Source organism: Schistocerca serialis, chromosome 4, assembly GCF_023864345.2.
Source record: "Schistocerca serialis cubense isolate TAMUIC-IGC-003099 chromosome 4, iqSchSeri2.2, whole genome shotgun sequence".
Taxonomy (NCBI): Eukaryota; Metazoa; Arthropoda; class Insecta; order Orthoptera; family Acrididae; genus Schistocerca; species Schistocerca serialis.
In genome coordinates this window covers 457,971,416-458,115,594 of record NC_064641.1, presented here as the reverse complement: position 1 = coordinate 458,115,594, position 144,179 = coordinate 457,971,416, and the positions used below count along the sequence as shown (strand labels likewise).

The following is a 144,179-nucleotide window of genomic DNA, read 5'->3' as shown; positions in this document are numbered from 1 at the left end:
CCTGTCAGAGAGGCCACAGTTCGCAGCAATTGACGGAAAGGCATCGAGTAATATCTGAATGGTGCGAAAATCGACAGTGGACCGTAAATAACAAAAAGTGTGAGGTCTTCACATGAGTGGTAAAAGGAATCCGTTACACTGCGGTTACACGATAAATCAGTCAAATCTAAAGGCTGTAAATTCAACTAAATACCTAGGAATTACAATTACGAACAACTTAAATTGGAAGGAACACATAGAAAATGTTCTGGGGAAGGCTAACCAAAGACTGCGTTTTATTGGTAGTACAGTCAGAAAATGTAACAGATCTACTAAGGAGACTGCCTACACTGCGCTTGTCCATGCTCTTTTAGAATACTGCTACGCTGTGTGGGATCCTTACCAGATAGGACTGACGGAGTACATCGAAAAATTTGAAAGGACAGCACGTTTTGTATTATCGCGAAATATGGGGAAGAGTGTCACAGAAATGATACAGAATTTGGGCTGGACATCATTAAAAGAAAGTCGTTTTTCGTTGCGACGGAATCTTCTCACAAAATTCCAATCAGCAACTTTCTCCTCCGAATTCGAAAATATTTTGTTGACGCCGTCCTACGTAGGGAGAAACGGTCACCACGATAAAATGAGGGAAATCTGAGCCTATATGGAAAGACATAGGTGTTCGCTCTTTCCACGCGCTATAGGAGATTGGAATAACAGAGAATTGTGAAGGCGATTCGATGAACCCTCTGCCAGGTATGTAAATGTGATTTGCAGAATATCCATGTAGGTTTAGATATTATACTATGGGAGACATTCTTCTGTGCTTGCACGGGACCTGTGGTGGTAATCGAAGGCGAGCTGACAGCTGCGAACCACCTGCACCCCTTCATGCTTGATGTCTTCCGCGACGCCGGTGTCATCTTTCAGCAGTGTAACTGTCCCTGACTCGGAGCCAGAACCGTGCTGTAGTGATTTGAGGACTTTATATTGAACTTACGTTGATGTCTCGGCGACCAAATTCGCCTAATGTAAATCCTATAGAATCCAGTCGGGCGCCACCACTGCGCACGCAAATTAGATGCCCGTTATTTACGCGAATTATATGACCTGTGGGTAGACATCTAATGCCACCTACCTCCATAAACAGACCAACAAATTGTCAGATCCCGCACGATCAGTGATGTTTTCTTTCCAAAGACGGACAAACTGGTTATTAAGCAGGTGGTCATAACGTTGTGGCTCATCAATGTGCCTCTTAATGACTAGTTTATGGCAGCATTTTAAATGTTTTAAATTCGGTCAATAATTACACGAAATTTTGCGTATAAATTTAAATTTCTGGTATTCCTGGAAGCCGTTAGATAGGTAACCTAAAACTGGGGTTTGAACCATCAACAAGCTTAGCTATTCAGAATATGCACCATGTTCAGTAGTACACTCATTTACAGATCACTACCACAGTTGGTCCTGAGGTAGCAGGTATCGAGACATGCAAAACACCCACATCAGCACATGGTGTAGCCTCCACGGGCGGCAATACCGGCGCTGACTCTTTTATACAGTCGATTGTACAGATGGCGTATTCTTATGCTGCTCCACTTGTTCACATACACTGAAAGAAATGGTGGTTCACGAGTCGCACGAGTCACTTCTCGTCCCATCATATCCCTCATGTGCTCGACTGGAGACAAGTCCGGAGATCGTGCCGCCAGGAAAGTTGCTGCACGTCTTTCAGAGCACTTCGAGTGTCACAAGCAGTGCATGGGCGAGTAGAATCCTATTGGAACTACACATCACCTTCCTGTTGCAAGAACTGCAAAAGAACATGTTTATCAACGTTCAGAGCATTCCGAGAACTGGTTAGCGTCCCCTTCAGAAACAAAAGATGATCGAGAATTGCATCTTATTGCACCCCAGATCATAAGCCCTGAGGTGGGGCCAGTGTGTCTTGGGCTAATCCATACTACGAGACAGCGCACACCATGTCGTACGCGCAAATGACCATCACTTGCGTGCAGGCAGAATTTGCTTTCATCGCTGAAGATCATGCTGCGCCATTCCATCTTCCAAGTTATCCTCTGACTGCACCAGTCGAGCTGAACAAGTCGATGCAATGACGTGATTGGAAGACGGCCAGAGGTATACCTGCACAGAGCCCCAAAGTAATTAGTTCGCAGCAGTTCGTGTTGACACGTCTGGGCTCACAAGCCTTCTTATCTGTTCTGTGGTACTGGACGATTTCCCCCTGCTGCCCTTACAATACGACGATCCTGGCCGTTGTCTGTGCTGCGTGGATGTCCAGAACCTCGTTTACAGGTGTGAGTATGTTCAAGTGACAACTGACACCAGCATCGTTCACAACTGACGCAGCTCATCCAACTTTGACACACTCGCTCATTTGGCTGTAGGAAGCATGAGCGCGTGTCCGTGGCTTGGTTGCCCGCTTGCTTCACACGCTTGCTCCACAATGAGTCTTCTGGCTGAAACCATTCCCTATTCAAAGGTAGACACAAATGGCGCTCTGTTAGCTATTCCACTACGCTATCTGTTTGCGGATGGCGTTGAAACCATTATCAGTATATCCACTGTCCGTCAGGTGGCATATGCCGTCATCGGATCAAAGTCGACGTCGTCTTTCCGGGTATACTAATTTCTTCTTCCGGCAGGGTAGATTTCCACAACACAGATTGCAGCGTACTCGCAAGCGACTGTGTGAGACGACGCTTATTTGTGGAAATTAATTTACAAATAATCACATTGTAACGCCGTGAAAAAATATACGGCCATCTATAAAGGCGCTTTCAACAGGGTGCAAACACTCTTTAAAATGTTTGTAATTTTGAACTGATAGTATTTGTTTTATACAAAAGCATAATCCAAAACACAGTTGAACAAGAGAGTACATCGAGTTGATAATATGAAGTATGTTCTTTTCTATAGGCTTACTTACTGAATATAATAATCACATTTTACACTGAAGAGCCAAAGAAACTGGTACCCATGCCTAATATCGTGTAGGGTCCCCGCAAGCACGCAGAAGTGCCAGAAGACAACGTGGCATGGACTCGACTAATGTCTGAAATAGTGCTGGAGGGAACTGACACCATGAATCCTGCAGGGTTGTCCGTAAATCCGTAAGAGTAAAGAAGGTGGAGATATTCTCTGAACAGCACATTGCAAGGCATCCCAGATATGCTAAATAATATTCATGTCTGGGGAGTTTGGTGGGCAGTGGAAGTGTTTAAACTCAGAAGAGTGTTCCTGGAGCCACTCTGTAACAATTCTGGACGTATGGAGTGTCGCATTATCCTGCTGGAACTGCCCAAGTCCGTCGGAACGCACAACGGAAATGAATGAATGCACGCTATCACACAGGATACTTATGTACGTGTCACCTGTCATGGTCGAATCTAGACGTATCAAGTGCCCCATATCACTCCAACTGCAGACGCCCCACACCATTACAGAGCCTCCACCAGCTTGAACAGTCCCCTGCTGACATTCAGGGTCCGTGTATTCATGAGGTTGTCTCCATACCCGTACACGTCCATGCGCTCGATACAATTAGAAACGAGACTCTTCCAACCAGGCAATTTGTTTCCAGGGATCAACAGTCCAATATCGACGTTGGCAGTCCCAGGCGAGGCGTAAGGCTTTGTGTCGTGCAGTCATCACGGGTACACGAGTGGGCCTTCGCATCCGAAAGCCCATATCGATGCTTTTTCGTTGAATGGTTCACAGGCTGGCACTTGTTGATGGCCCAGCATTGAAATCTTCAGCAATTTGCGGAAGGGTTGCACTTCTCACGTTGATGGTCCCGTTCTTGTAGGATCTTTTTCCGGCCGCATTGATGTCGGGATTTGCTGTTTTACAGGATCCTGATATGGATGGTACAGTCGTGAAATGTTCGACGGGAAAATCGCCACTTCATCGCTGCCTCGGAGATTCTGTGTCCTGTCGCCCTTGCGCCGACTATAACACCACGTTCAAACTCATTTAAATGTTGATAACCTGCTAGTGAAGCAGCATTAAGCGATTTAACAACTGTGCCAGGCACTTGTTGTCTTATTTAGGCTTTACCGACCGTACTGCCGTATTCTACTTGTTTACATATATCTGTATTTGACTATACATGCTTATACCAGTTCATTTGTCGCTTCCATGTAAGATATATCACACAGACTAAAATAGGATACATATCTATAGGCACAGACTGTCAACAACGATAATGCTTCCGTTCCCGTCCGACCATTTTGATGGGATTATGAAGTACCGTTGAATGACTCGAGGTGAATGAGATGACCATTTGTTGTCAAAGACCTCAGTACACCTCTTCAAATGGTATCAGGACGATACACTTATTAGTACTTTTTTTATCCATTTAGATCCAGCCCAAGTTGGGTAGATTGTGTCATTGAAGCTCCATTGAAGACTAGCAGATTCAAAGACCCGACCCGCTGTCCATATGTAGGTTTTCCATGGTTTCCCCACTCCAGTTACAAGGATAAAGTAAAAATGTTCTTGTCTGATTTTTTTTTTTTTTTCTTTATTGAATTTCAATTCCCCCCGAAGGGGGCGGGCTGGTAGCAGCTTAGTATGCCGCTCTTCAGCCGACAGATTTTGTGACAAAGATCAAGAGAACGGATAATAAAAAACAGGCGATAAAATCGGAGACTTAGAGAGTAACAAGGCGAAAAGAAATCGTGGAACTTAAAACAACAACACAGGGATGATGACGCTAGTAAAAATGCATACGAAGCAGACAGGGAAAACAAGAGACAATTAAACAACACGGCGACAGTCTGGATTCTGTTCGCAAAGGACATAAATTTCACACTTAGCGACAGCATGGTTTCTGTTCGCAACACGAGAAAGACAAACAACACTGAATAGTCACTGGGACACTGCACTAAAAAGTTGGCAAATGTGACACCACAGTCGAGAGCAGGTGGGGGGAAACTGGACAGAAGATGGGAAAACAAAAAAGGGGGGAAAGGAGAGTAACAGCGAAGGGGGGAACCGGGAAAGGAGCTGAAGGAGGATGAGGACCCATAAGAGGGGTGGGGGGCAGACGCGACAGGGAGTGGGGTAGGCAGAGGAGGGGAATACAAAAGGACTGGGGGGGAGAAGGGAGGTAGGGAGAGGTTTAGTGGGGAGAAAACAGGACGGAAGGGGGGGGGGGAAGAGGGAGCCCAGGGAAAGGACAGAGGAAAGGAGGGGGATTGAGGATCAGAGTTGGTAGGAAGGATAAATGGAGGGAGAGAGGGCATGATCCGGGAGGGGGAGTTGACGGAAGCCACCTTGGGAAAGGAGATGGAGGGTGTAGAGATGGAGGGTAGGGGGGACACAACGGTGAAGACGTGGAAGGGGGCGGGGATGGGAGAGGAGTGGAGCAACCAGGGGTGAGGGGGTTCAAGACGGCGGGAGGTGTAGAGGATGCGGATATATTCGAGGAATAGGAGCAGATGGGGGAAAGGAATGAGATCATAGAGGATCCGCGTGGGGGACGGGCGGCGGATACGGAAGGCGAGGCGGAGTGCATGATGCTCAAGGATCTGGAGGGACTGACAGAATTTGGGGGGGGGGGGGCAGATATCCAGGCAGGACTGGCATAACAGAGGATGGGACGGATGAAGGATTTGTAGGTGTGGAGGATGGTAGAGGGGTGCAACCCCCATGTCCGGCCAGAGAGGAGTTTGAGGAGTCGGAGGCGGTTGTGGGCTTTGGATTGGATGGAGCGGAGATGAGGTATCCAGGTGAGGTGATTCTTGTCTGACTGTCATATACGCAGTTTATGTGATGTAGTCACCTTAATGTCCATAAGATCTGTCCAATGCTTTTCCACCGAGTAGATTCAATCCTTGAATTGCGATTCTGCCAAGTCTGCAAAGTGCGTGGGGCGTTCAATAAATAATGTGAAACATTTCTTTCTCGGTCAGTTTCTGTTGAAAAATGTGCAGTTTGTTGTGGAACATCGTGGAAAATTCCTGCTTCAGCCCCAGTAGGTTGATGAAGTTCCGATAGGTGGCTGCGCTATCGTAGCCTTCAAAATGGCAACCGTAATGGAGGTGTGTTCCAAGCAGAGAACTGTCATTCAGCTTGTTTTGGATGAAAACCAGACGATCTCAAATATTCATAGACACTTTCAGAATGTCTACGTAGATCTGGCAGTGAACAAAAGTACGGGGAGTCGTTGGGTGCGGCATCTGTCATCATCGCAACAAGGTCGCGCAGACCTCTCTGATCTCCCGCTTGCCGGCCGGCTGCACACAGTATTGCACTCCCTGAATTATTCCTAATTACGATGCAATATATCATAATTCGGAATAACACAGACACTGCAATACGGTATTTATCCGCCGACTCCGGGCAGGATATACATAATGGATGTATGAGTACAGGTTCTAGACACATAGTGGAAGTTGGGGTCTGGCCGTGAGTCGTGCTTCTGATAGCCAAATGATAAGGCGACTACCCGCGATAAGCGGTAAATCCGGGTTCGAGCCCCGGTCCGGCACAAATCTTCGTTGTTATCATTCCGTTATACAGCTGTTGGCTATCCATATTCGCAGCTGTCAATACATTCAATGTACTCTAATTCGAGGTGATCAACGGATCACAACCATAGACCTCGAAGCTCATCTGGACGTGTCTGTTGGTAGTGCTGACATACTTGTCCATCAGATGGGGTACCCAAAGCTGTGTGCCCGGCCTAGAGTCTGGATTTCGCACCTTCCGACTTCCACCTGTTAGGCCGAATGGAGCATGCAATCCGCGGGAAGCAGTATGTGGATGATGGTAAGATCATTAATGCAACAAGATGTTGGCTGCGACGTCGACCAGCAGAGTAGTACGATGTGGGCATACAGGCTTTCCCAGGAAGGTGTCGTAAGGCCGTCGCACTGAACGGAGATGAAAAATAAGGTTCTGTAACCATAAAACTGGGGAATAACATGATGTATTGGAATACTGAATGAAACCAACCTGCTTCCAGAAAAAAAGGGTTGCATTATTTACATGTTCACGGTTTCGTTAACGCATACTTGAACTTAAAAGGGAAGCAGTATGTGGATGATGGTAAGATCATTAATGCAACAAGATGTTGGCTGCGACGTCGACCAGCAGAGTAGTACGATGTGGGCAATCGAAAATTAGTTTACATTTGCGAACCGGCGATACCAAATCTGATAAACAGGTAACACAATTTAATCTTTCGCACGTCAATTTTTTCGGTGCCAAAAGACATTTGTGACCTCATGTATCACCATATATTCTTTCTTTCACAATCCTAGTGAACTTTCATTCATTTTTTACCCATATTCATTTCAAACAGAAGGTGAAATATTCACCACTTAACGTTTTACTCATTTGCTTGCATTGGATACAATATGGCAGCCGCTAATGGCATCTCGTTTGAAGGAGGAGCAGTAGTTTGCGGCGTTGTTATTTTGTAACTGTTGCTCGCCTTCCACACATTATCTGTCTTCTACGAATGCTCTTTCCCACGCCTCAGTTTGTGTCATAATTCAGCCGGTATGAAACTAAAAGTTACTTGCGTGCATCAGAAAATTCGTCACGTTATCCACTATATCTTAGTCATGGCTGCAAGATAGTGACACGAATTATTTCCAGAAGAATTGGAAATCTGGTAGAAGCCGACCTCAGGGAAGATCAGTTGCGGTTACGGAGATATGTAGAAACATGAGAGACTATCCTGACACAGCCTTTGTAGATTTAAAGGAGGGAGGAGGAGGAGGAGATTAGTGTTTAACGTCCCGTCGACAACGAGGTCATTAGAGACGGAGTGCAAGCTCGGATAAGGGAAGGATGGGGAGCGGCCGTGCCCTTTCAAAGGAACCATTCCGGCATTTGCCTGAAGCGATTTAGGCAAATCACGGAAAACCTAAATCAGGATGGCCGGAGACGGGATTGAACCGTCGTCCTCCCGAATGCGAGTCCAGTGTGCTAACCACTGCGCCACCTCGCTCGGTTGTAGATTTAAAGCTTTACGGCATTGTTGACTGAAATATACATTTTTAATTCTGAATATAGAAGGAAAAAATAAAGGGTAAAGCGTGTGTCGAAGGAGATGAGACGGAAGCGGTAGTTGAGAGGCAATTGAGACAGGGTTGTAGCCTGTCGCCAATATTATGCAGTCTGTACATTGAGCAACCAAAGGGAAACTTTGGAAAGAAAATTAAAACGCAAGGAAAAGAGAGGTTTTGCCAGTGACACTGTAATTCTGTCAGAGATGGCAAACAGCTTCGAACAGCATTTAAACGGAATGTAAAAACTGAATATACTCTTTGAAATTCTGAAGATAGCAGGGATAAGATACAGGGACTGGCAGCATTCGAAGAAGATGAAAGTGAAGTAGTAGTTGAAAAGGAATTGAGATTGGGTCGTAACCTGTCCCCTTTGTCATTTAATTTATACAGTGAACGAACGAAGAAGGAAACCAAGGAGAAGTATGTAAAAAAGGAATTAAAATTCAGCGAGAAGAAATCAGTATTTTGCAATTTGTCTTTGATATTGTAGTTCTGTCAGAGACGTCAAAGGACTTGGAACAGCGCAGTTAAGAAGAGTGGTAGAGTATGTATTAGGTTGATGACATGTTGTAAGACAAGTAAAATGGAGTGGAACATAGTCGAATTACGTCAGGCGAAGCTCAGGAAGTTAGATTATGAACCGCTCGGCCGGGCAAGTAGAGACGATATAATACACTCCTGGAAATGGAAAAAAGAACACATTGACACCGGTGTGTCAGACCCACCATACTTGCTCCTGACACTGCGAGAGGGCTGTACAAGCAATGATAACACTCACGGCACAGCGGACACACCAGGAACCGCGGTGTTGGCCGTCGAATGGCGCTAGCTGCGCAGCATTTGTGCACCGCCGCCGTCAGTGTCAGCCAGTTTGCCGTGGCATACGGAGCTCCACCGCAGTCTTTAACACTGGTAGCATGCCGCGACAGCGTGGACGTGAACCGTATGTGCAGTTGACGGACTTTGAACGAGGGCGTATAGTGGGCATGCGGGAGGCCGGGTGGACGTGCCGCCGAATTGCTCAACACGTGGGGCGTGAGGTCTTCACAGTACATCGATGTTGTCGCCAGTGGTCGGCGGAAGGTGCACGTGCCCGTCGACCTGGGACCGGACCGCAGCGACGCACGGATGCACGCCAAGACCGTAGGATCCTACGCAGTGCCGTAGGGGACCGCACCGCCACTTCCCAGCAAATTAGGGACACTGTTGCTCCTGGGGTATCGGCGAGGACCATTCGCAACCGTCTCCATGAAGCTGGGCTACGGTCCCGCACACCGTTAGGCCGTCTTCCGCTCACGCCCCAACATCGTGCAGCCCGCCTCCAGTGGTGTCGCGACAGGCGTGAATGGAGGGACGAATGGAGACGTGTCGTCTTCAGCGATGAGAGTCGCTTCTGCCTTGGTGCCAATGATGGTCGTATGCGTGTTTGGCGCCGTGCAGGTGAGCGCCACAATCAGGACTGCATACGACCGAGGCACACAGGGCCAACACCCGGCATCATGATGTGGGGAGCGATCTCCTACACTGGCCGTACACCACTGGTGATCGTCGAGGGGACACTGAATAGTGCACGGTACATCCAAACCGTCATCGAACCCATCGTTCTACCATTCCTAGACCGGCAAGGGAACTTGCTGTTCCAACAGGACAATGCACGTCCGCATGTATCCCGTGCCACCCAACGTGCTCTAGAAGGTGTAAGTCAACTACCCTGGCCAGCAAGATCTCCGGATCTGTCCCCCATTGAGCATGTTTGGGACTGGATGAAGCGTCGTCTCACGCGGTCTGCACGTCCAGCACGAACGCTGGTCCATCTGAGGCGCCAGGTGGAAATGGCATGGCAAGCCGTTCCACAGGACTACATCCAGCATCTCTACGATCGTCTCCATGGGAAAATAGCAGCCTGCATTGCTGCGAAAGGTGGATATACACTGTACTAGTGCCGACATTGTGCATGCTCTGTTGCCTGTGTCTATGTGCCTGTGGTTCTGTCAGTGTGATCATGTGATGTATCTGACCCCAGGAATGTGTCAATAAAGTTTCCCCTTCCTGGGACAATGAATTCACGGTGTTCTTATTTCAATTTCCAGGAGTGTATGCATCTGGTGATAGTAAGAAAAGCGTTTCGGAAAAAAAGAACTTTTATGTCATCGAATATAAATTTAAGTCTTAGGAAGTCTTATGTGAAGATTTCGGAGTGGAGCCTTGTACGGATGTGAAACCTGGACGATAAACAGTTCAGACAAGAAGGGAACAGAAGCTTTCGCAACGTGGAGGTACAGGAGCATACTGAAGATTAGATGCTCAAACTGGAGAACTAATGAGTAGATTCTGTGTACGGTTGGTTGCCTTGCAACAGCCACTGCCGGTCCTGATTGCGGATGAAGGTGGTGGGTTGGACATTGGGCTAACGACCGAATCCCATAAAAAGCTCTTTTTTTATCACACACAAAATTGCCTCGTATACGGATTATCGAGCACAATACGGAAAGGAATGGAGGTATTTTGAGGAAGCAGCGCGTTGTCTGCAGGGTCTGTGATCACTGGATACATGTCGGTTTGCATGCAAGAGCATGCATACGTAATATGTCCCAAAACAGAGCGCTTAAAACCGATTTTTCCAGCGCTCTTACATCGGGTTTTATCGGTAACAAGAGGATAGGGTCGTTTTTGGTAGGCCTTGGAATAGGGACAATTTTCATACCCAACAAAAGGATTGTCTTATTGTCACTATCCTACAGTACAGTGTCATATATATATATTACACACTTCCTCCTCCTTAGGCAAATGGATCAAATTGGTTGGTTTTTTTGCATTTGATGTGGTCTACGGTGGGCTTGGTGCGACTTATGGAGACACCATTAATTCATAAAAGGTTCCCCGGAAAACCCGACAAAAAGATTTTTTTAATTATATTTTGACATCACTGGTTGACCAAAACCAAGCCGAAGATTGCGGGGTGACTATGCACAGCAAATTGATTTAATGTTTAGGATATATCTCTAAGAGACCTTGAACAGCCTTGAAAGATTTCGTCATATCTTTATCCGTTTCCGAGACGCAGAGGTTCGAAGTTACTCTACTTGTATTACCCTACTTGCACACTCAGAATGCTCAAGTAAAATCCGGTGCAAGGCAGGAACGTAGTTTATAAACTGATGTAGCTTGGAGAAATATGCTGTAAAGCGTCTCCGCTATCGTCTGGGAGCCCCATGTTGTAGTAGTGTAAAATTAGTTTTACGTTGCTTCAATCTCATGTATGTAAACTATCTAAATTTTACTGACCAACACATTTCTTTTCATATGAATTACATGCACTGCTGCAACAGGGAAAAGAAAAGAACCAGCGAAAAAATGCTCCTATCAGAGTACAAAAAAGAGAATATTTCCCTGTTTGTTTAAAAGAGTCTGACTGAAAAGTGGGGCACCACTGCCTCATTCTACCTTCCTCGGAACCTTTAAAAATTTTCCCAAAAAGTCTGGCATGCGAACGCATTCGTGCTTTTATATGCTGAGAGAGAAGAAGTCAATGGCAGTGGCAAAGGGATGGGAAACTAATGGATACTGGAAGACAGTAGAAAATGGTTGGGTAACAGAAAGGGCGAAGGAGACAATGGTAGTGTGAGAGAAAGAGAGGAACATAGTGGCAGTGGAACATAGTTGATAGTAACAGAACAGAGCTAGGAAAATAACGAAGGAGACAGGCCAGGGGGAAGGAATAAAGTGACAGCCAAAGGAGAAGAGGGTGAGAGAATATTTGATAATGAAAAAGAGGAAGTGAGAGTTAGTGACAGTGGGAAGAGACAGCAGCATTAGGAAGGAAGGAATGAGATATTAGCAGTAAAGAGATAGTGATAGTGAAAGAAGATAGCAGTAGTTACACAGAACTAAGGCAACTGTGACTGTGACACAGAAAACAGTGACGGAGAGACACAAAGAGATAATGAGAATGAGTTGGGATGAATGAGGGAGAGAGAAAGGGCAATTGGAATTGGTTGGGTATAAGTGACGGGTGTGCTTCAGCGAGTTCTGATAAGGGAGCTTGTGGCGGTTTGAGCTTAGTTGCATGTTAAAAAAAAATGCGCGAATATGTTCACATGCCATCATTTTTGGAGAAATTTGTAAAGGTGCTGGAAAGGTAGAATGCAGGAGCTGGTACCCTATATTTCAGTCATAATCTTTTAAGTAAGCAATAACATATTCGAATTTTTTGTGCACCAGTAGGAGCATTTTTCCTGTTGTATGTTTGTACCTGTCTAATAAAAGGAATCGATTTATAGGACACATCCTGAGGCATGAAGGAACTGTCAGCTTGGTAAAGGAGTGAGGTGTATGGAGGGTGAGGAGGCAGGTGAAAATTACAAAAGGAGACCAAGGCTTGCCCGCAGTAAGCGTGTTCAAATGGGTGAAGACTGCCGTAGTATGGAAACATGAAGAGACTTGGACAGGATAGACTAGCGTGAAGAGCTGCTTGTTACCAGTCTTCGGACTGAGCGCCACAACACACCTTATCGAAAACTGCAAGTCGATATATTTATTTGTTCTGGGTATATGAAAGGACTTCTAAAAGTAAGTTCCACACGTTGTTCTACGCTGTGGCTATTGCGCAACAAAAGTGGAGCATTGCGAAAAGAGAGTACATGTCTGGGTTCATGCAGGTACAGTTCTGCTGCGGTACGGATAACAGGTACCTCACAGTGTGTGAGTGGAATGGTGCGGCGACTAGAAACGTACTAGAACGTTTAAGTATCGTGGAACAGTACGAATCTTGTGGATAAATGTCTAAATTGCACACAGGTTCACTGTTTGGTTCTGGCGATGTATGAACCAAAGGCAATGTCGCGTCTGTCCGTAGATAAATTGTGCCAACAATTCATGGAAGGCCTTACAGATGTGTGTGATGCTGATCGGGTAAGAAGTCCATCGACATCGATCACAGACGACAATGTTCAGGCAATAGAAGAACTGATTTGCGGCTACAAGAGATTTTTCCGACGATGAGGCCGTTCACGCAGCAGTTCTCGAATGGCTCTGACACGAAGGAGCTAAGGAACTGAACAGCTGGTGGCTTCTTGCATTTATGAAGACTCGGCTAGAAAGTAAGTTTGTTTCACGCTCCATGGATCATTTTCATGACTAATCATAATGACATGGAATGAGTCATGTTACATTCACGCTACGCATTCATATGTAAATATGATTACATTCTGCACACTGACAGTAATTTTTCTTTAAAGACAGTTGTGAGTTACTAGTTCCCACCCACCCTCTTTTAACATTACGTAAATAGAAATTCGTCTGTAGAATGAAGCATTTCTCAAGTGACTTTTCCTATTTGGCATTTCATAAACACATATGAAAAAAAAGTTTTGAACCACCCCGCTTCCCAGAACTCCTGAAGATAGACGTTGACGGTGGATATTGTATCACACACACAGTCCCTTTGACTGTTCAGAAATGTCACTAAACCCGCCCAAAGATGTAAACAACCATGCATGAGCAGCGCCTATTAGACGGAGGGAGTCCGACGGCCGATCAGTTCCTGTCATTCCACTAGGAAGGAGGTACAGGGCTCGTCTTGTCTGTAGTTCAACCATGCCTAAACGGTCAATACCGCGGTTCGATCGCGTCCGCATTGTTACTTTGTGTCAGGAAGGGCTCTCAACAAGGGAAGTGTCCAGGCGTGTCGGAGTGCACCAAAGCGACGTTGTTCGGACATGGAGGAGATGCAGAGAGACAGGAGCTGTCGATGACATGCCTCGTTTAGGCCGCCCAAGAGCTACTACTGCAGTGGATGACCGCTACCTACGGATTATGGCTCGGAGGAACCCTGACAGCAACGCCACCATGTTGAATAATGCTTTTCGTGCAGCCACAGGACGTCGCGTAACGAATCAAACTGTGAGCAATACACTGCATGATGCGCAACTTCACTCCCGACGTCCATGGCGAGGTCCATCTTTCCAACCACGACACCATGCACCGCGATACAGATGGGCCCAACAACATGCCGAATGGACCGTTCAGAATTGACATCATGTTCTCTTCACTGTTGAGTGTCGCATTTTCCTTCAGCCAGACAATCATCGGAGACGTGTTTGGAGTCAACCCGGTCAGTCTGAATGCCATAATGTCCAGCGAGTGCCGCAAGGTGGAGGTTCTCTGCTGTTTTGGGGTGGCATTATGTGGAGCCGACATACGCCACTGGTGGTCATGGAAGGCGCCGTAACGGCTGTACGATACATGAATGCCATCCTCAGACCGATAGTGAGCGTACTGGCGAGACATTCGTCTTTATGGGCGACAATTCGTGCACCCATCGTGCACGCCTTGTGAATGACGTACTTCAGGATAACGACATCGGTCGAATAGAGTGGACAGCAATCTCCAGACATGAACCCTATCGAACACGCCTGGGATAGATTGAAAAGGGCTGCTTATGGACGACGTGACCCATCAACCACTATCTACGCCCATTCACGTTGAGGAGTGGGACAATCTGGACCAACAGTGCCTTGATGAACTTGTGGATAGTATGCCAGGACGAATACAGGCAAGCATCAATGCAAGAGGACGTGCTACTAGGTATTAGAGGTACCGGTGTGTACAGCAATCTCCACCAACACCTCTGAAGGTCTCGCTGTATGGTGGTACAACATGCAATGTGTTGTTTTCATGAGCAGTAAAAATGGCGGAAATGATGTTTATGTTGATCTCTATTCCAATTTTCTGTACACGTTCCGGAACTCTCGGAACCGAGGTGATGTAAAACTTGTTTTTGATAAGTGTAAGATCAAAAGCTTTCGCGGCAGTGTAGTGCAGTAAGGAATGTCATTTTTTCTTCTGGAACTGAAGAAAAGTAGATAATTTAACTGAATTTCCCGTCGGCGCTTGGAAGGACATGATAGTGATATTAAAAAGGAAAACACTTCCTAATGGCCTACAAAACTGTATTTGTTTGGTCACGAACCGACTTTCGGCTTCTCAGATATTCTTCAGGTGACAACTGAATGTCGCAAACACAGATAAACACGATGTGCGACTTCGCGGATATTATCGCTACAGAGTGTTTATGTAGGGAAACATTACGGTTTTTACCACATAGAAATAATTACGTTAACTATAAAAAGAGGGTAAACAAAGATGAATTTACACTTTGATTTCGGAATTTATAACAAAAGGGGAAAATGGAAACTGATTCTCATCATTTAATACTAGAGTGTCATTCTATGTCATGATTTGATGGTTTCCAGTATTTCTAGTAGAGTCACCAGCTTGCTTTTTTAAAATAACGTAAAACTTCACATCCTACGTCATATGAATGGTTTTCTGCTAAAAGATGATCGGCAAAGGTAGATTCTTTCTTCCTTAACCTCTATCTAGCTTCTCTCATGGTCACGTAGCCTAATTGCCACAGGTTTGACTGAACAATGCACATTTTTTTCACATTGCTTGCAAGTGATTTGATATACACCACTCTGTGCCAAGGTTTCAGTTTGTCCTTATTATTTAATAAAAGTTTTTGTGTTATGGAATGCAGGTTTGCAGTTGCCAGACTTGAACTTATTTGCAAGGTTGTCTGAAATGTTACCCATGTATGGGATTTTGCATCAGGCTTTGTAACAACTGAGGGATCACTGTTCGCCAGCTTACAGAAGTGGAGTAATTTTATGTATTTTCTTTCTTTACATTATATTATCAATCATTAGAGAGCTATCGACATTGCTGGAAGCGATATGTTCTGTCTGAAAAGCTGATTCAGGTGATGGTACTGATATAAGGCGATATGCAGTTGTTCGTGACTCTGTGGATGCTGGGAGCTTGTATGGATTATCGTATCAGTAACTGTGTTTGTTTGTTTCTTTTTTTAATGCTAAATAAGTGTCTTCTTGCACTAATATCTGTATTAAGGTTCAAGAAATTTATAGAAGAGCCTCCCAGGCCCATTTATTGATTTGTCTTTCCCCAAGATATCCTGTGACACGAGGTGTAAATATGGCTGAACTAAGTTGTTTTAGGAGTTGGCTCTGAGCACTATGGGACTTAACATCTATGGTCATCAGTCCCCTAGAACTTAGAACTACTTAAACCTAACTAACCTAAGGACAGTACACAACACCCAGTCATCACGAGGCAGAGAAAATCCCTGACCCCGCCAGAATCGAACCCGGGAACCGGGGCGCGGGAAGCGAGAACGCTACCGCACGACCACGAGCTGCGGACAGTTTTAGGAGTTCCAAAATGTGTTTTTCCTACTTTAAATTCACGTCAGTTCGGACACGTAAAATTTTGAAGTTTCTATCCTAGTTATTACTTTCGCACCACGTGTCACACTTATCAACCATGTGTTACTTTGGTGACTATGTTGAAAAATTGCTTCATGTTGTAGCTTTACAAATTTTTTTCTTGAACTACCTCTATCGAACTCCAATACGGTGTGTATAACTGCGTATGAAATCGAATAACGATAAGTCACTGCCTTACAAAGACTCAGTACTGTACAAATGACGATTATGTTGATACCATTAATCCCTTTATTTAATAAGAGCCCATCGCTTGTTTCTTTTTATATACAGTCGGAAACGGTTTTTATGGGCTCTCTCTGATCTCCAGCTGTGGACTGTTCAAATGGGTCGTTGTTGTTGTGGTCGTCAGTCCGAAGACTGGTTCGATGCAGTTCTCCTTGCTACTCTATATTGCCTCTTTATCAACCAATAACTATTGCAACCTACGTTATTCTGTGTCAGCTTACTGGATTCCTCTCTTGGTTTCCCTCTACGATTTTTACCCCCACCCTTCTCTCCTGTAATAAATTCGTGATCCCTAGCTGTTTCATAATGTGTCCTATCGATCGATCCCTTCTCGTAATCAGCTTGTGCCACAAATTTATTTTCTCGACAGTTGTATTCAGTACCTCCTCATTAGATATGTGATCTACCCATCTTATCTTCTGTATTCTCCTATATCATCACATTTCATCAAAAGCTTGTATTCTCTTCTTGTCTAAACTATTCATCTTCCATATTTTACTTCCATACATGGCTACACTGATTCTTATATCTAAATTCAATGTTAACAAATTTCTTCTTCAGAAACACTTTGCTTGCCACTGTCAGTCTACATTTTATATCCTCTCTACTTCGACTATCATCCGTTATTTTGGTACGCAAGTAACATCACTCAAAAAAATAGTTCAAACGGCTCTAAGCACTATGGGACTTAACATCTGAGGTCATCAGTCCCCTAGACTTAGAACTACTTAAACCTAACTAACCTAAGGACATCACACACAACCCTGCCCGAGGCAAGATTCGAACCTGCGACCGTAGCAGCAGCACGGTTCCGGACTAAAGCGCCTAGAGCTTCTCGGCCACAGCGGCCGGCAACATAACTCATCTACTAATTTCTGTGTCTCTTGTCACTCAGAATCGCCTACTTTATTTCGCCTACATTCCATTATCCTTGTTTTGCTTTTGTTGGTACCGGCTTTTCAAGGTTCTGTTCATTCCATTCAGCTGTTCTTCTAAGTCCTTTGCTATGTCTGACAGAATTACGTCATCGGCACACCCCAGAGTTGTTATTTCTTTTCCCTGGACTTTAATTACTACGCCAAATTTAACTTTGCTTTGTTCATATAACTTACGGGTTTGCTGCCGGGTGACGTCGTCGAACACCGTCGATATTTCGACAGGAGCACACCCTGCCATTCTCAAGGCACAAATGCAAGGAAGAGGAAATGTGCAAGGAAATTTAATACCTCGGTTCACAGAGGAGAAACAAGGAAGATTGGAGTCAGCGACCTTGAAACCTGTGTGTTTTTTCAGATATATAGACGATACTTTTGTTGTTTGGCCTCATGGTAATGAGAAATTAAACCGGTTTTTGGAACATCTTAATTCAATCCACCAGAATATTCAGTTCACTAAGGACGTGGAGAAGAATGGATGCCTTCCCTTCCTTGATGTGTTGGTCAAAAGGAAGACTGATGGTACGTTGGGACATTCTGTTTATAGGAAGCCTACCCACACTGACTTGTATCTGCGAGCTGATAGTTGTCACCATCCAGCTCAGCGTGAAGGAGTACTTCGCACCTTGGTTCACAGGGCCCACGGACCCTGAAAGTTTGGCAGCTGAGCTATCACATCTGGAAGTCACCTTTCGTCAGAACTGTTATAGTGAGAGGCAGATCAAACGTGCGTTGCGCCATCAGCCTTCTGTGCAACGGGTGAGTGACGATAACAACAAAGTGGTACCTAAGTCTACGGCCTTTTTGCCTTACGCAGGAAGCGTTTCCAAAAGGATTGGCCGTATTTTGCGGAAATATGATGTGAAATGTGTTTTTCGACCACCTTCTAAGATTAAGGCCCTGTTGGCGTCCGTAAAATATGAATTTGGTTTGCGAAGGCTGGGGGTCTATCGTATTCCTTGCAGTTGTGGCATGTCATATATTGGTCAGACAATCAGGACTGTGGAAGACCGGTGTATTGAACATAAGCGTCACACACGCTTAACACAGCCGAGCAAATCCGCTATTCCAGAAAATTGCCTTGACACCGGTCATCCTATGGAACACAACAACACGGAGATTCTGGCTTGCACGTCCAGCTATTGGGATAGTGTTATTAAGGAAGCTGTTGAAATCAAACTATCAAGCTACCTTATTAACAGAGATGGTGGATTTTGTTTAAATGCTGCTTGGAATCCGGCTCTGTCTCTCATCAGAAAACAGAGGGACAGAATTAGTACTACCTCATCTGTTGATTGATAGTAACTATCGATATTTCTGATGTTGGTTATATTTGCTTGTGTTGACACTTGTTCTGTGTGTGGTGTCTTCCTTGTTTCTCCTCTGTGAACCGAGGTATTAAATTTCCTTGCACATTTCCTCTTCCTTGCATTTGTGCCTTGAGAATGGCAGGGTGTGCTCCCGTCGAAATATCGGCTGTGTTCGACGACGCCACCCGGCAGCAAACCCATAAGTTATTTGAACATTCGATTCGCCGGGAAAAGTTAAGGTCTCACAACTTTGCTTTCAATTAAAGTCCAGGTGGCAGCATTATTGTAAAAACCTTTTCTCTATAATAATCAGCATTCTTGTCAAAATATGTTTTGTGAAGCTAATTTATTTAGATCATATATTTTGTTCCCGTAGAAATGACGATTCAATATGTTTGCCATTAACGGCCGTGTAGAAAGTTGGAATTGGATATTTTAGCGGGTGAGACGATCGTGAGCCAGTCGTGCGTTATGGTTAAATATTTTCTGTTATTTTACCATGAACCTGCAGTCACTCAAAAGTTCAATTATAATGATTCAATTATAATGGTTTTAATACGTCAATATTGAGAATTCAAATAACTTACGCGTTCAAATACCACCAAGCAATGACGAGAGATAATATTGCAAATTGGCCCAGTTAAAATCCATAAATGCACTAGTATTAAAAGTGAACTAAAGTAGCTGTTTCAATTTGACATTTATTTTCAGTTCCACTGCTTTTGAAGTGTGCCTACTTGACGTGACAATTTCTAAAGATGACTGTTTTACGTAAATTTTCGTTTTTCTTAGTCACAAAATTTAAATGTATATATGAAGGATGAAGCGTTTAATGAAAATTTGTGAATAGGCTAAGATTTGAACCGAGGTCTTCTGCTCAATAGGCAATAGGAATACAAAGTGTCCTGAGGCGTGAATGGGAATGTGGATTGAGAAGAGGGGCGTTTTAGGATAGTCTGTGCAGTAGCGCAAAACCACTATGCCAGGGTGGTGCATTTCGAATTCTGGCCTTAGCACAAATTTTCATTCAACGCTTCACTCTGAAGAGATACATAAAAAATATCTGCGACTTGAAAAGATCGTTGAAACCATAAACTTTCATTTGTTTAAGGCACTTATGCCTGGTTTTAGGCAGGATCCCCCATTTCGTTCGATGCTGTGGTGCTATTCCAGTACAGTTGGAAAGTCTCTGCAACCCTGTTGGAGTTAAGGGGTAATACGAAGTGGGATAAGGCGTGAATAGGAATTACGAGTGAGGAGGGAGGCGTGTTAGGATAGTCCTTGCTGCTGTGCAGAGACAGTGTGCCAGGGTGGCAAAGTGGTTAGCACATCTGCCTAGTGATTGGGAGACCCGGATTCGAATCCCGCCCCTGGTATAAATTTTCATTCTACGTTTCAGTCTGCTGCATTCATTATATATATCTGAGACTTGAAAAAGTATCTGGCACCATGTAGTTTCATTTGAGCAAACCATTAAGACCAGTTTCAAGGTCAGTATTAAATTTAGGCGATAGATACGCTGCGATATATCTGTGTCGCTTTGAAGAGTGGTGCAGTATTCAATACAGGTTGCTTGTTCTGCCACAACAAGGTGTAACTTCATCAGGTTGCCCTCCATGTGGTGGGTGCACGCAACGACTGTGGTTATATTGGGTTAGATAGAGCAGCAATCAGTCGTAGAATTAAGTTGCTTTAATATGACGTTTATACTCACAACGCAGATCAGATTTCGACCAGTGTAACGTCATTATCAAATGGTTCAAATGGCTCTGAGCACTATGGGACTTAACATCTATGGTCATCAGTCCCCTATACTTAGAACTACTTAAACCTAACTAACCTAAGGACAGCACACAACACCCAGCCATCACGAGGCAGAGAAAATCCCTGACCCCGCCGGGAATCGAACCCGGGAACCCGGGCGTGGGAAGCGAGAACGCTACCGCACGACCACGAGATGCGGGCAACGTCATTATCAATGCTAAAACAAATACAAGAGTATATATTACAATGTGATTTACAAAAGTTATCACATCGTTGTCTTTTAATGTTAACATTGCATACCAGTGCGGAATTGTAGCAGTTGTTCGTGCTCAAGTGAATGCTTACACAGTTCAGCCATTACTGTCGTAAAATTGTGTGTTGGTTTCACAGTACACATCGGTTTTGCGTATGGCGCCCTCTATGACTGCGCCTGAAGTTTACAGTTTTGACGACATTTTTGGTAATATTTATGTTGTATAGTAACTAAGTAGTAACATGAAATTATTATGAGTAAAACTATGTAATATTCTTACTTTTTCTCATGTCTGTAATGTGCTAGATGTTTAAAATTACTATAGCACATAACAGTTACAGTTTACGCCTCATGGGCTAAAATTAATTATAAAACTGATATGGGTACGTAAAGTACGTTATAGGAAGTATTGCATATTTTGTCGTGTTGGGACCTGTCTAAACTTAATTAGTTGTTACTTGACAGAAGATATAACGTGAACTTTATTTACAAAATGCACTTTGTTGGCCGAGAAATAAGAACAATATGATAAAGCGTAATCTTTTGAACACTTATTTTGAAAAATGACCGTTTTACGTATTAATTGTTGCTAATAGTTACCCTCATGAGTTTGTGTGTTATTCTAATGCAATAAGTTATGTAAATATAGTGTTATGAAAGTGGTACTCGTTTAGATCTTATGCAAGTGGTTGCTACATAATGGCGTGAGGTTGGGTGAGGTATGTTCTATCTCACCGTCTATGGCCGTCCCATCGCCCTCACTCCCACCCTTAAGTACCTTGGCGTCACCCTCGACCGTCGCCTCTCCTGGACTCCCCATCTCCGTACAATCCAAGCCAAGGCACGTTCGCGACTCCGTCTCCTCAAGCTCCTTTCCGGCCGTACGTGGGGTCTGGACCCTTCCACAATCCTCCACACCTATAAATCCCTCATCCGCCCTATCCTTTATTATGCCCATCCAGCCTGGATCTCCGTCCCCCCTACCTTTTATAAATCCCTCCAAATCCTTGAACGCCATGCTCTCCGCCTCGCCTATCGCATCCGTCTCCCCTCCCCCACGCGGATCCTGTATGATCTCATCCCCTTCCCCCACCTCCTCCTTTTCCTTGAAAGGATACGGATCCTGTACACCTCCCGTAAACTTGATCCTCCTCACCCGCTCATATCCCCAATCCTCTCCCATCCCCGCCCACTGCCGCGCCTGTATTCCCACGTCCCGCCCGGTCTCCATCTCTCCACCCTCCTTACTCTCTCCCAAGGTGGCTTCCGCCAGCTCCCCCTCCCTGATGATGTCCTCCTCCCTTCCATCTACCCCTCCTATCAACTTTGACCCTGCCCCACCACCCACTTCCGGTGTCCTTTCCTTTAGGCACCCTCCCTCCCTCCCTTCTCTTCCCTTCCCTCCCCTTCTCTTTCCTTTTCCCCCGTCCCCTCCCTCCACCACTCTTCCCCCTGGGCTTCCCCTCCCCCTTCCTCCCTCCCCCCTTTCTCCCCTGCCCGTGGCATCTCTGCTCTCCCCTCTCCCCCTCCCACTCCCCTTGCTCCTCCACCTCTCTTGGCAGGTCCCCGGACTCGCACACGCATAGTGAACATTCGCGCGCCGGAGATCATCGCCATCAGTGTCTAGTGTGTGTGCTTTGTTTTGTGTTTCGTGCAGTTACAACTCAACTGTTCACATGTGCCGTCGCAGTTCTCCGTGTTTTGTGCGCCGTGTCAACGAGTGTTAGTGTTTTTTTCGTCCAACGTGAACGGCTTCTTGTTTTTTGTTTTTTGTAACTACTTTCTTTGCCCGCCATTTTTTGTATTTTCTGTGTCACCTATCTCATATTATTGTACCCCATAAGGCTGAAGAGCGGCGTATTAAGCTGCTGGCAGCCCGCCTTGTATGAGGTGCTGAAAATTACAATAAAGGAAAAAAAAAAAGAAAAAGGTGAGGTATGTAATGTTAACATTAAAAGACAACGATGTGATGGACTTATAACTTTTGTGAATCACATTGAAATATACACTCTTGTATTTGTTTTAGCATTGATAATGACCTGAGATAGGTAAAAATCTGTTCCGTGTTGTGACTATAAATGTCATATTAAAGCAACTTAATTCTATTCCCCCTCCCCCTTTTGCTTTTCCTCACCTTCCCCCTTTTTTTATCTTCCCCTCATCTGTCCAGTTTCCCCCACGTGCTCTAGGCTGTGGTATGTCATATTTTAGCGCAGTGTTCCAGCGAATGTTCAGTGTTGTTTTATTTTTTCCCGTGTTGCGAACAGAAACCATGCTGCCACTGGGTGTGAATTTTATGTCGTTTGCGAACAGAAACCAGACTGTCGCCGTGGTTTTTCTTTTTTTTTTAAATTGTCTGTCTATTATTTTATGCTTCGTATGTATTTATATTAGCATCATCATCCCTTTGTTCTATGTTTTAAGTTCCACGATATTGTTTCGCCATGTTACCCTTTAAGTCTTCGATTTTATCGCCTTTTTTAAAATATTTATTACCTTCACCTTTTTAAAACAAAGTCTGTAGGTTGAAGAGCGGCATACTAAGCTGCTGCCAGCCCGCCCCCTTCGGGGGGGAATCGAAATTAAATAAAGAAAAAAAACTTAATTCCACGACTGATTGCTGCTCTATTTAACCCAATGTGTAACTTACTTTTTGAGGTCCCACCGTGTTACAGGTTGCCTGTTTTAGGCACCTCTCCCTGTATTGCTCGGAGGTGTTCACTAGGAAACAGATACGTATGCGTTGCCACATAGCAGAGACGATTTGTCCCATCAGAGGTTTTGACAGCCTGCGGTCCAGCACCTGTGATTGGCCGGCCGCTTCCACTTCCGGCGGCTGCGGCCCGCGATCCTCGCCGGCGGCACAGCACACAGGGCACGGCGCGCTGCTGCCGCAGCCCCCGCCCCCTCCGTTTCGCAAGGCGTCGCTTTCCCGCGGGACGCCCGTCGCTGCCCGCCGGCCGCCTATTTAACGCCAGCCGCCGGCCGGCCGCCGCAGTTCGCAGCGCGCGCCCTCACACGCAGACCCACGACCGCCCCCGGGATGCTGCGCCACGCCACCTCCACGGCTGCCGCCTCGGCGCTAATGTTCTTCTGGGTCCTCGCAGTTTCCGACGGTAAGCGAGCGCCTCACTCACTACCGTATGAATAAAGATGCTGCTTCTTGACTCTCACAGAGATGTAGCTTTTCCGCTTACCTCTAGTAAGGGCTTCAGTGGGAGTTCTCTTGTTTGCCATACTCTTTCTAGACCATGACAAACTTTTTCGTTGGTTGGTTGATTTGTGGGAGGGGACTAAACAGCGTGGTCATCGGTCCCATCGGCTTAGGGGAGGATGGAAAAGGAAGTCGGCCGTGCCCTTTCAAAGGAACCATCCCGGTGTTTGCCTGAAGCGATTTAGGGAACTCACGGCATACCCAAATCAGGATGGCCGGAAGCGGGTTTGAACCGTCCTCCTCCCGAATGCAAGTCCAGTGTGCTTACCGCTGCGCCACCACGCTTGGAATAAATTTCTTGAATGAAGTCAGTTCGCCACAATGACTCTTACTGTTAGTGCTGAACCACCCTATTTCGACGGCGAGCTGAATAGTTATGCCTCCGAATTTTTTGTGTCAAAACCCTGACAGCTTTTTAAATAAAACGAACGTTTTTAACATTTTACATCTTCATTCTTCATGTCTAAATATTTATCATCCTAGCGACGAACACATTTCTGCCTACGAGAGACCAGTTTGTTTATACCGTCACTGTAGGATGTTTAACATTATTGACGGAGCCACAGACTCACCTCAGCTTGCACCGCATCCTCACTGTCCAAGCGAAATCCTCGAAGGTGTTCTTAAGTTTTGGAAATGGATGAATATGACATGGGGCTAACTCGATGATTGTATGGAGCATGATCAGTTACAGTGGAACACAAGGCGTCGGATTGTTGCAGATGTCGCAGCGTTCGTGTGTGGTCTGGCATTGCTATGCTGCAGGAGAGGTTGCTTCATGTGTGGATGAACTCTTCACATTCGAAACTCAATTACAGTACGTTGTTTATCACACACCGGCATAGTTAAGTTACACATCGATATTTTATACGCTGCAGTTCGGAGTCTTCTGTCCCCACAGCGTGGCAAATATGTAGACATGAATGCTAAAGACGTAGAATGTTAATAACGTTTGTTTTATTTAAAAAACCTGAATAACAATTCCGAGGCACTACTTTTCAGCACGACCTCCTATTTTATGTTGTTAACTAGTACGTTGTTTCGGCTGTGTAACCATTCTAAACTATCTGCAAGACGTATGAAGGATAGCAAAATAAAAAAAATTATAAAAATTTTAAATACTTTTTATAAAACATTTTCTATATATTATCTCAATCGAATTTAACATTAAAATTTTTTACAAAGTAATGACCAGTTTCCGTAGCTTAACTACTATCTTCAGATCAGACGTAGTACACTCCTGGAAATGGAAAAAAGAACACATTGACACCGGTGTGTCAGACCCACCATACTTGCTCCGGACACTGCGAGAGGGCTGTACAAGCAATGATCACACGCACGGCACAGCGGACACACCAGGAACCGCGGTGTTGGCCGTCGAATGGCGCTAGCTGCGCAGCATTTGTGCACCGCCGCCGTCAGTGTCAGCCAGTTTGCCGTGGCATACGGAGCTCCATCGCAGTCTTTAACACTGGTAGCATGCCGCGACAGCGTGGACGTGAACCGTATGTGCAGTTGACGGACTTTGAGCGAGGGCGTATAGTGGGCATGCGGGAGGCCGGGTGGACGTACCGCCGAATTGCTCAACACGTGGGGCGTGAGGTCTCCACAGTACATCGATGTTGTCGCCAGTGGTCGGCGGAAGGTGCACGTGCCCGTCGACCTGGGACCGGACCGCAGCGACGCACGGATGCACGCCAAGACCGTAGGATCCTACGCAGTGCCGTAGGGGACCGCACCGCCACTTCCCAGCAAATTAGGGACACTGTTGCTCCTGGGGTATCGGCGAGGACCATTTGCAACCGTCTCCATGAAGCTGGGCTACGGTCCCGCATACCTTTAGGCCGTCTTCCGCTCACGCCCCAACATCGTGCAGCCCGCCTCCAGTGGTGTCGCGACAGGCGTGAATGGAGGGACGAATGGAGACGTGTCGTCTTCAGCGATGAGAGTCGCTTCTGCCTTGGTGCCAATGATGGTCGTATGCGTGTTTGGCGCCGTGCAGGTGAGCGCCACAATCAGGACTGCATACGACCGAGGCAAACAGGGCCAACACCCGGCATCATGATGTGGGGAGCGATCTCCTACACTGACCGTACACCACTGGTGATCGTCGAGGGGACACTGAATAGTGCACGGTACATCCAAACCGTCATCGAACCCATCGTTCTACCATTCCTAGACCGGCAAGGGAACTTGCTGTTCCAACAGGACAATGCACGTCCGCATGTATCCCGTGCCACCCAACGTGCTCTAGAAGGTGTAAGTCAACTACCCTGGCCAGCAAGATCTCCGGATCTGTCCCCCATTGAGCATGTTTGGGACTGGATGATGCGTCGTCTCACGCGGTCTGCACGTCCAGCACGAACGCTGGTCCAACTGAGGCGCCAGGTGGAAATGGCATGGCAAGCCGTTCCACAGGACTACATCCAGCATCTCTACGATCGTCTCCATGGGAGAATAGCAGCCTGCATTGCTGCGAAAGGTGGATATACACTGTACTAGTGCCGACATTGTGCATGCTCTGTTGCCTGTGTCTATGTGCCTGTGGTTCTGTCAGTGTGATCATGTGATGTATCTGACCCCAGGAATGTGTCAATAAAGTTTCCCCTTCCTGGGACAATGAATTCACGGTGTTCTTATTTCAATTTCCAGGAGTGTATTATAAATGCAACTAGCAGTGTAAAACACCGTTGTGTCGTAAAAACTTTTATGTTCATCCACGCTATCAGTGACAGCAATTGAAGCATAGAGCCTGTGCATCGTTCTAAAAACCTTTTATGCAGTGAAGCGTCTATGCAATTATTCCTTTGAATTACAGTGCGGCTTACACAGCAAATCTCTATTTGCAGCTACTGATTGTAGCGTAAGTAATTACATAAGCGTTTCGATATACACATTTTTGTTTCAGCTGCTGTCACAGATAGCGTGGCTGTAGTAATAGATTTTAATCTGGCGGTTTTAAAATGAGATTGTCCTGGGTGATGCAACAGTGTTGTACATTGCTACTGTATTTATAACACTACGTGTGACCTGAAGATTGTAGCTACGATACTGAAACTGATAATCAGTTTGTAAAAATGTTTAATGTTAAATACGATTGAGACAACCTATAGCACGAAAACTGCGAAAACATTCGCATGCCAAAATTTTTGTTGAAGAAAGCGGAATGACGACTGAGGCAGCTGGTTCCCCTCTTTTCTCTTAGTCTTTTAAGGAGTTACATATTCTCTCTTCTTTTAGCTCCAACATGAGCATTTTTCCACTGTTTCCCTTCTTTTTCCTGTTACACAGGGTGTGCTGCTTGTATGAAACGAATTCTATGGGTCAATATAGTTTTTACGATTTATTTACGTACTTCGACCTATTTATATACTTTGACACATATAAACTATAAATATGAGGTCCACACAAAATCGTTTCCTTTACATTTTAGTTCTGCGTTCTTTCCTCATAGTTTACACTTCACTGAAAACTCCCAGCTTAAGATTTGTGTCCTACAAGACTAAAAGCTTTACTAGAAATATTTCAGTAGGCATACAGTGCCCATTAAAAGAGACGGCGCGTTACGAAGTTCTATTGGTGAAAAAATGGTGACTAAGGACATAGTTTGCGATGACCCTAGAACCCCTGTCATATGTTCACTACGTCAGCTAAAACTACATTTGTTCCTCGGACCGAGTACCATGTGCAAATTTTACGTGCGGAAGTACGGTCACTTTGAACTTCTGGATCTCGATAACGGATAATGATACAAAAAAAATTTTCAAAGTCCTCGAAGAATATTGTTTTAAGTAGATATGGTAAAAATTTCGACAATTTGCCGTGAATAGAAATTATAGAAGTGGCTGTCCCCACTACTGGTAATTTTCGTACCCAAAACTCATGGTTTTTCAGATTTTCTAAAATGGGAAAATGGCTATTCTAGTTAAAGTCTAAAGAACGTACAGTTACAGCTTGAGCCATTTGCTCAGTTTAGTTATATAATTATTTGGTTATTTAGATAACTGCGGCCCACGGTATGAAAACGTCTGTTTTCTTCGTAAGTACGGTAACTTTGAGCCTCTGGATCTCTGTAACGGATAACGATATCGAAAACAGTTTAGAAGTTCACCAGGAACATCAGCTTAAGAACAAATGGTAAATATTTCGACAATATCCTACGAATAACAATTATACAAATGGCCATTACCACAATTGGGCCGGCCGGAGTGGCCGAGCGTTTCTAGGCGCTACAGTCTGAAACCGCGCGGCCGCTACGGTCACAGGTTCGAATCCTGCCTCGGGCATGGATGTGTGTGATGTCCTTAGGTTAGTTAGGTTTAAGTAGTTCTAAGTTCTAGGGGACTGACGACCTCAGAAGTTAAGTCCCGTACTGCTCAGGACCATTTGAACCCACAATTGGTGCTTTTCGTACCCAAACAACATGGTTTTTCGGGGTTTTCTCAGGAACCACCCATGAGAAAATTGTGCTGTTAAAAGCCGCCGAAGGTCCACCCTAGACCACACCCACTGCAAAAGAACACCCGATTTGCTTATTTTCGTGTGATGGAGGAGGTGTTATGTTTAAATTTTGATCCTGTGCAGTAGGATAGCTACAATATGCCAATTCTTCCGATACGTAGAGAAATGGTCGCCAGGCCAGGGGCTGTTCTAAGCACTTGACCACTGTGATCAATAGGACCAGAGATATGCCTCCCTGAAAAATCACGTTATGTCGTGCGGCTTTTTGGAATATACAAGTACCGTGCACTGTTGTGCTCAGACCGATACAGCGTGAGCTGGAGCGTACGTAGTGTACCTAAACATTCTTTCTCTTCCTCAATTACTTTAGTAAAAAGGCTTGAGAATTTTTGACTCCCACGAGACGTTCGTGACAAACTATTTTGACTATGATTCTGCTGTCGTTGAAGCTATACTTTTTCATAGAAAGATTTCAAAAGCGGTGAGCCACGAGGGAATTACGTTGCCTACAAGAACGTATAGTACGAGCTTATTCCCAGCCACTTTCCATCCAGCGCCAACATTCTTTGATGACACCCTAATTATAGGCTCATCTCTCTTAGTTAACTAACCTTTTTCTTTTCCTTTTGTTCTACCAATAGTGAGTAACTTCTGCCTGGCACTCCACTGACAACGACGAAGAAGCCTAGAGAGATTCAGGCTTCCAGAGCTTGATAAGGACCAGAGAAATATTACACGCTCCAATCACATCGAAGGGACCACAGCCTATGTTCGACGCTAACGTGCAATAACCAGTCACAGATGGCAGGTGGCAGCACAAGCAGTGACAGATATAAGTAGCATGTCGGAGGTCGCGGAAAACAGTGCAGTCGTTGTCATAATGCGGAAACCGACCGATTTATCTGACATCCAAAAGGGAATGATCACTGGCTTTCCAAGGGTGGAAGTGTTTCTGAAACGGCTAAGTTTGTAAACAGTTCGCGTGCCGCCGTGGTTAAAGCCTGCATGGCAAAATGGCGCTATCGAAAATCGGCGCCGAGGCAACAGCGGTGCACTAATGGCCATAGATGACATTGATGAACGACAGTTGTGGAGTTGTGTACCAGCGAATGGACGTGCAGATGTTGAGCAACTGACCGCCCAGATGAACCAAGGACTACCAAAAGTGTCTTCTTAATGACCGTTCAGCGAACGTTACTGCGTACGGGCTTCGCAGCTGGCTCCTGGTTCATGTACCCACGTCACAGCTGTTCATGGGCGGTGAGGCTGGAATCTGCACGCCAATGGAGCAACTAGTCGTCCACTGAGTCGCGCTGGTTGCTTTTTCGGGTGAAGCACGTTTTCTGCCCCATCACACATTTGCCCGTTGGCACGCACGGCGTGAAGCAAACCACCCTGCAACAATCATCGAAAGGGCCAACGTGGGAGGGTGCAATGTTTCCGTGACATTCTCTGGGTGATCTCGTCATTCTGGAAGGGACAATGGGTCAACATAAGTATGCATCTATACTTGGGGACCACATCCAACTCTACATGCATTTGTTTTTTCTCAGCACGTTGGCATCTACCATTAGGACAGTCCAACAGGTCACACAGCTCGCAGTGCACATCCGTGCCTCGAAGAGATTCAGGAGCAGTTTGCAGTACTCCCTGGTCACCAAACTCCACAGTTTCAATCCAGTCAAGAATCTGTTGGACCGCTTCGATCGGACTGTTCGTTCCATGGACCTTCAATGGAAAAACTTAGTAAAGATGGCCACAGCACTGGAGACGGCATGTCACCGCATCCCTGTCGGCACCTTCCAGAACCTCACTGATTCTCTATCTGCACGGGTCTCAGCGGTCCGCCCTTCAAAAGGCTATTATTGAGGAAATTTAGAAATCTGTGGTAAGTTCCTATGGGACCAAACTGCTGAGGTCATCGGTCCCAAGATTATCGAGGCTTTTAACAGGTGGTCACACTAGTGTGACTGAACAGGTTGGAACCCACAGCTGGATCAGATCGCTGCCCCATCTGCTGAGTAGGTCCGCCCCATTACAAATTTAATGAAGTAAGGAAAACCCCACTCTCTAAAATTAATCTTCTTGTAAACATTTTACAATATTTTAGTGGGACATCAGTTAGTTACGCCGATAGCTTTGTACAAGACGATTCTCTCAAATGCTCCTCATTTTCTTCAAGACATGCGTTCCTAATGAATGTTCAAAAAAAAGATGTACGAATGTGTGTGAACTCTTATGGGACTTAACTGCTAAGGTCATCAGTCCCTAAGCTTACATACTACTTAACCTAAATTATCCTAAGGACAAACACATACACCCATGCCCGAGGGAGGACTCGAACCTCCTAATCAATGTTACGTATACAATGCGTATCTGTAACCAGTTCTGAAGACCGTGGAGCAGACGGAACTTGATTTGTAGGAACTATTATTTGTGATTTCTATTACTAGGAACTATTATTTGTGATTACTTGACACAGGACGAATATGTCAAACGGTACAAAACGCTTCAGAGCTTAGTAGGTGTTCAGATGTTCCTACAAATACATGGGAGAAAAACTCGACGCTATAGATTACCAAATCGCGAGGGAATCCATGGATGTATGCAAACTGATGGAGCAAGCATGGATAAATTTATTCCCCTTTGCATTCCATTTCTATGCCTTTCAGGAGACCTGTTATGTGCAATTGAGAGAATATATGGACGGATAGGGCAAAAAGAAACACAATTTGTCAAAAACACGGTGCTTATTATCGCTCTTCTCTCGAGAGTCTCGATAGACAGAGGTCTTAGAATGGAGCAGTGCACACTGAATTACCTATTCTCTGCCAGCCGGATTGCAGGGCTTGTGATGCTACGATTCCGGCATGCGAAAGTTTAAGGGTATGCGTAGTAGATCTTCTAGAAGTGTGTCCATAGGATGAATGTTACATGTTTTTTTCAAAATTTATGTGTAGTTTCTGGTATTCTTCCTTATCTATTTGAAAGTAAGTTTTAGTCTCCTTTCCATTATTCGCTTTCTCCACAATTGTCATTATCTGACATATTAACTTAGATTTGTTCCCTGTGTGGTCATTTGGTGATATTTTGGCGGCATAATTAACATTCTACTTGTGTGTAACAGTTTGTATATGTGAAAGAGCGGTATTAGCAAGGTGACAGAACATTGCTCAGGGAGCAAGCGTGAATCAAGGGAAAAGTTGTAGAATACGTTTTATGTTAACTTTTAGCGTTTTAACTGACTCAGTTGAGAAACTTCATGCTTAATCTACACCATTAGCTCACAGGCGCTAAAGGCTTCTTAGTTAAATGTCCAAACACAAAACCACCATCACCATTTCAAATGTGCCAAAAATCCAGTAACGCTAGAAACTGAGTCTTTAATATACTGAAGCAAGTGCAAGGAAGTAAAGTCGTTGTCAGCTTGGATGCTGCTTTTAATATTGCTGTCTTTCACTGCTCGTAGTCAGTGCCTGTGTCATACTTGCAAACAAATTTGACCAGACAGCAGTTGGATATTAGCGTTGAATACCAAGCCCAGAACGACTAGCCAGTCCTTCACACATACCTATAGACAGAGGTTGAAGCCGTGTTAAGTACCAATAAAAATATAGGAAAACCTGAAGATTTCGATGAGTAACCTAGAAATATTACGCCAGAGGAAAAACTTAAAGAAATGTGTCTTTCTTTAATTACTCACTTGTTTGCACTAGTGTAACTATTTATGAAACATACATCTCTTGCGGCAATTCAGACCATGGGGTAGTGACTGCAAACAGCGGAACTACTTCGAATCTTCTGCCATAAATGTCGCTCTCGGTACCTGTAATGCCTAACAACGTTTTGCCAAGTTTAGCTAACTCGAATCGCTGTCACTTCACCAATAGCTCTACGTATTCAGCTATATTCATTCAAAAAATATTAAACAACTACTACTACTCAAAATTAGGCTTTTTTGTATTAATACAGATTATAAATAAACTAACCATACACTAAAGTCATTGAGACTTGATGAGCATTCACCCGTATTAACCTGTGTTAAAAGATACTATCATAAATCGAGAAACTAATGAAGGATAATTAGGAAGAAAAGAGTTTTATGTTACAACTTGTTGATAGGACGCGTCGTGATGCATAAAGTAGTATCTAATTTGGTAATGGAAAGAAATACCGTGAGAAAAATCGTAGAGAGATCAAGGCCTGATTACAGTAAACAGAGTCAAGAGGACACAGGTTGCGTTAGTAATGAAATGAAGAATGAAGTGCTGCATCAAATCAGTCTTTCCAGTCTTCGAGTTGAAGATCACAGTGGCAACACAGTGGCACAACTTTGGTAATCAGATTCGGTGTACTTTATTTTTCTCCAGTTTCTCCTGTTATTTCAGTTTATCATTACTTGCACTATCGTAATTACTCGCACTGTACCAGGTCTTTTTTTAAGGAAGTAATCATCTGCAAACCTTTTTCGTTCTTCTACATCTCGGTAAGTCAAAGCTTTCTCGTGGAACCGTAAGGAACATAGTTCCAGCACCTCGAAGTTAACCACTTTACACATCTGGTTTAATTTTTTTTTCCAAACAAGACGGTAGCAAGACGTATTTCTTACTGTCTCATCTTAATGCAGTTATTAATGTTCTTGTCAATTAAATGCAAATCATAGTTCAGTGCGCTTAGTAAGTTTATTGCTTTTGATTTGGAATGAATATTCTCTGCTGAGTGACATAAATCAAATCTTTAGAGATGCACTGAGGCATTTTTTTTCTCATTACTTTAGAGGTGCTTACAGACTTCCTAAAACTATGAGATACAAACGCCGGAAGCATTATATAACGGATTTCTCCCAGGAAGCGCCTTGTTTGCACAACGTGCCGAACAGAACATGACTGTGAATTGAGATACGATCTGGAGGCATCGCGTGGAAGCAGCGTTCGCGTCGCCAGGAACCCCAAAGTTCTTAATGAGTTTACGTGCGTGTGGGTCCTTGAGAGACAGCGGCGCTGTAACGACTGGCCGATACCATCCTCCGCGCGGCCGCCTTCCGGCTCCTGAACTTCAGCTGTTGGCAGCCACATTCCTCAACCTCAGCGCTCCTGATGCATGCAGAACCTCTGGTCTGACAATGGTCTGGTTCTATCCTTTCTTGATGGCGCTTTCTTGTATAAAATATCCAGACTGATTTCACTATGCGTATTATATTCACCCTTTTCTCTAGTATTTATCAAGTTCGCCCTCTTTCCCTGGAAACCGACCCTGGACGTTACCCGCCATGGTTTTTATATCTGATATTAGTAATTAAAAGCTAACGGATATTATGTATTATGAACAAGACACCGTTTGCAACTCATCTGACTTGAGTGAAATGGAATATGCGTGAAATTAAAAGAATGATGAAAATAAATTTAAATACAGACACATCCATCGTTGTATAAGCAACGATTGATCGTGAATTGGACAAGTAGCAGTCAGTCAATAAGACAAATATTAGCATAAGAGTCTGCCATAAACTCACGAACAGATTGGTCCAAAATGGAGGGATAATACGACGGAGACGTAAAATAACAGACCTTAGAATATTTTGTACAAGTTAACCGTAGCTCGTGGTTTTAAATATGTCATCGAGGATTTGCGTCCTTCCTATGGGGCAGTGATTCCAAGAGAATACCGATATATGGCATACACAAATCGTTACATAATCTTGGATCGTTGAAGAGAATCACAACATCTAGCACACAACAAAGGGAAATTTCAAAAATTTCAAGATAAAGTAAATGGTGTTTAGCTTTGTCACAACCAGAATAATTCACTTTCGGTTAATAGAGTGTTTCGGACAATATTCTAGTAGATTCCATCAGAAATACTATTTCATTTTCGGGAAAACGGCTATATAATGCACAGTTACCTGCCAAATTACGTACATGAAGGAATTTCTACAAAAGCTGAATACCGTCGGCTTTTAAAATTTTAGTTTCCAGTGGATTTTCATTCGACAGTGTCGTCGCTTCTTCAAACAGTTTACTGTTTTAGTCGTAAGACTATTATGTAAAAAGATACTTGATACATCTGTAAAAGTTTATATACCAACAAAATTTCCAAACTGATACTGCCAATTTGAAACCAAGGAACAGATCAGCGACCAACCAAACGACGTTATACAGGGGATGGACGAAAATTTGGAAACACGAAAAACACAACACATTACCACGGACTATTCGGTGTAAGAAAACCGTTGGGATTGAATATAGCTTCCAGTCGTTTCGGACTAGATAAATATAGGTCCTATAGGGATTTCAAAGGATCTTGTACCATTCTTACTGTAAAATAGAGGCGAGTTTAGGTGACGATGGTGGAGGTGAATAGCGATCACGTACTCTTCTTTCCACAGTAGACCACAAATACTCAATAATATTGAGATGGGGTGACTTTGATGGCAAGGGGAGATGCGACAGTTCATCGTTATGCTCACGAAACCAGTCCTAGGTCATACGAGATGTGTGCGTAGCGTCTCTGTCGTCTTGGAACACAGCGTCACCAATGGGGGACAAATGTTGTACCACGTGGTGGACCTGACCAGCTAAAATAGTCACATAATCCTTGGCAGTAATTGCGACCTTTCAGAGTAAACATGGGACCCATAGAATATCACCAAAAGGCTGTCCCAGTCATCACAAAACCGCCGGCAAGTGTCACTCTTGGCAACAAGCAATCCGTACTCTAGGCTTTGGACAGCACAAGCAGGATACAAACTCAGCCAGAAGTTAGAAAATGTATGAAATATGTCTCGTCCGACCAAATGCCTTTTTCCCACTGCTCTGTAGCCCAGGTCTTGTGGCTTCGACACCACGTTTTTCTATTGCAGGCATTGGCATCAAAGATGAGTGGTTTTGGAATCCCAGCGCGCCCTACAGTTCCTTGCTTATGGAGCTCCCTTCGTGTTGTTTTGGTGCTGATTCGAGAGTGCGACAGTCAGTTCTGCAGTGACTTCTGCCGCTGAAGTCTTCTTATTTTTCATCACAATCCTGTTCAATGACTTCCGTCAAATTCACTCAACACAAACTTTCTCCATGTTATGACTTAGCAAGGGAAGCTTCGCTGCTTTCCTTATATGTGGAATAAATCTTCGATAAGTTGCCTCTTGAAACGCCAGACATTTCGCCTATCTTGGTTACGGAAGCACCAAACATGCGAGCACCAACAATTTTTACACGTTCGAATTCACTTAGCTTCGACATAACGCACATCTACACGGAACGCAGTTTTGACCACAACTGACACTTGCAACGTATTGAGGAAATCCGTTCGTGGTCAAATAAAACAGTGCAATCTGCAGATTTGGCTAGCTTCTACATTTATGTTCAAGTATGCATTTCTTGCGTGTTTTCATCTATTTCTCCAATATCTGTAAGTGGTGGTGACGATACATTTTTTGTAACCCCTTCGAAGCTTTAAACAATTGTGTGAATCATAAAATTATACTAAAGAAACTAAACCAATATAGCACTGAAGGCATTCACCTTGCATGGAAGGAATCGTATCAGTAGAAAACAGTGAACCAAATTAATAAATGATGACACAGGAATAAGGCTAAATTCCGCGTGTGGTAACATTAAATCTGGAGGTCCACAGGGCTCGGTGCTGTAGATACGCCTCTTCGTTACCCATATAAATAATTTACCAAAGACTTTACAAGTTTCAAAAACTGTGATATTTACTAATAACATTAATATAATGATAAAATGCCCAAATACTATACTAAATGCGACCAGTTTTACAACTTCGTCATTCGAAATAATTCAACACTTCACCATACAGAAGCTCACGTTATTCAGTTCCAAACAAAACAATATGACGTACAGGTACCAGAATGAGGCGTCTAGGTGGATAATAAGCTTAGGTGGAACCAGGCATATGGATAATTTAATCTAAAAGCCCAGTCCTACCTACTATTTGTTCACAACGCTCTGAATCTGAGCTCCCTAGCTCTGCATCGGCATAAATCAATAGAAGTCGGTCGACTTTGTCCCACTGATGTTTTGTGTCAATCCGCTGCCAACTGTGGCGATCGTACAATAAAGTATCCCAGTGTACCGTTTTTTTTTTGTTTTTTTGTTTTCTTTTTTTTTTTTTGTCATCGGTCTACTGACTGGTTTGATGCGGCCCGCCACGAATTCCTTTCCTGTGCTAACCTCTTCATCTCAGAGTAGCACTTGCAACCTACGTCCTCAATTATTTGCTTGACTATTCCAATCTCTGTCTTCCTCTACAGTTTTTGCCCTCTACAGCTCCCTCTGGTACCATGGAAGTCATTCCCTTATGTCTTAGCAGATGTCCTATCATCCTATTCCTTCTCCTTATCAGTGTTTTCCACATATTCCTTTCCTCTCCGATTCTGCGTAGAACCTCCTCATTCCTTACCTTATCAGTCCACCTAATTTTCAACATTCGTCTATAGCACCACATCTCAAATGCTTCGATTCTCTTCTGTTCCGGTTTTCCCACAGTGCATGTTTCACTACCATACAATGCTGTACTCCAGACGTACATCCTCAGAAATTTCTTCCTCAAATTAAGGCCGGTATTTGATATTAGTAGACTTCTCTTGGCCAGAAATGCCTTTTTTGCCATAGCCATTAGGAAATGAATGTCATGACGTCCGGAACCAAACAAGTAAGCACATGTGTAGTGGCATGACGGTATCGCGGCTTGTGCCCCCTCTCCCCCCCCCCCCCCCCCCCACCGCCTCACTGCCTCGTCCTCCTTGGCTACCAGGTGGGCGGAGCTTCCATCGTCCGATCCCTGCACCCTCCCCGTCCTAAGAATCCGTTCAGGACGCTGTCAACATACTCAGTTTTTCACTTGGTAATATTTCTCATTGTGTCGACTTGCAAATGGAATCGCTAGCATACTTGGCAAACTTCTATTCAAAACTGCCCTATGACATAATCTTCTGGGGCAGATCAGTTAAGGTCAAAAAATTATTTATGGTGTAGATCTGTGCTTACACGTACGTCCCAATACATACGCTCGATAACGCGACTTGCTTTTACTCTGCTGATCCTACAAACCGCAGTCGGTTTTTGATCTCCTGAAGTAACCTCCTAGTCAGCGTTCTGTCCTTGGCATCTTCTTCCCTTCCTCAATGTATATGAAGAAACTTGACCGCTAGTCTCCCCATCTTATTTTTGTTCTACCCATAGGTTTCGTCCTTTGCGTCTTGATCCCTCCTCACGTCCATAGACGTGACTGGCCCATCTTAGCCTCCTCATCTTGGGTTCCGCAACAAGATTTGGTTCATTATATGTTTCTTTGAGCTCCCTGTTCTTTCTTCTTCGCCATTCTCCTCCCTTAAAAATAGGTCCAAAGATCTTCCACAGGATTTTATTTTCAAAAGCCATTGTCTTTCTCTCTGTATGCTTATCTATTCTCCATAATTCCGCCCTGTATAGTAATACTGAGATGATTATAGCTTCACATGTCCTCCTCCTCTTGAAAAATATTTGAATGACGGAAATTCGTTGAATGAATATGACGCTCTGGATGCCGCTTTGATCTTCGTTTCTATTTCTTGTTTACCATGATTTCTGTTATTACTGCTCTCAGATATTTAAACTCTTCTGCTTCTCGAAACACGTCAATCTGCATGGATTCCAGTGTTTTGTCTTGTACCTTATTTCCAAGCACATGAATTTTTTTGTCGTCATTTACCTCTAATCCAACTTCCTCTGCTTCCTTGCAAGTATTTTCAGGTCATCTAGATTTTCAGCAGTTAATGTTACATCACCTGCAAAGGGCGGTACAATCGTTGTTATTTCGATGTTAATTCCTTCTTCTGCTTCGCTTGCTGCATCCAGTGCTTCTTTTATTATTATGTTGGAGTTGTGATAATCCATCCTCTTGCGTGAGTCACATTTCTATGCCAAAAGTCATGGAGTATTCTCCATCAATTTCACTATCCCTTTCGAGACTTCCAGGATAATATTCCTTGTTATTCCAAACTTCAACACTATTAGATTTGCACTACCATGGTCGCTCTTAAAATCATGACACAATCGCCATGAATTTGTTGTATTCCCAATATTTTGACATGGCTTCTTTCAGTGCAAATATATATGTGGTGGTTCGATTCTTTATAAAACACGCTTGTCCTCATGCTATTTGTAGTTAAAAATAAGACTGAATTTAGGATGTACTGTGCAGTTCAGAACAATAACAGAAGCAAAAATAAATTTTATATATCTCATGTAGATTTCACAACAGAGTATTTTATTCTGGTGCAAAAGGCTGTAACAGATCGCCAGAATAGTTAAGAACACAGAAAAATTTCGTATACTATTTTTTCAAAATATTTTTCCAGCTGAACATACTGTCTTCAACCACAAAAAAGTATCCCTGAGTTGTTAAGCAGACACTGGCCCGAGACAGATGTTATCCCTGGCGTATAAGCCACCAAAGTATAGTAATTGCGATGTCAGCTTGAAATGACAACTGCAATCAACAGATGTGCATTCGACCAGTTAGTTGAGAGCAGGCAGTGTTACGTCATGGACGTGCGGCCGTAGTGTGTCAGCGTTGTTATGTCACAAATCACAATGGAGCACCGAACTGAACATCTCTAAATCAAACGTCCAAGAGGTTCTTCGGAATACTTTGAAGAAGAGAACAGTGTGTGCAAAGTTTGTACCGCATACCTGGATCCCGACCAAACACAACGCATGGACGTCTGTCGCGACTTGATTGAAATGCAAGACGCAGACAATTCCTTTTTGAGTTTTCAATACGAGTCTAACACAATACGACAAAGTGTACAGTTTCACATGTGTGTGAGTTGAACGACATTCTAAAGGAGAACTTTCCTGGGAGAGACTACCTGAAGCAATAAAACACTATCCACTATCTTAACATTTCTCTATTTTCTTATTAATCCCATCTCTAAACTATTTGAATTGACTGGGTATGCATCAGACCGTATACGGGAGGTTCAAGGAATATTTTCCATCCTGTAACGAAATACATGTTTACTCGTTTACCGAAAATCAATTTACAGAAAAGCTTACATGCCGTTATAAACGAAGAACATGCTCGATCTCATTCTCTTTCTTTCTCTCCCCCCCTCCCCCCCCCCCCCCCCGTGTCTCTCTCCCTCGTGTGTGTGTGTGTGTGTGTGTGTGTGTGTGTGTGTGTGTGTGTGTGTGAATTTATGGGTATGTTTGGCATAAAAATACCACTGAGTCGGTATTTTCCATGGAGACACCTTAATCCTTTCCGTTTTTCTCATAACTGTTGCATCTGTGTCAACGCCCTTGCCGCAGCGGTAAAACCGGTTCCAATCAGATTATCCAAGTTGAGCACTGTCGGACTTGGCAGCACCTGGATGGCTAATCGTCCGGGTCTGCCGAGCGCTTTTGTAATAGGGATGCATTCAGCCCTTGTGAGGCCAATAGAGGAGCTACTGGATTGAGAAGTAGCAGTTACGGTCACGAAGACCGACAACGGTCGGGAGAGCAGTGCGCAGATCTCATGCCCTTCGGTATCCGCAGCCACTTACACCTCTCGGCAGAGCGTGAAACTTCGGCCAGTCAGTACCGTTGGGCCTTCCGAGGCCTGTCCGGACAAAGTTTGAGTTGCGTACGTCCTGCTATACGTGTAATTGATTCTTATGTTGACCACCTAAAACATAGCGATCAAGTGCTCAATAGAGTGTTGTGGCACAATACAGCAGTGATTCTGTGTGACATTGATTCGAGAAGTTCTTGGTAGGTTTCCGCAAATTTGTGGCTCCAGACGTCTATGCACAGGTCATGCAGTTACCATTGATAGCGTTCCAGATGATTTCCGTCAAGTTAACATAAGGCGAGTTTGGTGGCCAAGGCATCAACGTAAGTCCACTATGACGCTCCTCGGACCACTGCAACACGATTCTGGCCTTGTCATATGGGCAGTTACCCCGCTGGAAGATGTCGTTACCGTCGGGGAAGGCATCAAGCATGAAGCGAAGCAGCTAGTCCGCAATAATGTCCATCTAGTCCTTCGATTACGATGCCTCGTCCCATGGAAGTCTAGGTCAATGTCTACCACAGCATAACACGCTTCCACCGGTTTGCGTTCGTAGTGTGGCGCATATCCCGAGCAGCTATCTCCTGTACGACTGCGTATCTGGTATGACCATCAACGTAGTATAACAAGCAACGTCATTGATCGAATCAGGCGACACGTTTCCATTCATCCCCGATTAAGTCTCGATGATCCTGTGCCACTCCAGTCGTAATCGACGATGTCTTTGGGTCAATACGGGAACGCGTAGGGGTCGTCATGTTCAACAATATGCTTCGAAAACGTAGGAAATCACTTTTACCTGTGCTCTATCGTCAGATCTATTGTATATCGCTGCCTATCCTCTTTTAAAGAGTGAGCAGATCTCCGAACTCCACGTTCTGTTGACGAGACGTGGACTTAATGCATCTAGTTGCTGGCTTCATCATCCTTCATCGATTTTCCATAGATGCTCACTACAGTATCACTCGACAGCTGTTCAGCTACGCAGTTTTCAAGATGCTCGTTTTGAGGCGACGTGCCATAGCAAGGTGCACCTTGTCGAAGTCAACCATGTCAGAGGATTCTCCATTTGTGGCCAGTATCGTCGATAGAACAATTCCACATTCGTCTCTGCTGAGCTTATATAAACCTGTATACTTTACTATGTCATGTGGTCGCAACGCCACTATGTGGCGTTCGATCTTGCGCTGGGCTGGGGTTATAGAATACTGACTCACCAGTGTAAAATATATCTAATTTAATTTTGTCCAAATAATCGAAAACAAAACATCACTTTCTTATTTTCAGTACTGCAAAATTTTTGTGGATCACAGCATTCATTAATTAACGCCATAATGAATAAAATATAGGCTTAATTATATGGCAGTAAGCAAAACACGGGTCCGTCCTCCGGAGATGGTCATTTGGTGACACATTTTATTCAACTTAATGGCTGATAGCAGCCAGACTACTGGCAGATGTGACGCTCGCAACTATTATTTCGCTCGTGCAACGTTCTACTATGTATATGAAGCAAATCACTCAGGTTGCGTTCCATTTGACTCGTTACAATTTACTTTCCTGCCCGTCAGTACTGCAGACATTTATGAATAACAGGATGCATTGGCACGAGAATGTGAGTTATAAAATGCAGTTTTAATAATACGAGACTAAACAAAATACTACATTAAGTCGTTGTACCCCGTGTATGTAGAATAAGTGGATAGTTTCCATTGGAGGAAATCTAAAAGAAAATTTCATTTTGTACGAAGGGCTTCGAGTCGATGAAGTAATGTCAGTACCAGTTAATGAGAATGGTGATCAGCTTATTAACTGGAAACACTATCGTTTTACATAATTGAACGCACATGCTAAAGCGGGAGTCGGCCGTGCTACCTGCGCCTCATAAATCAACAACACTACCACTAGACTTCGGCGGTCTGAAGGGTTACTAGAGAGATGGTTATGCCCGGAGGTGAAATTGTTAGGATCCCCCAGGCTGTGGCTAAGCCATGTCTCCGCAATATCCTTTCTTTCAGGAGTGCTAGTTCTGCAAGGCTCGCAGGAGAGCTTCTGTAAAGTTTGGAAGCTAGGAGACGAGGTACTGGCAGAAGTAAAGCTGTGAGTACCGGGCGTGAGTCGTGCTTCGGTAGCTCAGTTGGTAGAGCACTTGCCCGCGAAAGGCAAAGGTCCCGAGTTCGAGTCTCGGTTGGGCACACAGTTTTAATCTGCCAGGAAGTTTCATGTTAGGATTTAGTTTGAGAATTCGTTGGGATAAATGTAAGGTCGGATGGACTGCAAGGAAAGCCGGATTCGTCAGCATACTGGACTAGCCATATAGGGATAGGTCTCGGGACGTCGGCTGTGCGTAGGAAATAAAACAATTTCTTTTGCTGATTTATGGTTCAAATGGCTCTGAGCACTATGGGACTTAACATCTGAGGTCATCAGTACCCTAGAACATAGAACTACTTAAATCTAACCAACCTAAGGGCATCACACACATCCATGCCCGAGGCAGGATTCGAACCTGCGACCGTAGCGGTCGCACGGTTCCAGACTAAAGCGCCTAGAAACGATCGCCACGTTGGCCGGCTGTTGATTTATTTTTGGCTTTGAGCAGCAAAGACCATACAGCCTACAGTAGTTATAAAAGTACCATGTTAACATAATTGAATTTTCAACACTTGAGCAAACAAAAGAGTTCGGCATACAAACGTAAGTTCTTAACATAAAGTAAAAACAATAAAAGACGAAGACCATACATCCAGCAGTAGTTACAACAGTACCATGTTAACATCACCGCCATTTTCACAAAAGAATAATAGTAAGAGTTCGAAGTATAAAGACAAGTTCGTAATATAAATTAAAGAAACAAAATTACTACCCAGGTTTCGAACCGGGCCGGTTCCCGTAGAGGAATGACATCCACAGTAGTTCATAATTTAAAGCTGGAAATGCCGTGATTTACAAAGATAAGTTGTTAATGCAAAGTAGAAACACAAAGAGACGTCCCAGGTTTCGAATCTGGATGATTCCATGGGAGTACAAGATCCACACAACTAATAGGTCAAAGCTGGATGCCGGCGTCTTTTCAATAGCCCACGGGCAAATAATATTTATTTGTATCATACCGGTGAAGTAAAGCTGTTAGACTTGCAGACGGGGGGTAGCACCTCGAAAACAATTTCTTGTATAGGACTACGACAATATGAAGTGGTTCAAATCCGTCACCGTCGTTTTGTCCTGATCTCAGTGTCCAGAAGCGATGGTTTTCAAACGGTGTAGGTTGGCGGGGTAAAAACAGCATCCCAGACGCATACTGATGGGACGTCACACGACGTCTACTACGCCGCACCGAGAAAAAACCATTGTCGATGAGAGACATTCGGTTGTAGGGGTGGCAGGTGGCCGCTCTTATCGTGCTGGGATACTTCACAGTTCCAGAACGTCGAGTTGAAATCTATTTAAGGGATCGGTGTTGGGTGGAACGGTCCTTCCGTAGTACTCCTCTCTTAGCGAGGCGACTAACAGTTGCTTTATGCACAATGCTATGATGATCTTTTATCTAAAGTAAGCGTAAGTCAGTTCCCAATGTCCGCGCGTCTGTTATGACCTCTAATTTTTTCGACTGTTTATCAAACGCCGTATTTTGTAGTTCCTGCAAGACACTTTGGGAGACCGTAAGGATCAATACGAGCCGCGTACCACTATAAATAGCTCTCTGATGGTCATATAAAAGAAACTGTGATGACAACTAAATATTGGAGCACGCTTGCAGATGGATGGATAATTTGGAAGTACATGTTGGTGTGTTGTTCTTATACACTGAAGAGCCAAAGAAACTGGTACACCTGTCTAATATCCGTGTAGGGCCCCCGCAACCTCGCAGAAGTGCCGCAACACGACGTGGCATGGACTAGACTAATGTCTGAAGTTGTGCTGGAGGAATGAGACCATGATTCCTGCAAGGCTGTCCATAAATCCGTAAGAGTATGAGGTGTTGGAAATCCCTTCTGAACAGCACGTTGCAAGGCATCCCAGATATGCTCAATAATGTTCATGTCTGAGGAGTTTGGTGGCCAGCGGAAGTGTTTAAACTCAGAAGTGTGTTCCTGGAGCCACTATGTAGCAATACTGGAAGCGTCGGGTGTCGCATTGTCCTGCTGGAATTGCCGAAGTCCGTCGGAATGCAAAATGGACATGAATGGAACCAGGGGATCACATAGGATGCTTAAGTACGTGCCACGTGTCTGAGTCGTATCAAGATGTGTCAGGGTGCCATATCACTCCAACTGCACACGCCCCACACCATTACAGTCTCTACAAGCCTGAACCGTCCCCTGCTGACATGCAAGGTCCGTGGATTCATGAGGTTTTCTCCATACCAGTACGCATTCATCCGCTCGATATAATTTGAAACGAGACTCGTCCGACCAGGCAACATGTTTCTAGTCATCAACAGTCCAATGTCGGTGTTGACGAACCTAGGCGAGGCGTAAAGCTTCTTGTCGTGCAGTCATCAAGGGCACATGAGTGGGCCTTCGGCTCCGCAAGCCCATATCGATGATGTTTCGTTGAATGGTTCGCACGCTGACACTTATTGATGGGGCAGCACTGAAATGTGCAGCAATTTGCGGAAGAGTTGCACTTCTGTCACGTTGAACGATTCTCTTCAGTTGTCGTTGGTACCGTTCTTGCAGGATCTTTTGCCGGTAGCAGCGATGTCAGAGATTTGATGTTTTACCGGATGCCTGATATTGACGGTACACTCGTGAAATGATCGTACGGGGAAATCCGCACTGCATCGCTACTTCGGAGATGTTGTGTCCCATCACTCCTGCTCCGACTATAACACTACGCTCAAACTCACTTAAGTCTTGATGATTTGCCACTATAGCAACACTAACCAATCTAACAAGTGCGCCAGACATTTTTTGTCTTATATAGGCGTTATATTTGAATATGCATGCCTATACCAGTTTCTTTGGCACTTCAGTGTATAAGATGGACGGTTAGTCAGAAAGGAAGCAATTAGGTGAATGTAACTGACTGGAAGCGCATGCCAGTGGAGTTTCAACAAGTGATCAGAACGCCAACACGGCTGTAGGCGTTTCCTAAGTGAACGAGTCAAGGGCCTGCTACGTCTTATTGGCCTTCATCGGTAAAACATGGTGTTCACGCCAGATTTCGGAATGATGCTTGGTTTGAGTTACGAAACACACCCCGGTATCTAGAAACGGTTTGTAACGTACGTAATCGAAAAAATTTATTTGGCCTTCATAATATCAGAGCAGCTTTCTTTTGATTAAGTAACGTGCCCCGCTACGCAGCCCACCAATTGGTGGTGTAGCAGACGAGGAAAACTGCAGCAGACGAAAGTGACCTGCCTTGCCCTTATTTCGGCGGCAAACCACGCCCGCTTGCGTGTTTGTCGGAGAACCTGGTCCGCAGAGAAAGTTAACGTCCGGGCACCTGCTACACGCAAGGCACGCAGCGCTCCACTCTGCCGTCGCCACTGGTCTGATGTCACCGGCCGGAGGCTCATCTTTGTTCACACTTTTCGTGTGGGCTGGAGCCTACATAAGCACTGGCTTCTCTCTGACTGATGTTAAGTCCGGAAGCAGAAATCTCTAGTGATCTTTGTCTCAACTGGAGCTACCGTTCTTGGATTGTGTCAGCCGAAGTTCCTCGCACTTGGTTTCTTACCTAACAAGAAGATGGCGGCCACGATGTATCACAAGAACACAAAAGCAAATACTTCTCGATTCCAACAAGAGCGTATTACATCTTATGTTTTAGGTTTTTGGACAAGCACAAGATCAATTGCTTCAAAACTAGTGTAAGAAACGATGACAGTTCTGCTACATTATTACAAAAGTCTTGTGTGACCCAGGCATGGAATGTCTGATCACATAAACGCTTATGCTTCACTTCAATTATCCTTTACTCGTACATTTTGTTATGCAAAATAATGGCACGAGATATAGGACTAATTTATAAATTAGACAATGTGTTAGCCAAACTCTTGAGTACGTGTAATTCGTAAAATCTCGTTTCGTAAGAAATGCAGACGCCTCTTAATCAAAGTAAGGAGGAGGAGGAGATTAGTGTTTAACGTCAACGAGGTTATTAGAGACGGAGCACAAGGTCGGATTAGGGAAAGGAATCAGGGGAAGGAAATGGGCCGTGCCCTTTGAAATGAACCATCCCGGGCATTTGTCTGAAGCGATTTAGGGAAATCGCTGAAAACCTAAATCTGGATGGCCGGATGCAGGTGTTAATTGTCGTGCTCCGAAATGCTAGTAAAGTGTGCGATCAAAGTAAGCATTGTTTGCTTTGGCATGCGAATGCTGATAATAAAAACTGAAATTAAGAAAATACTCAATAAGCATAAATAACATTAAAATGTGCGAGGGCAACGTACTTGAAATTCTAAAGCTAAATACAGTTTCACATACTTGGGATCTGACGTGATACTTTGCCTACCAGCATTTATACTGCCGTTTAAAGTCTTCGAGACACGTGCTGAAAATACGGCAAAGCGTTTCTCTCAACAGTGCAGCAAAAGTCGACTTTTCGGGAAGATTACCTACAATTCTGATTTGTACAAGTGGCCTATTTTGACAGCAGGGACATGTACGAGAAGACGTACAACAAATTTTGACAACAATATTGCAAATGTTTGTGACTTTCCTGCAGATATATATTGTATACATGAAAAACACGAAATGTTGTGGAAGGAAAAAAATTTTCTATTACAATTTTCAGGAATAAAATCTCGTAGCTTACGTGAAGAAAGATATGGTGCGCAAAACTTAAGGGCTACAGTAACTTTCGCCTCAGTGTCACTGCCACGAAATATTGCTCGATGGAAGTTGGACCACACATACAAAGACCTGCAATAGCATAGTGCAGAAGGTAAACGAAGGAAATACGCAAAGAAACAAACAGAAGTGACACTTTCTTTCAAGTACGTTAGTTACATTGAAGTCACCGCGATTTGTTTGGTCCTCTGGACATTACAAAAGACGGAACATGGTTCTTAACAGGGTGTGTAATCACCACGGTTGGCGATGCATGCTGAAAACATTGCCGGCCACAAGGTTGTTACGAAGTTGTTGTGGCAGGGCGAATCATTCCTCCACCAGCGCTAGTGACAACTGCTGAATGGTCGATGGTGCATGTGGTCGTGCTGCAATGAGTCTCTACAATGCATCACACACGTGTCCGATAGGATTGAATTCGGGGGAATGATCAGGCCAGTCCATTCACCCAGTATTTTCTTGTTCCAAGAGCTCCTCTACCTGCTCAGTTTGATGCGGTCGCGTGTTGTCATCCATAAAAACGAAGTCATGGCGGAACGCACGTGGGGAAGCGGCACCGTATCACAGTGGCGATTACCGGTGACGGTATCGCGTTCAGAGGTATTGTGGCCAGTACGCCCTTGCAACATTATGCCTCCTCCCACCTAATCCACCAAAACGACCGTGTTAGATAATGTTCCTGGGAGAATTACGTGTCGCCACCTCTCTCCGTGTGAGAGCACATCCAGATTCACTGCTCAGACTGAATCTTCTCTCACCCGAGAAGCGACCACACTCCTCACTTATCCGGCCCCTATGCTCTTGGCCTTCACTGCAAACGGTGCCACATATGTGCAAGGTGTCAACGGAACACAGCGCACTGGTCACCGTGCAAAGAGACACAGTCATGTAGTCGCCGTGTCGCTGTGCAGCGTGATTTGCAGTCCTGTTAAATGTGGTTATAACTGTATGATGTGGGTTCCTTCTTTGTTGTTGCGCAATACAGTTGTACCCTGCTGATGTACTTGACCGTGGTCTGCCACCTCCTCTCCTCAGGGCAGCAGTGCCTGAGGTTCGCAACGCTGGCCATGCACGTGAAACAATGCTGTGAGCAATACCAAACTTCTGAGCTGCACTCGTCACTCTTCCTCCTTCTTCCAGTTTCCCGATGATTCTTCCTCGTGTGAAGTCATCCGAATGTTGCCACCGAGCCATGTTGTAATGAAGAACACAACCACAGTGCATCCTAGCTGCTCGCTGACTGATACACACTATCTTCTCCCGTTCCTTCAACTGTCTCGTGTTTCCGAGCCAGCCCCATTTGGCACTATAGCCAAACTGACGTCACGCCAAGTGACGTGCAACATACTGTGCGGCAGTGGGAGACCTCTGGCAATATGCTCCTGCACTTTCAATCGTTTCCACCGAATACTTAATATGATATGTTCTTTTATCCATCTCATCCCTATGTTTCTCAAAACAGTGTAACTATTCTGGTTACATTGGCGTCTTCTAATGGAAATGAAAATGCCGTGTGGCTAGGGCCTCCCGTCGGTTAGACCATTCGCCTGGCGCAAGTCTTTCGAGTTGACGCCACTTCGGCGACTTGCGTGTCGATGGGGATCAAACGCCGATGATAAGGATAACACAACACCCAGTCCCTGAGCGGAGAGAATCTCCGACTCAGCCGGGAATCGAACCCGGGCCGTTAGGTATGACATTCCGCCGCGCTGACCACTCAGCTACCAGAGGCGGAAGGCATCTTCTAATGAGGTATTGCAGTATTGTGGTCAGATAGTTCACTCCTTCAGACGCTGTTACAGTATATTCAATGAGGCTCTTAACAACAAGTAAATAAACAATTCCTTATGACGTATCGACTGATGATGAATTTTCCATAACTACAATATGGCAGATTACACAGACGAAAGGAATCTGCAGGAAGGCTGCAGTTCAATGTTCATAGAGTTGCACATGGAGGTAATGTAGAGGTCATTACACACCTGTTACTTTCTCTCCAGCGGAAGATAATATTGGCGCTTATTTCGCGGGAACGTTATTTCTCATAAATGAATTGTGCGCTTTGGTCACTTGAGCTCGCATTGGGGAGTTTACCAGGTATTCGGTTGTGTTTAAATGTGGAAATTAGGGAGCGTCTCGTCAAAGAAGTTGGCGCAAAGACAAAATGCTGAGTTCAGAGTATGGAGGAGTCCAATTTAAATTTCGATCCCGACATTCTTGCTTGACTTTTCCGTGGTTTCTCCGAGCCGAATAAGGGGTTTGCGATGCTTCCTCCGCTAACGAGCTCGCCAACGACAGGATAAAACGAAAAGCTGAAAGGTGCAGGCTGCGGTTACAGCGGCACCGACACCGACACCGGTGGATTCCGTCAACGAATAACATCGGCTGAAGAAGGACGATTTTCATATTAGTGCGCCAATTCGTGCGCGGTGACAATGCAGCCGATCTCATAGTCCCGACGCACAGACTTCGGTGGGAAATTCAAATCAGTTTGTTTTCCTTCGGCCGAATCGGCCAACTTTTTCACACACGAAACATAAACAGTCAGAAACCGGTAAGTTTACTCCAAGAAAGAAGGATTTTGCGGTACTTTGATCATGAAAAATGACAGAATAGGGATATAACTTGGAACCTATGGACTGATCTCACAACTGCTATAGCAACAACAAGTAGGTTGAATCTCTGTCGGAAATTTTAGGCATAAACTATAATCTCAAAAAAAAAAACAAAAAAAAAAAATCTGTTCAAGTGAGAATGGTGAGGTATCTTATGCATAAGGTTACAGTAATGAATCTCTTTTGAGTTGCTGCGCTTCGGCGTTAGCTATCTAGGATTTATTTGCACTCCTTACTAGCGTTTTTATGCTTGTTTGGTTAACGATTCTGTTATATGAAGTGGTTTTCAAATGAGGTTATTGGTTTCGGCTTTTCAGTGCTTTAGGTGTTCAGAGAATCTTATTCGAAAGTTAACGTTCGTCTTTCGTACTTATGCTGTTAAGTTTGATTGCTTTTATTTTACAATTTCGCAATCAACAGGTTATCTGTAGGTAAACGGTGTATAAATTTGGTACATTACTTCTAATTTTACAGGTAATAATTAAATTGGTTGCATTATTATATAGCTACACTTTTACATACGTCTGATTTGTTTCGACAACCATGCGATATCGGTTATTGTGTAATTTGCTTGTTAGTCACATTCTGTTGTTGTCACTATAGTAATAATACTTGGTTATCAGAACATCTGACCTACTACTTTATATTGTTGTCAGGTTATATTCTTTTCACTGGTATTTTGGGAACTGCTTCTTGGACAGATAATTCAGAGGTATTATATGGTTACAGGCAGTATTATTTATCATTGCTGTTGTGTAGGTGCATGTCCAGCATGTCCATATGGCATAGCTGGATGCTGTCATTGTAATCTATTTTCGTAGACGTATTTCGGTAGAGGCTATTTCTTATGGGCATGCAAAGATCAATACCTGCATAACAGTTCACTAGTTGCATTTGTGAAGCATTTTCTAATGACCGCCAGGAAGATATTTTGTGGTTTCATTATTACAGAGGTAAATGTGATTTTCATTTGGGTTTTATGGCTAAATATTTAACGTACCTCCACAGCACCATGTAACCAGGAAGTGTAAGTCAGTAATTTTCTTTTTTTTTTACTTTTGCTTTATACCTATATTTTAACACGTATATAACGTTAACTATTTTAGATGTTAATCATTGACCCTTCTGGAGATAAAGTTTTCAAACATGTCGAAACCTAGGTGGAGAGGTTTTAAGTAAACCTTGTGCTATTTCAGATAATTTGGCCGTTTATCACCTTTTTCTATACGAAGAGTACATTATATTTGATGTCTCTACCCATCTTCAAGATTCTAAACTTATGTGAAGTAAAATGTTTTTACAGTACAGCAGCAATTTCATTTTGATTTACTTCAATGAAAAAGTACCGTTACCGGTTTCGAGTTTACACATTCGTCGTCACACAGCTCGCATACTTTTATGAAAACGCTGTCGATGTGACAATGCACAGCGGATGAGCGCCTCCCAAAGAATTTAGCACCCCTGTCGAAGCTGTACCCTTTCGAGAGTGTTTTTTCTTGCAGTGAAAGAAAGGCGCTGCAGCACTGACAACAAGGCAGCCATCCGCAGGTAAATGACGGCCAGGTGTTCACTGTGCAGGTACGGAGACGGGCAAGCTGGTGGAGCGGTTCGCGTGGCGGCAGCTCGACTTCGCCTACCCTGACGCGCAGTCGCGCCAGAACGCGCTGCGCACCGGTGACTTCATCCCAGAGAACAACCTGCCCGTCGGCATCGAGGTCTGGGGCGACAAACTCTTCGTCACGGTGCCGCGTTGGAGGCAGGGTGAGTCGCAGCGACAGCCAGCTGAAAAAAAAAAAATCACTTGACACATCCAGGGCTAGACCGGAAATGGACGTGACAGAAGTAGGAGCTACAGATCGCCGAGCGTTTACAAAAACATAACTTTTTTGGCATGAGTTAGGCGAGATATGAGCCATTTATGTTAGCGCAGCTTATAGACAGCGGATGAGAATAACAATCTGAGATTAGCATGTTGAAGTCCCTATGCCAGAAATTTCTTTTATTTTCAACTTTTACATGTGGAAGGAGTATACAGAGGGTCTATACAAGGGCGATTTTCTTGAGGACAATATTATAGAAATGGGAGAGAATGGTAGATGAAGATGAAATAGGAGATATGATACTGCGTGAAGAGTTTGACAGAGCACTGAAAGGCCTAAGTCGAAACAAGGCCCCAGGAGTAGAGAACATTCCATTAGAACTACTGACAGCCTTGGGAGAGCCAGTCCTAACAAAACTCTACCATCTGGTGAGCAAAATGTATGAGACAGGAGAAATACCCTCAGACTTCAAGAAGAATATAATAATTCCAATCCCGAAGAAAGCAGGTGTTGGCAGATGTGAAAATTACCGAACTATCACTTTAATAAGCCACGGCTGCAAAAAACTAACACGAATCTTTACAGACGAATGGAAAAACTGGTAGAAGCCGACCTCGGGGAAAATCAGTTTGGGTTCCGTAGAAATGTTGAAACACGTGAGGCAATACTGACCCTACGACTTATCTTAGAAGACATATTAATGAAAGGCAAACCTACGTTTCTAGCATTTGTAGGCTTATAGACAGCTTTTGACAACTGTTGACTGTAATACTCTCTTTAAAATTCTGAAGGTGGCAGGGGTAAAATACAGGGAGCGAAAGGCTATTTACAATTTGTACAGAAACCAGATGGAAATTACAAGAGTCGAGGGGCAGGAAAGGGAAGCAGTGGTTGGGAAGGGAGTGAGACGGGGTTGTAGCCTATCCCCGATGTTATTCAATCTGTATATTGAGCAAGCAGTAAAGGAAACAAAAGAAAAATTCGGAGTAGGTATTAAAATCCATGGAGAAGAAATAAAAACTTTGAGGTTCGCCGGTGACATTGTAATTTTGTCAGAGACAGCAAAGGACTTGGAAGAGCAATTGAACGGAATGGATAGTGTCTTGAAAGGAGGATATAAGATGAACATCAACAAAAGCAATACGAGGATAATGGAATGTAGTCGAATTAAGTCGGGCGATGCTGAGGGAATTAGACTAGGAAATGAGAGACTTAAAGTAGTAAATGAGTTTTGCTATATGGGGAGCAAAATAACTGATGATGGTCGAAGTAGAGAGGATATAAAATGTAGACTGGCAATGGCAATGAAAGCGTCTCTGAAGAAGAGAAATTTGTTAACATCGAGTGTAGATTTAAGTGTCAGGAAGTCGTTTCTGAAAGTATTTGTATGGAGTGTAGCCATGTATGGAAGTGAAACGTGAACGATAAATAGTTTGGACAAGAAGAGAATAGAAGCTTTCGAAATGTGGTGCTACAGAAGAATGCTGAAGATTAGATGGGTAGATCACATAACTAATGAGGAGGTACTGAATAGAATTGGAGAGAAGAGAAATTTGTGGCACAACTTGACTAGGAGAAGGGATCGGTTGGTGGGGCATATTATGAAGCATCAAGGGATCACCAATTTAGTATTGGAGGGCAGCGTCTAGGGTAAAAATCGTAGGGGGAGGCCAAGAGATGAATACACTAAGCAGATTCAGAAGGATGTAGATTGCAGTAGATACTGGGAGATGAAGAAGCTTGCACAGAATAGAGTAGCATGGAGAGCAGCATCAAACCAGTCTCAGGACTGAAGACCACAACAACAACAACATTACTTACACTGAAAATAAACCGAAATAATGCTCAGTATATTGGGTTTTTTAATATTTTCATAAAGTGCATGAAAAGGAAATGCAAAGAAAAATATGAAATTGCTAACAAATTTCCAAGAAAGCTTCAGTTACTATGCTTTCTTGTAAATTTACTTGCACAGTCCTCGTGAACGCTTTAGGTGCAATCCAGTCTTGGAAATTTATTTGCAATCCCAAAATTTCCTTTGCCTTTCCTCTTAATGCCTTTTATTTCTTCTTTCTTATTTTTCCTATGGAACCAAATTACTGAGACCATCGGTCCCTAGGCTTACACACTACTTAATCTGACTTAAACTAACATACGCTAAGGACAACACACGGAGGCCTCTAACTTCCGACGGGGAGAGCCGCGCGAACCGTGGCAAGGCGCCCTAGACCGCACGGCTACCCAGCGCCATGCCTTTTATGCAAGCATACTAACGCCACTCCACTATCCTCGAATTACCGTTCAGTACTCTTTCCGCTGCGCCACCTGCTGGCTGGAAACAACGCTAACCTAAGTGGCTAATGCCTTTCCCGATCAGCTCTAAAAATGCTATTTTTTTACGTTTGGCCATCTGTATCTCTCACTTCTGTCGCCTTAATTTCTGGCCAAACCCTGCATATACCATAAATTTGGACGAGATCGGTGACGACGAGTAGGCGCGGTCACCTTGTCAAGTGATCTGAACGGCTTCAACAACAAACAGGAAGTATGCTTAACGTTTGTTTATAATTTTTAGCCTACAGAACAATATAAAACTCACGTATCTGCTCAGATTCATTGTGTCCGCAACCAGTGTTGCCACCTCGCTATTACTCAGAAACGAATATACGCGGTCGTCAAGCCACCAGCTGTTACTGCAGTCACTCTGCTAGTGACAGCGAAAATTTACTGAAAATATGCCCAGTTTAAGCTCAGAAACTGCTTTTACTAAAAAAGTGGTCCGCGAAGTCTTTCTTTATTGTGTCACCCCATTCAGAATAAAAAAAGGTGTATTTTAAATCAAATTCTCTGGTGGGAGGAATGGAACGGGGTCCATTGAACTTCATGGTCCAACTGAGGAGCTACCTGAATGAGAAGTAGCAGCTCCAACGTTTGCAAAACCGAGAACGGCAGCGAGAGCGGTGTGCTGACAACATGCCCTTTCATACAGCATCTGTATGACGCCAGATGGCAGAGGATGACACTGTGGACGATCGGCAGCGCAGAGTCCTCTGCGTCTGATGGCGGTGTTACAGCAGAACGAAACAGAATCTGGAGGCCCCCACAGATTGACGGTTTGTTCACATGTAAATAATGTTTCTAACATAAATCGTGTAACAGGAACAAGTACAGACATTTTTATATGTGGTATCGTAATGCGTACTCACCTCCATCTGTTGGTCGTTTTTTATTTGCATCGAACGGTCTTGCCACAAACACGTCACAAACTCTACGACCTGATGTTTTCTGCATGGCCGTAAGTGCTCCTCTAACTCGACTACACTTGTCAATATAGACTAGCCATTTTGCACCCACGTCTCCACACTTCAACACCTGACTTGCTGCTCAAGGGCAAATTAGCATTAATGGTTTGCTCTTGCCACATGCTCTTGGAGGTACCATCCAACCTAGAAACATATGATTTGTAATGGCTATAATTATTGGTCCGTAAATGACGTAAATACTGATGTAACGTTGTTCAGTATACCGTCCTCAGTCACTAATGGAAATATCTGCTTTTATGCCGCCTGTATTGACTGGGTTACATGGGAATAGAAGGGCTAGAAGCAGACAGAAACTAAAATCATTACAAAAAAGAAAAATAAAGCAGAATAGTATCACATACATACCAAATTATTGCATTTCATTATTACATTACATAGGTGGATTCCAATTTTGCTAAGGCTAAGAATTTCAAAAGAAGTCAATGCATTTTTACTGTTTTAATTAGTTAATAGAGGAGAAAGTGTAAACATGGGCACAGGTGTAATTATGGGCATTCCTCTCCAAGGAAATATGCCAATTAATGCATATTAGAGGATATGACTGTAAACAAAGCCGCTTCTTGACAGAAGGTAGCAGTGAGCAGGTGGAACCTTTACGTATTTCTAGTAGTGTGACTGCAACGTCAGTTATTGTGTGAATAGGTGTTCGTTCTGTATTGCAAAGGTTTGACAGCTGTGTCAAATCATTTTCTTTTCTTGTCCTAATGCTAAGTTTAAAATAGTTTCCAGTGATACGCAGAAATCAGAATCCTTCGCTACTCTTAGAAGCATGTCTTTAGTCACTCATGCCTTCTAGGTTGCATGTGACAGTGGTCACATTGCTTAGGCCGGGTTGGCGGAAATGTGGCCTCTATCTAAAGGAGGGAAGGGAGCATAATTACACCGTCTTCTAGTCAAGTTTACTTTAGTACTCAAAAAGCTGAGGTAGCAATAAATGGGTTCAAAGTAAGTGGGTTATACCCTACGAACCGCTATATCTTCACCGAAGCTGGCTTTGTGCCTACTAAGTTGGTTACTCCACTGTAGAAAATTAAGTTTCTAAATAACTGGCTCCTGCCCTTGCTTTCCTGGACCGTCGACATCATCTGCCTCTCCTTCAATTTTTCCTGAAAGACAAGCACTTCACGTTTTAGCTATGCCAGTTGATGAGGCTATTGGATCACTACAATGTTCCCCACAGACATCAAACATAGTTTTTCCATTTCCTGCCCCCAACATAAAGAAGAGAACCACGACTCGGGGACGCAAATCAGCAAGAGCCTGCCTCATCACTGGAATGCCATGCACGGATCAGTTAAGTCGCTTGAAAAAAGTGCTGTTAAGAAGAGACCGTTCAATTTTTCCGAGGCTGGAGGCCAGTCAGTGATCAGCTGTGAGAAGACAAGAGACCTACATATTTGATGTTCATTCAAAATAATCTGTAGACTGGTCTACCGTTGGTACTGTTTTGTCCAGTTTGTCAAAACATTTAAAAAGATTGAAGTTTCTCATAACGTTAACATGGCATGAGTAATAAATGCACACTGGAATATGACATGAAACCAAAAAAGTTTTCAAAGAACTAAAATGACAGTCTTACCTATGCAAGCTGGTCAGTAAAAATAGTTTTGAACTTGACCTTGGCTATAAAAAATTTATTTACATTTAAATAGATATTTTATACTTTTTTTTATTAGGGCCTCTATTTGCCCTCCGTTTTTATAGTGCTGTTTCGTGAAGTTTTCGACTATTTCGTTGTAGAATAGAAATAATTGATATTTATCACTGTTGTGCCGCCTATCATTTAGTAAACTTCTTATAATAGTTAACAAAGGCCAAAAACCTATAAATTCTCCAAAATAAATTACCTTCAAGTCAAAAACAAAAGATGCGTCTATTTTTCCATCTTTTTTCTCTACAAATCAAAACATTGTCTTTTAGATGAAACAAGCTAGCTGTATTGATGTAATGACCTCTTACATCTACTGCGAAGCCTCAATCGCTTTAGAATACTTTTTTAAAGAAATTGTCAAAAAGTAATCTGAGTAGTGCTGTCGTATCATGCTCGGTGTAATTCGTTCATAGGGGTTGTCCCCCTAGTCTATCACGTCTGTGAGAATGAGAGGTGGTTCTGAGCTTCATTAAATGTCAATAATGTTAGGGATCGTTTCGAAAAACGAAAGAAATTGCGGAAACCTGGCTCAAAGGATGCAAGCTGATAACGTAAACATAAATATAAAGACTAGTACGAAAAAAGATAGATAATTTCAAATAATTTTATGATGTACTCGTGTCTGTTATGTACCATTCGAACTAACATTTGTTATGGTGAACCGAGAGTCTTCGATCTGAAGCAGTCGATTAGGTGTAAATAGAACAAATGAAAAAATCTCCTTTCATAAAAAGGAGAGAAAGAAAACGTATAGCTAGTGGCACTGTTACAACGCATTACATGGTACATGACGGCCGCCGATAGCAGAAACGAATATTTTTCTCCATGAGGGAAAACTGTGTCCGATAGAAAAAAATAGACGCAGCACACACCAGCCAAACTACAGTGACACATTTGGTAAAACTAATGATTTTGTCTTACATGTATGCATATATTTAGGCGCTAAATAACACTCATCTCGTGGATTTCACTGAGCCCGCAAACTAAAACTAGTCATTCCTGAATGTCATCTTCGAAGCCTAGACATACCGCTGAAAACAGCCATAGGAATCTTTCATCTAATTCGCCACATATCGTCCTTTCTAGATCTAAACAAGAAAACAATATGTAAGCCTGCTGACGAAAGAAAGATTCGTTTGGGCCACAAATGGCAAAAAATTCAGATATTAGATTAAAATATGGCCGAAAAGATAACTTAAACAAAACATGCTTGTGACAAGTATTTACGAAACAAATTTATCCTTCGCTTGTAGAAAATTTATAGTAGGTGAACTCACAATATCAGACTTCTCTCTGAAACTTTCCTTCTCTCGCCCCAGTCTTTCATTCTCTCAAACAACGCACAGTAACCTGGAACGAAGTGTCTGAACGTTGCGCTGGCGAAACTAAGTCGTCCCCAGCAAGAAGACACGGCACGTACTTCCGCATAGCACAGGTGTCTCAATATAGGTGCACGTAACACTTAGGTCCAAGGCTTCCGGACACTAATTGCTTCATGGAAAAAAGAAAAAGAAATACCCACCTAGCGCATCACCGACAGTGTACCACAATCTACGCACTGTGTGAATGTGTGTGTTTTTCACACTGTTTCCTTGAAGTGTGGTTGGAGGCAACTGTTTTACCGGGATAGGTTTCCTAGACGTGCCATTAACATTTTCTTTCAGGAACGGTTTGGGCACTGATATCTGATTTAGTGCCTTAAGTAAAAGCGGTATTAGTTAGTAATCATCTGACCCTACACCTCACTGAAATAATAGGAGGCGATCAAAGGATTCAGTTGAAGAAAATTACGTCACCGAACAAAACATTAGTTATAGCTTTAAACGAACACCCTCGTTGCTTTGTGTATCTTTTATACCTTGCGTAGGTGTCCGCCCCCGGTAGCTGAATGGTAGCCGGCACGGTAGCTCAGCGTGTTCGGTCAGAAGGTTAGAAGCTCTCTGTAATAAAAAAACTGAGTTAATCGATCAACAACGAACTTAAACGGATGTCTTACGACGTCCGTCCCGAGCAGATACAACGAACGATAGCGAACAAAATGAGATTTAAAAAAAAAAAAAAAAAAAGAAGGAAAGAAAGGGGGTCAGCGTGACGGAGTGTCAATCCTCTGGGCCCGGGTTCGATTCCGAGTTGGGTCGGGGAATTTTCTCCGCCCAGGGACTAGGTGTTGTGCTGTCTTCATCATCATCCTTTCATCCTGATCGACTGCAGGTCGCCGAAGTGGCATCAGAGTGAAAGACCGGCACCCGGCGAACGGCCCGCCCGACGGGGGGTCCTATCCATACGATAAAATAACAAATAAGAAAATAAAATCATTGTGTATGCGATACTACAGCCTTCTGTTTATGTGCACATCGCTTTCTCGTGACGTTTGTCACCTCAGTCTAGAAGCGTACGGAATATCACACCAACCTTGTGATTGGATTGAAGAATTCCTAGCAAACAGAATACAGGATGTGTTTCTGAACAGCAAGTGATCTTGAGACGTGAGACTGACTTTGTGTGTGCTCTAGGGGAGTATTCTAGAATTATTACTTTTCACAATATGTAGAAATGAACTGGTAGATAACATCGGAAGTTCCATGGCGGTTTTTCAGGGATGATGCTCTTTTATACAAATAAGTCGTGACGATAGAAAATTGTAGCGAAATGCAGGAAGACCTACGTCTGGTGCAGGGAGTAGCCATTGACCCTCAGCACTAACAGATGTAATGTATTCCAAATACGTAGACAGGATCACCTGCTATTGTACGATTACACAATTGCAGGACGATTACTGGAAGCAATTACTTCAGTAAAGTACCTATCAGTACGCGTACAGAGCGATCTGAAATAGAACGACCACATAAAATTAATCGCGAGTAAGGCAGATGACAGACTAACATTCACTGGAATAATTCCCTGGAAATGTCGTCCATCAACAAAGTAAGTAGCTTACAAAACACTCGTTCCACCAATACGTAAGTACTGCTCGTCAGTATGTGATCCGTATCACATAGGACTGTAAGAGGAAATTGAAAAGATTCAAAGAAGAAGAGCTGCACGTTGTCAGTATGTGATCCGTATCACATAGAACTGTAAGAGGAAACTGAACGGATTCAAAGAAGAGCTGCACGTTTCGTTACTGGTTCATTTAGTAAGCACAAAAGTGTCACAGAGATGATAAACTAACTCCAGTGGCAGACGCTGCGAGGTGGCTTGCATAATATAAATGTCGATATAGATAGAAAGAAGTCATTAATAAGTGGATTGATCTGGCTGTACCACGCTTGAAAGAAGTTGAGAACTTTCTTCTTCGTTGGGGTGAGGCCATTACGTAGGGTGAGGGCGGTATTATAGGACAGAATCCCGGTGTCTTCTAGGAGTACTAATTTTTTTGTCCAGTGTGCTATGAACATGCATTAAAGCAGTACTTATCCGAAGTATTACAATTATTTTACTACACGTGCTAAGCATAGACACAGAAATAATTCATTCCAGGAAGGAGAACCGATATTACAACGTTTCAAGTCCAGAGTGTTCTTTTTTTCTGGGTCGTCAGTCTTCTGACTGGTCTGACGTAGCCCGCCACGAATTATTTTCCCGTGCCAGTAGCACTTGTGTCTTGCCTCGTCAGTTATTCTCTGCATGTATAGCAACCAGCTGGATGTATTAGCTTTAACTATCAGAAAATGTATGATTTCTGTAAAATCCATCACACACAACGAAAATATCACATTTATTTTAATAACGTGTGTGTAAGAAGATGGCATTATTTCAGAGCTATGATAAACTGTGGACTAAACTCACGGCAAGTGTTCTACCCACCTGAAGACGTTCGAGTATGTTGAAGCTAGACGTTGCCTGTGGTGCTAGTGTAGGCACGATATCTGAGCAGTCCCTTACACACAGCTGTATGCTGACCGTGGCAGCACATAGTGAGTGAATCGACTTTGAAAGTGGGGTGTTAGCCGGTTCCATACACGTGGGTCATAGCATATCGGCGATTTCTAAAGAATCTGTGTTCCTGAGGACAACAGTGTATAGGCTGGATCTGCAATACCGTAGAGACAACGCTTCCACACGCTTAAACGCCCGCGCAGGACGACCGGAAAGTGTTTGACGACCAGACGTTTCGTTACTTCCACATTGTCATACGAGGCGATCGACGATCTGATGTGACTCAAGTCTGCCGCCGACTTGAATGGGCGTCGTCAGGAACCCACTTCTGACTGTACGGAGACGAATGCGCACGTAAACTGCTTTAGCCGACGACCGACTCGTGACCCACTCACTCTAAGGTTGTGAAGTGCATCATAAATGATCTTGGATGGCGCAGAAACTCACATGAACGACAAATTCTTACCGCTACTACATCCAGCATCGACATCAACGTTGACTTATGACGAGGACAGCTACAACGAATTTCAACAACGCAAAACAACTCTCCTTAACTAACAAACAAAATATGGACAGGTATAGGTACTAACGGAGATATAGTCTACGGGCACAGTAGATATTCTAATAAGCGTTAATTGCATTCCATTCATTTATTTTCCTACAGCCCCGAAATGGTTCAAATGGCTCTAAGCACTACGGGACATAACATCTGACCTCATCTGTCCGATAGACTTAGAACTACTTAACCCTAACTAATCTGAAGACATCACACACATCCATGCTACAGCCCCGAGAACAGATTTAGAAACGCCCTTCGTATAGGAAATGAGGAGACTGCAAATTGGCTTGCATATTATTTGCGATTGGGCATTTCTTCTGTATCACATATTGGAACAGTATTGTAGAAATTAACGTGTCTGCAACACAGATTACTCCACTCGTTGCTGGTATGGAACGAGAAGTACAAAAAGCATCCAAACATATTATAAAAATGTATGTACGTACGCATGTATATTCGGCATCTCCTCCTAAACCAGTGGACCTATTTCAGACAAACTTAGTAGACATATCACTTATTATCTGGAAATCTTCTATTAGGATGGGGATATTAAGGTGGAGGGGAAGGCGGAGGAAAAAATGGCAGAGGGAGGAGCAGGAGGAGATGAACAGAGTGAGTGGGAGGAGGAGATGGACAGAAAGACGGGGAAGGACATGGACTGATAAAACTGGAATAAATATATACGCAGGCATCGCTGGATACTTAGCTAGTAAATTAATTAAAGAGAATTACCTGTACCAGTGTTCCTCCATCCTGTTTGTTGAAATTTATCCATCTCTGTACAGACATGATAATTACAGAAACGTTTAAAGTGATAAGAATCTTGTAAATCAAAGAGTTCCGCTCACGTTGTATGGTTAACAACGAGTCGGCACAACGAAAAGAAAAAACATGACACCTTTCTTACGGTCGAATCCTCGCATATATTCGTAGAAATTACCAAATCAGGAAAGTGTATTAACATGTAAGTATAAAATTTCTGTCACCAAAACAACTTTTAAAAATGCAAGAACTTTACTGAGTATGCAGTGTTAAGCAGGACGCCTTCGACAAAATATCCTACGTTGTTCAGGGGTATTCCGTGAATATTTGCAATGGACGCACAGTCTCTAGTGCTTCGTCACATAGTAATGGTATAATCATGATGTATTCGGTTCATTACGCCAAATACTTTTGTTTCAGACTGCAGTATTTCATCGCCACAAAACTTAGGGAACCGGTGTTTCGCAGGCGCCTACGTACAGGTACGAAAGTACCAAGATGTGGCTGCCGTCGATGCGGAAACGGCTCGGCAGAACGCCGTTGCGTCGCTCTTACGTTGCATTCAGTGATTCCATAGATGAACCCACAGATAAGATGCAGGTCGGCCAACCTATCCATAGCACTGCTGTGTATCATTGTTAACGTACAACTAACACCGTCGGAAAAACAAACGCTAGGCGGCACCGAGTAGTACTGTATGCAAGCTTGAGAGCGAAGAGTAATGTAGGAATTTCTGTTGACGACAGCAAGATCGTAAGTGATCGGAACATGTTTTCTCCTAAACAAGACATACAACGCATATCGTCGACATCTGCACACTTGTGGAGATATTTTTAAAGCAATAGAGATACTAAAGCAATTGTATATTAGAAATCAAACGGAATGCAGTTGTGCTCTATAGAGGCACCAAAGATCACGAGAAAAATTCCCTGAACAACCCCCGAAATTTTGTCGATGGAGGACAGGTACCCCGTATAGACCTTACCGTCTCAGGGCTCCACATGAGATTTCAACTGTTACGTCTTTGTTTTGACGTTAGCAAAGAATTATTGTGCATATTTCTATCCCCTGATCCTACTAACGAGAGCAGGGCGGATTGTTGTAGAACTTGGACCTTTTCAAATGATCATAGGTTCAAGAAACTAGACGACTATGGTCATCGTTCTCTGTTCACCCTCTCCGCCCCCCCCCCCTCTCTCTCCCCAAGGACGGAATCTGTGAACGTCAAATTTGAGTGCGTCTAGAGTAAATCTCTTTATGTTCAAGTGTGAAAGCGTTTCCTAAATGTTTGCGTGAGGTGTATCTGAGGCAGGACGTGGTTGACAGCCCGGTATTTACCTAGGGGTGTGTGGGAAACCGCCTAAAACCCACACCCAGGCTGGCTGGCATACCGGCCATCGTCGTTAACCCGTGAGACGGATTCGACACTCATTAGGGATCTTTTTATCTCAAGTTGGGTCAGGGTGGGCTGTTTCAGGCATGGTCCATTGTACATCTGCGTTCTTTTCAGACAAATGCCATAAAACCGGATAGTGTGGCATAGGGAGGTCTCAGATTGTAAAATTTGGGATTTTTTTCTTATACTGTTCATTCTCTGCCCAGAACGGTGAAGTAGGCTATTTGTTATTAAGCCCGTTGTATACCTTGGCCCTTTTCGGCCAAATACCAGCTAAGTGAGCATGGGGCAGTGGCCTTCCAGTTGGGAATACTGGGAAGTTCCCGCTTTTGCCTTACCGCCCAGGGAAACTTCCCAAAAACCTTTACTTCAAGGGGATTTTCTCATTTACTACTCCAGAATTCTAACACGAAAATGCGAACTGAAGTATTGTGATTGTGCTAAACTGCTTTAATCCACTGTTGCTGTGCTGTATATTAGAACAGATTACAATCTCCTTACTACACGAGTACCAGTGAACTTTCGGTTCCATATGTTCTGATCCTTTCCGTCTTGTAATAAGTTGAGTCGACAATAATGAAAGTAACACCGATTGCTGGAACCCTTAGGGCAAGCGCTACGTGAACGGGAAATCAGTAAATTCCTTCTCTGTTGAGGCAGTCTCAGCCGTAGCTGCCGTGACGACCACAGTACTCCTTAATAACACACAGTTTGAGAGAAACGCTTCAAATTTTGTCGATTAATGTATGTCTTGCACAACTTCTGCCCTCCCCGCTTACCTGAGAACCTGTTCTGCTGCGGTTTCCGTGGAAACGGCACCGTTCTTCTGGTTTTAGAGATGTCTGGAGAGCAAGAATCAGCCGTTGTCAGGTGCTCGGGAACGAGACTTTCAGAGCAATAGTCGCCACTCACTGAGAGAAAGGGAAGCGACGTCTACAGCTTTTACTCTAATGATTTCAAAAAGCCTGTGGTCTAGGGAGAGCAGAAGCGAGGGACGGACTTCCTGCCGCTTTCTATTACTTGGAAAGAAAATGGTTTAAAAAATTCTCGAACATGACTACTAGATAAATTAGATGCCACTACCAGACTAGTTCTTCATGAGATGGTATCTTGCAGTTGGTATGACTCGTCCAACGTTCGCTCACTAATTACTACACTGAAGGGCAAAAGAAACTGGTATGGGCATGCGTATTCAAATACAGAGATACATAAACTGGCAGAATACGGCGCTGCGGTCGGTAACACCTGTTTAAGGCAGCAAGTGTTTGATGGGCTTGTTAGATCGCTTACTGTTGCTACAATGGGAGGTTATCAAGATTTAATTAGTTAGAACGTGGTGGTGTAGTCGGCGCACGAGCGATGGGACACAGCATCTCCGAAGTAGCGATGAAGTGGGGATTTTCCCGTACGATCAATTCACGAATGTGCCGTGAACATCAAGAATCCGGTAAAACATCAAATCTCTGATATCGATGCGGCGGATAAAAGATCCTGCAAGAGCGGGACCTACGACGACAGAAAAGAATCGTTCAACGTGAGAAGTGCAACCCTTTCCGCAAACTGCTGCAGATTTCAATGCTAAGCCATGAATAAGTGTCAGAGTGCGAACCATTCAATGAAACATCATCGTTGTGGGCTGTCGGAGCTGAAGGCCCCCTCGTGTACCATTAATGACTGCACGACACAAAGCTTTACGCCTCGCCTGGGCCCGTCAACAACGACATTGGACTGTTGATGACTGGAAACATGTTGCCAGATCGGGCGAGTCTCGACTCGTCTCGTCTCGTGCATCGGGCGGATAGATGTGTACGTGTAATGAGACTCCCTCATGAATCCATGGATCTTGCATGTCAGCAGGGAACTGTTCAAGCTCGTGGAGGCTCCGCAGTGGTGTGGGGTGTGTGCAGTTGGAGTATTATGGGACCCCTGACACGTCTAGATGTGACTCTGACGGGTGACACGTATGTAAGAATCCTATATGATCAACTGCACCCGTTCATGTCCATTGCGCATTCCGACGGTCTTCGGCAATTGCAGCAGTACAGCGCGACACCCAACACGTCCAGAATTGCTGCAGAGTGGCTCCAGGAACACACTTCTGAGTTTAAACACTTCCGCCGGCCATCAAACCCCTAGACATGAACATTATTGAGCACATCTGGGTTGCTTGCAATGTGCTATTCAGAAGAGATCTCCATCCCCTCGCACTCTTACGGATTTATGGACAGCCCTGCAGGATTCATTGTGTCAATTCCTTCCAGCACTACTTCAGACATTAGTCGAGTCCATGCCAGTCGTGTTGCACCACTTCTGCGTACTCGCGGGAGTCCTACACGATATTAAGCAGGTGTACCTGTTTCCTTGATTCTTCGGTGTATAACGGTGCTAGTGTTCCTATGGCATCTCACAGTATATCGCATTCTGTCCATCTTCCCCAGAATATTTTTTCTCCAGCTACATACGACAGTATCCCAGCTGATAATTTTATCTTTATAAATCATAGATATTAATGTCCACAGAATGTGCTCCCTAGGGTTAGGGAAATTCGATTCGCAAAGTTTTTAACTTAAAAACTGACTTTTTAAGTTAGTTTTCAATGAGTATAGAGGAATGGCGCTTATAGATAATAAAGAAGTTGTTGTGGTCACAATAGGCCTGCGTATTTTTTAAATTTCTGTTTGACTGTTTTTCTTTCATTTTCTTGAAATGTTTGTACTGTTTGTTAAGGGATTAGTAATTTTGTTTGAGTGTACCCTAATATCGTATGGAGCACTTGGTGTTTCTCGGGATTTCGCAAAACAGAGGACGCATGCAGTGCTTGTAATAAAGCGTAGACATCACTGCGCCATTTGGCAGAACTTGTATAATGTAGCTGTTGTATTTTGTGTCACAAGTAAATATTGTTTTTGAATGTCGAAAATAGTGAACGCTGTAATTTTCACCATCGGTTTACACTTTTAAAGGTAAGAAGAAATATCATCGTACTGGTATTAATATTTAAGTAATCTAACATAGACTGTATCGTAATAAAGAAAATCGTCTCCTTCAAGCCGTATTCTGTTCCTACCATCTTTCAACGTGCAGTGTCAATCGCTGAGGCTCGGGAGTAATATTCACTGAGGAATAGATCGATCTATAACGAAGCAAATGGTTTCCTGAGTTTTGGAAGGCGGAATGAGCAAAATAGCTGTTGCCGATCTTTTTAATGTTCCTAGAACTACATTACAAAGGAGATTAAAATCGTTACAAGGAATCACCAGGCATCTGTGACACCTCAGATGGGGTTCCTCAAAGCAAGAAAATTCCGAAAAAAATGCTTGTAGAACACATGTGATATTTTGATACCAGGTTAATGCCGTTAGCTGAGACCGAGTTTCTAAAGATGGCTTACGTACAGAAAACGTCAGTCCTCAAGTTTAATGCGTTATGTCCGTTTCAGTCGGCCAAAAGCTGAAAGATTTTTTAACTAACTGTTTTTTATCAGTTTGTAATTTGTTATATAAACAGATTAACTTGGTTTTGAACCACAAAAAACCTTTTTGTATTTAAAAACCTATATTTTGTTTTGTGGCCCGTACTATCCGACACTTTTCTAAGCATCTCGATTCGTAACTATAAGAAAATCTGTGTCATTTTGGTTATAAATCTTCGTTTCACCATCTACGTCAAACGTTTTACGCAGTTTACCTTATTCAAAACAATAACAAAAGTTTTATACCAAATTTAGCTTAAGCCGCTCATACTAGCCGCCATTCCCCTAAATAGCACAACTCTTTTTTTTCATTTTTATGGGCTTCAAATGTGAGCTTCACGCTTTAGAACTAAAATATTCATGTTTCTTCTGACCTACAGATACTGATGCTAGGAACATAAACTCACTGATGAAAATAATGATAATAATTATAACTTCTTTTAGTAAGCACGAACGATTACTGTACTTTTACTCTTATTGTACTACTACTGTAGAAGCAAAATTAACTACTCCAACAACATTTCTGACTTTTTTCGGGGATGTTTTCTGGTTACTGACGGAGCAGTGGTCTAAGGTGGCTCGTTACTTAGTAGTAACGTAATTATAATTTACTAGCAACCCAGCCGGGTTTCACACGGGTACTTCTAAGTATCTATGGCTGGACGACTTGTCTCGTGTAGCGGTAATTTTGTTTATGAGCCAATGTGTAGAGTCAGATGACTGAATATTAACTCCAATTTCTAGACTCACTTCGATTAATTAAGCAGTACACACCCCAAAAGTTCTCTGGAGGCACGACTTAATCACCAAACGTAATCATAGTTCAGCCAATTTACTTAAATAATTTATAAATTATATACACAAAGCTTCTTGCGAATCAGTCCGCCTACTACGAAAATCGTATCAAAATCCCTACTGTAGATCCTGTGACTAGCCTCCACCTACAGACGGAAAAACGCTGCGAAGTTCTTTAACTTTTAACATGCACATACATCAGTGTGTTGGTTGTTTTTCTTTCTTTACATCTAACTGTCTTCTAACAAACGCGTCACAAACTTTACGACCTAATGTTGTCTTCACAGTCGTAACTGCACCACTAAGTGGTCTACGCCTGTCAGTATAGACTGACGGTTTTGCATCCATGTGTCCACACTGGAGCATCTTATCTGCTGCCCAGGGGAAAATAAACATTAATGTCTTACTCTTGGCAAATCAATGTGGAGGTACCATCCAACTTAAAAACGTAAGATTGTAACAGGTATTATTAGTTTGCAAATGACATAAATACTAATGTAATGTTGTTCAGCACACCGTCCTCAGTCACCTACAGAAATAACTGCTCTTACACCTATTACACCCCGTACATTCCGTTCGTTAGCGCAGTTACCTTTGTTTCTGTGATAATTACTTCTCGGCAGTGACAAATGCCTGTACTGTGTACTCATCAAAAAGAGCAACACAGAGCACAGATTAAAGCAACAACATTCAGGTGCTAAAGTACTGTGGTTGCCATTGTTGTGGTAACAGCTCAGTCGAGCGTCGTTGTGCAACTCTTTCATTGCATTCAATGGGCCCATAGAAGAACTGCGTATCGGAAAACTCTTCACCAGAACCGAATTTTTTTAAAAGTAATACTGAATGCGAGCTTTAGGGCAAACACCAAAGTGGACATTACTGTCGTCAACAATGAGTACCAGGAGAGAAAGGAAAAACTTTTTTTTTCTAAACACTACACACAGCACATACCGTCAACATAATGGGCTATTTTGCAGAAATTCTCAGTGCAAACCAGATACAAATCAAACTAGGGGGGGGGGGGGGGGGGGGTTAGAAATCAAAAGAAATGCGTCTATTCGACAATGAGCCACGGGAGACCACGGGTCAAATTCTCACAAGATAAGTTCACCAGACAACAAATTAGTCACCCCAATGCGCATGCAGAACGGCCTCGCCGCAGTGGAATACGGGCTGTCGTCAGAAGTTATGCGTTGTCGGGTCGGGCTATTTCTTGGATGGGTGACCATCCGGTCTGCCGAGCGCTGTTGGCAAGCAGGGTGCTCTCATTCCTTGTGAGGCAAATTGAGGAGCTACTTGATAGAGAAGTAGCGGCTCCGGTCTCGTAAACTGACATAAGGCTGGGAGAGCGGTGTGCTGACCACATGCCCCTCCATATCCGCTTCCAGTGACGCATGTGGGCTGCGGATTACACGGCGGCCGGTCGGTGCCGTTGGGCCTTCATAGCCTGTCAGGGCGGAGTTTAATTTAGTTTTTAGTGCGCATACACTCACGAATCGTTAAGGCTCTATAGACGGTTTAGCGATCGAGTCACGTGCTCAACCGTGTGCGCACTACCACTACCTGAGCGTAAGGAAGTAGCGATCATTGAGAAATTTATTTTTCAAGTATGGGTTTGACATAAACATGGGTAATTGTAAGGACGTGAGAGAGTGGCAAAAGGGGGCAATCGTGTTTAGCCGTCGTCATGGCAACACGGTACGTGAAGTTGCTGGTATCTTTATGTTTCGCGGAGGACGGTTCAACACGTCTTCACGCAGTGGTGTAACCCATGTGGCTACGAAACACGACGTTTGAATCGTGGTCGGAAAAAAGAAAGTAACTGAAAGGGATTGGAGACGCGTTTCACTGCCTGTGTATCAAAATCACTTCAAAATCCGACAAGAATTGCTGCAGGCCGTGAAATAAGGTTTATCCGAACTTAGCGTGAGAATATTACGACGGGGACTTCAAACAATAAACATTTGGAGTCGATCACTTCGCAGAGGGCCATTGCTCATGCAGGCACATAAAAATGTGCGTATATGATGAAATCATCGAACTTGGACAGTAACTGAATGATGCGAAGTAATGTAGTCTGACGAGTCACGTTTCAGCTCATATTCAAGAGACTCACGTCGTCGAGTGCATCGAGGTGCAAATGGAGCATTTCATCCTGAATGTGAGCAAGGCCAGGTTACAGCTGAAGATGGGTCTGTGACGTTTTGGGTGTGTTTTTCTTAACATGAATTGGGTCCACTCAGGTGAGGTGACCAACAACATGAACCAGCATGTTTATTTAAACATTCTGAATAATTAATCAGGTGACGTTTTGTGGATGTTTATCGTATCATGAAATGAGCCATCTAACTGAGGTGAACAGAGATGACTACCAACGTGTAACAGCAAGTTTATTTAAACAATCAAGTGTCAGTAAGTCGTTTCTGAAAGTATTTGTGTGGAGTGTAGCCATTTATAGAACTGAAACATGGACGATAAATAGTTTAGACAAGAAGAGAATAGAAGCATACGAAATGTGGTGCTACAGAAGAATGCTGAAGGTTAGATGGGTAGCTCACATAACTAATGAGGAGGTATTGAATAGAAATGGGGAGAAGCGAAATTTGTGGTACAACTGAAGGGATCAGTTGGCAGGACGTGTTGTGAGGCATCAATGGATCACCAATTTAGTATTGGAGGGCAATGTGGAGGATAAAAATCGTAGAGGGAGACCAAGAGATGAATACACTAAGCAGATTCAGAAGGATGTAGGTTGCAGTAGGTACTGGGAGATGAAGAAGCTTGCACAGGATAGAGTAGCATGGAGAGCTGCATCAAACCAGTCTTTGAACTGAAGACCACAACAACAAATATTGAATGCTCAGTTGTTGCCCTTCAGTAAACATTTGCATACTGAGTATGAAACTGACACCGCTGCTTTTCAAGACTGCAGCGAAGTTCATAGGGCTGGAAGAATACATGACTGGTTTCCCACTCTATTACGTCTTGATTCCCGACCCACAGAAAATCTGTGGGACATTTTGCAACAGCGGGTGAAACGCCGACATCGGCATCCCCGCAATTTGGGTGAACTCCGCGACCAAATCCGCAGCAAGTGGCTAAACTTGGATGCAACGTACCTGCACAACCTTGTGCCCTCAGTTCCTCATCGAACCCAGGTCCAGTAGCGAATTAAACGGTATTAAATGATGCTTGTAATGATTTTTTAAGGGAGAGTAATTTCTTTTCAGTGAGTCTATTCCGGAACAGCCTTCGAAATTCTGTTGGTGGAGTTCGGCTTCACCGTGTACTTGTGTTAATACGGCTTGAGTGTTTCGGTTCTATTTTTTCAATGGCGTTGACCTCAACTTCAAAAATATGTGTAATTTTAAGCGAATGCTATAATAGAGTAATATTATATGAAAAGAATAGAGAGTATCCTGCGTGAATCTCCACTTTTCAGTGGAGTGTGCGCTGATATGAAACTCCTTGACAGATCAAAACTTTGAAACTTGGAAGGTGGGCGACGAGGTACTGGAGAGGGCGGTTCGTGAGTCGTGTTCGGGTAGCTCAGTTGGCACAGCACTTGCCCGCGAAAGGCAAAGGTTCCAGGTTAGATTCCCAGCCCAGAACAAAGTTTTATCCTGCCGGAAAGTTTCAGTACAGAGTATTATAATAATTAAAGTACTCTGACGGAAAGAATCGCAACACCGAAGAATAATTAATGTAAAGTAATGACATTTCGGGAATACATTTCTCTAGGTAACATTTTTAAGTGATTGACATTGCAAGGTCACAGGTTAATGTAAGCACAAGATAAGCCAATGCAAAAATGAAATGCTGGTCATTAATCTGGCGTAACCGCCAGAATGTTGAATGCAGGCATGAAAACTTGCATGCATTGTGTGGTACATGTGTGGGAAGTCCGTTTGTGGTATGGAGTTCCATGCCTGTTGCACTTAGTCGGTCGACACGGGGGCGGTTAATGTTGTTTTTGGACGACATTGCATTTCTCGTCCGATGATGTCCCATATGTGCTCTACTTGAGATGTATCTGGTGACACTGTAGCCCAAGGCAACATGTCGACTCTTTGTAGTACACGTTTAATTACAATAGCGTTACTGAGTGAGCGTTATCCTGTTGGAAAATACACCCCAGAATGCTCTTCATGAATGGCTGCACAAGCTGAACCATCAGACTGACGAACAATTTTGCAGTCTGTATGCGTGAGATAACCACGAGAGTGCTCTTGCTGTTGTCCAAATCGCACCCCAGATCATAACTCCGGTTGTAGGTTCCGTGTGTCAAGTACGCAGATAGGTTTGTTGCCAGCTTTCAGATGGCCTCCTTCTGATCAACTCAAGGCCATCATTAGCACTGAGGCAGAGCCAGTTTTCATTAAAAGACACAACAGACCTCCAACCTGCCCTCCAATGATCTCTCACCTGGCGCTACCGAAGTCTCTAATGGTCGTGATTTGGGGTCAATGGTATGCACGCTACAGGGTGTCTGGCTCGGAGCTGTCCTTGATGTAACCGATTTGTAATAGATCGTTGTCAGTGTGGTGTCAACTGCTGCTCCGATTGCTGTTGAACATGCAGTACGATGCGCCAGAGTCATACACCGAACACGATGGTCTTCCCTTTCGGTAGTGCCACGTGGCCATTCGGAACCTTGACTTCTTACAACCGTACATACTCGTAACCACCGCAGCCAGCATTCATGTACAGTGGCTACATTTATGACAGTTCTTTCTGCATTATAGCTGAAGGAACATCCAGCTTTTCGTAGTCCTGTTACACGACCTCGCTCAAACTCAGTGAGGTGTTTATAATGGCATCTTTGTCACCTTCGGGAATTCCTGAGTAACGGCAACCCACGACGTCCAGTCTCAAAGCCAACTAACGTTCAAGACCATTACTGCGTGTGTTTATAGCAAACCTTTCATCCTTATAGAGGCGCTGTTAGTGCCACTCTTAGTGAGTGGTGCGAAGTTTGAAGAGACATCATCTTTCAGATGTAGAAGCATGCCTATCAACTTTCGTTTGTATTACACAACTCCTTCTTGGTTTACGATTTTTTCCGTCAGTGTAGTTTCATAGACTATATGCAAGAGTACACCTCCTGTAATGAGAATACAGAAGTTGCGAGTTCAATAGTCGGTAAATGAAATTATCAGTTCAGACTGCGAGAACCAAAACAAAACATCTTCTTCTGGGGGTTGCATAGGTGTATCTAATAAGTAACTAATTCTTAAACGTTTCTTGTGTTTACAGTCCGTTTCAAGAATAAAGACTTACGTTGGCCTACATCACAAACAACTTCGTACTGAATATACTTGTGCTCCACCACATCAACTGACTGGGCTGTACCATATAAGACGATAAACCTAAAAATTTTCGACAGTTCCTATAACGTCTTGAAAATGCTTCAATGACTATTGGAACTGAGTTATTACCATGTGTTTTTTCGTAGTTCTTTCATACCGCAGACTCGCAAGCACAGGTGAAAGGAACAGGAGTAATACAATAATGGAGGCACTGATACCTCGTTTAAACGACGAAAGAACAGGAAACGATCATGTCACGTACACGGCCATAAACTGTTTGCTGGTGACTGCTGCTTACGGACCGTGCAAAAACTGGAAACCGCTGGCTGCTACGTGCAGTTATTCCGAAGAAGTGCCGCGACGTACCAAGAATATGGAAAGCACGGAAGAGAGCGTCGAAGAGAGAGAGAGAGAGAGAGAGAGAGAGAGAGACTGAGGGGATAGATTGCTTCCTGTTTCCTATTCTATAGCGGATTTCAACAATTGGTACCTTTAAAAGTTTGCATATTGTCTCTGATAAGGGAACAGCGCGTGACAAAGATCTGGACTTCTGGCATGTGGACACACCGAAAATGGTGTAGCACGTAGGTGCGTAACACATTCCACTATGTTTTAATCACTAATAAACCATTCAAGTTGTCTTGGCCACCAAAATATTTATTTTTCACTCCTTATAACGCGTTTCGGTAGCACCATCATGATGCCTGTAATACAAAATGTAAGATATGGTAAAAAACATAGAAAACAATTTTCTGTACGATGACGCAATAGGGTGAGTTACATACTTCAATTTATTCACCATATTTAGGCAACTGTAAACATTCTTCCTTAACGTCAGTGCCCAAACTGTCTTATGACGTATGGAACGATACACAGTATGCATCGCTTGTCAGAAGGTGGATCAGAAGCACCCACATTACTAGAACAACAAATATCTTGTGACATGCGAATGTTTCTTTCAAATAATATGTAAGAAATTTTACTTACTGAGCTTGTGCAGCACAGTAGGAGGAATACATGAATGCATTCAGTGGCGGTTTTAGGACGTACAGGTTGCTACAATTAGTACACATTGCTCTAACCAGGCTGGGTATCGAGTCGATCTGTGCTTACATCATACATTGTCAAGTTACATTAGTGTGATTACCTGTCAAAAGCCTGAATAATCACCTTTTGCAACGCGGACTGCTGCGACATGTCCAGGAAGAGAGTCAGTGAGGTTCTGGAAGATATCGACAGGTATGCGGAGCCATGCTGAACGCTGAGCAGCGACCAGTGGTGCCACATTTTTCGGTTGAGGATCCATGGCGCGATCAGCCTACTCGAGGTGGTCTCATAGATTCTCGACTGGGTTTAAAACAGGAGAGATTCGAGCTCAAGAGAGAGCGGTAAACTCGCCCTGGTGGTCTTCAAACCAAGCTTGTACACTGCGAGTTGTGTGACACGTTGCACTGTCCTGGTGGCAGGTGCAATCAAGTCGACGAAAAACAAACTGCATGTAGGGGTGGACGTGGTCCCCAAGGATGGATACATCCTAATGTTGATTCGCTGCGCCTTCCAGAATGACAAGGTCACCCAGGGAACGCCCTCCAGGGTGGACACTTCTGAGTTCCGACGATTGTTTTAGTGTGATTGCTTCCAGACGTTTCACGCTGTGCACGCCAATGGCCACCTGTCCGATGGAGCATAAGACGTGATTCTTCTGGAAAGGCTGCCTGTTGCCACTCAGCGGACGTCCAATTGCGGCACTAGCGTGCAAGATCCAACCTTCGTCACCTATGACCAGCGGTCGGCATGAGTGGATGAACCAGCATCTGCTGCGGATGTCCATACGCAGCAAAGTTCGCTGATTGTTCCTTGAGAAGAAACTGCCGGTAGCCTCTTACTTCATCTGGATGGTCAGATGAATAGTTGAACGTCTGTTCGCCCGTACACATCTCCGAAGCCGACGTCCACCCTTGTCCCGGTTTTGGATGGCGCCATTTTGCCACATACGGCACTCTTTAACCACGGCGGCAGGCGAACAGCTTAAATACTTGTCCGTTTCGGAAATGCTTCCACCCACCGCTAGAAAGTCAGCGATCATGACTTTTTGGATGTCAGACACACCGCTCTGCTTCCGCATTACGGCAACGAGTACATTGTTTTCCGCATCCCCCTCGACACGCTTTCTATACCCTCCACTGCTAGTGCTGCCACGTGCCGTCTGTGAGTGGTTATTGCACGTTGACGTCGAACATAGGCGGTTGTCACATTAATGTGACTGGACCATTTATCGTTTTGCAGAAAAATAGCATAAGCGCACCTAGCCTGAGTATACAGTACTCTTCTTCATTCTGTCGTGTAGTGTTATGACAATAACTCTAATTAATATCATATTCATGCTCTACTGCTTTAGTCCGCATCTCGTGGTCTAATGGCTAGCGTTGCTACCTCTGGATCACGGGATCCCAGGTCCGAGCCACTGCTTTAGTCCGTAGCTCGTGGTCTAATGGCTAGCGTTGCTACCTCTGGATCACGGGATCCCAGGTCCGAGCCACGGCCGAGTTGGGGATTTTCTCTGCCCGAGGACTGGGTGTTTATGTTGTCCTCATCATTCCATCATCATTCATGAAAGGTAGCGAGATTGGACTGTGTTCAGATTAGCAATGCGTACGGGCGCTGATGACTGCCCAGTTGAGCGCCCCACAAGCCACACATCTGCTGCTTTGGGGTAGTATTCAGTATACGCGGCTCACATAATACAATTGATACTCCCCTTTATCCGATGACGATAGCACAAGGCTGTGTATAAGCACCTCTAGCATATCAGAAGGCAACTGCTCGAGAACTACACAGGATATATATTTATTTAACCTAATCTGACTAGGATCATCAGGCTCTCCCTTACATCGAACCAGATTTTCACAGGTGCAGTACATTTTTTTACGTCATAGTTTCCTGAGAAAGCCGGCCGGGGTGGCCGAGCGGTTCTAGGCGCTACAGTCTGGAACCGCGCGACCACTACGGTCGCAGGTTCGAATCCTGCCTCGGGCATGGATGTGTGTGATATTCTTAGGTTAGTTAGGGTTAAGTAGTTCTAAGTTCTGGGGGACTGATGACCTCAGATGTTAAATCCCATAGTTCTCAGAGCCATTTGAACCGTTTTTTTTCCTGAGAATAACAGTTTAAGTATTACTGCAGGAACATATCTGAGGATAGAGCAGCTCTCCAGGTTTTTAACTGACAGTTTACGGCCCGACACATGCATCGTCTGTGGCGCCTAAAACTTCAGCATAATAGTCGACATCTTGCTATACACGTCCCAACAAGTCATAATCTAGATCATCTATCGCGTTAATTATTGTTCCTTGTCAGTCTTCCAAATTAAGTGGCAATGGATTTTTGATGTAACCTACTAAGAGTAAGTCACAGGCAGTTAAGTCAGGTGACCGCGGGGTCCTATGAAAAACAGTATTTATTGTCGTGACGGGAAACACGTCCAATCCAGAGCTGAGGCAGTTCGGTATTGAGGTAATCACGAACGCCTGAAAAAAAATATGATGGAGCACCATCTCGTTGTAAAATGAAATCTCCGCCGTCTTTCTGTAACTGTAGTATAAGTCATAGGTGCAGCATGTCCAGGTGCATGAAATCAGTCAAAGTTCTCTCTGTAAAGAAAAATGGCTGATAAACACGCGAAGATAACATAACTCAAAGAGTTAAAATGAATCACGAATGTGTTCCATAATCTCGCGTGGATGCTCCGTCCTCAAACTCGCACGTTATGACGACCACCTTTCCAGACACATCAAACGTAACATTGTCCCTGAAAACTGACTTTTGGGGAAAAACCTCTTCCTCCAGTAGACGCTGCGAGTTATTACGAAAGTCAGAACTAAACTTATTGTTCCGAGTAGTCTGCAAGTGTAACAAGTGCAATAGATATGATTTGCCTTGTAGAAGTTCGCGTAGGATGCACCAGGCATTAACTGCGGAACTGCAGTTCCCTACTCGCACGTGTTTTCGATTTCTTCGAACTCCAGACGAATGATTCCCACACATGCTCCACCTTCTTTGCCGATGGGCATGGCCGGCCAGTATTTCTTCGCACCACATTTGCATCAAGTCTCACGGAATGGATTGTTTTGTCTGTTGAAGCTTTTACCCGATATTTGGCACAAAAGCGTCTTGAACCGTCACAATTTACTCACATTTAGTGCATTCGACAACACAAAACACACGCAACGCTCTTTATACCCCTAATTCTGACGTCCCTGTTCCTTAGTGGTGGACTTTGCAATGACGCCAGGGCGCGTATAACGAATCGAAACAAGGGCAGATGCTCCATCCACTGACATGTGTCATTTTTAGGGTGCCGTACCTCACTCGGTAAAAAGGGAACCGTTATAGGATTGTGGTGTCACCGCCAGACACCACACTTGCTAGGTGGTAGCCTTTAAATCGGCCGCGGTCCATTAGTATACGTCGGACCCGCGTGTCGCCACTATCAGTGATTGCAGACCGAGCGCCGCCACACGGCAGGTCTAGAAAGACTTCCTAGCACTCGCCCCAGTTGTACAGCCGACTTTGCTAGCGATGGTTCACTGAAAAATTACGCTCTCATTTGCCGAGACGATAGTTAGTATAGCCTTCAGCTACGTCATTTGCTACGACCTAGCAAGGTGCCATGTTCAGTTGCCATTGATATTGTAAATAATGTACAGACAAGAGCGATGTTCACCATTTACGGATTAAAGTTAAGTATTCCACAGCTACGTCCTTTTTTGCTAGTCTCATTTCCTTGACCTGTTCCAGACCTCACGCCAGCCTGCGTGAGCTAAAACGCGTGCCTTTCGGCTTCCTCTCATAGTGGGTTGTCACTTTGTTGTCCATCTGTTCGTCATTCCGACAGTTATGACCCCTTTTTCTCTGGAACAGGTGGAGTTATGCTGTTGAAAGTTACGTTAGGTTGGGTTGGGTTGTTTGGGGAAGGAGACCAGACAGCGAGGTCATCGGTCTCATCGCATTAGGGAAGGAAGTTGGCCGTGCCCTTTCAAAGGAACCATCCCGGCATTTGCCTGAAGAGATTTAGGGAAATCACGGAAAACCTAAATCAGGACGGCCGGACGCGGGATTGAACCGTTGCCCTCCCGAATGCGGTTAAAATATATTGCCATTCATATCACATGTTTCGATACTCACAAACTCACTCATCATGATCTACACGGCACTTCCCTTTAACCTAGAATCATAAAATTTTGCAAGAAGCAATTTTTCACAGTACACGTAAAGGAAAAAATGCAAAGATTATTAATTTCTAATTAGGTCATATAAAAAATATTTTTTGTTGTTGTCCTTTTCTGTCCGTCTGTCTGTCTGCTTGTCCGTCTGTAAAGACCCCTGTTTCTCAGAAACGGAGAAAAGTATCAAGTTGAAATTTATGTCAAATACTACAGTCCACGCTCCCTTGGCGATATAGAAAATTATAAGCTTGTAAGTCAGTGCAATCAATAGATACAGCTGCCTATGTAGGTTCCTTTTTCTCAGAGACGGGTAGAGGTCTCAGCTTGAAACTTGCGTCAAATACCAAGGTGTGCGGTTCCCTTAGCGGTGTGAATAATTTAACATTTCAGGTCAATGCAGTAAAAAGATGCGACCATATATGTCTCATATTTTCATACTCGCAAACTCACACATCAAAACCTATAAATGGATTATATTTATAGAAGTATCGGGCCCCGCACCGTGGTCAGAGGCTTAGCTGCTCTCTCTAATAAAAATATAAGAGAATGGATCAACAAATACCTTAAAAGGGTGTCATTTGACGTCCGCCCTGAACGAATTCAACGGTTAATAACGAACAAAATGATATCAACAACAATAAAAAAAGTAGTGAAATGCAGGATAGGAAACTGAGAGGTGGCGGGATCGAATTTCAATCGGAACTCATATTTTGGAGTCATCGTTTTATCCAAAGCTTTACCTTGCAATGACGAGAAGAAACACCAGAAACAATACGAGATTGAGAATCCACGATAAACTGAAGGTCATATTTCCGCAGTTGATAACTGGGGTAGATTAGGGACACGCAAGTCGTCGAAGTGGCGTCCAATAGAAAGACTTGCATTAGGGTATCAAGCCACCACACGAAATTATCATTTATTAGTATTATTATCATCTATATATGTAATTAAGTTTGTACAGAACCCTCAGAGTGCGAGTCCTAACCCAAGTTTTCCTGTTTCTTATTGTCTGTGTCTTACACTTTTCATGCAGGCGTCTTCTGAAACCCTGAAGGTACTTACTAATAACACTTTATTTAATTTGAGCCAATTATATGTAATGATATCACACAATCACCGTATTACAGCGATTATTTCTGTGTGTCTGAGAAAGAGTTTTCGTCGACGGTATGTCGTTTCACCATGTCAAATTGTGTAACTGACAGCACGACCAAATGACAATCCACAATGAGGCGTAAAACGCCGCAGTGAAAGCAGTCACCTTAATTTAATAGTCGTCACTCAATCCTCTGACAGAGTTTTACCTCTTGTGTCGAAAGCGATAATGTTACGGTTGTGTGACAGGTGGCCGACAAAGCGAAGGACAAACTGACGTACGCGTTTATCAGCATCGGCCGTCCTTATTTTCGGCGGCGCGTGATGGGGGTGAAAGCACGGACGACAGCCTATCGGCGCATTAGGTATTCGACGGAAGTTCAGCACGTGCTGTCACAAGGGGACATGCGGTGAAAGGATAAGAATCCGAGAACGGCAGAACATGAAAGCACTTCAGGGCAAAAACAGATTCAAAAAAGAAAAGTAAAAAGCTGCCCATGTTGATAACAGAAGCTACATTCTGCGACACAGTTGTTCAAGAAATGATGGCCTGCTTTCGGCATTGCACCGCTAAAGTACCTAATACAAAACTGAATGAAAATATCCAAGCCTTCATATCAAGCAAAATTACTGCGCATGGTATTCATGTACCACTATATGTTCCCACCTGTCTGTATCATTCGTGAATAGCATGTGCAATGAATGATTGTTGGTTTTCTTTTAGGGTCACCAGTCTTCTGACTGGTTTGATGCAGCCCACCACGAATTCCTCTCCTGTGCTAACCTCTTCATCTCAGAGTAGCACTTACAACCTATGTCCTCTATTATTTGCTGGATGTATTCCAATCTCTTACTTCCTCTACAGTTTTTTCCTTCTACAGCTCCCTCTAGTACCATGGAAGTCATTCCCTGATGTCTTAACAGATGTCCTACCATCCTGTCCCTTTTCCTTATCACGTTTTGCACATATTTATTTTCTCTCCGATTCTGCACAGAACCTCCTCATTTCTTACCTTATCAGTCCACCTAATTTTCAACATTCGTCTGTAGCACCACATCTCAAATGCTTCGATTCTCTTTTGTTCCGGTTTTCCGAAAGTCCATGTTTCACTACCATATAATGCTGCGCTCCAGACGTACATTCTCAGAAATTTCTTCCTCAAATTAAGGCCGATATCTGATGTTAGCAGGCTTCTCTTGTCGAGGAATGCCCTTTTTGCCATTTCTAGTCTGCTTTTGATGTCCTCCTTGCTCCGTCCGTCATTCGTTATTTTACTGCTTATGTAGCAGAATTCCTTAACTTCATCTATTTCGTGACCATCGATCCTGATTTTAAGTTTCTTGCTGATCTCATTTCTACTACTTCTCATTACCTTCGTCTTTCTTCGATTTACTCTCAATCCATACTCTGTACTCACTAGACGACTCATTCCATTCACCAGATCATGTAATTCTTCTTCACTTTCACTCAGGATAGCAATGTCATCAGCGAATCGTATCGTTGATGTCCTTTCACCTTGAATTTTAATTCCACTCCTGAAGCTTTCTTTTATTTCCATCATTTCTTCCTCGATGTACAGATTGAAAGTAGGGGGGGAAAGATTACATTCTTGTCTTGCACCCTTTTTAATACGAGCGCTTTGTTCTCGGTCGTCCGCTCTTATTATTCCCTCTTGGCTGTTGCACATATTGTATGTGATCCGTCTCTCCCTATAGCCTACCACTACCTTTCTCAGAATTCAGAACATCTCGCACCATTTTACACTGTCGAAAGCTTTTTCCAGTTCTACAAATCCTATGAAAATGTCTTGATATTTCTTTAGTCTTGCTTCCATTATTAATCGCAACGTCAGAATTGCCTCTCTCGTGCCTTTACCTTTCCTAAAGCCAAACTGATCGTCATCTAGCGCATCCACAATTTTCTTTTCCATTCTTCGCATATTATTCTTGACAGCGACTTGGATGCATCAGCTGTTAAGCTGATTGTGCGATAGTTCTTGCACTTGTCAGACCTTGCCGTCTTCGGAATTATCTGGATGATGTTTTTCCGAAAGTCAGATTCTACACACCAACGCGAATAGTCATTTTGTTGCCACTTCCCCCAACGATTTTAGAAACTCTGGTAGAATGTTATATATCCCTTCTGCCTTCTGCTTTATTTGATCTTAAGTCCCCCAAAGCTCTTTTAAATTCTGATTCCAATACCGGGTCCCCTATCTCTTATAAATCGACTTCTGTTTCTTCTTCTATCACATCAGACAAATCTTCCCCCTCATAGAGGCTTTCAATGTATTTTTTCCACCTATCCGCTCTCTCGTCTGCTTTTAACAATGGAATTCCCGTTGCACTCTTAACGTTATCACTCTTACTTTTAATGTCACCGAAGGTTATTTTGACTTTCCTGTATGATGAGTCAGTCCTACCGACAATTACTTCTTTTTCGATTCCTTCACATTTTTCATGCAGCCATTTCGTCTTAGCTTCCCTGCAGTTCCTATTTATTTCATACCTCAGCGACTTGTATTTCTGTATTCCTGAGTCTCCCGGAACATTTTTGTACTTCCTCCTTTCGTCGATCAGTTGAAGTATTTCTTTTGTTACCCATGGTTTCTTCGCAGTTACCTTCTCTGTATCTATGTATTCCTCCCCAACTTCTGTTATCGCCCTTTTTAGGGGTGTCCATTCCTAGGCCTCCGAAAAAGCTCCAGTTCTTCGGATCTTCTGGTTGGGGTCATTCTGCAAGACATATTTGGGAGGAAGTAGTACGTTCCGGAACACATTCTGCTGTATGAATAGTAAACCTCTCCGTGGTGTATAGCACCATCTCTTGTAGCGTCTACCACTGGAGTATTTTGTGCATCGCTGGTGCTCACTCGCCAAGCAAACAATCCCGTGACGAAACGCGCCCTATTAATCCAATTTGACTTGTTGATGAGCAATACTCTAGAATCAGTCGAATGAGTGTTAAGTCCCCTCTTTCGTAGATGAATAACATTTTCATATGATTCTTCTAATGAATCTCAGGTTGGCATCTGCTTTTCCTGGAATTTGTTTTATGTTGTCATCCAATCTAGGTCGCACCAGGTGAATAACCCTAGGTTTTCTACGGTAGTTACTATTGCCGGTTATTTGTTACCACTAGTGTAATCGTCAGCTAGGGATTTCTTCGTCTTTTTACGCGAAAAACGTTACATTTACTCAAGACCAGGGTCATTTATCAGTCTCTGCACCAATCATCGATCTGCTATACATCTTCCTGCATTTCGCAAAAGTGTCCTGGAGTTGCTAGCATCTTGTAGACAATTGTATCATCTGCAACTAGCTTCTAGCAGCCACCGATGATATTCACTAGATCATTTGCATACGGGGTGTCTCAGATCTTTTGGGTCTGATTTAAATAGGTGACAGGGTGACAGTAGGTCTAGAAACCGTTATACTGAGATATGTGACCAATGGTCGGAAATGCTTGTTTATTGTGTTACGGGCGTCAAATAGAGTACACCGCATAACAACAACGTAGATCACGGTAGTTGTTCAAAGCGACGATTGCCAGTCTGTCATGTATTGCAACAGAGCATACCTTTGGTGCCACAGTTCTTGGGGACTGTACGCCTTGAAGTCCATGAGACGTGATTGCGACACGACGGTCCACCAGCCCACTACGATGTTAACGTCCACGAGCATCTGACAACACGTACCCTCGTCGTTGGATTGGAAGGAGATTGGATTGGAAGGAGAGATCTTGTCCCATGGCCAGCGCGATCGCCGAATCTCAAACCTCTGGGCTTTTTCCTCTGGAATTACGTCAAGACGCTGGTGTATGAAATCCTCCATAGAAAATGGTGAAGACTGGCTTGCTAGGGTCCAAGCTGCCTGTCATCAGGTGCAACAGACACCAGGGATCTTTCTAAGAGTGAGGCAGAACTTTATGTGCCGTTTGCATGCATGGATTGAGGCTGGCGGTCGTCTCTTTGAACATTTACTATGAGCTACGTTGTTGTTATACGGTGTCCGCTGTACATAACACAATAAATATGCATTTCCGACCATTGCTTCCTTAGCTCATTACAATCGCTTGTGGATCCACTATCACCTGTTTCTATGTGATCCAAAAGCTTTGCGACACCCCGTATGCTTTTTACAGTAACGTTCCGTCATACATTTGAACAGAGTTAACTTATACTGGGAATACAATAATGATATTGGATTTTGCGCCAATAATATCTCTGTTGTAATCTAGGACTAAGTATTACTGTTTATTTCTTTTGGGTTCATCCATTTGTTGTCTTCGACCGTACTAAATACAAAAACTCGTCCACTGGTTCTATAACTACATCGTTAATTTGAACCATTTTATTTTCCACGTGCTCATTTTACGTGATAAAAAACAATAAAGGCGATTTTTCTTTTGAAAGAATTTTACCTCTTCGTCCCCATCAGTAGCATCCTATCCTGTTCAAAATAGACCCACTTATGAAACTTGTTTTTTACAAACCCCGAAACACTTCTGAAACTCGATTTTTGTGATAGCTTTTAGCTCTCAAAGCGATCCGTTTTTAGTCTTATCTACGCTCGTACAATGACGGCTCTTCAAGGTTTTCTTTGCCTTTGGGAACAGAAAGAAGTCAATGGGCCTATGTCTGAAGAATATGGATGCTGGGGCATCATTACAGTATTGTTCTTGGCCAAAAGTAACACGAACAAGCAATGAAGTTTGAAAAGGTGCATTATTGTTGTTGTGGTCTTCAGGCTGTACGCTAGTTTGATGCAGCTCTCCACGCTACTCTATCCTGTGCAAGCCTCTTCGTCTCCAAATAACTACTGCAACCTACGTCCTTCTGAATCTGCAACCTGTATTCACCTCTTTGTCTCCCTCTACAATTTATAACCCCATAGTTTCCTCAAATACTAAAGTAGTGATCCCTTGATGTCTCAGAATGTGTCTTATCAATCCATCCCTTCTCTTTGTCAGGTTGTCCCACAAACCTCTTTTCTCCCCAATTCTATTCAGTACCTCCTCATGAGTAACGTGACCTACCTTTCTAATCTTCAGCACTCTTGTGTAGCACCACATGTCAAATGATTCTATTCTCTCCTTGTCTAAACTGGTTATCGTCCCTGTTTCACTTTCATACTATTTTTCTTGACAATGCCAGAGTATGCTTTACACTCAGTCTACTTCAGCCATCATCAGTAACTTGGGGCCCATATAGTAACATCCATTACTGCTTTAAGTGTCTCGTTTCCCAATCTAATTTCCGCAACATTGCCTGATTTAATTCGACTACATTCAACCTGTTTTGCTTTTCTTGGTGTTCATCTTATATCCTCCTTCCAAGACACTCCCAGTTCCCTTCAACTGCTCTTCCAAATCCTTTGCTCTCTCTGACAGAATTACAAAATCATCGTCTAACCTCACACTTTTTATTTATTCTCCCTGAACTTTAATTCCTACTTCAAATTTTTCTTTGGTTTCCTTTGCTGCTTGCTCAACGTACAGACAATAACATAGGGGATAGGCTACAACTCTGTCTCACTTGCTTCTCAACCACTGCTTCCCTTTCATGCGTCTTGACTCTTATATACGCCGTCTGGTTTCTACACAAGTTGTAAACAGCCTTTCGCTTCCTGTCTTTTACCGCTGCTACCTTCAGAATTTCAAAAAATGGTTCAAATGGCTCAAAGCACTATGGGACTTAACATCTGAGGTCATCAGTCCGCTAGACTTAAAACTACTTAAACCTAACTAACCTAAGAACATCACACACATCCACGCCCGAGGCAGGATTCGGGCATGCGACCGTAGCAGCTGCGTGGTTCCGGATTGAAGCGCCTAGAACCGCTCGTCCACAGCGGCCGCCATTTGAAGCTGATCCCGAACGATTTTGCTGCCGCCATCATACATCGCTCGTAAGGACCACAAAAATAAGATACACTATGTGATCAAAAGTATCCGGACACCTGGCTGAAAATGACTTCTGAGCATCCTCCATTGGTAATGCTGGAATTCAACATGGTGTCGGCCCACGCTTAGCCTTGATGACAGCATCCACTCTCGCAGGCATACGTTCAATCAAGTGCTGGAAGATTTCTTGGGGAATGACAGCCCATTCTTCACGGAGTGCTGCACTTAGGAAAGGTATCCATGTCGGTCCGTGAGGCCTGACACGAAGTCGGCGTTCCAAAACATCCCAAATGTGTTCTATAGGATTCAGGTCATGACTCTGTGCAGGCCAGGCCATTACAGGGATGGAATCATCAGTGTAGGCTTTTACTGTAATTGTGACACGCAAAACAACAAGGGATGCAAGCCCCCTCCATGAAAAACACGACCACACCATAACTCTACCACCGAATTTTTATGTTGGAACCACACACACTGGTAGATGACTTTCACCGGGCATTCGCCATACCCACACCCTGCTATCGGATCGCCACATTGTGTACCGTGATCCGTCACTCCACACACGTTTTTCCACTGTTCAGTCGTCCAATGTTTACGCTCCTTACACCAAACGAGGCGTCGTTTGGCATTTACCGGCATAATGTGTGGCTTATGAGCAGTCGTTAGACCATGAAATCCAAGTTTCCTCGTCTCCCGCACAACTGTCACTGTAATTGCAGTGGATCCTGATGCAGTTTGCAATTCCTGTATGATGGTCTGGATAGATGTCTGCCTATTACATATTACGACCCTCTTCAAGTGTCGGCGGGCTCTGTCGGTCAACAGACGAGGTCGGCCTGTACTCTTTTGTGCTGTACGTGTCCCTTCACGTTCACACTCACTATCACATCGGATATAGTGGACCTAAGGATGTTTAGGAGTTTGGAAATCTCGCGTACAGACGTACGACACAAGTGACACCCAATCACCAGACCACGTTCGAAGTCCATGAGTTTCGCAGAGCATCCCATTCTGCCCTCTCACGATGTTTAATGACTACTGACGTCGCTGGTATGGAATACCTGACAGTAGATGGCAGTACAATGGACCTAATATGAAAAACGTTTGGTTTTGGTGGTGTCCGGATACTTTTGATCACATGGTTTACAAGAAATTGGGGCTCATACGCAGGCATATAGACAATCGTTTTTCCCTCGTTCTGTTTACGAGTGGAACAAGATAGGAAATGATTAGTTGTGGTACAGGGTACCCTCCGCCACGCACAGTTCGGTGCCTTGCGGAGTATCTATTTATATGTAGATGCAGATGTAATATACGCCATGGTGCAGTTTTAAGCCGTGGAGAGGAGCCAGAGACGAGTTGCCACGATATCTCATTATTTCAGTCGTGTGTCGATAGCTTAATTTGAGGAGTACTGTGAGTAAAATGCATACTTCTAAATTAAGAGTTCCGATTTAGCTGACAAGTATAAATTGTCATAATGTCGTAGCTACGTGAACATAGTTGCTGACCATCTGCAACGCCTCGTGGCCGACTGCGATGAGGGCTTTCAGCAGGGTAACTTTCCTTGTCGTAAGGACATAATAGTGCCACAATGGTTTCAAAAACGTGATAATGATGTCACGTGGGAGTTTTGGCCACCACATTCGCTTGTTCTGAACCCAGCGGAACGAAGTTGGGGCGCTATCAGGTGCCAGCTCCGCGTCTACAAACCATCGGCCCGTAATTTACGAGAACTGCGTGACCTGTGCGCATACAGATACCTCCGGAAGTCTACAGAGGGTTTGTCCAATCGTTGCCACGCGGAATCGCTGCTGTTCTGCATTCCTAAGATGGACCAACGCGCTATTAAGCAGGTGAATACCATGTTTTGGATCATCAGTGTATCTAAATCTACATCTAAATGATTACTCTGCAACTCACAATTAAGTGTCTGGCAGAGGATTCATCGAACCACCTCCAAGCTACTTCTCTACTGTTCGACTCTCGAACGGCATGTGGGAGCAACGAACACTTATATCTTTCCGTGCGAGCTCTCATTTCTCTTATTTTGTTATGATGCTATTTAGGCTGGCGTTAACAAAATATTTTCACATTCTGATACACGCATTTGTCACCCCAATTCACTTATCATATCCATGACACCGTCTCCTCTATTTCCCGATAACACAAAGCGATGTGTCCTTCGTTGAACTTTCTCGTTGTCCTCCGTCAATCCTATCTGATGTGGATGCAACACCGTGCAGCACTACTCCAGCACAGTGTAAACAGTCTCTTTAGTACACTTGTTACATTTACTAATTGTTCTGCCAAAAAATCGCAGTCTTTGTTTTCTCCACTTCATTATCTATGTGACCGTTGCAGTTTAAGTTATTCCTAATTGTAATCCCTAAGTATTTGGTTGAGCTTTTTGTGATTTATCGTGTAACGGAAATTTAACGGTTTCCTTTTAGTAATCACGAGTATGACTTCACACTTTTCATTATTCAGAGTCAATTCTCACTTTTTGCACCATATAGATATCCTGTGTAAACCATTTTGCAATTGGTTTAGATAATATGATGACTTTACAAGACTGTAAATGACAGCACCATCTGCAAACAATCTAAGAGGGCTGCTCAGATTGCGTGTCTAATCGTTTATGGAGACTAGGAACAGCACAGCACAGGGCCTATAACAATTCCTCGGAGAACACTAGATATCACTTCCGTTTTATTCGATGACATTCCATCAGTTATTATGAGCTGTGGCCTTTCTGACAGGAAATTACGAATCCAGTCACACAACTGAGACGATACTCCATAGGAAAGTAATTTTATTACAAGTCGCTTGTGAGGAACGGGATCAAATCTTCCTGGAAGTGTATATTACACTCTGTGTATTACACGGATAAGAATGACTGAACAAGAGTGACCGCTCTTCGGAGATCTGCATTGACCTAATCAAACCTATAACAAGGCCATCAAGTGGGAAGAACCGTCCGCAGAAGGCCGCAAAACTAAGTAATCCAAAACGAGGTAGTGCTAGAGATTTTTTTAATACATGCAGTGATGATCACAGTTGTGGTCATAGATTACAATTAAAGAAACGTATTCTGTACTAAATGGAGCACTCTCTTTATTCGCGACTATGTCGCAGCTTGTAAGACGTGGCGCTAGTACCGAAAATATTTCACAGCAATATTCTCAGAAAATAGGAACACAAAAGCGAGAAGCCTGAACAGACACAAACCAGTCCAGTCCTTGACCCCTCTTCTGGAATATGCAAATAAACCTCGGTCATTCAGACCAGCTGGGAAGTGTAGAGCGGGAGACAGCAGGCCCCGTTGAATGGCTTACGTAAGGCCCGCCTGAGACCGCACACGTAACCACTGACCGCTGTAGGCATACGTCGCCCTGCGCCCAGAAGCTCATTATATCCTTTCACTCCACCTCATAACAGGTCTCTTGCAAAACCTTCTGATCTGTGTGCTGGTGACACCAGCCGAGGTCGCTTAATTGCGTCTACGAGGAAAAATAATGCTCGACGAATCACCGTCTTTTCTCACTGGCCACCGCGGTGGGGATAAGCTGAGACTGCCACTCGTACGTTACGTGTTCCATGCCTTTCCGAAGGCAATTTAGGCCATTTCAAGACATGGCACGATTCGTGCATATGCCAGGTGGGCCTAGGGCGCAACCTAGGGCGCTGAGAAGAAAAGGGTCGGCTAGACACCTCCTCCGTATTTTTGGTTCCGGTATAACTGTTCACCCACAGAGAAAACGAAACTGCATGTACAATAAGCTCACGACTATCTGTGTGCGGGTTAATCTGTTTCTGTGACTTCAAAAATAAATAAATGAACAGCGTAACGTGAAGCATTCTAATTAAAATAAATATCTTCATTTAGAATACACTATTATCAGTGTTATTTCTGTTTTAGAAACGTTGCGGACCCCAAAATCACAGTCGGAAATCCCTGAAATATTTTTCCATTGATTCCCACTCTTGAGGAAAAATCCGGAGACTCCGTCCTCGTAACAGGGTCGCTGCCGATTTCCTGTCTACAAAGTTTCCTAGAGCTTTCCCTAGGGACTACAGGTTGATAATTTCCTGTACACTTGAAACCGGTACTTAAAGAGAATGATTCAGATTTTCTTCTGGGTCGGTTCCCTTCAGAAATCTTACTTCTTATTGATACGAAATGAAAACACACTGTTTAACGCTACAGTGGGGAATGCACTGTCCGAGTTCTTCCAGCCTTCAATAGATCTCAGTAACATCGTAGCTGCTAAAATGAATCATTGACAATGAGTCTTCACCCGTATCACATTTCTTGTTGTTGGTGAACGTAGGGATGGTATATACGTACCAAGAAGGTAAGAGGTAAGCTTAAGCCTGTTTTCTACCGATCTAAAAGAAATTAAAATAAGTTGGAAAAGGCAAATCTACAGAAGAATTTTCTCTGGAGTTTGAGACAGACCTACAAATAGTGAGACCATAAAAGAAAAGGAAAGGTGTTAAATTTTGTAACCAAAGCTGATAGCCAAATCTAACCATCACAGTTTAAGTGTCTGAAAACTAAATATTAAGCGAAACTAGATGAAGTACTGCACTTGTGACTGCAGTAGAACAGAGCGGAATAAGTTCCCGTATTGACCCAACGTTGATTGAGAAAGCAGTAGAATTTCATGGTGGTCTCAAGATTGAAGAAAAATTTAGCGCTCGCATTAAACAAGGCTCTGCGATTCAAGAAACTACCATTCAAGGCGAGACACTTAGCATTAACACAAACGCATTTTTTTTTTTTTTCCTTGAAGTCATCAGTTACATCGAACTGAACAGCTTTATTCCGAAACAAATTTACAAAGATGCACCGCACTTGGAAGAGCGAGCCCACACGAACTTCAGCCGCTCTGAAGCGCGTGCTAATCTTGGATGACTGGAGTTTTTTGGTTATGCGTACAGCCTAGGGTTCGGATTAACCCAAATAATCTGAATCTTCCTGTAATTTGAAAACTTGGAAGGCAAGCCAGCAGCTAGTAACGCTGCCGCTAGAGTAACGTTTGGCTCATTCTTCAGTTGATTTTGAGGGTGAATATTGATGTCGCTGGTAGCTACTGTTGTAAACTGCAGTTTCGCATCGATTCGTATACAGCCTGACATTATTCGAGCCTGTGTCCGGTTTCTAATGACCCCGTGGCCTACGTGACGCTTGACCTTAATCTTCATTCTTGTTTGCAGTGGCTACATTTCCCTGACTCAGAAGAATTTAAATGGCCTCAAAAAGTCTGAAGTTGAGTTTCAGATTTACAGTTAATGAAACGATGTAATTATTAGATTTACGCTTACGATTTTCATAAATTCTTTAATTACTGAATTAGTGCTGAAGTGGAGTTTTGAGGAAAGTTTGGCTCCGCCTGATTGGACCCATTCAGGAATGTAGACCTACGATGTCTGAACAAAAGTACTTTAAATAATAAAATACAGCAACATCTTCAGAAATTGAGAGACTGAATGATTACCGACTATGGAAACTAGAGACGTTACGTAATTCAAAATTGCAGGAGAAACGCACTGGGGTGACAAGCCACTGGATACTTCCTAATATCGTGGTGCACTTCCTTTTGCCCAGCATAGTGGAGTAACTAGACGTGGCATTGACTCAACAAGTCGTTGGAAGTACGCTGCAGAAATAGTGAACCATGCTGCCACTATAGCCGTCTATTACTGCGGAAATGGTACCGTTGCGGGATTTTGAACACGAACTGATTTCTCGATTATGTCCCAAGTAGGTCGATCTGGTTGGCCAAATCATTCGCTCGAATTGTCCATAACATGAAGCCCATGAATGGCTGCAAATGATCTCCAAGTAGCCGAACATAACCATTTTCAGTCAATTATCGATTCAGTTGGACCAGAGGACCCAGTCCATTCCATGTTAGCCCACACCGTTATGTAGACACACCAGTTTGCACAGCGCCTTGTTGAAAACTTGGACCCGTGGCTTCGTGAGGTCAATGACACGCTCGAACCCTACCTTCAGTTCTTATCAACTGAAATCAGGACTTATCTGACGAGGCCGCAATCTTACAGTCGTCTAGGATCCAACCGATATGGCCAGGAGCCCAAGAGAGGCGCTGCAGGCGAAGTCGTACGGTTAGCAAAGGCACTCGTGTCGGTCGTCTGCTACCATAGCCCATTAACGCCAAATTATGCCGCTTTGTCCTAACGGATACGTTTGTTGTACGTTCCAAATCGATTTCTGCAGTTCTTTCACACAGTGTTGCTTGTCTGTTAACACTGACCACTCTACACAAACGCCGCTGCTCTAGGTCATTAAGTGAAGGCCGTCGGCCACTGCGTTGTCGGTTGGTGAGTGATAATGCCTGAAATTTGGTATTTTCGGCAAGCTTTTGACACTGTGGATCTCGAAATATTGAATAACCTAATGATTTGTTAAGCAAAATGTCCAATGCTTCTAGCTTTAGCTACCATTCCGCGTCCAGAATCTATTAATTGCCGCCTTGGTACCATAATCACGTCGGACACATTTATACATGAATCACCCAAGTATAAATAACAGCTCCGCTAATGCAGTGCCTTTTAATGCCTCGTGTACGCGGTACTACCGCCATCTGTATATGTGCATACTGCTTTCCCGTAATTTTTTGCATCTCAGTGTACAGTAGGAGGAAGTGTAGAATCGGAAAAGGCATCTGCCTAATCCCTGCAATGCAAGATACGTAGAAAAAGAACACTGCAGCGTTTCCATGAGAGTGCCTCATGATCTAAGCGACTATCGTCACATGTCTGCAGTCTTGAATACTTGATACTAAAATACACGTTGTCACTAATTTGAAATGTACTGCGTAACTGTATTTAGTGCGGAAAAAAGAATGAAAACGGCAAAAGAATTAAATCTTAAATATTTATGCTGACATGCGGCAGTGAGTCGTGATCTTTCCGTCAGAAGATCTTTCAGAAAACGGAAATATCCATGTTGGGAATAACAAAGATCTGAGAAAGATATGTGAATCAGGGAACAGCCTGGATAGGGACTTGCACCTGTAATGTAAATGAAAAAGACGTGGAAATGTAGGCAGGTGAATGGATAACGAATTTGACAAGAAAATTGTTAAGAGATATGAAAACAGCGAGATGATGATCTCAAATTGAGACATTAGAAAACTTGTACGAGCGACAGGGACGAGAGTGTCGCTGAGTATAATGTATGGAGAAATATGAAGATGGCCTCTATTCAGCAGTGAATAGCAAAATGTTGTAGATGATGATAACGCACGCTTGTTTCCAAAAGGCAACTCCTTTGCAAGTGATGGAATGTCGTAATAAGCTGGCTTGCTGTACCTTTTTTTTTATTTGTCGTGGTTGTTTAATGTCACAACGAGAGTAAGATTAGGAATTGCTCACTGACACTAATGCGTACGATCAAAGATAAGAAGACTTGTTGAAATCACGACATCGACATGGTCTGTCTCGTTTGTATCATCCAGTAGATTGATTGACCATATAGTGACTGTTAATGTACAGTTATGTCAGGTGCGATGTTACCATGACCTGTCAGTAATGAAGTGCTCAAGCGTTGATCGATGTGGTGCCTGGCTCAGCTAACTCACAACGTGCTAACAGCCAGTGCTATTCTGAATAGCGGTACCTGTTATTCAGACACACTGCAGGTGTCCAAATACGCGAAAGTGCAGATGAAGCTGCCTGTCCTCGTGATGCTCTCAATTAGATCAGCGAAGGTTGTCGTCGATAATCATTACAGCGACAAATGGCAGATTCTCCAATTAGTAGCCACCACTCTGAGTATTTGTATGCCAAAGACGTTGTTTCACTGACGATAGTATGGACTTCACCGGATACCGAAAGCGTTGGGGAGCCACTCTTATCTAGAGCCCTCCAGCAGCACGGAGATCGGTCGGAGCTGACTCAATGGCGATGGTATCCTACGTGCACACTATCTGATCGAAATCACCCACACACCTCCACGTATTGCGGAACTGACCACCACAATGTTACGAGAGGTGGTCCCGCCAGTATAAAAGCTCTCAGTAGATAAGCGGTAATAGAATGGCAAGAGAACTCGTGACTTCGACATGGGCTGTTAATGTCACTTGAGTAATTAACCCATCAGGGACATTTGAATCCATCTAAAGTTGTCAAGTCGACTGTTTGTGATGTTGCGGTGAAGTGGACACGCGAAGGAATAATCACAGCAAAACCTTGTCCATGTTGACCTCATGTATTGACAGACCGGGACGGTGATTGTAAAAAATCGCATGAAAGCTGCGGAAAGAATCACCGGTGAGTTCCAAAGTGCTTCCAACAGTCCAGCTAGCACAGAAATTGTGGTAGGTAATTAGAAGGAATAGTGTACAATGGTTGAGCAGCTCGTCATAAGCCAGACATTTCTGTAGTCAGTACTAAGAGACGCTTCACGGAACGTAAGGAGCAACGGCAATGGACATTAGATGACTGTAAACGAGTGATTTGGAGTGAAGAATCATGCTTGTGGCAATCCGATGGAAGGATTAGGGTCTGGCGAATGCCCGGAGGACGTTACCTGCGATCATGTATAGTGCCAACGATGAGATAACGAGGAGATTGTGTTATGCTATGGGAACGTTTTTCATGGTTAGAGTTGACCACTTATTGCTCTTAAGAAAACGGTAAACGCGGAGGGATATGAACATATTTTGCAGCATTGTATACGGCGTACAGAAGAGGAGCAGTTCGGAGACGATGACTACACCAGCGTGACAACGCACCCTGTCAAAAAGCAGCATCTGTAAGGCAATGGTTTGTGGACTGACCTGCCCAGAGTCTCGACCTGAATATAATGCAGGACCTATGGGATGAGATAAAAGACGACTTCGCCCCAGACCTCAGCGTCAAATATCACTACTTTCTCCGGTTTCGGCTCTTGAGGGAGAAGGTGCTGCCATTCCACCACAAAATTCCGGAAGCCTTATTGAAAGTGTCCCCAGCAGAGTTGAAGCCTTCATATGGCGAAGGGTGGACACATCTCTTATGAATGTCCTCGACAAGATGTTCGGATAGTTTTGGACAGATAGTCTACCTAGTTGAATCACTTCACCTTTAGGACCAGTCATGCAGCTTCATCACGGTGGAATGTTTAGCAGACCACTCTGAAACTAACCGAGACTGATCTGTGGTTCTTTGCTTTTCCTGAAGGCAGCGGTCTCCAGCGAGGTGTCATAGACGGCCAAGATGCCACAGTAGGCCCATGTATCATTCGTCGGTGAAGGACGATGGCAGACACAAAAGCGTGTAAATAACCTGCACAGGAGAATAACTCTAGTTGCTAGCAGCATGGCACCCATTTTAGAGCGGTATGCATCACCTCATGTGTTTATAGACCTACTCTTATCCTGACTCAGTCTCGTACCAAAGCGCACCCGATTCATCAGGCCGGGAAAAGCTTTTCCAGCCTTTCTGCGTCCACACTGACTTAAATGCTTCTGTGAACGCTGTAATTGGTTTAATTTTGTCTTCGCGGTTTCTGTGGGATTCAGATGTAGGGGCTGTAGTGTGGTCCTAGATTTCTCACTTAATGCTGGTTCCTGAAACTTTCCAAGTAAGCTTTCGCAGGACAGATGGTGTCTATATCATCAAGCGTCTGCCAGGTCAGGTTTACCAGAAATTCCCAGATGCTATGCCACGACTCGAACAGACCTGTGACCTAACGGACTGCCCTTTATTGTATACGTTCAGTATCCACAGACAGTGCTATCCGGTATGAGCCCCGCACATGTAAGCATTATTCTAGGATGAGACGCACCAGTATTCTCCAAGTAATCATCTCTGCGGACAGACTGCATTTTCCAAATATCCTAAAAACGAATCGAAGTTTGCCACCTGCTTCATGTACGTGTGAGCCTGTGTAGTCATTCCGTTTCATATCCCTTCAAATTATTACTACCGAATATATGTAGCAATTGACTTGCTAAGAAGTTACCCCTTGGAAACAAGGGTGCGTTATCATCATCTACAACCTTTTGTAGTTCACTGTTGAATAAAAGCCATCTTCATGTTTCTCCATGCATCGTACTCAGCCATAATCATTCCTATTACTCGTACATGTTTTCTAATGTCAACCAGCTAGCATCGAATTTGAGATCATCATCTCGGTCTTTTCATACCTCTAAATAATTTTCTTGTCCAATTCGCTATCCATTCACCTACCTACATTTCCACGTCCTTTTCATTTCCATTACAGCTGCAAGTCTTCCTATCCAGGCTGTACCCTGATTCACATATCTTTCTAAAATCTTGCCTATTCCCAATATGCATATTTCCGTTTTTTGAGTGTTTTTTCTCATTCAAAGAACACAACTCACTGCCGCAAGTCAACATAAATATTTGAGATTTAATTCTCTTGCCGTTTTCATTCTTTTTTCCATAATAAATACGTATTATATTTCAAATAAGGACAATGTGTATTTTAGCATCAAATGAGCATTGTGATGGATTCCAGTTGTGATTCTTCGGTGCTGTAGTGATGGGATATTACTTCGTACGGTCTTAACTTTCCGTACATTGAAAGCGAGTTGCCAGTCTTTGCACCACTTTGAAAGCTTATCAACATCGGACTAAATATTTGTGCTGCTTTTCTCAGACTGTGTTTCGTTACATACATCATTTGAGTAAAGTTTTGGGCTAACATTAATATTGCCTGACGAGTTCAAATGGTTCAAATGGTTCAAATGGCTCTGAGCACTATGCGACTTAAATTCTGAGGTCACCAGTCGCCTAGAACTTAGAACTAATTAAACCTAACTAACCTAAGGACATCACACACATCCATGCCCGAGGCAGGATTCGAACCTGCGACCGTAGCGGTCGCTGGGTTCCAGACTGCAGCGCCTAGAACCGCACGGCCACTCCGGCCGGCTGCCTGACAGGTTATTGATGTACAACGTGAACAGCAAGCTTCCAAAAACGTTCTCCACGGGTACGTCTGAATTTATTTCTACATTTGGAAAAGACTCTCCTTCCAGGATAACATGTTTCTTCGTCTTTACTTCGAAATCTTAGTGACAGATTTCACTTAATACCCTTACAGCCACATTATCGAAACCAAACGTAGATGTGGTGTTCAGTCAAATACTTTTCGGGAGTCAAGTAATATTGCATCTGTCTGACTGCGTTGATCCATGGCTTTCTGGATGTCATGTAAGGAAAGTGTGTATTGGGTTTCGCAGGAGCAATGTTTCGGAATCCAAGCTGGTTGGCACGGAAAAAGCTATTCTCTTCGAAATACCTCATTGCGTGCTCTCACGATATGTTGTAAGATTCTACAAGAAGTGGATGTCAAAATATAGGACGCTAGTTTTGTGGCTCGCTTTTACCTTGCTTGTAGTAGGTAAGTGTGATCTATGTTTCTTCCTAGTTACTGCGACAGGTTTTTGTTAAAGGGATCTACGGTATATTACCATTAAAACACGGCCTCAGTTATCGGCGGCTGTGTATCTGTGTCCATGTTATTCTGTGTGCCCTGGACGTGCCGTGACCAGAGACACCAGTGTGGAACAGTGCCTTCTGTACCTCATAGGGAGTGTGCGGCCCCAGATGGTATCGGTGGTCTCCACTCACTGTTGCTCAGCTCTGGGTGCAACCAGCGATATTCAGATGTGGTCCCTGGTAACTGTAAACTGTCAACCGCGGCAGTTGACTGGTAGCGGATTTCCACACACTGAGACACTCTCTTGACAAGCCGTCACGTATACACCCCAGTGACTGCACGAAAGGGAAATGGAATGTTCATGTGTCGGGCACCCACTATCTGACCGCTAATCAAATGCAGTTATATCGGTGTTTCTCTCTCTCTCTCTCTCTCTCTCTAAGATAGCAATGATCTCTAATTCAGAAATATCTGTAGGTGGTGTTCAAAGCTTTAATGAAGGTTAGGAACTGCATCATGCTGTAACAGCTTTTTTTTATCCACTGCATAGTATTCCAGTGCTCTTCCAATAACAGTTATTTGCAAATTCGCTGACTTGTCACTCTTGTTGGATACCTTTGCGCGTACAACTCAAATGTTCCCTTCGCGTTCATTTGTATTCGTAATGATGTAGCCAGTCTAGTTTCTCTTGGTTTGTGAAAGACATTTACTTTTACGAACTATTCAGCACTCAACTCACATGAACGACACAGAGAGAATGAATGTACAGTTCCTCTGCGCCCTTTGTGTACCGTTAACGTGGAGGAGCAACACACTCCGTCCTCCTTATCCAACGTGATTTATTGCCTTATTTGGGTATGAAATCACTAACTTCCGCACAGCACAGCAATCGGTTTCGTGTTCAAAACAGATAAACGTTAAGTTATAAGTATTGCAATGTCTCTGAAAATATTACAGAATTTTCTTCTTTTTGAAGCACGAAACAAGCAGCGGAAATTATTATAGTTTGTGTGGGAAAGTGAAGTTGCTACCGATACCTTTGTAATGAGTCATACATCTTTTCGTGAAGACTTTTTAACAATTCATTTGGGTGTAAACAGAATTATGATATCTTAAATATTTCAGGAAATGTCTATGAAGTTTAGGCAGATATTTGCATTTTCGGCTTTGCACTGTATGGCTGGAATCGCGGCAGACTTCATACTGCTCATCACATCTTTCACGCGATGCCCAGTGTCGGCGGAAAACGTCGGTTTGTTTCCTATTACAACAAAATTATTTTAAAATGAGATTTCGCGTGCCGATTTGACAGAGCGGTCCCAAATTAGTCTAGAGCGATTTCGGTTTAGCAATATGTATTAGTAATGATAGCAAAACACGAGGCGCTTGCACTGTCTGGTGTGCCGCCCTGCCCTGCGCTGTTCGCTACCTCCACAGAGCAACGCTACTCAGCCCCTGTCATTGTCCTTGTTAATCCGTGTTCCTAAGACGAATATCGCACTACACTAATCTAGACCGCTTTATTAAGTGGGCACGTAAAATCCCGCTTTAAAAATAATTTTGTTAGCAGTGGAAAGCAAACCCACACTTTCTGTTGACACTGGACGTCTCATGAAAGAAGTGATGAGCAGAATTTATTTGGGCTGACACTATCTTCACACTGCAAACACGAAATTACAAATGTCTGACGGAGCACTGGAGAAAATGAGCCTGACGATTCTCAGGAGAGACATGGTTTGTCAACGTGCTTGCTTGTGGTTATGTGCAGGAATTCCGGCGACGCTCAACTACATCCCTCTGTCGACGGCGTCGCCCGACTCCCCGCAGCTGATCCCGTATCCCGACTGGGAGACCAACCGAGAGGGCAACTGCAACGGCCTCACCACCGTCTACCGAATCAAGGTACGTACGCACCTACACGCCCTCCCTGTGACTCATCAGGCAGTTCACGTCGCGGTTCTCAATGTTTACAGGGCAAAGGGAAACCCAAACTGCAGCTTTGTGGTGTTTTCACTGCAGCAAGTACCATCGGCGCCAACAGTATCTTAAAAAAGGCCCTTCACTTGGGTTCCCTTGACAGAATTCCAGCGTTCAATTTACTCTCTGCTTACACTGGTCTCGCGTGACAACGGATCCCACTGGAACATTGGTGAACTGGTGCATTTCAGAAATAACGCTTTCGTATGAAAAGGAAATATAATTTCTGAAAAGAATCGTTTCTACAGTACAAAGAGCTTTGTGACACGCCTTGACTACAAGGATGGATAGGTTTGTGGAACACTTCCTAGACACCAAAGAATAGTTAATTGGAAAATGGAGGGAAGTAAGGGGTAGAGGGCTGGAACTGTAGAGACAGACCCAGACTTGGCGAAGTAAGAAGGTTCAAGTGGGTGTAGGTTGATGAATCTACTTGTATAGGACAGACTATCATGGTCGCCTGCATTAGATAAATCTTCCGTCTGGGCAGTCACAGAAACAAAGGCGGTTTTCTTTGCGGCGAGATCTATTTACGAAATTTCAATCACCTACTTTCTCTTCCGAATGCGAAAATATTTTGTTGACACCCACCTAAGTAGGAGAAATGATCATAATAATAAAATAAGCCTCCCCATGGACCATGGACCTTGCCGTTGGTGGGGAGGCTTGCGTGCCTCAGCGATACAGATAGCCGTACCGTAGGTGCAACCACAACGGAGGGGTATCTGTTGAGAAGCCAGACAAACGTGTGGTTCCTGAAAAGGGGCAGCAGCCTTTTCAGTAGTTGCAAGGGCAACAGTCTGGATGATTGACTGATCTGGCCTTGTAACACTAACCAAAACGGCCTTGCTGTGCTGGTACTGCGAACGGCTGAAAGCAAGGGGAAACTACGACCGTAATTTTTCCCGAGGGCGTGCAGCTTTACTGTATGGTTAAATGATGATGGCGTCCTCTTGGTAAAATATTCCGGAGGTAAAATAGTTCCCCATTCGGATCTCCGGGCGGGGACTACTCAAGAGGATGTCGTTATCAGGAGAAAGAAAACTGGCGTTCTACGGATCGGAGCGTGGAATGTCAGATCCCTTAATCGGGCAGGTAGGTTAGAAAATTTAAAAAGGGAAATGGATAGGTTAAAGTTAGATATAGTGGGAATTAGTGAAGTTCGGTGGCAGGAGGAACAAGACTTCTTGTCAGGTGACTACAGGGTTATAAACACAAAATCAAATACGGGTAATGCAGGAGTAGGTTTAATAATGAATAGGAAAATAGGAATGCGGGTAAGCTACTACAAACAGCATAGTGAACGCATTATTGTGGCCAAGATAGATACGAAGCCCACGCCTACTACAGTAGTACAAGTTTATATGCCAATTAGCTCTGCAGATGACGTAGAAATTGAAGAAATGTATGATGAAATAAAAGAAATTATTCAGATAGTGAAGGGGGACGAAAAATTTAATAGTCATGGCTGACTGGAATTCGGTAGTAGGAAAAGGCAGAGAAGGAAACGTAGTGGGTGAATATGGATTGGGGCTAAGAAATGAAAGAGGAAGCCGCCTGGTAGAATTTTGCACAGAGCACAACTTAATCATAGCTAACACTTGGTTCAAGAATCATAAACGAAGGCTGCATACATGGAAGAAACCTGGAGATACTAAAAAGTATCAGATAGATCATATAATGGTAAGACAGAGATTTAGGAACCAGGTTTTAAATTGTAAGACATTTCCAAGGGCGGATGTGGACTCTGGCCACAATCTATTGGTTATGACCTGTAGATTAAAACTGAAGAAACTGCAAAAAGGTGAGAATTTAAGGAGATGGAACCTGGATAAACTGATTAAACCAGAGGTTGTACAGAGTTTCAGGGAGAGCATAAGGGAACAATTGACAGGAATGGGGGAAAGAAATACAGTAGAAGAAGAATGGGTAGCTTTGAGGGATGAAGTAGTCAAGGCAGCAGAGCATCAAGTAGGTAAAAAGACGAGGGCTAGTAGAAATCCTTGGGTAACAGAAGATATATTGAATTTAATTGATGAAAGGAGGAAATATAAAAATGCAGTAAATGAAGCAGGCAAAAAGGAATACAAACGTCTCAAAAATGAAATCGACAGGAAGTGCAAAATGGCTAAGCAGGGATGGCTAGAGGACAAATGTAAAGATGTAGAGGCTTATCTCACTAGGGGTAAGATAGATATTGCCTACAGGAAAATTAAAGAGACCTTTGGAGATAAGAGAACCACTTGCATGAACATCAAGAGCTCAGATGGAAACCCAGTTCTAAGCAAAGAAGGAAAAGCAGGAAGGTGGAAGGAGTATATAGAAGGTCTATACAAGGGCGATGTACTTGAGAACAAGATTATGGAAATGGAAGAGGAGGTAGATGAAGATGAAATCGGAGATACGATACTGCGTACAGAGTTTGACAGAGCACTGAAAGACGTGAGTCGAAACAAGGCCCCCGGAGTAGACAACATTCCATTGGAACTACTAACGGCCTTGGGAGAGCCAGTCATGACAAAACTCTACCATCTGGTCAGCAAGATGTATGAGACAGGCGAAATACCCTCAGACTTCAAGAGGAATATAATAATTCCAATCCCAAAGAAAGCAGGTGTTGACAGATGTGAAAATTACCGAACTATCAGTTTAATAAGTCACAGTTGCAAAATACTAACGCGAATTCTTTACAGAAGAATGGAAAAACTAGTAGAAGCCGACCTCGGGAAGATCAGTTTGGATTCCGTAGAAATGTTGGAAAACGTGAGGCAATACTGACCCTACGACTCATCTTAGAAGCTAGATCAAGGAAGGGAAACCTACGTTTCTAGCATTTGTAGACTTACAGAGAGCTTTTGACAATGTTGACTGGAATACTCTCTTTCAAATTCTGAAGGTGGCAGGGGTAAAATAAAGGTTCAAATGGCTCTGAGCACTATGGGACTTAACATCTATGGTCATCAGTCTCCTATAACTTAGAACTACTTAAACCTAACTAACCTAAGGACAGCACACAACACCCAGCCATCACGAGGCAGAGAAAATCCCTGACCCCGCCGGGAATCGAACCCTGGAACCCGGGCGAAAATAAAGGGAACGAAAGGCTACTTACAGTTTGTACAGAAACCAGATGGCAGTTATAAGAGTCGAGGGACATGAAAGGGATGCAGTGGTTGGGAAGGGAGTGAGACAGGGTTGTAGCCTATTCCTGATGTTGTTCAATCTGTATACTGAGCAAGCAGTAAAGGAAACAAAGGAAAATTCGAAGTAGGAATTAAAATCCATGGAGAAGAAATAAAAACACTGAGGTTCACCGATGACATTGTAATTCTCTCAGAGACAGCAAAGGACTTGCAAGAGCAGCTGAACGGAGTGGACAGTGTCTTGAAAGGAGGCTATAAGATGATCATCAACAAAAGCAAAACGAGGATAATGGAATGTAGTCGAATTAAGTCGGGCGATGCTGAGGGAATTAGATTAGGAAATGAGACACTTCAAGTAGTAAAGGAGTTTTGCTATTTGGGGAGCAAAATAACTGATGATGGTCGAAGTAGAGAGGATATGAAATGTAGACTGGCAATGGCAAGGAAAGCGTTTCTGAAGAAGAGAAATTTGTTAACATCGAGTATAGATTTAAGTGTTAGGAAGTCATTTCTGAAAGTATTTGTATGGAGTGGAGCCATGTATGGAAGTGAAACATGGACGATAAATAGCTTAGACAAGAAGAGAATAGAAGCTTTTGAAATGTGGTGCTACAGAAGAATGTTGAAGATTAGATGGGTAGATCACATAACTCATGAGGAAGTATTGAATAGGATTGGGGAGAAGAGAAGTTTGTGGCGCAACTTGACCAGAAGAAGGGATCGGTTGGTAGGACATGTTCTGAGGCATCAAGGGATCACCAATTTAGTATTGGAGGGCAGCGTGGAGGGTAAAAATCGTAGAGGGAGACCAAGAGATGAATACACTAAGCAGATTCAGAAGGATGTAGGTTGCGGTAGGTACTGAGAGATGAAGAGGCTTGTACAGGATAGAGTAGCATGGAGAGCTGTATCAAACCAGTCTCAGGACTGAAGACCACAACAACAACAAATAAAATAAGAGAAATCAGAGCTGGAACGGAATGATTTAGGTGTTCCTTTTTCCCACGCTACATTCGAGAGTGGAATGGTAGAGAATTAGTATGAAAATGGTTCGATGAACCCTTTGCCAGGCACTTAACTGTCCATTCCAGAGAAACCATGTAGATGTAGGTTAGTTATAGATGAAGACCACAACAACAACATGCAATCGAAATGAATAGTAGTGGTTTCCTTCGTTGTTGTTGTTGTTGTTGTGGACATTCTACTGATCTGTCCAGTGCAGATCTCTTCATGTCTGCATAATTTCTGCAAACTGCATCCATTAGAAGCTACTTTTTAGCAATCCAGTATTCAGCCCATGGACTCACTCAACAATTACAGATCCGTTACCAAACTGACTATTCTTTGCTGCCTAATGAAGTATCGTAGCGACCGATCCCCTTTTTTAGTCAGGTTGTACCATGAAATTGTTTTCTCAGCCATTCCATTTTATTTCATTAGTTATCAGATGCACCCAACTAATTATCAGCATTCTGTTATAGCACTACGCTTCAAAAATTCTGATCTGTTTATCGCCCACCTTACAGTTCCGTATAAAGCTACACTCTGTAAAAGGACTTTCTAAAAAGACTTTCTAACATTTATATTCGTTGTTAACAAATCTAGCTTTTCAAAAAAACTTTTTTTCTTGCTATTGCCAGTCGTATTTTACATCCCCTCTACTTCGATGAACCTCACATTTTTGCTGTGGAGAAAACGGGATCTCACCTATTGCTTTAAGTGTATCGTTACCTAAGCTATTTCTCTCTCCATCACCAGGTTTGTTTAAACTGCATTCCATCATTTTTGTTTTATTGTTGCTGATGTCCATCTTCCAACCTAGTTTCAAGTCAACTCCCATTCCGTGCGATTGCCCATCCAAGTCCTTTGTATTCTCTCACAAAATTACAATGTCATCGGCAAACCTCGAAGGTTTTATTTCTTCTCTCCGTGAACTTTAATTACCATCCCAAAGTTTTTCTTTGTTTCCTTCGGATCTTGCCTAAAATACAAATTAATGAAGATAGAGGATAGTCAACAACCGTGTCTCAATTCTTTGTCAACTACTCCTCCTCTTCCGTGTCTGAGTCATAGCTGCATTGCTGTAGCAGTTACAGATAATCTGCCGCATCCCATATTTTATACCGGATACCTTCACAACTTGAATGTGTTGTTACCCATAATGTAGTGCATGATTTGCAGTAGGTTGGTACTTACAACAGAGTCATGGCGTCTGTTATAGAAAGCTCTTCAGTACTAACTAACATCAAATTTCAAATTTAAATTTCGAAAATAATATTTTCAAGTTTTTGAATAATTCCTTTAAATGGTATTGTCGTAAAAAGGAAAGTATTTGTTTTAATTCTCTGTCCATAGCTCCCGGTTATAGTCTTTGCGATTTTAGGTCATGACAAAGCGTCGGTTTATTTGTGTTCTTAGATTCCCTGTTTTCACGTAGTCCTGTGATCTTACCAACTAACAGATATTATTATTATCATTTATTACTGTCTGCCTCGGTAGCTGAGTGGTCGGCGCGGCTGCCAGGCGGAGGATCCAGGTTCGATCCCCGTACTGCCAGGGGATTTTTCTTGGTAGAAGGACTAGACTGGGATGCATTCAACCTCGTGATGCCAATTGAGAAGCCACTTGACCGAGAGGCCGCGGCTCCCGATTACGAAAACTGGCAACGGCCAGGACACCAGTGCGCTAACCTTATGCCCTCCATACCGCATCCGTGACGTCACTGGCAGAGGATTTTTTTGTTTCCATGAAGCTCTCATTTTTTTTCTCCATGCATTCTCTTTCTTTATTCAGTCCTCTTAGTTCCTCACAGTTTGGTACTCTGACTGCATTTCCCATGTGTCAATGTTTTGTCTGTATGTATTTCTATAAAAAACTTCCGAGTAATTTCCGAGGGCTATTTTTAGATTTTTATTTATTTATTTATTTATTTTACTTTTTGAATCAAGGGTACAGTTTCGCTTGTTTTTGCTAAGTATTGTAGCTGGGAATCTGTGGACATGCCCATAAAATTTTAATGTTCTTTCTCTGAAGTTCTGTTGTTTTCTAGGATTTTTGTCTGTAGGCACCTTCCGCACTGATTGGGCCGAGAATCTTTCCCACAATTTTGCGTTCCTCTGTCAGGGAGTTTCTGACGTCGCCTTTTAAGTGAGGTGTAAGAGCTTCGCTGGTGTACTGGGCATCTGGTTTCACAATCGTGTTGAAGTTCCCGAATTTCGTAGGAGTGCAGAGACATTTTTTGTTGTAAATGTCACGAACTCTTCCGTTAAAGTGTTTGTGGAAAAGTTTTGTTACTGGGAGTCTGTGGATGTTCAAATGGCTCTGAGCACTATGGGACTCAACTGCCGTGGTCATAAGTCCCCTAGATCTTAGAACTACTTAAACCTAACTAACCTAAGGACATCACACACATCCATGCCCGAGGCAGGATTCGAACCTGCGACCGTAGCGGTCGTGCGGTTCCAGACTGTAGCGCCTTTAACCGCTCGGCCACTCCGGCCGGCAGTCTGTGGATGTGTCCATAAACTGTTGATCTTCTTTTTATTATTAATTTTATTATTATTGTTATAATTTACTTACCTTACCTTAGATCTGCTAGTGTTATACTAAACAAAATAATACTTGGTTTAGTACTAATCTGCAATTCTTTGTGTGGTTGCTGTCTTGAAACTTGAAAATCGCAAAAATAGCTTACTGTTTTACACAGGCTGATGCCTGTGACCGGCTGTGGGTGTTGGACGTGGGCACCGTGGGGTACGACAATACCACGGAGAACGTGTGCCCATACTCCATCAACGTGTACGACCTGCACACCAACAGGCGCCTCAGGCGCTACCAGCTGCGCCCCGACGACACCAACAGCGACACCTTCATCGCCAACATCGCAGTCGATATCGGCGCCAGCTGCGACGACACCTTCATGTACGCTTCTGACGAGTTGGGCTACGGACTCGTCATCTATAGCTGGGAGCAGAACACGTCGTGGCGGGTGAGTACTAGCGCTGTTGATACAATGTCGATATATCGACATCTCGATATTTTTCCAAAATGATGGACATACGACGTTTTCGCCCGATATATCGATATCGAAATGGCAATATCGAGTGTGTGAAGGATTCTTACTACTTTTTAACTTTCATCATGTCCAGGCTTTCACTTTGACTGCTTGAAGCAAGTATATGTGGCGCAAAAGAAGAAGTCCGACTGCACTGTCGGTTGGCGGTGTCAATGGAATAACAAGGTTTCCGAGGTGAAGAAATAGCACACCAATGGCGTTAAGAACAGATTTTAGCGCATCCAGTGTCCTACTTGTTCACATCGGCGTTCTTCAAAAGCAATTGCTGAAAATGCCGAACAAAAAAGTAAATGACAAGATCGGTCTTTGCGCTGTGCGGAGACATGTGAGGGAAATGCTGACGTAATCGGCGCTCGACGATACCAACATAAACTGCAACCTTTGGCTTCACCGTGCACTTTTGACACTACAACTGTTAGGTCGCTGGCGTTGGCAGAAATGAAAAAATAAGAAAGTCTACATGAAGTGTTCCGGACAAATCCTATTTGTGACGAAACCGAACAACTGACCCAGCGGACACCTTTTATTGTGCCACATACGTGCAGTTAACGTTGTTAGCAAAGTGTTTATCGCCAAGCTTGAACGTGCATTGTTTTCTTTTCAGTCCACATTCTAAGGGAGATAAGGAGGCTACCAGCTTGTTGATCTACAGAATATTTAATAATAAATCAGTATTGAAATATACAGCTCTAAAACTGGCAGTATGTTTACAATGTGCAGCTGATATATTTATACGCAGGTACGTCGATATTTTGTTCTTCAGTATATCGATACTTTTTCGAAACATCGAGGGGCAATAACGACTTTTTTAAATATCGAATTACCGGATTCCCGATTTTTTTTTAATATTAACAATCATAGTGAGTACAGTCCCTATCTGCGTCCGTCACATGGCGGACAACTTGCAGACACAAATAACGTGGTTATCCCGCAACACAGTACTCGCTGTTAGTACTTTTTCAGCTCGTATTGCAATGCTGGTTCAAACCTCCCCCGTTCAATGTTTCGTTGATCTGTTTGGTGCTGAAACTGAGAACAACAAACAGAAAGTAAAAATATTAAACTGCGAAGTTTAAATCGTATTCACGCAGGAGAACAGTACCATACCAATGTTTGACTGTATAACACTCTTTTACCAGGTTCTAACAAAAAATGTTCTATTAACATACTCGTAGACTCAATCTGTGATAAGTTCAGTGAAATGCTTGGAGTATGTACTTATCTTACAGGTTTCGACGACTTTTCTCCACCAATTCAATGTTAATTGGGATGTATAACATTAATTGCTTCATTGCGGAAATGCCAGAAGTCAATGTGAAAAGCCGATATCATTAAATAATTGGCGTGATCACATAGTTTGCATGTTTTTATTAAAGTTTATAGTGTTCCAGAACATTCGTACAATGCACAGCTCAAAGAAACTGACTTCACAGATCACGTATTCGAACTATCTGAAAACAACTACGACTCCTGAGCTATTTGACTCACTACTTGTATAGTTTCTTAACAATACATGTTTTTCGAAAGTACTGTCCAATAACGCCACATTAATTGAGTTGCAATTAAAATCGGCTGTTCCATGAAAAACTACAGTTACAATTTTGAAGATAATAAACAACTAATTATAACAAATGAGATTTCTAAAATTGCTTTTCAAACTCGGTATCGAAATTCATGCTTGACAAACGTGACTAGTAACACTTAATACATAATAATTAATATCTCTTTAATTACAACAGGAATTTTGATTCTGAAATATTTTGGAGTACTTTACATAACGTAGAAATAGATTAGAAGTTCAAATTTTATATAATAATCTCATTTTAACCAAATGATAGAAATAATAGTTTGTTTATGACAGAAAGTGCTAGAACGCCTATTTACAGAATTAATTACAATCAATTTGATTTGAGTTTTTGTAGAAACATAATCTCTTGAGAGCGAACGCAACTAAGTACATCAGTCAGCCAGAAATCTACAGAAAACTCTAACTTCGTCGTTTCATTAAATAATCGAATTTTACAATAAATTTCGCATTTAATGACTGAATTTATTTTAACACTAACATTTCTACATGATTATTTTCTGATAGTTACACAAATGAAATAATTAGTTTTCCTGTGAATTTCGTTAAATCCATGATTACATTAAGATAAATTCCCGCTAATTAAGGTTCGTGTTAATTTATTTAAATGAGTTGTACTTGACTAAATGGATGTGTTACATTTTATATATCTCGTGTACAATGCTGCTTGATACAACACAGAGCAACAAAATACGTATTTTTAGCATTTGATATACTGCGAAATATGTGTCGTATAATACGTAAAAACGTGGTACCGAAAACTTCATAAATGGGTCCCTGTACTATGTCCTATCATAACAGCCGCATACACTCACAATCAGAGACACAGATATTAGTGTCCGTCCTACTGGCAAACATTTAACACTACTTAAAGAAAATAATGCTTCAGGCTATGATGGAATTCCATTTAGATTTTTATTAAATACACTTAGGAGTTTGGTCTTTTCCTAGCTTATGTGTATCGAGAATCCCTTCCGCAACGGATAGTCTCGCCTGATCGGAAAAGGGTACAGCTCGCTGCTGTTTACAGAAAATGTACAAGATCGTAACTACAGATCAACATCTTTGACACAGAAAGACAAACACCTTTTCCAAATTAACGAAAAAAGTGACCTAGATAGAGTTGTTTGTCTTTAATACACATCCTGACAAAAAGAGTAAGACAGCCAGAAGACATGGTCTGTTGTTAACCTAACTTCGTACGGCCACATACATCATCAGCGGGTACATGCATGATTAGAATTGCAGTTTTCTGTGACAGTCAGATCGGCCACCAGAGTGCATTACTCTTGCTCCTGTTTAGCGTCGTTGCCAGTCTTGCTAGGGTATATAAGTGGCGTAACAGTGTCAGACGTTGGGTGATCACTGCGAAGGACACAGAGATGCCGCGTAGTCCTGTGAGACAGCATTATCAGCAGCTGACAGACATCTAAAGGAGCCTCTATTTGGTCGGTCGGACCATATCTGCGGGGCATTCGGATGTGACAGTGGCCAGATGTTGGACTGTATGGAAAATTGAGAGCAGGCATACATGTCGCCAGTGTTCCCGTCCCCCACGTCTGACCATCAAAAGGAAGGATCTCGGCACTGTGCACCAACCGCCTCGTAAACCGTTCACGTCTGTGCCTGTCATCCGAGAACAACAACTAGCAGCAACATTTTGTGTCATCCTACTCCACTGGTCGAAGACTAGCAGCAGCCGGAATAGGAAATTAGCGTCACATGCGCAGGCTGCCGTTGCCACCACAAAACAAACGACTGCTTTCGGAGTGATAATGTGACTAAGAAGCACGGACTGCTGGTGAATGGTGCCACATTGTGTTCAGCAATGAATCGCTGTACTTCACTACCCCGGATGACCATCATTGTTTAGTATGGCGGCGACCTGGGAAGAGGTCTTATTCTTCCAATGATCTGGAGTAGCACTGCCGTATTATTCCTAGCGTCATAGTGTAGGGAGCCATCGGGTATAACTTAAGGTCACGGCTGGTAGTAACAGGGAACTCACGTCACAATGGTGTATCACGGACATCCTGCGTACGCGTGCGTTGTACACTATGTGATCAAAAGTATCTGGACACCAGGCTGAAAATGGCTTACAAGTTCGTGGCGCCCTCCATCGGTAAGGCTAGAATTCAATATGGTATTGGATTTGATGACAACTTCCACTCTCGCAGGCATGCGTTCAATCAGGTGCTGGAAGGTTTCTTGGGGAATGGCAACCCATTCTTCACGGACTGCTGCACTGAGGAGAGGTATCGATATCGGTCGGTGAGGCCTGGCACAAGTCCGCCTTCCAAAACATCCCAAAGGTCTTCTATAGGATTCAGGTCAGGACTCTGTGAAGGCCAGTGCATTACAGGGATTTTATTGAAAAGATGCAAACGCTATCCCCGAATTGCTCTTCAACAGTGGGAAGCAAGAAGGTGCTTAAAACATAAATGTAGGCCTGTGCTGTCATAGCAAAACAACAAGGGGCTCAAGGCCCCTCCATGAAAAACACGGCCACACCATAACACCACCGGCTCCTAATTTTACTGTTGGCGCCACCCACGCTGGCAGATGACGTTCACCGGGAATTCACCATACCCACACGCTGACATCGGATCGCCACATTGTGTGCCATGATTCGTCACTCCACACAACGTTTTCCCACTGTTCAATCGTCCAATGTTTACGCTTCTTACACCAAGCAAGGCGTCGTTTGGCATTTACCGGCGTGATGTGTGGTTATGAGCAGCCGCTCGACCATGAAATCCAAGTTTTCGCACCTCCCGCCTAACTGTCATAGTTCTTGCAGTGGATCCTGATGCAGTTTGGAATTCCAGAGTGATGGTCTGGATACGTGTCTGCCTATTACAGCCGGCAGGAGTGGCCGAGCGGTTCTAGGCGCTCCACTCTGGAACCGCGGGACCGCTACGGTCGCAGGTTCGAATCCTGCCTCGGGCATGGATGTGTGTGATGTCCTTAGGTTAGTTAGGCTTAAGTAGTTCTAAGTTCTAGGGGACTGATGACCAAACAAGTTAAGTCCCATAGTGCTCAGAGCCATTTGAACCATTTTTTTGCCTATTACATATTCCGATCCTCATCAAATGTCGTCGGTCTCTGTCGGTCAACACACGAGGTGGGCTTGTACTCTTTTGTGCTATACGTGTCCCTTCACATTTACACTTCACTATCACATCGGAAACTGTGGACCTAGGGATGTTTAGGAGTGTGGAAATCTCGCGTACAGACGTATGACACAAGTGACACCCAATCACCTGCACGCGTTCGAAGTCCGTGAATTCTGCGGAGCGCCCCATTCTGCTCTCTCACGATGTCTAATGACTACTGAGGTCGTTAATATGGAGCACCTGCCAGTAGGTGGCAGCACGCTGCACCTGATATGAAAAACGTATGTTTTTGGGGGTGTCCGGATTCTTTTGATCACATAGTGTATCTCTGGCAGTGATGCCATTTTTCAAAAGGAAAATGCTCGTTCACACATAGCATGTGTCTCTATGAATTGTCTGCGTAGTGTTGGGCTACTCCCATAGTCAGCAAGATCCCTAGATCTGTCGGGTGGTTTATGGTAACAGATAAACAATGAATGTATAGTGGTGATCCAATTCCTGACCGCAGACTAACTGAAGATATGGTGGATGTACCTACAGTGACGATGCAGTTCCTAACCACAGACTAACTGAAGATAAGTCGCTTTCTTCAGTGTTCCTAAATGCATTCGAAGCGTATTAAAATCAAAGCTTACATAACAACAGACTAATAACAACAATATAATAATATAATTAATATTATTATTATAGTAAAATGTTTAACAGGTGACACCACTAGGAAAAAAAACGCAACAGTGTAACTGCAAGAGACTTCTTAACTACGGATAAAATCCATAGTTGTCATGAGAAAACGATGTTCCTGTGGACATAATTTTACAAGTAATAGCATTTAACGGATTAAATTAAGTAGTTATACATTTAGTTGCGTTCTCTGTGCGGAAAATGAGAGTGTAATAAATGACTCGGCAGATCTACCCAGTTTTCAACGAATCGATAAAATTAAAGTTGCTTTATTACAATGCAATAGTCTTCTAGTTCACATTGCGAATTTAGGAGCTGCGTGAACGATAGGGAAAGAGAACAAAAAAGGTGAGTAACGTAAAAATGATGTCGCTCGCCAACATTTCAGGCGTATTCTAACTGTTACTGAGTAATCGTTTACGTTTTTTTTCTTTCGTCCTTCAAGACATCGGTAAAAACTTTCGAATTAATCTCTCTGAGAAACGGAAAGGTGAACTTGAAGTTTATGACTGTCCTAGAGACATGTCTAGAATGGGTGATAGTAGTAGAAATTCCAGAACGGTTTGAGTTAACAGCGTACTCTGCGCCACTGCGAACCATCAATGCTCTTTGTCAGTGTTACCTGTAGGTATTTTTCAAGTATATGACCAAGCGTCGAAGATACGTCTCTGAATATACATGAAAAATCCGTCAGCGTGGGAGATACTGGAACATAAGTGAATCTGCCAAATTTCAACAGGTTAAATGCTAGACAAATCTAATAATATTTCATTATTGTGCTTGGGTTTTCGTGTTTCATCTCGGGTACTTCCTCAGCAGTCACATTAATAGATATCCATTTAAGGGTTCGTGTCCTTTTCTTCTAGAGGCCGTGTTCTTGTGTGAAAGCATCGTAGATATAATGCGATGCCTTATTGAAGTTTCCAGACCCTTTCCGTCACAGTTGTCTAGTAACCGTGTTGCAGTCACTAGCACCAATTTAGTGGTGAATGTGTCCGTTTGGTATAGTTACACAGCAGTCAGCACCATGTAATGCTCGGCAAAGATTGTCGTAAGTTAGCCAATTCACGAAGTAATGAGCGAGCCAAACCATATTCAGTAATACGCGTAAGATAGAACATCGGGTACATTCGCAGTAGTATAACTAAAAGCCATAGGAAAAGAAAGTAGAACTTTAGACAGAGGAAAAGCAGCCGTGTGAATATAAAGAGCATAAATGGCAATTCGCTACCAAGTGAAGAAGACAAGCCTGGGGGTGAAAGAAGCATACAGAAGGGCCGTGTAAAAGAAACAAACTTAAAAACAATGTTAAGGAAATGGAAGGCATGTAGAGCGGATAGGTGATGTAATATTGCGAGAAGATATTGACAGAGATTTGAAAGACCTAAGCTGATCCAAGGCTCTGGTAGTAGACGATATTCCTTCAGAATTATTGCGACAAAATTATTCGATCTCGTATGCAAGATACGCAGGGTAAATATAACCAGACTTCAAGGATGACGCAATAATTGCCATACCAAACACCGCAGGTGCTGACTTGTGTGAATGTTACCGAACTACCTGTTTAATAAGTCTTGCTTACAAAGCACTTATACGCTATGCGTAATTTATAGACAACTGGTAATGCTGGTAGAAGCTGATCTTGCACGAGGAATTTAGGAACGAGCGAGGCAGTATTGACCCTACCATGTATACCAGAGGAGAGACTGGAAAAAGCTAACCTATGTTTACCTACAGTACTTGTAGATTTAGAGAATGTTGGTTCAAATGGCTCTGAGCACTATGGGACTTAAGTTCTGAGGTCATCAGTCCCCTAGAACTTAGAACTACTTAAACGTAACTAACCTAAGGACATCACATACATCCATGCCCGAGGCAGGATCCGAACCTGCGACCGTAGCGGACGCGCGGTTCCAGACTGTAGCGCCTAGAACCGCTCGGCCACTCTGGCCGGCTTTAGAGAAGGCTATCGGCATTGTTGCCTGGAAAACTCGAAGAACATGTAGTGTAAGCAATGGTGGAGAAGAGAGTGCGACATGGCTATAACTTATCCACCTGTCTCATCCTATACATTGAGCAAGCAGTAAAGGAAAGCAATGAGAAGTTTGGGAAGAGAATTAAAGTTCAAGGAAAAGAAACTGAGGTTAGCCAATGACGTTGTAATTCTGTCACCGACAGCAAAGGACTTTGAAGTGCAGTTGAACAAAACAGATTTGTGAGTGAAATGAAGTTATAAGATGAAGATCAACGGAAGTAAAACATAGATAATGGAAAGTAGTCCAATCAAATCTGATGATTCTGAGGCATTAAAACTAATAGACGTGTTTACCTATTTGGTTCAAAATGGCTCTGAGTACTATGGGACTTAACATCTGAGGTCATCAGTCCCCTAGACTTAGAACTACTTAAACGTAACTAACCTAAGGACATCACACACAACCATGCCCGAGGTAGACTTCTAACCGTAGTAGCAGCGCGGTTCCGGACTGACGCGCCTAGAACCACTCGGCCAGTGCGGCCAGCTTGCTATTTGGGTAGATGGCCGAAGTAGAGAGGATATAAAATGTAGACTAGTAGTCATAAGAAAAGCCTTTTTGAGAAAAAGAAAACTGTTAACATCTAATGTAAATTTAAGTGTTAGGATGTCTTTGTGAACGAATTTGTCTGGAGCATAGCCTTGAACGACAGTCAAATGCGGACGATGAACAGTTCAGACAAGAAGTGCTTTTGAAATGGGTGCTACAAAGAACGCTGAATACTGGTTTGGTAGATCGGATAACTAATAAGGAGGTACTGCAAAGAATTAGAGACCAATGATGTTTATGGCACAACAAAAAGAACAAAGAGCGGTTCGGTTGATAGGACACATCCTGAGGCGTCGAGGAATAATTGATTCGGTAGCGCATCCGGGAACGCCGAGAAAAGCGCGTACTCAGAGTGGAATCTATGATACACCCAACACCATAAAGTTGGCTATGTCGCGACCGACAACCGCCGTTGTCGTGCCTGCACTAACACATCCCCACTCCCGTCGTTCCACATCCTATCCCAAGCAAAATTGAACACATCCCCCATCCGTTACCCAGAACGTGCTGACATCTACACAACCTAGCAACTACAGTCTACAGTTCGTAGTAATAGACGGAAAGTCACCGAGTAAAACAGAAGTAATATCCGGCGTTCCCAAAGGAAGTAAAACAGAAGTAATATCCGGCGTTCCCCAAGGAAGTGTTATAGGCCCTCTATTGTTCCTGATCTATATTAACGACATAGGAGACAATCTGAATAGCCGTCTTAGATTGTTTGTAGATGATGCTGCCATTTACCGTCTTGTAAAGTCATCAGATGATCAAAACGACTTCCAGAATGATTGAGATAAGATATTTGTATGGTGCGAAAAGTGGTAACTGGCCCTGAATAAAGAAAAGTGTGAAGTTATTCACATGAGTACTAAAAGATATCAGCTAAATTTCGATTACGTGATAAGTCACACAAATCTGAAGGCTGTAAATTCAATTAAATACTTAGGGATTACAATTACATATTTGTAATTGGAACGACCACATAGATAATATTGTGGGTAGAGCGAACCAAAGACTGCGATTCATTGGCAGAACACTTAGAAGGTGCATCAGGTTTACCAAAGAGACTGCTTACACAACGCTTATCCGCCATATTCTGGAGTATTGCTGTGCGGTGTGGGATCCGCATTGGGTGGGACTGACGGATGACATCGAAAAAGTACAAAGAAGGGCAGCTCGTTTTGTATCATCGCGAAATAGGGGAGATAGTGTCACAGGCATGATACGTGAATTGGAGTGGCAATCATTAAAACAGAGGCGTTTCTAGTTGCGAGGGAACTTCTCATGAAATTTCAATCACCAGTTTTCTCCTCCGATTGCGAAAACATTCTGTTGGCACCCACCTACATAGCAAGGAATGATCATCACGATAAAATAAGAGAAATCAGGGCTCGCACAGAAAAATTTAAGTGCTCGCTTTTTTCCGCGTGCCGTTCGAGAGTGGTTCAAATGGCTCTGAGCACTATGCGACTTTACTTCTGAGGTCATCAGTCGCCTAGAACTTAGAACTACATAAACCTAACTAACCAAAGGACATCACATACATCCATGCCCGAGGCAGGATTCGAACCTGCGACCGGAGCGGTCGCTCGGCTCCAGACTGTAGCGCCTAGAAGCGCACGGCCACTCCGGCCGGCGTTCGAGAGTGGAACGGTAGAGAGACAGCATGAAGGTGGCTCATTGAACCCTTTGCCAGGCACTTTATTGTGAATAGCAGAGTAATCACGTATATGTAGGTGTAGGAGTAGTCTCAGAATCCCTACAGTTACATCAAGGCTCCAACATACCAATCAAACTTTTATTAGTACAGCCTAGCCACCTGTTTTTTAGCTGCTGTCTCTTTCTCACACGTATACTTTCCGATGCTCAACAACTCGACAGAGTCACCTATCCATTTTGTTTCTCATCCTCCCATCCTGCTCTCCCAGCCCTACCACGACTTACAATAATACGCAACAGTTTCCATCTCCTAGCTTCTTCACCCGCTCAGCAGTGCAGCGTGGTCGATACCTCGCGTTCAGTGAGTGGTTCACTGTCCTTGCTCATGAGATAATCTTTGGTTAGCAATGTGGATGTTGTCGCAACTTGCTTGCCGGTGTTACTGCTGCCCCGTGCTGCATCAGACCTGTGTCTTCCTTGAATTCCCTGCGCGGGGACAGATCCCGCATTTGAGAAATCTTTCACGCAGGAGGATCGTACAAACATACCGCCGTTTGAGTCTCGTACAGATTCCCGTATGGAGGACATAGTGATAGGCATCCCAGGGTTTGTGAAGCAGCTGAATGGGTTGAAAATAAATAAATCGCCAGGTCCTGATTGGATTCCAAATCGGTTTTACAGAGAGTACTCTACTGCATTGGCTCCTTACTTAGCTTGCATTTATCGAGAATCTCTTGCCCAACGTAAAATCCCGAGCGACTGGAAAAAAGCGCAGGTGACGCCTGTGTATAAGAAGGGTAGAAGGACGGATCCTCAAAATTACAGACCAATATCCTTAACATCGGTTTGTTGCAGGATTCTCGAGCATATTCTCAGTTCGAATATAATGAATTTCCTTGAGACAGAGAAGTTGCTGTCCATGCATCAGCACAGCTTAAGAAAGCATCGCTTCTGCGAAACGCAACTCGCCCTTTTTTCACATGATAGCTTGCGAACCATGGATGAAGGGTATCAGGCGGATGCCATATTCCTTGACTTCCGGAAAGCGTTTGACTCGGTGCCCCACTGCAGACTCCTAACTAAGGTATGAGCATATGGGATTGGTTCCCAAATATGTGAGTGGCTCGAAGACTTCTTAAGTAATAGAACCCAGGACGTTGTCCTCGATGATGAGTGTTCATCTGAGGTGAGGGTATCATCTGGAGTGCCCCAGGGAAGTGTGGTAGGTCAGCTGTTGTTTCTATCTACATAAATGATCTTTCGGTTAGGGTGGATAGCAATGTGCGGCTGTTTGCTGACGATGCTGTGGTGTACGGGAAGGTGTCGTCGTTGAGTGACTGTAGGAGGATACAAGATGACTTGCACAGGATTTGTGATTGGTGTAAAGAATGGCAGCTAACTCTAAATATAGATAAATGTAAATTAATGCAGATGAATAGGAAAAAGAATCCTGTAATGTCTAAATACTATATTAGTAGTGTAGCGCTTGACACAGTCACGTCGATTAAATATTTGGGCTTAACATTGCAGAGCGATATGAAGTGGGTCAAGCATGTAATGACAGTTGTGGGGAAGGCGAATAGTCGTCTTCGGTTCATTGGTAGAATTTTGGGAAGATGTGGTTCATCTGTAAAGGAGACCGCTTATACAACACTAATACGACCTATTCTTGAATACTGCTCGAGCGTTTGGGATCCCTATCAGGATGGATTGAGGGAGGACATAGAAGCAATTCAGAGGCGGGGCCGGCCGGTGTGGCAGAGCGGTTCTAGGTGCTTCAGTCTGGAACCGGGCGACCGCTACGGTCGCAGGTTCGAATCCTGCCTCGGGCATGGATTTGTGTGATGTTCTTAGGTTACTTAGGTTTAAGTAGTTCTAAGTTCTAGGGGACTGATGACCTAAGATGTTAAGTCCCATAGTGCTCAGAGCCATTTGAACCATTTTCAGAGGCGGGCTGCTAGATTTGTTACTGGTAGGTTTGATCATCACGCGAGTGTTACGGAAGTGCTTCAGGAACTCGGGTGGGAGTCTCTAGAGGAAAGGAGGCGTTCTTTTCGTGAATCGCTACTGAGGAAATTTAGAGAACCAGCATTTGAGGCTGACTGCAGTACAATTTTATTGCCGCCAACTTATATTTCGTGGAAAGACCACATAGATAAAATAAGAGAGATTAGGGCTCGTACAGAGGTATATAGGCAGTCATTTTTCCCTCGTTCTGTTTGGGAGTGGAACAGGGAGAGAAGATGTTAGTTGTGGTGCGTGGTACCCTCCGCCACGCACCGTGTGGTGGATTGCGGAGTATGTATGTAGATGTAGATGTACCCCTGAGTTTATTGTGCCGCCTGAGGGCTTGCGCCGCGTTCCGACTTCGGCCTGACCAACTGTAATCTATTCATGTTTCATATACTTCCTTCTTGTGAGAGGAAAATATTGAGTCATGACTAAAGATTCAAAAGAGAGAAATGTATGCCTTGCGTTCGTTAAAAGTTTATATTATTGTAAAGAAAAAGAGACATTAATGCTAGGATTAGATTAGATTTATTTTCATTCCAATTGATCCATAGTGAGGAGGTCCTTCAGGATGTAAAACATGTCAGAAAAACAATAATACATGACATATATTTACAACTAAAACAAATGGTTTTTTTTTGACATTGTAACATGTTAGTAAAGAGTTTTGATGTTCAGGAAATTAGTTGTATGGATTTCTAAGTAACAAGTGATGTTCAGTAAGTTTCTCACGGCCTTCCTCCAGGATCTTCTGCTGGTGTGCTTAATCTTGGCATAGGTCCTCGTTGACCACACCACCCACATCACAGCATCAGTCACTAACTGTAATCTGGGTGTCCGAGGGGAACGAAATTAAAGGGAAAGAGACACCGGAAGGCAATTCGTTATTTGTGTAAAGCCAACGCCTCACGCCTTCAACAGTCGAAGAAAAAGTGCCCGATCATATTTTTGGTATTTGTGTGGTTACTACTTGGACAGCTACTTGCAGAAATGGAAACACCTATGTGTACTAGTGTATAGGCTAATCTGTGTGTAGTGTGCTGCGGATCCATTCCATCCCTGGGCGGGACGGTAATCAGTGCCGGTTTATGTGTTTGGACAGGTGACGCACCCTTTCTTCCTGCCGGACCCGCTGCGCGGCGACTTCAACATCGCGGGCATGAACTTCCAGTGGTGGTCGGAGGGCGTGTTCGGCATGGCGCTGACGCCCCCGCAGGAGGACGGCTTCCGCGTGCTACTCTTCCACCCGCTGGCCAGCCACAGGGAATTCGCCGTCTCGACGCGCGTGCTGCGCGACCGATCGCTCGTCGACAGCAACTTCCACTACTTCCAGGTACCAGCTGGCGCCGCTCTCTAGACTACTCGAAAACAGTTCTACGAAGAGCAAAAGCCATTCTCTTGACGCTGAAGATAAAGGCATACACAAAGATTATTTCTTCCAAAAAGAATTTTCACTCTGCAGCGGAGTGTGCGCCGATTTGAAGTATCCTAGCAGGTTACAATTGTATGTGGGACCGGATCTCGAACCTGCGACCTTTGACTTTCGTGGTCAAATGCTTTACTGTATGACCTTCTCACCAGTCACTGCCCAGCCTTCTCCCGTCTGAATTCGCCAACGTCTACATCTACATCTACATCCATACTCCGCAAGCCACCTGATGGTGTGTGGCGGAGGGTACTTTGGGTACCTCTATCGGTTCTCCCTTCTATTCCAGTCTCGTATTGTTCGTGTTCAGTTATAAACAAGTTTCCTTAGTGAAAAAAATGTTTTCTTGGTGTTTAACAGATTTACTGGGAAATTAATTACTTCTTCATCTTCTTGTGAAGCTCTTATGAAATCCCCACTGTTAGCTAAATATAATTTATAGAGAAGTATATATTTTCATGGAACTAAAATCTTTCCGTACACGGTATTTCTCACAATTAAAATGAATATGGAGGATGAGTTCTTGGAAAATGAGAAAAAAATAGAGAACCCGCTGGGAAAACAAATTTTTGTCTGCAAAATGACTAAACCGAGACACATTCTTAAAATGAATAAATAAAACAAATTGAATTTTCCTCAGTGTGAGAAGGATCGTTCTCAGAAACTGAGGTAATCTGTTGAACTGCTGCAATTAAGTCCTGTTCCATTCCACCCAGAACTTGTTCCCCTTAGCACTGCGTTCTCAGGCTGGCTTGTAATTCTCCGAAGTAGATCACATGGACCAAAAGTATTCAATATCGGAGGGTTGTGTCGAGGCAATCCTGTATCCACTCTCTGTACTTGGAATTTTGAATCATCTTTAAATATTCATTGATTAAAAATTAAATGCTGTCAAGGTATGAGTGTCATTCGTTCTCTACCGTGCGAAGCACGAATTGCTCCAGTAACCAAGCGACGCTGTTGTTTCGATCTGTTGGGTGAGAGTGCCTATGTCGGGGCCATTCCAGTTTGGTGATAAGATCTATTGTATTTAATGAGGGATTTGTACCTACCTTTCTTCTGGTCCATATCCAGTTTAGAATTGTGCCTTATCTACAGATTTGTGGGACTGGGAGTCAATTATTTGGCATTCGTTGCTTAGGGAAGTTTACGATAAGTATATCGAATGTAGTTTTCCCGTGGTAAGTAAGACATCATTAACCACCTATTACCGTACTGCCGCGACACTGCATTGTATGATTGGGTTGGCTCTGAGCACTATGCGACTTAACTTCTGAGGTCATCAGTCCCCTAGAACCAGTGTGCGACTTGCAGGAGGGGATGGTGGGGATTTCCCCCCCTCTGCATCAGACCATCCCCTCCATCCAGTCTAACATCCCAACCTGGGATGTTTATTTCCCACGCACTGTAGTACAACTTTACATATAATTTAAATTTGTGGAGCCGAACACTGAAAGTTTTTAATAAGTCTTACTATTAATACTATTAATATGTTTCAGTTTTCTATCATCAGAATAAGTACCACTTTTCACAATTGTGCCTCTACTTTTTGAATTCCCCTCGTATATCTGTACCCATATGTAGATGATTTTGTAAATAAGCTTTACCTATAATGTACTTTTAAAGATATAACAAGGGTTGGCTTTTCTGATAGTGCATACGCGTCAATAGTGAGTTTCGGCACTAACATCTATTTATAAATAGCTGTTTAACCATTCGTAACGCCACGGTCCATGCTAGTAACATATATAATCCTACTAACCCCCTAAGACATCCCCCCCCCCCCCCCCCCCCCCACTGGTAAAAGCACAAATCGCACCCTGCCTAGAACTTAGAACTACTTAAACCTAACTAACCGAAGGACATCACACACATCCATGCCCGAGGCAGTATTCGAACCTGCGACCGTAGCGGCAGCGCGGTTCCAGACTGTAGCGCCTAGAATCGCTCGGCCACTCCGGCCGGCTGATAGGGTTGTTAATGTTCGTCCACACTCATATCATTCCATGTGCGGATATTTTTGTTAGATAGAGATGAATAAGCTGTGTTTCATGAACTACGTATAGAATTTTTTCGTTGAAGTTGGAAGTAACTACATTTCAAACAAATCTCTTTGCGTGGGTTCTGCATCAATTGGTGCCATGCGGTTTGTAGGGTTAAGTTCCTTGAAGTGTCATTTTGCTATGTTGTTATTGTTGAAGTATCCAAACACAACTCACTGCTCGTCCTCACAGCTGTACTTCGGTCAGAAGCTCACTCCTACCGTGAAAATTTTTCGGAAGTTCAAGCACTTGTAGTCCCGCAAGGTATTCAGGACAACTTCTGTGAAGTTTGCAGGGAAGAGAAATTTACTGACGAAAGTGAAGCTGTGAGGGCGGATCGTGGGTCTAGCATGAACGGCTAAGTCAGTAGAGCAGTTGCCCGCAAGAGGTAGACGTCCCAGGTTCGAGTCCCAGTCTAACATACAGTTTTTATCTGCCATGAAGTTTCAGTTTAATTCTTACAGTTAAGTAAGACTAGTAATCATCCATGCTAATAACGCTGTTTATTAAGAACAAACGGCGCCATTCCCGGTTTCGAACCGATAGGCTCACTATCAGATGGCATTCACGTTTAAAATAACGTACAGCTTATTTTAAAACGTGAACAGTGCTCAGAGGATGAGCCTGTCGATTCGAAATCGACAACGGTATTATTTGTTTTTAATAAGTGGCATCATCAGCGGTAACTGCTTAATATTTTTATTTTATTGTAAGAATTAGCCTCTAATTTTTTACATATTAACGGTCTTACCATGCCAGCTTTCGAGAAAACAGTGAAAGGAATGACAGTTGCATAAAGAATGGAAGGTGTCTCAAACAGACGCACGGGACTTTTGAAATTCAAATTCAAATTTGTGGTAAGGTCTTATGGGACCAAACTGCTGAGGTCATAGGTCCCTAAGCCTACACACTACTTAATCTAACTTAAAGTAACTTACGCTATGGACAACACACATACACACACCCATGCCCGAGGGAGGACTCGAACCTCCGACGGGGCGAGCCTCGCGGACCGTGACAAGGTGCCTAAGACCGCACGACTACCCAACGTGGCACACCGTATTTTTCAAGAATATATCTTCTACGTCCCCCCCCCCCCCCCTGAACCATGGACCTTACCATTGGTGGGGAGGCTTGCGTGCCTCAGCGATACAGATGGCCGTACCGTAGGTGCAACCACAACGGAGGGGTATCTGTTGAGAGGCCAGACAAACGTGTTGGATGATTGATTGATCTGGCCTTGCAACATTAACCAAAACGGCTTTGCTGTGCTGGTACTGCGAACGGCTGAAAACAAGGGGAAACTACAGCCGTAATTTTTCCCGAGAGCATGATGATTATATGATGATGGCATCCTCTTGGGTAAAATATTCTGGAGGTAAAATAGTCCCCCATTCGGTCTCCGGGCGGGGACTACTCAAGAGGACGTCTTATCAGGAGAAAGAAAACTGGCGTTCTACGGATCGGAGCGTGGAATGTCAGATCCCTTAATCGGGCAGGTAGGTTAGAAAATTTAAAACGGGAAATGGATAGGTTAAAGTTAGATATAGTGGGAATTAGTGAAGTTCGGTGGCAGGAGGAACAAGACTTTTGGTCAGGCGAATACAGCATCATAAATACAAAACCAAATAGGGGTAGTGCAGGAGTAGGTTTAATAATGAATAAAAAAATAGGAATGCGGGTAAGCTACTACAAACAGCATAGTGAATGCATTATTGTGGCCAAGATAGACACAAAGCCCACGCCTACTACAGTAGTACAAGTTTATATGACAACTAGCTCTGCAGATGATGAAGAAATTGATGAAATGTATGATGAGATAAACGAAATTATTCAGATAGTGAAGGGAGACGAAAATTTAATAGTCATGGGTGACTAGAATTCGGCAGTAGGAAAAGGGAGAGAAGGAAACGTAGTAGGTGAATATGGATTGGGGGTAAGAAATGAAAGAGGAAGCCGCCTGGTGGAATTTTGCACAGAGCAGAACTTAATCATAGCTAACACTTGGTTCAAGAATCATAAAAGAAGGTTGTATACATGGAAGAATCCTGGAGATACTAAAAGGTATCAGATAGATTATATAATGGTAAGACAGAGATTTAGGAACCAGGTCTTAAATTGTAAGACATTTCCAGGGGCGGATGTGGACTCTGACCACAATCTATTGGTTATGAACTGTAGATTAAAACTGAAGAAACTACAAAAAGGTGGGAATTTAAGGAGATGGGACCTGGATAAACTGATTAAACCAGAGGTTGTACAGAGTTTCAGGAAGACCATAAGGGAACAATTGACAGGAATGGTGGAAAGAAATACAGTAGAAGAAGAATGGGTAGCTCTGAGGAATGAAGTAGTGAAGGCAGCAGATGATCAGGTAGGTAAAAGGACGAGGGCTAGCAGAAATCCTTGGGTAACAAAAGAAATATTGAATTTAATTGATGAAAGGAAAAATATAAAAATGCAGTAAATGAAGCAGGCAAAAAGGAATACAAACGTCTCAAAAATGAAATCGACAGAAAGTGCAAAATAGCTAAGCAGGGATGGCTAGAGGACAAATGCAAGGATGTAGAGGCTTATCTCACTAGGGGTAAGATAGATACTGCCTACAAGAAAATTAAAGAGACCTTTGGAGAGAAGAGAACCACTTGTATGAATATCAAGAGCTCAGATGGAAACCCAGTTCTAAGCAAAGAAGGGAAGGCAGAAAGGTGGAAGGAGTATATAGAGGGTTTATACAAGGGCGATGCACTTGAGGACAATATTATGGAAAAGGAAGAGGATGTAGATGAAGACGAAATGGGAGATAAGATACTGCGTGAAGAGTTTGACAGAGCACTGAAAGACCTGAGTCGAAACAAGGACCCGGGAGTAGACAACATTCCATTAGAACTACTGACAGCCTTGGGAGATCCAGTCCTGACAAAACTCTACCATCTGGTGAGCAAGATGTATGAGACAGGCGAAATACCCTCAGGCTTCAAGAAGAATATAATAATTCCAATCCCAAAGAAAGCAGGTGTTGACAGATGTGAAAATTACCGAACTATCAGTTTAATAAGTCACAGCTGCAAAATACTAACACGAATTCTTTACAGACGAATGGAAAAACTGGTAGAAGCGGACCTCGGGGAAGACCAGTTTGGATTCCGTAGAAATGTTGGAACACGTGAGGCAATACTAACCTTACGACTTATCTTAGAAGAAAGATTAAGGAAAGGCAAACCTACGTTTCTAGCATTTGTAGACTTAGAGAAAGCTTTTGACAATGTTGACTGGAATACTCTCTTTCAAATTCTGAAGGTGACAGGGGTAAAATACAGGGAGCGAAAGGCTATTTACAATTTGTACAGAAAGCAGATGGCAGTTATAAGAGCCGAGGGACATGAAAGGGAAGCAGTGGTTGGGAAGGGAGTGAGACAGGGTTGTAGCCTGTCCCCGATGTTATTCAATCTGTATATTGAGCAAGCAGTAAAGGAAATAAAAGAAAAATTCGGAGTAGGTATTAAAATTCATGGAGAAGAAATAAAAACTTTGAGGTTCGCCGATGACATTGTAATTCTGTCAGAGACAGCAAAAGACTTGGAAGAGCAGTTGAACGGAATGGACAGTGTCTTGAAAGATGAACATCAACAAAAGCAAAACGGGGATAATGGAATGTAGTCAAATTAAATCGGGTGATGCTGAGGGAATTAGATTAGGAAATGAGACACTTAAAGTAGTAAAGGAGTTTTGCTATTTAGGGAGTAAAATAACTGATGATGGTCGAAGTAGAGAGGATATAAAATGTAGACTGGCAATGGCAAGGAAAGCGTTTCTGAAGAAGAGAAATTTGTTAACATCGAGTATAGATTTAAGTGTCAGGAAGTCGTTTCTAAAAGTATTTATATGGAGTGTATCCATGTATGGAAGTGAAACATGGACGATAAATAGGTTGGACAAGAAGAGAATAGAAGCTTTCGAAATGTGGTGCTACAGAAGAATGCTGAAGATTAGGTGGGTAGATCACGTAACTAATGAGGAGGTATTGAATAGAATACGGGAGAAGAGTAGTTTGTGGCACAACTTGACAAGAAGAAGGGACCGGTTGGTAGGGTATGTTCTGAGGCATCAAGGGATCACAAATTTAGCATTGAAGGGCAGCGTGGAGGGTAAAAATCGTAGAGGGAGACCATGAGATGAATACACTAAGCAAATTCAGAAGGATGTAGGTTGCAGTAAGTACTCGGAGATGAAGAAGCTTGCACAGGATAGAGTAACATGGAGAGCTGCATCAAACCAGTCTCAGGACTGAAGACCACAACAACAACAACAATCTTCTACGTAAAAGAAGATGGTAACTTGAGGTTAATTTTAACTTCTACCTTGAAACTAAGTACAGCATTTCCCCTAGTGTAAATTGTAAGTCGCTGGTTCATGTGGTTACCAATAGGGGTCTCTCAGGTGCAGCTCGCTAGTTCGTTCACTACCCGTCGTGCGCCGAGTCCAGGTGGTCATAACGAACTATAAAAGACGTTTCGCACTCACCCTTTCAATAGGTGCAGTTCAGTTACAGCTGTTCGACGTGGTTTTCGTCGACAGAAGTCACTGCACCCCCTATAGAGAAAGGGGTGTACGGATCTCGCGTTTCACCACTCGCCACCAAAGTCATATTATCTCATTGTACACGCATTTTTATGGATATTTCAAAGAAAATGTCTGTGTGCCTCGCCTTCCAACATAGTTTGGTGAACCGAGGCTCCGCATTTCAACAGCAATGAATACAGTAACTCCAAACATGATCGTAAAAATATGATGCGAGACTATCATCTGGATGTTTGCCTTACCTCCGTACGACTTCCACACAACGTCTGTGGAAGGTAAACGAAAACATTTATCCCAAACGTAACTGTAAAAAGTAGTTCAAGGATCTGTGTGCATGCCTGTAACAAGATATACCATTGTAAATCAGATGGTTCCTTTGGAAATAAAATTTTGCACTACGATGCGTAAATTAAATTTTACCCCAAGTGTCCCTCTTCATTCATGTAGAAGATATAGTCTTGAGACATCGGATGAATGTTTTCCAAACTCCCTGTGTGGTTGAGTGCAGCGATACAGCAGCACCGTTAATTTGTACTATTGGATTTTATCTGTACATCTGTCTCGACTTTAAATCAGTCACATAGTGCTGGAGATTAAAAAGTAAGAAATGTTCCAAGAGGTATTATATTTCAGGGTTCTATTGCAAGACTACATTGTGCTGGCTGTATGATTCGAAAAGCTACACGCGACTATGAGTTTACCCCCTTTAACTAGCAAGCCTGCTACTTCACTACCTGGCCCATGTGTCTGCTAAATTTATTTTGCCATTTGATTGTGTTTGTTGTCGTTGGCCTGCATTAGAGGTTATAACATTTTTCAGAATCTAAATGAACTTGAATGCTGAAATAATATTGATGAAATGGTGGCCCTGATATTATTGTAGTCAGCCGTTGATGGGTGATTAATATAACACTACGGGCTTGATCTTTTATAAGTTATGGCACAAGTTTAGTGATGAAAAAATTGGGCAAGCAATCCATGTTAAGCATGATGGCAAATAAAACATGAACTGTTGGCAACACAAATAAACGCAACAAACAGTTAAGACTTCAGTAGGTGGTGACTGGTTGGGAAAGAGTAAGGTTTGTCTGATTCAACTATTTACTCTGGCTCAAAACATGGATAACCTAGTCTGAAATTATCTAACACTGTATGGACTTTGATGGGTATATTCTACCCAGAAGTTATACAACGTTGGTGCAGCTGAGAACAGTGGTGACACTGTGATTCTGTTTGCCCTAACAATCCAGAGCAGCAATACATCTCCCCTTTCTCGATGTGTAGCGCTGTCTCAGCTGCCGGTTGCAGGCGTAGTGTTTGCAGAGCAGCGATGTGCGACGCCTGTGATTGGCTATCACCGGCACGAAATATGTAAAGTCGCAGCTGGCAATCTGTTAGACGGATCACAATTACCTTCTAATGGAGCCCCGAAATCTCGGCAGATTCCAGAGTGGGACACTCCCGTTCGCCGGTCATATCATGGACCAATTTGACTCATTCAGCCGGCCGCGATGGCCGAGCGGTTCTAGGTGCCTCAGTCCGGAACGTCGTGACTGCTACAGTTGCAGGTTCGAATCCTGCTTCGGGCATGGATGTGTGTATGATATCATTAGGTTAGTTAGGTTTAAGTTGTTCTCAGTTCTAGGGGACTGATGACCTCAGATGTTTAGTCCCATAGCGCTCAGAGCTATTTGAACCATTTGACTCATACAGCAATTCGCACAAGGAGATCAAACGTCAAGGCAGCAGACCTGTCACAAATATGACTGCCCTCGGCACAGCGAGTTGTCCGAGATGACTGAGATCTAAACTGCTGGTACAGCTAAGTTCTCAACACAGGCTGTCCAATCAAGACCAATGCTAGCGCAAAGTCAGGACAAGTGTCCGCGCAACCCACTCATAATAAGAGTCAAGATCAGAATCCACTCCAGACCAGAGACTGAATCAGAAGTTCAAGTCTCTCCTCTTCTCACTTTCCATCAAACCTTGGTGAACTCCACAAAAGCATTCTCACAACCATCCCTGCAAGGGTTTCGTGCCAATCACCAGACTCCATGAGATCCAGGTCTTCCCTCTAACTCGTCTGCTCTACCCCTAGGCCAGTCCTTAAAGTTAACAACATTCTTCTCTTTTTTGGAGAAGCAAATTCCCAGACATGGAAGAGAAGACATTGTGCTCCCGACTTCTTTTCTTCCTCGGCCACTGTAGGCAGCATGTTTTGAGTTTCCGTTTAGCTCTAAAGCGAACAACACATTTATCAGAGATCATTATCTGGACGGCTCGAACGTTATAGCGTGTCTGACAACAGGAATCGGTCAAACTAAGAGAACTGTCTTTGTGTCCAATCCTGGACCATCTCAGAGCGCCAAAAGTGTTGCGCTCCATTCTAAGATTGTTCCAAAGACCTGATGGTTCAAATGGCTCTAAGCACTATGCGACTTAAAATCTGAGGTCATCGGTCCCCTAGACTTAAAACTACTTAAACCTAACTAACCTAAGGACCTCACAAACATCCATGCCCGAGGCAGGATTCGAGGGGGCTTTTGGGCGCTCAACATCGAGGTCATCAGCGGGCAGGATTCGAACCTGCGACCGTAGCAGCAGCGCGGTTCCAGCCTGAAGCGTCTACAGGGTGTTACAAAAAGGTACTGCCAAACTTTCAGGAAACATTCCTCACACACAAATAAAGAAAAGATGTTATGTGGACACGTGTCCGGAAACGTTTAATTTCCATGTTGGAGCTCACTTTAGTTTCGTCAGTATGTAATGTACTTCCTCGATTCACCGTCATGATTTCATACGGGATACTCTACCTGTGCTGCTAGAACATGTGCCTTTACAAGTACGACACAACATGTGGTTCATGCACGATGGAGCTCTTGCACATTTCAGTCGAAGTGTTCGTACGCTTCTCAACAACAGAATCGGTGACCGATGAATTGGTAGAGGCGGACCAATTCCATGGCCTCCACGCTCTCCTGACCTCAACCCTCTTGACTTTCATTTATGGGGGCATTTGAAAGCTCTTGTCTACGCAACCCCGGTACCAAATGTAGAGACTTTTCGTGCTCGTATTGTGGACGGCTGTGATACAATACGCCATTCTCCAGGGCTGCATCAGCGCATCAGGGATTCCATGCGACGGAGGGTGGATGCATGTATCCTCGCTAACGGAGGACATTTTGAACATTTCCTGTAACAAAGTGTTTGAAGTCACGCTGGTACGTTCTGTTGCTATGTGTTTCCATTCCACTGTTAATGTGATTTGAAGAGAAGTAATAAAATGAGCTCTAACATGGAAAGTAAGCGTTTCCGGACACATTTCCACGTAACATATTTTCTTTCTTTGTGTGTGAGCAATGTTTCCTGAAAGTTTGGCCGTACCTTTTTGTAACACCCTGTAGAACCCCTCGCCCACAGAGGCCGGCCCAGAGACCTGAAGCTTCCCAAAAAAACTCTTCAGGCAAACGGACGACGCCACCTGACTATTCCATCGAAGGTGTCCAGTCCACGGGGAACACACAAACGCGCTAATTTTTATGGCCGCCATCCATGTTCACAAAGAGCGTTTACGACACTTTACAGACGCTCTGGCTAGGCGACCTAGCTTTCTCTAGCGCCCTTGTTCCAGCTGCGGCTAGGGGCAGGTCCAGGTAGGCCATTTTTATCCGACTCTTCCGCCGAAAGCATTATCTGCACACTGGTGCGAGAAATTCTTGGTAAAAGAATTCTGTCCCTCGTAAGTGTTTTGAGATGCACTGCACGTGGCTTCCAAGGCCCAAACATCCATTGCAAGATTTACTGTTAAATGACCACCCTACCTGCTTGTTCTCAACTCCAGAAAAGTACTATTCGATGGAGAGCCACCATAAAGATCCCGCATGCGTTAACAACATACATGCTCAACTTTCTGTTGTCACAAAAATGATGTCTTTAGGATGTGAAATCAACATTAAAAAGTAGCCTTGAATATGGGAAATAGTGAGCTAGTGACTTGTTCTCTCTCATTATAAGTGAAAAATACATACTCAGTTGTAAAATTATTGATAAGGTACATGGAGACTTAAAAAAGTTAAACATTATGATGGCAGGCCAACAAACTTTATTACATGCGGCATTTCACTTCAGAGCGACACTATTTTTCAACATAGTCACCAAGACTCTTCAAGCAACGGTCAGACCGTTCTACCAATCATTCACTTCCTCAATGACAGAAATCCACTCCTTGGGCATGAAGCTTTTCGACAACCACCGTGTGAAAGTCCTTGCTGTTGGAATATCTCTTCTTCCCCTCACCCCTTCCGAGATGTTCTCTCTTGATTGCCTGGACATTGTCGTCCATGGTCGATGTGATTGCCTTCCTTCCTTATCAGCATGACCCGCGTCTGTGCAGTCTTGGTCAAAGTGTTAGCACTATTACACTAAGGCTGGACACGAAATTGCATACGGACCATATACTGTCGGATTTTCTAATCTCTACAGAGAATCACATATTTCTCTTTGTTTTGTCCTGTGGCTCACATGACAGTGGATGTCCTAGTTCAACGAAATCCATCTCAAGTATATTATAAACGAAGCTCCGTCATGTTGGTGCCTGTGATAGAATCATGTGTGGTTAAATGTCGTGTTCGTGGTGTTAATGATGATGAACAGAAGGCGGGGAGTAAAAATTTACTTCACATATTCTACTCTTCATGAAGAGTACCAAGGTAAGGTGACAATTCGTGATAAGCGGGAAATCCGGGTTCATGCACCGGTGTGGCATAAACTTCTATTGTAGTCGTTCCATTATAAAGCTAACGGTTGTCCATATTCGCAACTGCGAACACAATTCTTCTATTTCATTGTTTCTGTCCACTTCCGAAAATTTGCGTAATCCATAAACAAAGCCAAGTCTGTCGAAAGCGAACCACTGAAGGAAAGGCAATAATGATAAGTCCAGATACAATGCAGTGTCGCAGTCACTAAGTACAATGGCGTGACTGATAACAGCTCACGCAATGGACTGCACTAGACTGAACCACGCCTGCCTGTCCGTCTCCGCTGCTGCAAGTAGCTCTGCCCACATGACATGCCGAGCACGCCCCCGTTAGCAGTAGTCCGCAATCTGTAGCGCCTCTCAGTCGCAGTCGCAGTCGATATTGGCAGCAGGTGGAAATACTCGTATGAAAGACAGGGAAGGAGGCAATAATTATTTCCTTGTTTTTTATCACTGATGTAAACAATTATGACCTGTTCCTTGCAGATACGACTTGAAAATCGCATAACAGACGGGACTGGCCAATAATAAAAAATAAGCAACGATTACACTTGAAGGTGTAAAATATTATCATTTCATATGTACAGATCAATTCATCTTGAAACACACACGTGGGATAATACGGTGAGGACACTACTTGTGAATCATCAACACCATCCCTGTCACGAACGACACCCGCAAGCAATGGAGACAAACGATTGTGAAGCCCCAGTTTTTGTTACAAAGCTTGCACTGAGGCTGACATTCCTCAGTAAGTATTTATGTTGTTGCAATGATGGGTAAGTAGTTTATGTCATTAAAGAAAATGGTTAATTTCCGACCGTTAGCTCCTTATCTCAAAACATTCGACTCTTTCTTCATTCATTGTGATCCCACTTCACGTCACATCTGGAATTAGATCTTCTGGTCCTGCTGAAAAAGCTGTAAATCTTTCTTTCCAGTCAGTGCTTTCCAAAGTGCTCCGTGAAACATGTGTCAGACAGTTCTAGAAAGAAGTCACAGAGTACTGACTATAAAATATTTTTTTTATTTACTGCCAGTTTAGATCTTCTGATCATCTTCACGTATCATTAAGTTTACAACAGCGTACATGGCAACGTTCTGAATGTGATGTCACACAAAATAAAGCCATGCTCCGATCACAGTCAATCAATCTTTCGAATACTTCACCACAAGGCTTCACTTCTCTATGTGGAGGCAGACTACCAAAAGGCACATTTCAGCTCTTGGAGATTTTCAAATGTGACTTTTTCCAAATACTATTTATAAGGTATCAATTACACAAAACGTGTAAACAAACTAGCCTAGACGGATACTTTGGGAATTTCCATTCACAAATATTGCTCAGAGAATTCTTCCCACCTCGAGTTTGCTCCTGTCAGTGCTCGTATGCGGCCATAACCGGCGCTTTGTTTGCTCAGAACCTCGGCGAGCGGGGACCCAACGGTCACGTGACGGCGCAGTACATGGGCGACGACGGAATCCTCTTCTTCAACCTGATCGACCAGAACGCCATCGGCTGCTGGGACGGCCGCAAGCACTATAGGCCGCACAACATGGCTGTCGTCGACAAGGATGACGAAGCGCTCGTCTTCCCCAGCGACGTCAAGGTACGTATCTGCACCTCCCGCTCTTGTACCCTAACGCCATCCGCATCGCTCATACTCTACAGTTTCAGCAGGGGGAGGACAAGAAATCTTATTCACAGTTACACCCCACCATGTGATATTAGCAATGACAGGGAAGAAGAAAAGAGGAAGTATTGCAAACGACTTCACAGTGAATGTTTTTGTTCATCGTAAATTGTTGTGGTAGGAACGTGGCATCCCGACAGGTAGACGCATTGAGTATCAGGGAACATTATATTTTCTTTGCCGCAGAGGGCTCAAAAGTATTAGGATCAAAGTGAAAATTTTGGGAATTCCTGTTTTCCTCCACCGCAACAAATACGTTTATAATGTATTATATCCTTTTTGCCTTCTTAAATGCCGGCCGCGGTGGTCTCGCGGATCTAGGCGCTCAGTCCGGAACCGCGCGACTGCTACGGTCGCAGGTTCGAATCCTGCCTCGGGCATGGATGTGTGTGATGTCCTTAGGTTAGTTAGGTTTAAGTAGTTCTAAGTTCTAGGGGACTGATGACCACAGATGTTAAGTCCCATAGTGCTCAGAGCCATTTTGAACCTTCTTAAATGTTTATAACATCTTTTAACTTGGATACCTTCATAAATTTACTATCTATGTCTACGAAACACGTTTGCTGAGACTGTTTGAGCAACTCGGTTGTTCACTGTGAGATATGTAGTACATTCTTAATAATTTCTTAAGTAAATTTCCTTCATCAAGGAAGTTTCAAGCGTTGTGCAAGTTTTAAAAAAACGTTAAAAATGCTTATGTAAACATTTTGTGTAGATGCCATTATTTTAAGATCAGTTTTGTTCCCTTTAAGTCTTTGGAGGTTTCAGTCAGAAAAAAATTATATTTCGCCTAGAAAACTAGCTGTTACAAAGATAAACATTATATACAGAGAGAACTAACTGAAAGGCTGAAAATTTCACAAAAATCAATAGTATGTATAAGTCAGTCCGTAAATTATGAACGTGAATTTCACACTACTCGATAGGAAACATGTAGATGAAAAATTAAATTGAAAGCAAACTCATCCCAAGTGCCGAACACTACAGCGGTGCCACCGAGCAAGATTTAAAAATAGGTTGGAAGAGTATGAAATAGATACTTTCTCTTCAGCTTTTTGCGGAAAGCTCATCTCTCACGTCGGCCAATAAAAAAAGTTATATTAACACATAAAGTGGCTAATGAGAAACTCGATTGGGCTAACGACGTAAAATATCAGCATGGCAATAAGTGGGCTTAATATAAAGAAGCCCATTTTATAGTGTGATTAAAATATGGTTTTTTTCCAACAAAAAGCCACATTTTCTTCTGGATACATAACTAAAAAGAAAGTGATTTCTAGTATCCATTCAGGCAACCACCTAAATGCTTTACCAAGGTACTTTTTATTACTACAGGTTTTTCGTATGAGTAAGTGTTCTCCATGTATGAAGAAAGCAGGCAGTGTGTGAGGTGTTCTAAAGATAAAGTGTTTTCTACGTAATGTGTGGCTCAAACCGTGAACCAACCAATCTCTGTTATAGTGTGAGCAATCGTATGTGCACATGGTACAGACACTCTCTACATAGTTGAAGGTTGAATGAACCACCAACAATGCAGACACATACTGTCCTGCATATTTCTAAAGGAAATCCGACCACAGTTTTCTATACTGGGCCTCAATCTCGCTGCTAAAAATTAGTTCTCTTATGTTTTCTACATTTAGCATCCCTCGCCGGAGTTCTGCAAGGCCGTGGTTATCAGCGCTCACATTCAAGAGTTTCCCAGTGACCGTTTCCATGGCTTGGAGCGTCTGCTCAAGCTATTCAGTCCTAAAAACCCACTACTAAAATATCGAAATCGTGACCTAATCCAGATTTTTTTCTATATTTTTCAAACTATGAAAGCTAGGCAACACCAAATCTTATTTATAAGCGTTTCTGAACTACCTAGCTGACGGTGTGCGCAAGGCAGACCTCAGTTCAGAGTTACCAGCCGTAAGCTGCACTCGACCACTGTTGGTCGTCATACTGAACTCTGTCCTTTCACAGTACAGCATACACTGTACGTTTCTTATGACCTTTGCATCCTTGATCCTAATTACATATATAGATGCGTGATCAACTGCCAATTAAGATACAATAGATCCGAAACATAAAATTACTTAAATGCACATAAGAATTTTGGAAGTTACAAATATTTTTAATTGTCATGCCTAGTACACACATTTCGCTGCCACTAATTGGCAGACTACTATACCCACAGAGCAGATCATTATCCATACTGAACAGCCTAGGCCTGCTCTTGCAAACGAGAGTAGTCCTTTGTTCAGATCTTTATTGGTTCGGGTTTATTCATTTCGGCAGCAGTGAAATTATGACTTGTGTTCACAAGTTCACCATTAGGCAACTGTCCAACCATCGCTGTTGTCTGAGAAGTCCTTTTCGCAGAAATCTTTCCCCTTAGTTGCTGGTTTATGATCTCTGGCTAACTTCGTGCATGCTCCTATCCACCAACTGACTGTGCCTCAATAAGCAAATTTTCTGTTTGTAGACTGACAGCTAGTACATCTGTCACCTCTGCAGAGCACAGTGCTCCAGATCCTAGCCTGTTGTCCATTATCACGAGCAGAATAGCCTGTATTTACTGTCACAATCCAGGGGTTAGACAAAAATATGGGAAAACCTAAAATTCAAATTTTTTAAGTTCAACGGTCGCTGCGCACAACAGTATCATATTCCAATCTATTTTCAACACATTTCCATGCCTAATACAGCGTAGGAAAATCTAAGGTATTTAAAAAGACTTCCATTCGTCTCTGAATGTTAAATACAGGCACTGTACGGCTTTCAAGGGAACATTGAACAATTCCGTCTTACAATAGAGTGGCAAGTTCGGGTAGCGATGATGGAGGCGAATAGCAGTCACGGACCCTTCTCTCCAAAGCAGGCCACAAGGGCTCAATGAGACTTACCTTTGGTGGTCAGGGGAGATACGACAATTCATCCTCCTGCTCACAAAACCAGTATTTGACGATACGAGCTGTGCGTCCACGGGCCCTGTCGTCTTGAAACATAATATCACCATTGGGGACCATCCATTGGATGGACCTGATCGGCCAAAATGTACATATAACTTGTGTTTCGGTCTTGGGATGAAAATCCCGCCAGAAATAGGAAACAGTGCAACGTGACTCATCCGGCCAAATGACTTTCTTCCATTGCTTCATAGTGTAGGTTTTATGTCTTCAACACAACGTTTTCCTCGTGCGGAAATTTTCGTCCTGATGATCGATTTTGGACTTCCAGCTCGCCATGCAGTTCTTTGCTTATTAAGCTCCCTTCGTGTTGCTTTGGTGCTGACAGGGTTCCTGAGTGCGAATTTAATTTCTGCAGTGACTTTTTCAGCTGTCGTCCTCCTATTCTTCGTCACAACCCTCTTTATTGACCGTCTGTCACAACCCGTCAACGCCATTTCTCCCGCATTGTGACTTTGCGAATGGTATCTTTTCCGCTTTCCCTATATTTGGTATAAATCTTCTACGCGGTGCCTCTTGAAATACTAAATACTTCGACTACCTCGATTACGGGAGTACCTATCATACGAGCACCAACAATTTGCCCATGTTCGAGTTCACTTAGTTCCGATATGATGCAGTCACAACTACACAGTGCACTATTCTGACAGCGACTGACTCTTGCAACATATTGAGGACATTGCACACGTACTTTTTGTGGTCAGGTACAATAGCGCAACTACTAGCATCTGTACTTACGTCGAAGCGTGCATTTCTCGCAATGTTTCCATATTTTTGTCCAACCTCAGTATATACATAACACGTCCCGTCCACAGAGCCCAAGGTGTACTGTGAGACAGATCACCGCCTATTTGAATAGGAGGAACCCATACCATCAGGAGTAAATTGAGACAAATCCACCACATAGACTTCCATAGGCGACGACCAATGCGTGTCACACTTCCTTTCCATGGCTTTTGGATAATCGCCGTAGAATAGGAAAATGCTTCATAAAGACGGTGTTGGAAAAAAAATGTTCAAATGTGTGTGAAATCTTATGGGACTTAACTGTTAAGGTCATCAGTACCTAAACTTACACACTACGTAACCTAAATTATCCTAAGGAAAAACACACACACCCATGCCCGAGGGAGGACTCGAACCTCCGCCGGGACAAGTCGCACAGTCCATGAATGCAGCATCTCTAGACCACTCGGCTAATTCCGCGCGGCACGGTGTTGACCTCCCACCACAAACTGAGGGTTTTATCAAGGCTAGAGCCAGTGTGATGTCTGCTGTGGGTAACTGGATTTTTTTTCGGTTCGCTTAGGTTTTTCATCTCTAAATCTCTATCTTACCACGACGTAGCCCAGCTGACTGGAGGCGGCTACTCGGGTAGCAGGGGCTGTGTGGCGTGGACTGGGCGGTTCTTTAGGTTAGAGGGTCTCGGGAAAACACAAGAAGGGTTTCAGTCAAAAAGAGTGCAGGCTGAACACAAGAATTACGTAGATACAAGAACCACTGGTATAACAGGTGTAAATTGTCGTAGCTGTGTTGAGAAAGTACCAGAGCTCCAAGCGCTAATAGAAAGCACTGATGCTCAAATCGTTATAGGCACTGAAAGCTGGCTAAAGCCGGATATAAGCTCAGCCGAAATTTTTGCGAAGAACCTAACGGTGTTCCGAAAGGACAGGCTAAACACGGTTGACCGTGAGGTATTTGTTGCTGTTAGAAGTAGTTTAACTTGTCACGAAATTGAAGTAGATACTTCCTGTGAGTTAGAGTGAGCAGAGATCATTGTTGGCAACCGGAATAAAACAATAACCGGATCCTTTTGCCGACCTTCCAATTCAGATGATACAGTTGCTGAGAGGTTCAAAGAAAACTTGAGTTTGATTTCAAACACGTACCCGACTCGTACGATAATATTTGGTGGTGACTTTAATTTACCCTCGATATGTTGGCGAAAATACATGTTTAATTCCGGAGGTACACATAAAATATCATCTGAAATTGTGCTAAGTGCATTCTCTGAAAATTATTCCGAGTAGTTAGTTCATGAGCCCACGCGAATAGTAAACGATTGTGAAAACACACTTGACCCCTTAGCAACAATTAAACCTGAGTTGATAACGAGCATCAAAACCGATTCAGGGATTAGTGAACACAGGGTTGTCGTAGCAAAATTGAATAATGTAATTCCCAAATTCTCCAAAAATAAGCGAAAAATATACCTATTCAAAAGATCAGATAAAAATTCACTTGACGCCTTCCTGAGAGACAATCTCCACTCATTCCAAATTAATAATATAAGTGTAGATCAGATATGGCTTAATTTCAAAGAAATAGTATCGGTAGCAATGGCGAGATCTATACAGAATAAATTAACAAACGACAGAGCTGATCCTCCTTGATACACAAAACGGGTTGGAACACTGTTGCAGAAACAACGAAACAAACATGCCAAATTTAAACAAACACAAAGTCCTTATGATTGGCGATCTTTTACAGAAGCTCGGAATTTAGCGTGGACTTCAATGCGAGATGCTTATAACAGTTTCCACAACGAAACTTCGTCTCGAAAACCGGCAGAAAATCCAAAGAGATTCTGGTCGTATGTGAAGTATGTTAGCGGTAAGCAACAATCAGCGCTTCCTCTGCGCAATAGCAATGGAGATACTATCGAAGACAGTGCTGCCAAGGCAGGGTTACTAAACAACGCCTTCCGAAATGCCTTCACAAAAGAAGACGAAGTAAATATTGCAGAATTCAAATCAAGGACAGCTGCCAACATGAGTAATGTAGAGGTAAATATCCTCGGAGTTGTGAAGCAACTTAAATCACTTAATAAAAGTATGTCTTCTGGTCCAGACTGTACACCAACTAGGTTCCTTTCGGAGTGTGCTGATGCCTTAGTTCCATACTTAACAATCATATACAACCGTGTGCTGATGCCTTAGCTCCATACTTAACAATCATATACAACCGTTTGCTCGACGAAAGATCCGTACCCAAAGACTGGAAAGTTGCACAGGTCATACCAATGTTCAAGAAAGGTAATAGGAGTAATCCACTTAATTACAGGCCCATATCATTAACGTCGATATGCAGCAGGATTTTGGAACATATATTGTTTTCGAACATTATGAATTACCTCGAAGGAAACGGTCTATTGACACACAGTCAACATGGGTTTAGAAAACATCGTTCCTGTAAAACACAACTAGCTCTTTATTAACACGAAGTGTTGAGTGCTATTGACAAGAGATTTCATGTCGATTCTGTAATTCTGGATTTCGGGAAGGCTTTTGACACTGTACCACACAAACGGCTCGTAGTGAATTTGCGTGCTTATGGAGTATCGTTTCAGTTATGTGACTGCATTAGTAATTTCCTGTCAGATAGATCACAGTTCGTAGTAATTGAGTCACCGAGTAAAACAGAAGTGATCTCTGGCGTTCCCACAAGGTAGTGTTGTAGGCCCTTTGCTGTTCCTTATGCATATTAACAATTTTGGAGACAATCTGAGCAGCCGTCTTCGGTTTTTTGCAGATGACGCTGTCGTTTATCGGCTAATAAAGTCACCAGAAGACCAAAACAAACTGCAAAACGATTTAAAAAATCTGTCTGAATGGTGCGAAAAGTGGCAGTCGACCCTAAATAACGAAAAGTGTGAGGTCATCCACATGAGTGCTCAAAGGAACTCGTTTAACTTCGGTTACACGATAAATCAGTCTAAGCTAAAAGCCGTAAATTCAACTAAATATCTAGGTATTACAATTATGCACAACTTAAATTGGAAGGAACACATAGATAATGTTGTGGGGAAGGCTAACCAAAGACTGCGTTTTATTGGCAGGACACTTAGAAAATGTAACAGACCTACTAAGGAGACTGTCTACACTACGCTTGTCCGTCCTCTTTTAGAATACTGCTGCGCGGTGTGGGATGCTTACCAGATAGGACTGACGGAGTATATCAAAAAAGTTCAAAGAAAGGCAGCACGTTTTGTATTATCGCCAAATATGGGAGAGTGTGTCACAGAAATGATACAGGATTTGGGCTGGACATCATTAAAAGAAAACGCTTTTCGTTGCGACGGAATCTTCTCACGAAATTCCGGTCACCAAATTTGTCCTCCGAATGTGAAAATATTCTGTTGTCACCGACCTACATAGGGAGGAACGATCGCCAAGATAAAATAAGGGAAATTAGAGCTCGTACGGAAAGATAGAGGTGTTCATTCTTTCCGCGGGCCATACGAGATTGGAACAATAGACAATTGTGAAGGTGGTTCGATGAACCCTCTGTCAGGCACTTAAATGTGATTTGCAGAGTATCCATGTAGATGTAGATGTGGATGTGGATGACACCTTCCAGTGTCCACTTAAAGTATGCCCTGTACAATGACAGGTGGATCGCGCTGGCAACCTGTGGGTGATGTCTGACCGCATGCCGGTGTTCCTGCTGGCGGAACTGGACTACTCCGACGTGAACTTCCGCATATTCTCCGGCCCGGTCAGCACGGCGATCGCTGGCACCCCGTGCGACCCCTCCGTCGGCGAGTTCTCCGGCCCCCCGCTGGTCTCCAGGTTCCAGGAGGACGGCGCCGCCCGCTACACGCAGGACCTGTACCAGCGACAGCCCTTCGGCACGTTCGACCAGCCGCTGCCCTCATACGGCAAATGGACGCTGCCGCTCTCTAGCTCCAGGTCACCGTACGTGGCGCCATCGCCGCGCCTACAGCACCCACGTTTTGGAGCGCCCACGGCGGTGGGTCACTTCACCCTCTAGGGATGATCTGAGAACGATCGGCAGGCGTACGTGATAAGGGAGCTGGCGTATGTCTGGAACAGTGCTCTTTTGTACCAGCGCGTTGGAGTGTTGAGTAAATAACAACTGCGTCATTGGCGTGTGTCAAGATACCAACTTATGCTATAGTCGGAAAATCCCGTCATGTACATGACATTCAGTGAGGATCTATTAACAGCCTCAGTTATTGTGTCAAACAGGGTAAGGTCAAATTAAGTATGCGCCAAACTGAAGTTTCATGCTCACCAAAGATCGAAAAACTTAACCTCTTCCGTCATCTTTCAATCATATCTCTTTACAATAATAAAAACATTCATGTTTTTTTTTTTTATTTCTAGCTTACGTTTTAATTTCGTTCAAAGAAAGTTTCCTGTGAAATAAAATGTTTCCCTTTGTGTAACTGAAATACACTCTCAATTTTCTCTGTTACTTCGTAAATATGTAACAAATGTCCTCTTAGAAAGTTAATTCCATGCAGGCGATCAGTCTGTTTTTCTTTCTTATTACTGAAATATATGCTAGGACCACTACGCAAAGGACCACTGTTACTTCGATGTCATAATAAGTATTATAGTATTATACTTTCAGGTTCCTTAAGTACTTCACGGTTAACGGGTATCTTCTCCATAGTTAGTATTGGTTAGTATTGCGAAAATTACTCAATCGTAATAAATCTCTACTTCACCTTCATCACACAACGGTTGTTAAAAACTTTCGAAATGTGCTAGAATTTTGAAGAGCATTGTAGACATTATGCCATATTAGCACGGTACTCTTCTGTCAAACAGAGAGCAGTTTACAAAATAATACAATGCGCACATTTCTGAAAGGACTTCCATTTTCTGTTACTACAGAAGTCTCTCACAGTTGTTTTTTGTATATTTATAAAAAGATGATACATAAAGACTATGTATTTTGTTTTCTTCTAATAAAGATTTAATACAGAATATCGAAATGCATGATATTATCTAATACTCCACTACCCCTCTCACTCTTATCTTTGCTCTTTTTATTTTATTTACTTGAGAATTTATTAGCCATGTGTGGTATAGAGGACACTACCATCTGACGAATGCTTCATATTGCTGCAGTTCTTCATACTGAGTTTTAATCACCAACTCAAAAATAAATTATGTAATTATTTTTATTTGTTTTTCGATAAATATTTGCAGTCGCGCTACACACACATATTTTTATTTATTTTTTGACGTGATAACTGAAATTGTATGACTACTTCTCGTACATACTGTGCTTCATCAGTCGGCTACACAACTTCAACTGGTTCCTTGACAGCTTACTACGGTAATGGTAACGTGGTACGGAGATTTCATTGTGAATCAAATATTAAGATAATACTTTTTCCAGCTGATAATTAAAGTTATGGCCTGCTGATGTGGCCGAGCAGTTCTAGGCGCTTCAGTCTGGATCCGCGCGACCGCTACGGTCGCAGGTTCGAATCCTGCCTTGGGCATGGACGTGTGTGATGTCCTTAGGTTAGTTAGGTTTAAGTAGTTCTAAGTTCTAGGGGACTGATGACCTCAGATGTTGAGTCCCATAGTGCTCAGAGCCATTTGAACAATTTTGAATTAGTGTTTTGTGACTATCCTCATAATCTGATACCATCGCACCGTCTTTAATGACCTCAATGTCGACGGCACGTTGAACCCATTCTTCCTTCCTTCTTTCCGTGATACCATCGCATTTTTTAAAATAAAGGTACCTTGGAAAGGGCCAGAATCACAGTAAACTAGCTGAATACGTGGTTTTGCTCAAGTGTGTTTTTATTCCACTGGCCCATCTCATCCTTCCCATTCTCTTTGTCCATCTCTTCCGCCCTCCTCTCTACCCATCACCATTCCCCCTCTCTCTGTCCATCTCCTTTACTCACCTCCCTCTCTATCTGCCTCCTCCTGTCCCTCTCTTTGTACATATGGTCCTACCTCTCTCTCTTTCTGTCCATCTGCTCCTGCCCCAGTGTCCATCTCCTCCTTCCCCTTCTGCTTATATTCCCTTCCCTCTCCGGTCCATCTCTTCCTGCCCATCCTCATTACCTTTAAGTCCCCCTCCCCTCTCCCTGTCTATCTCCTCCTGCCCCCTTCTCTATCTCTCTTTTCGTCTTTCCTTCCATCTTCAAACCATCTCCGTCCATCTCCTCCTGCCCCCTTCTCTATCTATCTCTTCGTCTTTCCTTCCTTCTTCTACCCATCTCCTCATCTTTCTTTCGTCTATCCATTTCTTCCTTCCCCCTCTCTCTGCCCGTCTCTCCCTCTTTCCTTTCGCTGTCCGTTTCCACCAGCCTTTCACTGTGTCTACTTCCTCCCCCCTCATATCAGTGTCCGCTTCCTCCCTCCCCCCTTCTGCCTTCGTGTTACTGATCACCCCTCCCCCCTCCCCCCCAATTAAGGGTTGCTGGTCCTTATCTCCATAGTATTTATTTCCAGATAACGTGTGCGCTAAGTTTGGTTGTGAAGTGTTGGCAGAAGCGCCAACACCGTGTTGCTAGAGGAGGCCATTATGCACGCTTTTAAGCTCACGCATATTGGCGTGAGGTCTGGAACAAGGTAAAGTAATTATCCTATAAAGAAAAGAATGTAGTTCTTGGAATACTTACTTTAATCCACAACTGGAGAACATCGCTCTTGTTTAGACATTATTACAATCTCAATATAAACTGGTAATGGCGCCTTGCTAGGTCGTAGCAAATGACGTAGCTGAAGGCTAAGCTAACTATCGTCTTGGCAAATGAGAGCGTATGTGTCAGTGTAGCATCGCTAGCAAAGTCTGCTGTACAACTGGGGCGAGTGCTAGGACGTCTCTCTAGACCTGCCGTGTGGTGGCGCTCGGTCTGCAATCACTGACAGTGGCGACACGCGGGTCCGACGTATACTAACGGACCGCGGCCGATTTAAAGGCTACCACCTAGCAAGTGTGGTGTCTGGCGGTGACACCACATTCCTTCCCCGCAAATCGGCGAACGGTTGTGTTATAAGGCTTCCGCCCGCCGTGGGGAGGACCCCATGTTGACGTATGCGACGAGGTGGGGAGCCTAACAACAGGCGAGGCTGTGCCACCCGCACCCTGCCATTCGGTCCGAGGGGAGCTAGGAAACGCCTGAAAACCTAGTCCAGGGTACACGCCAACATGCGGTGTAGGCGCCCGGAGAGAGACAGGAGGGGCCGAAGGGTCGACCTCCATCGCGTCGGGGCACCCGGCGGGAAAAGACGACGTCTGGTCCGGAGCGGGCAAGAGTTCCATGTCGGAGGACAACTGGTCATGGGAAGCGATCGGCGGCGCATGACCCAGGGAGGCGCTTGGCGGCTGCAGCGAAGCGTCCACTGCGGGCGTCGCCGGCGGGAGAACAGGCGGCGGCGACGGCGGCGGCGGCGGCGCGTCGCCATGGGGCAAAATGGAAGGCAGCGTCGGTAACACCTGGGCATGAGGCGAGCCAGTCCCCAGGGCGCTGACCGGACGGCACCGTCGCTGAAAGCAGACGGGGAGCGGCAGAACCCGGGCGACGACAGAGGCACAGCTGATTGAGATGCCGACGCACCTCACCAGAGGCCCCCAAAACCAGATACATAGCGCGGCCGAGGCAGCGAAGAATGCGCCCTGCGAGCCAACGCCGTGAACCTCGATAGTTGCGATAGTATACAACGTCGCCTAGGGCAAAAGCAGGTGGCTGCCGCAGCACAGGAACCTGATGCGGCGGATGTAGCAAAGATATCAAGGTTCGATGAGGACGAGCGTGGAGCAACGCAGCCGGCGAGCGACCATCTCGGGGCTGAGAGCGATACGCGGACAAAAAGAGCAATAACGCGTCCTCCCGAGAATGCGACTCTTTCAACTTCAACATCTGGGACTTGAAAGTCCGGACCAATCGTTCAGCGGCACAGTTTGACTGAGGCGAAGACGGCGCGGATGTCAGATGTTGAATACCATTGGCCTTGCAGAATGACTGAAATTCTGCGGACATGAATTGTGGGGCATTGTCGGAAACAATAGTCTGTGGAAGACCTTCAATGCAAAAGATAGTGGATAACATTTGGATGGTGGCAGATGACGTCGTGGAAGACATCCGGACAACAAAAGGAAAATTACTGAATGAATCGACCACAACCAACCATCGAGCATTCCAGAATGGACCAACAAAATCGATGTGTAAGCGTTGCCAAGGGGAAGTGGCTTTCGGCCATGCAAAGAATTTCCGCGGTGGTGCGGATTGTTGTTCGGCACACGCCATGCAAGAAGAGCACATATTCGTAATCGCAGCATCGATTCCGAACCAAGTACAGTGCTGACGAGCAAGTTGTTTCGTTCGCACTATACCCCAATGTCCTTGGTGGAGAAGCCGTAAGACAGAGGACTGTAATGAACGTGGGACCACGACCCGGGACTTATCATTATCAGAACGCAACAGCAAAACACCACGTCGAACAAAAAGTCTCTCCTTGTGAGCAAAAAATCGGCGAACCAACGGATCCTCGATCCGTGACTTTGACAATGGCCATTGCGTACCAACAAAACGCAGAACGGTAGCAAGGACAGGGTCAGCAGCTGTGGCTGTAGCTACACGACGAAAATCAATCGGAAACGATTCGACCACGTCATCGGTTTCCGCATCAATGAACATGCAAGCAAGTTCGGAAGAATCGAATGCTCTATCCTCAGCAACAGGCAAACGGGACAACGCATCGCCGTTTCCGTGCTTAGCAGTGGACCGATTCAAGATATCGTAGCGGTACTGCGAGAGGAAAATAGACCAGCGAATGAATTTCTGCGCTGTACGTGGAGGTACAGGCTTGTTCGGATGAAAAAGCGATGTCAAAGGTTTGTGGTCTGTGATGATGGTAAAGTGGCGACCATACAAGAAATCATGAAACTTAGTAACACCAAAGACGAGAGCCAAAGCTTCTTTCTCTATCTGTGAATAATTTCTTTGCGCAGACGAGAGCAATTTGGACGCAAAGGCAATAGGGCGATCATGCGATCCATCTTTGTGCGCAAGCACAG

The 144,179-nt window shown here is 43.6% G+C and overlaps 1 protein-coding gene across 1 annotated transcript; it reads left to right on the top strand.

Moving 5' to 3' along the window:
* Window positions 1–23,564: 23,564 nt before the first annotated feature.
* LOC126474535 (protein yellow-like) lies at window positions 23,565–140,024 on the top strand. Its single transcript, XM_050102007.1, has 7 exons — window positions 23,565–23,742; window positions 51,054–51,236; window positions 97,863–97,996; window positions 104,921–105,202; window positions 118,025–118,255; window positions 131,152–131,340; window positions 138,771–140,024. Exons 1-7 carry the CDS (start codon window positions 23,565–23,567, stop codon window positions 139,149–139,151), a joined length of 1,578 nt encoding a protein of 525 aa, XP_049957964.1. The 3' UTR covers window positions 139,152–140,024.
* Window positions 140,025–144,179: the final 4,155 nt, after the last annotated feature.

Bases quoted from the DNA above. Each gene is read 5' to 3' on its own strand.
- LOC126474535 (XM_050102007.1), top strand. From the start codon at position 23,565: ATGCGTTGCCACATAGCAGAGACGATTTGTCCCATCAGAGGTTTTGAC. The intron at 51,237-97,862 runs GTGAGTCGCAGC...GGTTATGTGCAG, and splicing joins GGTGCCGCGTTGGAGGCAGG to GAATTCCGGCGACGCTCAAC. The intron at 118,256-131,151 runs GTACCAGCTGGC...TTGTTTGCTCAG, and splicing joins GCAACTTCCACTACTTCCAG to AACCTCGGCGAGCGGGGACC.